At 44.0% G+C, this 144179-nt stretch overlaps 7 protein-coding genes and 3 pseudogenes across 7 annotated transcripts in view; 1 reads left to right on the top strand and 9 right to left on the bottom strand.

Annotated features, from left to right (window-relative positions):
- LOC142072301 (olfactory receptor 5J3-like) overlaps positions 1-107 on the top strand; it is a 3701-nt gene extending 3594 nt beyond the window's left edge. Inside the window, exon 2 of the mRNA XM_075128993.1 lies at positions 1-107. This exon is cut by the window's left edge and continues 829 nt beyond it. Coding sequence (XP_074985094.1) covers positions 1-107 — 107 coding nt within the window.
- Positions 108-22131: 22024 nt separating this feature from the next.
- LOC142072300 (olfactory receptor 5G9-like) lies at positions 22132-25063 on the bottom strand. Its single transcript, XM_075128992.1, has 2 exons — positions 25055-25063; positions 22132-23070 (listed from the first exon to the last, which is right to left on the bottom strand). The coding sequence occupies exons 1-2, from the start codon at positions 25061-25063 to the stop codon at positions 22132-22134; spliced, it is 948 nt and encodes a 315-aa protein (XP_074985093.1).
- A 31465-nt stretch (positions 25064-56528) lies between these two features.
- On the bottom strand, positions 56529-57467 carry LOC142072299 (olfactory receptor 5AR1-like). Its single transcript, XM_075128991.1, has one exon. It carries the CDS (start codon positions 57465-57467, stop codon positions 56529-56531), a length of 939 nt encoding a protein of 312 aa, XP_074985092.1.
- A 6384-nt stretch (positions 57468-63851) lies between these two features.
- On the bottom strand, positions 63852-69512 carry LOC125629748 (olfactory receptor 8U9-like). Its single transcript, XM_048835146.2, has 2 exons — positions 68604-69512; positions 63852-63869 (listed from the first exon to the last, which is right to left on the bottom strand). The coding sequence occupies exons 1-2, from the start codon at positions 69510-69512 to the stop codon at positions 63852-63854; spliced, it is 927 nt and encodes a 308-aa protein (XP_048691103.1).
- A 9452-nt stretch (positions 69513-78964) lies between these two features.
- On the bottom strand, positions 78965-79903 carry LOC125629756 (olfactory receptor 5W2-like). Its single transcript, XM_048835151.2, has one exon. The coding sequence runs from the start codon at positions 79901-79903 to the stop codon at positions 78965-78967; it is 939 nt and encodes a 312-aa protein (XP_048691108.2).
- A 6615-nt stretch (positions 79904-86518) lies between these two features.
- LOC125629745 (olfactory receptor-like protein OLF1) lies at positions 86519-87454 on the bottom strand (annotated as a pseudogene).
- Positions 87455-98784: 11330 nt separating this feature from the next.
- Positions 98785-99723, bottom strand: LOC125629751 (olfactory receptor 8U9-like). Its single transcript, XM_075128990.1, has one exon. It carries the CDS (start codon positions 99721-99723, stop codon positions 98785-98787), a length of 939 nt encoding a protein of 312 aa, XP_074985091.1.
- A 6842-nt stretch (positions 99724-106565) lies between these two features.
- LOC125629744 (olfactory receptor 5AS1-like) lies at positions 106566-107340 on the bottom strand (annotated as a pseudogene).
- An 8199-nt stretch (positions 107341-115539) lies between these two features.
- Positions 115540-116476, bottom strand: LOC125629743 (olfactory receptor 5W2-like; annotated as a pseudogene).
- A 14939-nt stretch (positions 116477-131415) lies between these two features.
- On the bottom strand, positions 131416-134549 carry LOC125629750 (olfactory receptor 5W2-like). The gene is made up of 2 exons (XM_048835148.2): positions 134541-134549; positions 131416-132363 (listed from the first exon to the last, which is right to left on the bottom strand). The coding sequence occupies exons 1-2, from the start codon at positions 134547-134549 to the stop codon at positions 131416-131418; spliced, it is 957 nt and encodes a 318-aa protein (XP_048691105.2).
- Positions 134550-144179: the final 9630 nt, after the last annotated feature.

The raw sequence follows: 144179 nt of genomic DNA, 5'->3' as shown, positions 1-144179 counted from the left end.
TGGTGATCCCCATGCTGAACCCCCTGATCTACAGCCTGAGGAACAAGGAGGTGAAGGACGCCATGGGGAGAATGTTAGAGAGAAGAAAGTTCTCTCAGCAGCTTTGATGAATAATTTAATCATCTTTTGGACTAAAGTGACAATATTCTTTCCATTCCCTTCCACTCTATGTAATTTTATAATGAAAATAAAAACTCTAATGTGTTCAAGTTTTAAGAATAATGTTTTAGAGGTGGCATTGTCCAACAGGTAAGACACTCAGAAGATCTGGTGTGACAGATATTGCAACCCCATGCAGTATCTTTGGGACCATTATATTAACTTGCGTTGTAAGAATGGTTTATGTATGACTCTGTTCTACTCCAGGGGGGAGGGTTCCTGCAGCTCCTTCCGGAACTAAAACCTGTCGGGGGCGGGTGATTAAGGCAAGTCCCTGAGACTAAACTCCAGAGAAATTCCAAGGGGAGTGGAGTCTGTCTCATTCAGGAACCTTGAACTTGTAACCCCCCAGCAAGGACACCTGCTTTTAGGTTTTCCAGTTCCTCAGCTGTCACCTCTCTTGGGTGGAGATGTACACCTCTCGCCCTCTTGATTGGGTTTTTTGGGGCTCCACAGTTCCCTACCTACACTGTGAATTCCCCAGTAAGCCAGACTGCCTAAGCCAACCTGCTATACTTTTCTCCTGAGATAGACAATGGTGTTATAAGTTACCACACCACTCTTTCTAAGCAAACAAATTTATTCTCAAGGGGAAAGCATTATAGAGAAAACTTTAAAAGCAATAAAAGATCCTACATACATGCTAACAACCTCACCAGAGATCACCCCAGCTCCAACAAGGGCTCTAGATGCTGAACAGTAATTCAAACCTTACCACCAAAGGTTTTTTCTACGGTTAAAAGCTCACACCGCCTTTTACTCAGAACAAACACACAGACTGGGCCATGTCCTTCCAAACCAGGAAGGATTGAGGCAGCCCTTGGACAGACGGTCCTGTCTGTTTGGAACACTAGAAATAAGGCTCTGAATCAGTTTTAACTAAAGCTATTTAACTCAAAGTCCTTTCTTTGTCCATTGACCCTTAAAGAATCCAGTTTGAACAAGCATATCTAAGCCTCTCTCCAGGTGGTGGTAGCTCTCTGGAGGTGTTACAACTTGAGTAAATTTGCCTCTCCAACCTGTTCTTAATTTTTGGAGGGTGGTCGTCCTCCTGTCCCATGTAATCAAACACAGTCCCTAGAACACAATGATACATACATTTAATTCAATAAGATTTCACAGAATTCAGTAACGTTTGTGCAGAATATTGTGGGAAATTGCCATCATAGAGTCTACGGATAGACAAGATAGGTGAGATAATATCTTTTGTTTGACCAGCTTCTGTTGGTGCAACAAGCTTTCAAGCTCTACAGAGCCCTTCTTCAGACCTGGGGAAGGGCCTATAGGAGAGAGAAGGAGGGTACTGGACACCAGGGTTCCTGGGTTCTATACCCAGGTCTGAGAGGGTCTAGTAGGTTAGAGAAAACAGGCTTCGCACCCATTCTGTGCCTGAATCTCCTTGCTCAGAGTGACAATGCCCTCTCTTAAAGTTCTCTTCATAGAGGACAGAAACCAGGAATTCTAGTTCCCAGACAGACCCTACTCCCCAGCCAAAGCTAGGAACAGAACAGAGAAGCCTAAACTCTCAGCCCTTTCCTACAAAAGCCCATAGATGTAGGATTATCTTAAATTGCCCAACACTCCTCCTTAGGACTGCCTATAAACACAGCCCTATCTCACAAACAAACTCCCACCCTCCCTCTACAGGAAACCACTCCTGCCTGAGCATGGTCTTTTGTCAAGAGAGGCAGAGCCAGGCTATTTGTGGGTGGGGCTAGAGGGCCTTAGCTCCGCCTCAGAGGCTCTCCTATATTAAGGGCACTCCAGCAAACCCCCACCCTTTAGCAGGAAGCCATTTGAGAAAATGAAATATCCTAAATACCTGTCCCTGCATGGCAGGAGGGGTGTATGATTGAGGATTCATTTACTGGGGTTGTGACCCCAGGACCTCATCTAGACATTCCCTTGCGGGGAGAATTACACATTAGGAGCTGATATGAAAGAGCAGGTTTCTCTTTTTACTAAGTACATAATTAATCTGTGGATCTTCCTGCTTCAGGATATTAACCTCCCCTTCCCACCACCACACACACACACTCCTGTGTTTCACACATCCTGTTCTCTCAATGTTTCTGTGTTGATTCACTCTCACCAACTGATTTCTCTCAGCCATCAAGCACTCTCTCTATATTGGAGCCAAAATTCAACTCTGTTCCTGCCCCAGCCCCACCCTGGGACATGTTTCCTTGGCCAGCCTGGCTGTTAGCCTGCCACTCTCTCTTGCTTTTGATAGTCCTAGCAAGAGCTGGCAGGAGGGAGGTGTCAGGATAGGGTGCCCAACATTGTATTTCAAAAATAAGGGACTGTTTTCATAGCACTCCTGCCCCACCCCTTGTCCTGGTATTCTCATAAGTTGTAGTTTCATAATACTACCAATAATAAGCAGGACTCACCTACCTTCACCAGGGGTATTTCTTGTTGCTTTTTGCAGTGCTCAGCAACTCCTGATCTTGTTGTAAAGAGATGAAAAAGTAAGGTATGTCCCTTGTAATAAGGGATTGCAGGCAACACTATGTGAGGAGGGCATGTCGGAGTGGGGTTTCTACAGGCAGGAGGTGGGGAGGTACTGGTTTCTGACCAGGGGCTATTGGGAATAGGGTATGGGGAACCTTCCTCTTTGGGGGAATGCTGGTTTCAATCTGACCCCAGGCCAGGGGGTTAGCTGTCCAGGGGCAGGAGTGGGAGGAGGTCTGGGAATGGCATACAGGATCTTTCCCCTCTAAGCCCCTGAATCTGTTACGTTGTGTTTAATGAGTTGGTGGGCTCTCAGCCCAGCTTGTAGGTCAGATGTGTCTACCTCCTAAAATTCACCGCAGTTGGTACCAACTGGCCCCCTTGCTTGCAAACCTCAGAGGGGAGCCTGGGGGCTGACCAGGCCCACAGAGACTGAGCTCCCCTCTTCCCCAGCTCTAGAGGTTACAGAGAGGCCTTCCAACTTCTCCTTTTCCTGGCTAGCAGAATCAGCAGAGCTGTGTAAGGAAAACTGTGGTTTTAATGGCCGGGAGGGCCTCTGACGGCAGCCCTGCTGAGACTGTCAGAGCAGCTGTGATCATTTGGTGGTGTTAATAGACAAGAGATAAGCTCTGGAGGAAGGAGAGTCCACCAGGCAGGTGGTGTTGCTATTATTACAGGTCCTCGTAGATTAAATAGTTGTCCTGAGGCAAATGTTTAGGGCCTGAGATTTGAAATCTCTGCTAGGAAATGGGAGGAGATTAAGCCTCAGACAGGACTCCTGGGTTCTAGTCCCAGCTCTGGGAGGAGAGTGGAGTCTTCTGGGTTAGGAGCTGGGGTGGGGCAGGGCTGGGAGCCAGGACTTCTGGTTCTACTCCTGGATCTAATGGGGTGGTGCAGGGAGGGGCAAAGGGAGTCAGGACGCCTGGTTTCTATCTGCAGCTTGGGAAGGGAAGTTTTTTGGGTTAGATCAGGAGAGTTGGGAGACAAGGCTCCTGGGTTCTACTCCTGGTTCTGGGAGGAGAGTGGGGCCTAGTGGTTAGAGAAGGTTAGAGAAGGGGAAGGATAACCTGGTTGTCAGGACTCCTGGGTTCCATTCCCAGCTCTGGGAGGGGAGTCTAGAGGTGTCTGCATTTCACTCTGCTGAGCCAGTCTTCCAGGGTGGAAAAGGTGCACAGTTATAGCATGAGGCTGATTGTGCAGACACTGTGTGGAGCTTTTCCTCAGTGCTTCCCTTGCTGCAGAGAGAAGGAGAATGAGCTCTGAGCAGGGCCTGGATCATGCAAGGACCTTGTTTCCTCTGGTGATCAGGCTCTGGGCCCTGCAGTCGGGGCAGCTCGGTCCTGGGATTCCTGAGGGAGGGTCCAGCCAGCAGAGCTTTGTGACGGGGTGAGCAGGAGCCGGGGTGATTCACCCATCTGATCCCGGGCTCCCCAGCCTAGGGGCCCTGAGCCATTTTTCTGTGTGTAGCATGTAGGTTTGGAGTGGGAGAGATGGGGATTCTAGGCCAGGGCACAAAGGGGTAACCCCCCCACCCCGAATTGGGAGCACATTTAATCCTTGAGTGGCGGTGGGGGCGGGGTTTGCTCTTGGGCTGTAAGGGTTTATGCATGGGTTTGGGGAAAGCCACATGGCATACAAGAATGGGTTCAGGTTCTGGGCTATAGGGTCTTTGCTCTATTATGGGGCATGGGGGCCTCTGATCCAGCCCCAGGGCAGGGGGCACTGGCTGACTCATAGGGGTGGGGAATGGGACACAGGGCCTTTCCCCTCCAAGGGGTCCTGGCTCTGATCCAGCCTGAGGCTGGTTGGCTGGCTGAGGGGAGCGAGAAATGGGGTCTTTCCCTTCTAGGAGGTCTGGCTTGGGGAAAGGAAGAGGGGCAGGTACGGAGCATGGGGCTGTTTCCCTCCAGGGTGGATCCCAGTCTGACCCAGAAGGGGTGCACTGGCAAGCTGAGGGGACTTGGGGGAATGTGAGAGGGTGGCTTTCGCCTCTAGAGATTCAAGTGTGTTCTGGTTGTTTCCAGATTGTCTTGGTGAACAAACATTGGGACGTTACAGGTTTAAAAACAAACCAGATCAATAAACTGGGAGTCTGAACTCCTGGCTTCTCTCCCCGTGTGGGGGTGGTACTGGCAGCAAGAGTGTTCGCCCCGGGCTACCACCACATCCACAGACTCTGCCCCACTCTTTTCCTACAAGCCAGAGAGGTGCTAACTCAGCACTTCTCGTTGGTCCAATCTTTTTAGAAAAACCCAGTGAATTCAGTGTGGGCAAGAAGTGCCAGCCTGACTGACCCAGAGGCCAAATCTTACAGCACTGAAGGGCTTGGAAATCCTCGGCCTCCCTGGCCCTGATGCTGCCTCCCGCAGCATCCCATGGGTTTATTTCTCCCCAAACACCCCCCACCATCATTAGCCCCAGGCCTGGCTGCTCCCCCATCCCCAGACGCCCATCCAGCCCATATGGCTCCTTCCTTGCTTCCCCACCCCCCACCAGACTCCGAGCCCTTGACCTATGCTGCCTCCCCCGATTCCCACGAAGCTACTGTTGTGATCCTCTAGTCTGAGCTCCTGCAGCAGCACAACGCAGGCCAGAGAACCTCCCCATGTGACTCCCGCATCCACCCCCTCTCTGCTTGGACTAGAGCATATTTTCCAGAAGGACGCACCCACAGTTGCTGTAAAGTTTCCCAGTGATGGAGAAGACACTATACCCTTTGGAAGTTTTCCCAGTGCTTTATTACCCTCCCTTTCAAAAATGTGCCCCTGATTTCTAGCCTGAATTTATCAAGCTCCAGCTCATGGCCCTTTGCATTCCCAGGCAGTCAGAGTATAAATCTTGGCCACGGAGGAAGGCTACTGAGAATTCTTTGTCCCATGGTAGCAGCTACAGCCTGCATCCAGGATTGGGCCCCACTGTGCTGGGCACTCTACGCACACAGCCTGAAAGACAGCACCTGCCCCAGAGAGCTCACCGTCTAAATAGACAAAGTGTAGAAGTGGAAACAGATGCACACTCTGGGGAAGCGACTTGCCCGCAACCACTGGGAATAGATCCCAGGTTCCCCGAGTCTCATTCCAGTGTCTAATCTACTAACTATCCTGACTAAATAGAGGCTGCTTCTTGTCCCAACGTAGTCCAAGATGCAGGATGTGAAATTGTAGGAGGTGAAGAAGCGCATCTCCCCCGAGGAGGGATGGCCCAATCATTGCTGCTGGAATTGTTTTGCAAAGACATAGTTTTTGCATTCTGTCCTGTAGACAGTCCTGGGTTCAGTGAGATCTCTTGAAGAGTTCCACAAGCAAGACCTACTGCTCACAATTCACTGCTCTTTGTCCCAAGTTCATGTTGTTGCTTTCTTTTCTGATTGGTCTATTATCATTGATTACAGACTTCGTGCATATTTTGGGCAGGTCATCTTGACTTAATACTTCATATAAGGGCTTTAGGGGAATTTCCCTTTGCTTTTCTCTTAAATTGTCTTTGGCCGCACTTTTTGTTTGTCTGCCTTCAGCTTAATTGTCGTATGAAACACACACACACACACACACAACTTGTATAAAAGTCATAAACAAGTTTATCCAACAACAAGGGGCTCTAAAGCAGAGCTTTACTTCTGTCAGTCATGCTGGGCAAAGCCGGTGTTGCAACATATGCATCAGACTTGGACCAATTGTCAATAAGTAGGAATTTGAATTGGGTCAGGAATTAGGAATTGAGTCTCCCTATGTAGAGTTGGAAAGAAATATTTACATGGCCAAATTTTCAAAAATTGTGTGTCTACACTTAGGCCCCTAAATCAATATTTAGACAATTTAAGAGGGAGAGTTTGAAAGGTGCAAATGGTAGTTAGAGCTAATTGAAAGTCAGTGGAAGTTGGGTGCCCATTTTCAGATATTCCAAGCACCCAGAAGCTTCTACCAACATCGAAAGGAGACTTTAGGTGCTCAGCAGTCTTGGAGATACATATTAAAGCCCAAATATGAATTTAGCAACCCAACTTGAGGTGCCCATTTTGAAGATCTTAACCCTGTGATCTGGTTTCCAAAGATGAATTGCACTTTTGAAAATCAGGCCAGCACTATTATAAAAATATTTCCAAACCTCTTTGCACCTGACAAAAGATTATATGACAACATAGGCGGCAGCAAATAGAAAAATGGAGTACCCATCCTGTGGGAAACTGAAATTTCAATGTTTGTTTTCATCCGGGTTTCTAGTGTTTGGCAATTATCGTTCATAATGTGACATTTTGACATTCCCAACTGGAAAAGTTTCATTTTTGTTTGTTGAGGTGTATTGAAATGTTTCCTTTAGGTCAGCTCAGTATTCACCAGCATCTGCTTGAGTAACTGCAGTGCCTTCGGGGAGTTGTAGTTCTGTGTTTCGTGCCCCCAGTCCTTCCTTTGAGCAGGGCTGCCATAACTGATTTAATTTCCACTGATGCATCATATTCCTTCCCCCTGGTGAGGTGCCGTCGTGTATCATAGGAATTTTATGAACACAGTGCATCATGGGAAATGTGGTTCAAACAGGAACTCCAGCCCAAGGGAAGAATAAGGTCATGAGGCACTCAAACTACAACTTCCATGAGGGATCACAGCAGCTTCGGTGGATGCAGAAGTTAATGTAGAAATGATCGAAAATAAAAGATTTAGTTTAGATTTCTCACACCAGAAAATCAAAACTATTCTTCAAAATCAACATTCTTCTGGCAGAAAATCTCCACTTTTGTGGAAAGTAGTAGCTAAAGAAAAAACAATTATGCCAAAACGAGTTATGTACTCTAGTTTCCACATAATGATGTACAACCACTTTTATAGTTTCTATCCTAGTAACTCCCTACACGAGGTGCTGTATGAACAGATGGAAAGAGAGTCTTTGCTCCAAGGAGCTTGCACTATTTTTTTTCTGTTGAATCATATTTTCTATTCAAGAAAAAAAATTCAAAGGAAAATTCATGACCAACCTTGAAATAAATATTGATCTATTTCAGTTTTTCCAGTGCTTGAGCATGGTCGTATGTATACCTGTCAGAATTTTTTTTTTTTTTAAAGAGAAGTGTTGAATAAGCAGTGTGGACCATGTAAAAAGAAAAAAAAAAACAGTCTCTCCATGCTGACTTGCAGTTAGATGGATTTTTTTAAAATCAGGTTCTAAACAATATTTTAGGGAATATTTTTCTTCTTATGGTTTATGTCAGAGCATCCTTCATGTCCTTGTTCCTCAGGCTGTAGATCAGGAAGTTCAACATGGGGATCACCAGAGTATACATATACATACAAATGATTGCAAAGTACTTAGATGAGGTTTGTAGCAGTGATGGAATAGACTTGTAAAGTCTCTCTGGTGACTTCCAAAAGATTGGAAAGTCCTTAGTCCATAGGTCAAGATGCTCCTTTTAGTTGTAAATCCACAATCCAGAGAATCAGAGCAGGAAAGAGGCAAAAAGGGGGTGTCTCTGGGGTCTTTTATACCTGTTTTATACCTCATTTCATGTACATGGAAATTTATTATCCCAAACAAAGCCCACCACACCTGTATATGGAAAGTTACTGGCCCAAGATGAAAAGGAGTACTTGTGGAATCTTAGAGACTAACCAATTTATTTGAGCATAAGCTTTCGTGAGCTACAGCTCACTTCAGAAGTACTCCTTTTCTTTTTGCGAATACAGACTAACATGGATGTTACTCTGAAACCTGACCCAAGATGAAGTCCAGGATCATATGAGCATGTCACATGCCCCTACATGTTTTGCTGAATCAGAGGGGATTGCCGTTGGTTCTTCGCTGTCTGAGGCATTTTCAGGAAGAGCGATCTAGACAGGATGAGTTTCTTCAAAGGCCCATTATGAGAGTGGAGTGTCCTTGCTAGGCCACCAACACACAGAATTGACAGTAGGGCTAGGCACCTATCTGGATGGGGTGTCCCCCAGGAATACAGTGCAGGTTTAAGATACAAGTCCATACATGCTTATAAGCAGGATAATTTTATTTACCAAATCATAACTTTTTTTTTCCATTGACAGCTTTTGTACAAGATTTGTTGCAATTGTATAACAGTAGTAACCACAATGATACAAATGGTCATCTTTCTTATATGCACCATCACAGTGGTGTTCCTGGGTAAGGAGGTTTCCTGCCCACCAGGTACTGGACTTGACACAGAACTCACCAAACATCCATTAGCTAATGATTGCTTTGGGGGGTTACCAGCGTGGTCTTGTTCTAAGCCACTGGCCAAGGGGTGAATGGTTCCACATAGAATTCACCGTTTCGAGAAGCATCCAGTCTCCTGATGCAGCCTGAAATGGAAGGAATGACTCTCAGGAGAAAGACTCCACTCCGAGACCCACTCTCCAGAGACATCCAGCTCTTCGACCTTTTACTGGCTTGGAGGCTAACTCTGCTTAATGCAAACTATGAAGTTGTGGAAGTGGAGAATATCTCTGTGCTACTGTAAATGCTTTCTTTGGAAAGCGTACTGTGGACATCACTTGTTATTGGCATACCTGATTACTATGTTACACCTCAACTACTGTTTGCCATGATGTCTTTCATTTTTCTGTGTACCACACTTTTACATTTCCTACCATGGAGAGTTCAGCAGCCCTCCTGTGCTCACAGCTTCTGCAGAATGTTACACACACACACACACACACACACACAGTGCTCCTTCATGGACACTTTATTTTTTCTTTTTGATGTTTCCCCTCCTCTAAAATCAAAGGTGGAAATTTAAAATGTCCAAGTTTGGTTTGGAAAAACGTCAAAAACTTTGAAGGCCCAGATTTGTTTTTTTTTCTGAACATTTGAAAGCATTAGAAAATAAATGCTCTCAAGGGCTTACAGTATTACTTTACCAGGCCAAACCCTAGAGGCAGTGGCTTGCAAAGGCAAAAGTTGAGTGAACTTTTTTCAGACTCACAGTGAGATTCCCATGAATTCAGACATCTAATAAGTAATGGTCAGATTGTGGATCGGAGCCATGAGGCATGCTTGGAGGTGTCATGGAGGGTCTGTGCTGCAGAGAATACCACACCAGGAATTCTGGATCACTCAGCTAGAATTTCCCCTGGGGTTCTTGGAGAGACACAGCAGAAGCTCCATCACCCTTTGGACAGATACAGTGTGTGTGCTGGTATGCTAGATGGGGAGGGCTCTGAGTTACTACACAGAATTCTTTCCCAGGTGTCTGGCTTCTGGATCTTGCCCAAATACTTAGGGTCTAACTGATTGCCAGTTTGCAGTCAGGAAGGATAAACTATGCATCCCCTAAATATTCTGCCTCTTGACTCCTTTCCTTGCTTTGCCTTTGCTCTTGCAATAATTTGCTCTGTTTATCTCATTCAAATTCTATGTACCTTCCTCATTACAATATTATCTGAGCACTTTACAGTCTTTCATCTATGTACTCTCACAGGATCCCTGTGAGGTAGGGAAGTGCTATTATGCCCATTTTACAGTTGAGGAATCGAAGTACAGAGAGACTAAAGGCCTGTCTACATAGGGACATCCAGAACAGTTAATCTGGATTAACTAAAGGCATGAATTTAAAGTGGATTTGTGGAGAAAAAAAGAAGTAGATAAATTCATGGAGGATGTGTCCATCAATGACTATTAGTCAAGATGGTCAGGGATGCAACCCCATGCTCTGGTTGTCCCTAAACCTCCAAGTGCTAGAAGCAGGGACTGGATGACAAGGAATCACTTGAAATTGCCCTGTGATTCTGTGATTCAATCCTGTGATCTGAAACCTCTCCTTCTGACCAGGCCTGGCACCTGATTCCACACTGACCATTAGGTCAGACTGCCCACAACCTGGTGGCTGAAGGTCTGGTAAGTGTGAGGGATTTCAAAGCCTTCTGAGACTCAAATGGGATTAATTGGAGAGAAGCAGATGTCTAGGTCTGGATTTGTTTTGGTCCCTGAAATAAAAAAAAATAACCTAAGTGTGAACTGAGTTATTCTGATTTCCATGTGGTTCCAGGAGAGCAGAGAGGCCCACGGGTGTAATTTTTCATATTTGTACAGTTGGGGAAGAGTAGATGAAACTGGGTTTGGATGCTAAGTAAAGACACCAAACTTTAAACGAAGCCTGATCTCCTCCCTCTTCTCAGCCTTATGTTGTGAGGCTAGTCCAGATTCTCATTTCAGGCCTTTGCCCAGCCTAGGAATGAGTGCCAGCATTATACTATCAAAGTAATCCAGTCAGGAGGCCTTTATATACTGAGTGAGAGAAACATACTAAAGACAAAGCTGAGCAAGTGGTCAGCCATTTTGTGTGGACAAAAATGAGACACCTTAAAAGGGCCTAATTTTTCAAACGGTGGGTGCTCAGCAATCTCTGAAAATCCAGTCCTTTTGAGCTGCTTCAAGCTAGGCACCCAAAATCACTATTCACCTCTGAAAGGCTTGCCTCTCGCAGCTTCACTCTTCTAGCCTTCGTCCCCAACCTCAGACCCAAACCCATAAAGGGAGCGAATGCTAATGGGAATCAAACTTGTATTAGCATTCTTTAAACATCACTGTTTTTCCCCACTCAGCCATGTGAAAGCTGGATCCCTGGCTGGTCTGCGTCAGCATAACCCTACTGATGCCAATGGACCAGGTGTAAATAAGAAATGCTCTATTCAAGTTAATTGCCCAGATCTCCTGCTAATGTACATTGGCCATAAAAACTATGACAGGTTTCAGAGTAACAGCCGTGTTAGTCTGCATTCGCAAAAAGAAAAGGAGTACTTGTGGCACCTTAGAGACTAACCAATTTATTTGAGCATGAGCTTTCGTGAGCTACAGCTCACTTCATCAGATGTATACCGTGGAAACTGCAGCAGACTTTATATACACACAGAGAATATGAAACAATACCTCCTCCCACCCCACTGTCCTGCTGGTAATAGCTTATCTAAAGTGATCATCAGGTGGGCCATTTCCAGCACAAATCCAGGTTTTCTCACCCTCCACCCCCCCACACAAATTCACTCTCCTGCTGGTGCTAGGAACTATGTAATTCAAAAAAAACTATGTAATTCAAAGGGGCCAGATTTCCAGCTGGCATAAATCAGCTTAGATCCACTGAAGTTAGTGGGCCAGATCCTTAGGTGGTGTGAAGCAAAGAAGCCACATCCAAGTCTCTTTACTGGTGTAATTGACATCGGTCATTTGGAGCTTCTGGGTGGTGTAAATTGGAGTGGTCCCATTGAAGTCAACAGGCCGGAGCCACTGCAGGTGTGACTCCTGTGCCAATTTGCACCCTCAGAGGATCTGAGCTAAGGATCACCAATGCACAGCCTCCTTTGCGTAACTTCTATACTATGTCCGTAGGAATCAGAGCCGGCCGACAATGGCACTTTTATTTATTAAAACTCTCACAAATTATGGTTTTGGTATTTGGCCAGCTTGAGGTCAGGTGTATGCAAGAAACTTTTTGCCAGTATTGTGATGTGGGTAAGGCATCTGATTTTTTTTTTTAAACAACATTTCTGTACCAGCAAAATCCAAAGGTCCTGTCTACACTTGGAACTGAAAATCAAAATGTTCCCAGTCTAATGCTACCAAAACACTTCATTTCAATTGTTTCTTTTTCTTAATGAGTTCCCCTCCCCACCTCCCACCTTCCCCCCAAAAATCAACATTTTACCACAGAAATGACAGTGTTGACTAAATGATTTTTTTTTTTGGTAAAAAAAACATTCCATTGGAAAATTTCCGATCCGCTCTACTAACAATCCATAGGTAAGCCATACCTCATGGGTACTTCCCTATAAGCTTGTAGTCTAATAATGTGTAGGTAAGCAAATTTATGCAAATCTGCTATGCAGATGTAATGAGTCATGAGGGCATCTTGATTATCCACAAAGACTCACGATGAGGTCTTCGGCACAGAAAAAACAGGTCAACATAAGAATGGCCAGACTGGGTCAGACCAAAGGTCCATCTAGCCCAGTCTCCTGTCTTCAAACAGTGGCCAATGCCAAGTGCCCCAGAGGGAATGAACAGAACAGGTAATCTCAGGTGATCCATCTCCTGTCACCCATTCCCAGCTTCTGGCAAACAGAGGGTTAGGGACCCATTCCTGCCCATCCTGGCATCATTCCTACTCATCCTCAGGTCCATACTACCTGAGCTGAATGAGATTCCCTTTAACTTTAATACATGGCTTGACTGCTACTGCTCCCCAAGCCTGCTGCTGGAAGGTCGTACATTCATGCATGTTTCAGAGTAGCAGCCATGTTAGTCTGTATTCGCAAAAAGAAAAGGAGTACTTGTGGCACACACAAAAAAAACGTGTAATACATAGGCATAAGGCCTAGTAATTGTTCAGTTACAAACACCACATAATTACTGTTTCTCTTATTCACTGATAGCATTTTGAGAGTCGGCACCACTGTGAGGTAAGTGCACCTGAGGTTTGTAAAGCTTCAAGCCGGTAGGGGAGTACCTGTGTGGTGTAGCTCACCTAAAAATTATTAGGCCTCAGGATACACAAAAGAAATGGCACGAGTGAAGGAACCAGCAGAGGCTGTCCAGAAGGCTTTAGAGCTGATGGTCTCCAGGCTAGCAACAGTATGGATTCTCCTGTATGTTTAAGACCTAGTTTTTTGACGAGTACATGTCACAAGCACAAATAACCCTGAAAGCACAATGATTTTTGGCCCAGAAGCATCACACTGGTACAGCCATGTAGGCCTCATTCCTAATATTTCTGGGGCTAGCAACCCCACACAGAACCTGCTGGCCAGACAGACAACCTAACAATTACTGGGCTAGAGACACCTCACAAACCCTGCCCTGCAGTCATTACAGTCATGCCCTTCGTCACCTTGGAGCCATTAATACCACAAAGACACCGATGGGCAGGTGTAATGAGGCTTTCCTGTGAAAGAAGGACTCACACGTTCAACAAAGATCAAACCGAAGACATCCAAAAATACTTTTAGCTAAATGAAAGTAATATGCTTTTCTAGCGGTTGGGAACTGTCACTATCAGATGCACTAATTCAGTGTATTTCACAAGCATCTGTTTTAATCTTCAAGCTACCAACATCACACAAAGACACTGCCCAGGAAGGAAAAGGTTTAATTATCTTTGAAATGGTGGCAAAACAGAGCAAGCATCAGGTTTTATATCCTTAAAGTTAGCAACACACCACAAGATGGCCCTGTCTACAAAATTATTATGTCTTTAGGCTAGAAACACCACAAAGGCCTAGTTTCAGAGTAGAAGCCGTGTTAGTGTCTATCCACAAAAAGAAAAGGAGGACTTGTGGCACCTTAGAGACTAACAAATGTGTTTGAGCAGAAGCTTTCGTGAGCTACAGTTCACTTCATCGGATGCAAAGGCCTAGTAGCTGTTTGGTTAGTCTCATGACACAACCCATCTTTTCTTGCATAAATTCCTGGAGAGGCTTGAGGCTAACTATGTTGCACAGGCATAAAGTCAAATAATCTTTAGGATTAAATAATAAGGATCGCCACATGTGATCGTCTGCCATAATAATAATAGAGGCAAGATGGGTGAGATAATGTCTTTTCTTGGACCAACTTCTGTTGGTGAAAGAGACAAAGCTCCCAGAGAGCGCTGCTTCAGGTCTGGGAAAGGTACTCAGAGTGTCACATCTAAATGCAAGGTGGAACAGATGGTTAAACATAAAGAATGAACACTTGTTGCAAGAAACCATTCAGAATGAAGTGGGCGTATCCTGGGACCAACATGGGCACAACAACACTGCAGGTAATACTGATAGTTATTAATAATTAAAAGGCCTGATACTCTTTGGGTCAGCAGTGCCACACTGGTACTGTCCTACAGGCATCTGGGCGTCATAATCTTTGGGAAAGCAACAACAGACTTCATCCTTCAGATATGAATCCAGCACCACAACATCACTGTATTATACACATGTAAAAATGATACTACTTAAGCTAGCATCACCCCACACAGAAATGGTATTGGAGGCCTTATATCTGATCGTCTTTGAGTTAACAACATCACTTAAAAAAAAATTAACCAGGGAAGGGATAGCTCAGTGGTCTGAGCATTGGCCTGCTAAACCCAGGGTTGTGAGTTCAATCTTTGAGGGGGCCATTTAGGGATCTGGGGGGAAAATTGGGGAGTGGTCCTGCTTTGAGCAGGGGGTTTGACTAGATTACCTCCTGAGGACCCTTCCAACCTGATATTCTACGATTTTTCTCCAGGTCTTTCTAAGGGCTGGTAATCCATGGGTTGGCAATGCAACTGCTCTGTAGATATAAATCTCAATATTCTTTGGACTATCAATACCTCACAGAACCTGCTCTGCAGACGTAAGGCCTAATATAATTTTGGGGCTAACCACCTCAAACAGGGAATATCCTACAGGCATAAATCCTATGTCCTGGGACTAGCAACAGCACATTAACCTTGTATGATTGGCAGGGGACCTGATATACCATGTTCACTGCAGCTCTACCCCTTCCATTTCACCCCAGTTACAGACGTTTTGACGCCCTCCCTGAGCTTGGGGCCTTGGTACAATTGTTCTCCCTCCCTGCCCACCTACATCAGCCTTGACCACATGTCATGTATTTTCCTGCATTCTGTCATGTATTAGGCTTTGCGTGGGGTACTGCCTCCTAGTGGCTGCTTGTAGACTGACATTGATTGTGTCAGTTATCAGCATCACTGGGATTGTCTGCATGAAGACGGGCGCCACTTTTCTCTAATAACATAGGCGCTGCCTAGGAAATTTCCTACCTTGTAATCTGTGGCCAAATTGCAGTGCACCAAAGGGCCAGAGAATGGAGCTACACTGATTGACACCAGCTGAGGATCTGGCCCAGGCCGTGCAGCATAAGCCTGTGCCTGATAGTTCTGGTCTAGCCACGGCACGGAGGAACTTTATTGCCGGCACAAAGATTCCTAAGTTTGGGGAGAGTCGTGACATTCAAACAGTGACAACAGGCTTAAGGCATAGTACAATCTTGTGCTGGCAACCAGAAATAGATTAAGGTCTCCCGGGGCCCTAAACCAGAGCAAGTGGGGGAGGCCCCAGCACCAAAAACAATGGCTCTGCCCCACCCCTTCCTCCTAAAGTCCCACCCATGGTCCCATCCCATTCTGCTCCTTTTGCCTGAGGCCTCTCCCATGTCCCCGCCCTATTCTGCCCCTTCCTCCATGGCTCTGCCCCCTGCTGGCTCCTTTCTGCTTCAGCCCCAAGACCTGAGAAGCTCTCTGCCCCAACCACAGCCTCAGGGCCACCACAAGTAGTGGGAGCTCCTCCAGCCCTGGGGCGATCGTGGGGGCAGACTTTTCCAGGGGCCCTAAACTGGCTTGGGCCCCTAGGCATGAGTCACGCGGTAATCCCTCACTGCTGGCAACAACAAAGTCATTGCATTGCAGTGTTATGTCTTAGTAGTATTTGTGGCACCTTCGAAACTAACAAATGTATCTGGGCATAAGCTTTCAGGGACAGATATAAAGCATATTCATTAGAGCAGAAACCAGCCTCTAACCAGTGGGTGTTAGGAAGAAACTTTCTAAAAACAAGTTATCACATTGCGAGAGGGATGGGCAATGAGAAGAAGGTTATCCTGACCCGATAGATATTTTGTGGACGTTCTCGCCAGAATATAGGTAATGGCCCCTGCTATGAGCCATCAAAGCATGCAAGGGCATGTGATCAGCTCATATGACACTGGTCTCCATCTTGTGCCTGTACTTTTCCACGAACTGTCCTGGGTGCTTTGTTTGGGACAATGAAGTTCCTCCACACTTCAGAAGCTGTAAAAGGGGGAAGTGACATCATCACTTCGCTTCAGTCCCCCCACAACTGAACACCTGGAAAGATGGCTAGAGGACAAAAACTTTGACTGGGGAAGTAGCCCCAGGCAGGAAAGGAGGAATTCCAGCCGGTGTGTGGAAGATTGGTGAGCTGTTTGTACCATCACGGTGAGACACTTCTTGATTCAAATCCTGTCTAGATTTTTGAACTTAGAATGTGATTTTGTTTTATTTCTTAGGCAATCTACTTTGATCTGTACCTTATTACTTATAATCATTTCAAATCCGTCTTTTGGTAGTTAATAAACCTGTTCTATGTTTTTTACCTAAAACAGTGTGTTGTTTGAAGTGGAAAGGGAAATCTGCTGGTGCATTGTCCTCTCCACATTGAGGGAGGGTGGATGGGGTAATAACTTACACTGGTCAGGCTTCTGACCAGGGGAGGACAATACAGGGCTGGGGTCCTAGGTTGGGGAGCAAAAGGGAACTGACTGAAGCCTATTGTTGGTTCATAGCAACTGGCAAAAGCATTCATGTAACTCAGCTGGGTGTGTCCCTGCCTGTGAATGTTTGTGTCGGTGCAAGACCTGTTGCATTATTACAATATGGAAGGGAGCTCGGGTTGGTAAGACAGAGAGTTTAGCGGTGCCCCAGTTCCAGGTTGCACCCCGGGAACTCCTGTTACAATCATGCCTCAGGGATTAGGACCCCAGTGCTCCAGAAGAAGCAGGATAAACTCTGATGCTGATAGCAACTGGATGCTGATGAAAATGCTTTGGAGGCAGGATGCAAATGTGTTCCTGTTTGATATAGGTCTAAAAAACTGGAGTTCAATCTCTCTGCCCGTCATCTTTTGTTTTCTTTTAACATCTTCTACCCTTTCTAATTTTGTATTGATTTTTCCTCGTTTGAGTAAATCAATTAATTTTTTTTGGTATTTTATTCAGTTGAAATGTAAGGAATTATATGATGATGCAAACCAATTTGGGATTTAGTTTTCACACAGCTGAGTGGGGAAAAACAGTCATGTTTAAAGAGTGCTGATATGTTTTTCCTCAAATCTTCTCTTTTTGAAAATGAATGAATGATGTTTTGTTTTAAACTTGTACAGAATGTTTTGAGTGAACATTCTTACGTTTTCTGGGCAAAAAAGGATCACCTCTGAAGCTTCTTCCTGCAAAATCCCATAAGAACAGAATAAACATAAGAATGACCATATTGGGTAAGACCAGTGGTCCATCTAGCCCAGTATTCTGTCTTCTGACAGTGGCCAATGCCAGGTGCTTCAGTGGGAATGTACAGAACAGGTAATCATTAAGGGATCCATCCCGTCGCCCATCCCTCTCTCAATGTGACTGATTTTCCTTTGCCTTGCAGCATGTATAGTCTTGTACACCTTTGCATCATAAGGCCCTGATCCAAAGCCCACTGAAGTCATTGGAAAGATTCCTATTTACTTCAGCAGAGTTTGAATCAGCACCTCATATGACACAGTTGTTCGTGACAGCAGAAGATGCTCAGCAGTGCAGAATCAGGCACCTTGGAACTAGAACTGGTAAAAACAGAAATGTAAAACAATTTGATTCAACATTTCAAAGTTTGGGTTTGAAGGTTTCAATACACACAAGGATAATTCAAGGTGCAAGTGGCCTGTTAACACCCCCCAGTCACAGGGAGGAAAGGGGGTGGGAAGACCCACCTCAGCTCCTGTCATAAATATAAAGGGAAGGGTAACGACCTTTTTGTATACAGTACTATAAAATCCCTCCTGGCCAGAGGCACAAAATCCTCTTACCTGTAAAGGGTTAAGAAGCTCAAGTTACGTGGCTGGCACCTGACCAAAATGACCAATAAGGGGACAAGATACTTTCCAATCTGGTGGGGGGGCGGGTGGGGGGAGGATTTGTTCTGTCTGTTCCGTGTGGCTCTTGACAGAGTCAGATCAAGAAAGCAAGCAGTTCAACTCCAATAGAATTAGTAAGCACTAGCAAGGGGGTGCATTAGATTATCTTTTGTTTTGGCTTGTGATTGTCTCTGTGTTGAGAGGAAGATGTATTCCTGGTTATGTTTTTTTTTTACTTTTTGTAACTTTAAGGTTTTGCCTAGAGGAAAATCCTCTGTGTTTTGAATCGGATTGCCCTGTGAGATTATCTTCCATTCTAATTTTATGGGGGTGCTTCTTTTACCTTTTTTCTTTCCAATAAAGTTCTGGGTTTTTTTTAAGAATCTGATTGTTTTTTTTTTTTTAGTGTCCTAAAAAACCCAAGGTTGGTCTGTGGTCATCTTGTTTATTCTCAAGCCTCCCCAGGAAAGGGGGTGTAGGGCTTGGGGGATATTAGGGGAAAGGTAGGGCTCCAAGTGGCCCTCCCTAAATGTTTGTTGAATCACTTGGTGGTGGCAGCATTTACCTAATCCAAGGTACAAGGGATAATTTGTGCCTTGGGGAAGTTTTAACCTAAGCTGGTAAAAATAAGCTTTGGGGGTCTTTCATGCGGGTCCCCACATCTGTACCCTTGAGTTCAGAGTGGGGAGGGAACCCTGGCAGCTCCTCAAGTTACTGTGCTCTGACAGATCCCTCAATCAACTCCTTCTCTATAACTATGGCAGCTCCGTGGAAATTATCTCCATCCTCATTATCCTCATCTCCTACATTTTCATTGTCATCTCTGTCCTGAGGTTCTTGCTCAGTGAATCTCTTGATTAACCTGGTAAAGAGTCACCAGTGAGGAACTGCAGAACAACAAGGGGACTGGCTAAGCCAATGAGATAAAATGTCCTATAGCAACAGACATGATTACAAAACAGATGTAAGGGATAATTAAGTTGTCATGGGATAGGAGAAAAGATCCTTTCATGGATTGAGAACTGGTTAAAAGACAGGTAACAAAGGGTAGGAATAAATGGTAAATTTTCAAAATTTTCAAAAGAGGGGTAACTGGTGGTGTTCCCCCAGGGTCCTTCTGAGGACCAGTTCTCTTCATCTTATTCATAAAAGATCTGGAGAAAGGCGTAAACAGTGAGGTGGCAAAGTTTGCAGATGATACTAAACTGCTCAAGATAGCTAAGCCGAAAACAGACTGTGAAGAACTTCAAAAAGAATTCACAAAACTTGGGCAACAAAATGGCAAATGAACTGTAATGTGGATAAATGTGAAGTAATGCACATTGGAAATAAAAACAACTATACATACAATATGATGGGGGCTAATTTAGCTACAGCTAATCAGGAAAAAGATCTCAGAGTCATCGTGGATAGTTCTCTGAAGACGTCCACACAGTGTGCAGCGGGAGTCAAAAAAGCAAACAGGATATTAGGAATCATTAAAAAGGGATAGAGAATAAGATGGAGAATATCTTTTTTCACTTATATAAATCCATTGTATGCCCACATCTTGAATACTATGTACAGATGTGATCTCCTCATCTCAAAAAAGATACACTAGCATTACAAAATGTTAAAAGAAGGTCAACTAAAATTATAAGGGGTTTGGAACAGGTCCCATATGAGGAGAGATTAAAGGGGCTAGAACTTTTCAGCTCGGAAAAGAGGAGACTAAGGGGGGATATGATAGAGGTATATAAATTGATGAGTGGTGTGGAGAAAGTGAATAAGGAAAAGTTATTTACTTGTTCCCATAACATAAGAAATAGGGGCCACCAAATGAAATTAATGGGCAGCAGGTTTAAAACAAATAAAAGGAAGTTCTTCTTCACACAGCACACAATCAACCTGTGGAACTCCTTGCCTGAGGAGTTTGTGAAGGCTAGGATTATAACAGGGTTTAAAAGAGAACTGGATAAATTCATGGAGGTTAAGTCCATTAATGGCTATTAGCCAGGATGGGTAAGAAATGGTGTCGCTAGCCTCTGTTTGTCAGAGGGTGGCGATAGATGGCAGGAAAGTGATCACTTGATCATAGCCTCTTAGGTTCAGTCCCTCTGGGGCACCTGGCATTGGCCACTATTGGTAGACAGGATACTGGGCTGGATGGACCTTTGGTCTGACTCAGTTTGGCCATTCTTTATGTTCTTATGTTCTTATAATGGGACATGCATGAGTTTTGGTTTGGGGTATTAAATCTGACCCGATGTGTATTTATTTAAAGATTTAGGGTCACAGGATAGCAGATTCTTTTGTATAGGAAAGGAATAATTTCATCCATCTGTCCCTGATCCATGGAGGGCAGATGGTCTGCTGGACTCGGACTCAGCAGACCTGGGTTCATTCTTATGCTCTATCACAAAGCGGACAAATCACTTAAATTGCCCCACAGGTCAGTACCACCTTCACAGTGATATCACATTTAAAAAAGTCTCTCTCCTCACTCTGATGAGATGCAGAATTGAAGCAGTGAGATAATTGCTGAGCAATGTGGGTGGGGGATAAAGCGTAAGAATTTTAAGAAAGACAGTTTTGGGGAAAGGGAATGGTGGAAGGTTTTGAGGCTGAGACAAGGTGCCTTTCCCCTTTGCATCACCAGTTCCAATCCAGGGAGGCGGTCAAGATCCATGAACCCAGAAAGATGATGGGTCTTGAAATGGGATACGATTGTTTTCAGCTTTAGGTCACAGATCCTTTTTTCCCACACCCTGTTCAGAGAATGGAACCAACATCCATGCATGGAAACAGCACCACAGGGAAAGCCAAGGACATTATCTCAGCAGCAGAGCAGATGCTGAGATCCATTTTAACTGACTGCACCTCATTCCACAGCTTTTTGATTCTTCTAGAAAGCGGGACAGAACATGAGAAAGACGAGTGACGAGTGTTTATTTACCTATAACTTTATTATAAAATATTACGGTTGCTCCCGGAAGGACTGAAAGAAGGAAATGAAACGAGTTATGGCAATAAATAAATGTGTGGTGATATATACCATTTGTGGTGGATTGGAATAAATTAATAAAGAAGGATGACAGGGAGGAAATGGTATTCATCCGGCTTATTCAAACCTTTCACTGCATGCAGGCAACAGTCCTCAATCCTCAGAAAAACTGGAATATTTGTAGCTGATTTCTGAGTGTATTAAGCTTAGCCTTGAGTGTTTTGTTTTATTTTGCTTTGTTCTGTCTGTTATTACTTAAAAACACTTAAATCCTACTTTTTATACTTAATAAAATCACTTTGGTTTATTTATAAACTTAGTGTAAGTAATTGTTACCGGGGGCGGGGGGCAAACAGCTGTACATATCTCTCTTGCAGTGATATAGAGGGCAAACATTTATCATTTTATCATGTACAAGCTCTATAAAGAGTAAAGCAGATTTATTTGGGGGTTTAGATCCCATTGGGAGCTGGGTATCTGTGTACTGGAGACAGGTGTTGTGCTGAGCTGGTTTCAGTCTAGATCTGCAACTTTGGGGGCATCACCCAGAGCCTAGCTCTGTGTTGCAGCTGGCTCGTGTATCTGGCGCAACAAGACAGGGTTCTGGAGGCCCAGGCTGGAAGGGAAAATGGGCTCAGAGGTCATTTCAGCACATAAGGTGACAATTCCAATGAGGGTCTCTGTGACCGAACCCGGCACACTATGCACTTGGGTTTCCTCCATTTCCTGTGACGCTTCCCATGTTTTGTCCACTGATTTCAGTTGCGGCCTACAGACCTTTTTGCAATAAAAACAAATTAAGAATAATAACAATATAATAATGAACAAAACTACCACGGGCTCTCCGAAATTATTTTCTAATGGACTGGGAATTAAATTCACCTGATTCCACTCCCCACCACTAAACCAGTACTGAATGAAACAGATTCAAGAATTGGTTAGCAGTTTATTCATTGCTTTCCTCAGGGCGTCCTTCACCTCCGTGTTTCTCAGGCTGTAGATGAGGGGGTTCAACATGGGGATCACCAGGATGTAAAACACCGAGGCCACTTTGTCTGTATCCATGGAATAGCTGGAGGTGGGACGTAAATACATGAAGAGGAGGGTGCCATAAAACAGGACCACAGCGGTCAAGTGGAAAGAGCAGGTGGAGAAGGCTTTGTGACGGCCCTCGGCAGAGCGGATCTGCAGGATGGTGGAGGTGATATAGACATAGGAGAGGAGGACAGTCACAAAGCTGATCATTATAATGCAGCACGTGAAAGTAAACATCACAATCTCATTGATGCGGGTGTCAGAACAGGAGAGCGCCAACAGTGGGGGGATGTCACAGAAGAAATGATTGATGATGTTGGAGCTGCAGAATGACAGCCGAAATGTAAAACACGTGTTTAACATTGAATCCACCACCCCTACAGCGTACACCCCAGCCACCAGCTGTTTACAGAGCTGCCTGGACATGGTGACCGTATAGAGCAGCGGGTTACAGATGGCCACATAACGGTCATACGCCATCACAGCCAGCAAGAGGCACTCAACATCTCCAAAAACGATAGAGAGATACATTTGCACAGTGCAGGCAGTGAAAGAAATGTTTTTCCTCTCCCCTAAGAAATTCATCTGCATCTTAGGGGAAATTATCGAGGAAAGGCAGAGGTCACAGAAAGACAAATTCCTGAGGAAAAAGTACATGGGGGTGTGGAGTCGGGGATCAATCGTGATTAACAAGATCATTCCCCCATTCCCCAAAAGGGTGATACCATAAATCAGTAGGAACACCCCAAACAGGGGAACCTGCAGCTCCGGATGATCTGTCAGTCCTGAGAGAATGAACTCAGTCACCTCCGAGTGATTTCCCTCTTCCATCTCCTCTCAACAGAGAACAGGCTGCTCCAGAGATGTGAGCAGGTGGATGGTGCGGAAAACCTGTCCCTTCTCTGTAATCGTGTAAGTGAAGATAAATGGAGATCAGTTTCTTAATGGACATCAGTACCCACTCAGGGAAGGGCTTAGTCCACAGATCCAGATGTTCACAGCTGGTCATTCCAGGTGTTCGATAAAATGCACATGCTGTGCAAATACAATGACAGACAGGTTAATCATGCCCCCCCCCAAAACACTCCTGTTCACTAATCCGAACAGAAAACAGTGATTTGTGACTCTGCTGTGAGAGAATCAGTCTGAAGAGATGATTCCTTCTCAAAAGAAGGGGTGAGAGTAAAGGAGTGTCACTCTTTCTACCCTCTTTGGGCAAGAGGAGCTCTGTGGCTTGGCATGTTGGTTTGGGGTAAAGCTGCTCACTGTGCTAATTAAGGTTTTGGGCATTTCCTTGAGACTGTACGAAAACCCAGAGACATAATGGGAAACCCTGCCTTCAGTGACTATGTAATTGTCTATTTTTTCCAAATAAGGAGGTCGCTCCTTCAGCCAAAGGGGTAAGAGCTGTGACTAAGGCTTTAAGTGCTGGACGTTTTCAATTTTATACCTGCTGATCCCCATGGTGTCTGAGTGTGTGCGTGTTATTGTAATTCAGGATGATAGCACCTACCTGCTGAGAAGAGAGAGAGAGATGTGGTGGCGTTTCTCCAACGACAGAAACTGCCAGATGGGAGCATTCGGGAAATTTTATACTGAGATATGTGATCTATGGGACATGATTCCTGAAGCAACTGGGAATCCCTGAGCTCAGAGAGACACAACACCTATTAATACGTTCAGTGAACCAAAGCTACACTCGGTTAATTGGTGCCCCGGTGATTAATTTAACCTTCTCTTTCTACTGTGTTACTCAATGATGTAATTTCTACCAGAGTTACAGAGTATGAGGTTAGGGGTATATTTTATACTGCTGTTTTCAGTGCAAGTCAGATACTGTGTAGAGCTGATCCACAAAGGGTTTTTCTGTTGTTGTTGTTTTTTTGTGGAGACCGAAATCTTTTTGCTAAAAACTTAAATTTTGTCACTCTGAAATACCACGGGGGTGCCTCAGATACCGCGCACCACCAATCTCTTCCATGGACAGTCTCCTAGTCTGGACTATATCCACCAGCATGCATGATGGTCTCTCCTCTTGCTGAACTGCCCTGGAACATCACCAGAGCCCCAAAGCCAGGGTTTAGGGAGGAGAGGAGTTTGCTATTTTGATGGAAAGCTTATAATTTCCAGGGAAAAGATAATTTCTTAGAAAAAATAGTAAAATTGAAAATTCAATTTCCCTTCAAAAAAATTTCTTAAGAAAAATTTTCAACCAGCCTTAGCAAGAAATTTTGAATCAAAGGAACAGAAAGTTAGATACAGGTGAAATGTACTAATTATTTCCAGGTTTAGCTGATATCTTCTCAGTCATTCCTGGTTTCAGAATCACCTCATGGTCCTAGCCCCAGTTGGTGGAATGTAAAACCTATAAGACATGTAAAAGTATTCCAGATTATCATGCTTTTTATAGCATGCCAATCACCATGGTATCCGATGTCCTTCCCTTGCTAGGTTACTCCCCAAAGGTAGGAAAGGTAGGTTCACTCATTTTGCTTGATGGAGACCACATGGTGACCAGAGGAGCTCAGAGGGAGGCCACAGCATGCTACGGACTTCTGCAGTTCACAAAACTATCCCTCTTGCATGCATATTATCTGCATACAGAGCTCAGCTGTAGGATGCTAAATAAATCTATGAGTCAACAGAAATAGTCATTCTCTCATCTTAATATTAATGCAATTTTGATGATGTATGTGAAGTTATAAGATGACACTGTATCTTGCTATTAATACATGTTCCAAACTGAGGCTTGCAAACTGGTCTGTCTCAAACAAAGAAATGTGTGCTCTGCTTAATTTTGTATCTAAACAGTAACCAGAGTCATCAAGCAGGAAGGGAAACAAAGGAAGCCCAAAAAGGTGAGGAAAAAGCAGCAGGCAACATCCTTCTACACAGAGGACTATAAAAAGAAGGGGCAGACATCCCAAGGAATCACTTGCTCTCTCTCTCTCTCAGCCCATTGATTCACTGCATCTGAAGGGATAAAGGAAGCAGCCATAGGGCAGGGGGTGTGTGTCCTGACCTAAGAAATTAGGTCAGTAAGAGTGCTGAGAGCATGTGGTGAGGAAACATTTGCTTTGAATTTCACATCATTTGTTAACTTAGGCACAAGTTCCATTCTAGCTTTATTTTTCTTGTAACCATGTCTGTCTTCTATGCCTTCACATTTGCACTCACTTAAAATCTATCTTTGTGTTCAATGAACTTTGTTTTATTGTTTTATCTAATCCAGTGTGTTTCAATACAAATGTCTGAGAGTTGTATGCGTATTTGTGCTGATAAAGAAATAATGGATAATGTAACTTGTATTGTCCAGGAGAGGACTGGGGAGCACAGGACATACATTTTGGGAGGGAAATCAAAGACTGGGGAGTGTGTTGGGGTCACCCTGAAGAAAAACCAATGGTGGTGAGAGCCTGAGTGTAACCCAACTATTCCTGGCCATGCTGCAGTTACACACACATGCTCAGAGTGTGATTTGCATGCTAGATGGTGGTTTGTGAGTGGCCCAGGTAGAAGACAATTCACCAAGTCATTGCAAGGTTGCAGGCAGGTGTGACACAGCTCCTGATTAGTCTGGGTTGGACCCTGGTATATCAAAGCCACCACCTAGAAAATATCCCAATAACACCAAAGGAGTGGTACTGACTGACAGTCGTGTTTGATTGACAGAAAAGGCTGAGGTCACCATTGGGATGGGCCCATGCACTGATCCATGGCTGCAGATGGACAAGGAGATTGTGATCATCACCTCCGCCCCACGTGATCCATGGCAGGCCCAGTGATGACTCTTCCCTTCTTTACTATGGTAGGAGAAATTATCCCCCACAGATGTGCAGGCTTGGCTGGTATTATCAGTGCTCTGGGGCATGTCGGTGCCCCTTCTCCTAAGTGGTGCCAACCTGTGAGGCATTGCAGTGTTGATTGCATTAGGGGGGAAAATTGATAATCCAAGTCACTGATATTCTTTGCTATAATCTGTGGGGGAGGGGTTACAAAGAATGTACGCAAAGTCCTGCTTCCCTGAACACCAGTAGAAACAAACAGCAATCTCTGTATTCAGAAACTCCCACCTCTTTCACTCCAGGTCTGTGCTCAGGAAACACTATGCCCCTACTTCCTCAAGGAGTCATGCTCATAAATCCTCCACCTGCCTTCTCTGCCTCCTGTGACCCGGAGGTGCTTGGGGAAGTCCTCACTGAAAATGCCAAGGTCAGGGCAGGCTGCAAAAAGGAGGATATTCCCCAAACTGGTGGTTAACACTCAAGATCTCTGCAGGTTTCAGAGTACCAGTCATGTTAGTCTGTATGTGCAAAAAGAAAAGGAGGTCTTGTGGCACCTTAGAGACTAACAAATTTATTTGACCATAAGCTTTCGTGAGCTACAGCATCCAATGAAGTGAGCTTTAGCTCACAAAAGCTTATCCTCAAATAAATTTGTTACTCTGTAAGTTGCCACAAGTACTCCTTTTCTTTTTGCAGATCTCTGCAGATGCTGCAATAAAGTATCTCCGAGTAGGCCAGCTCCCTCCCAATTCTTGTGTTAATTTTATTTAGTTCCTATAACTTATAGTCCGTGAAAGAGAGTGTGACGTTGCACTCCATAATTGTTTATGGAAATATGCTTATGGTTGTAAATATGACAAAAGTGGAATATGTTTTATGCTAGATATGCCACATAACATATCTCTGCAAAGCTTATGATCTACAGGATATATTCATCCCATTTGGATGCATGTATCATTTTTGTACTCAAAGTTATGAATATTGGCTTTATCCCCAAGGAGATGCCTGAAAGAAACTGGACCAAAGGACAGTAACTACAGGGGTTTGAGTGATTGCTGGACGCAGACTAGGATGAAGTCTAGTCTGTAAAAGAGGCTTATTGGAACATATCTGAGGGTGAGCTTTACCTGCATTTGTTTTTCTCCTGTATGAGGCTTAGACTTGCGTGTTTTATTTTATTTTGTTTGGTAATTTACTTTGTTCTGTCTGTTATTACTTGGAACCACTTAAATCCTACTTTTTGTATCTAATAAAAACACTTTTTACTTATTAAATACCTCAGAGTATGTATTAATACCTGGTTGGGGGCATACAACTGTGCATATCTCTCTATCCGTTTTATAGAGGGTGAACAATTTATGAGTTTACCGCGTATAAGCTTTATACGAGGTAAAATGGATTTATTTGGGGGGTTTGGACCCCAATGTGAGCTGGGTATCTGACTGCTGGAGTCAGGAGCACTTTTTCAGCTGTTTCAGTTAAGCCTGCACCTTGTGGGGGAAGTGGTTCAGACTTGGATCTGTGTTTGCAGCTGGCAAGCGTGTGTGGCTTGAACAAGGCAAGGTACTGAAGGCAAGGTACTGAAGCTTAGGCTAGCCAGGAAAACAGGCTCAGAGGCAGTGTCAGCACATTGGGTGGCAGTCCCGAAGGGGGGTCTCTGGGATCCAACCTGTCACAGTGGCGTAGCTGAGCAGGGTCTGTGCACAGCTGACTGCTTTGAGACATTGGTAGTGATTTTAAGTGAGTCTTGGGTGTGGTGGCAGGAGAACAGACAAAGTGACTCCTGGTTTGTTACTGTCTGATTGCTTATTTTGGGTAAGGGAAATAGGGACAGAAAAATAAGCAAAATAAGTTAGAGTGAAGATCAAAAGAAGCTAAAACTGCAGAAGTTGCAGACTGCCCAGAAAGGCTGAACACTAGGCACTGGTAAAGTCTCTGTTAACTAAGAAGCCCCTGATCTGAGTGAATTTCAGTTTCAGTAAACTGCAGAGGGGTGTGGTCCAGCAGAAAAAAGCTGGAAAATGACGACCAGTGAGGCAGCTGCTGAACTCGATCCGGCCAGTCTGGAAACAGAAGAGAAGGCAAAGGACCGGGAATTTCAATTGAAGATCAAAGAAGCTGAGGCAACTGCGCACAGAAGGGCTAAGGAAGCTAAGGCGGCCACTTACAATGAGCCCTGGAGTTAAGAGACAGAGAAATACAGACCAGATTGAGGCCCAGAAGCATGAACTGGCTGTTGTGGAGCGGAAGAGACAAAACTCTCCAGGAGATGCCCCACTTCCCCAGAAATACACAAATGGAAATGACTATGTCCATGGTATGATGTATCCAGTGACACTGCTGAATATCTCCTCACCTTTGAGAGCCTGTGCACCCTCCATACAATTCCTGACGATCAAAAATTACCACATTGGTAGCAAAATTGACTGGAAGACCTCTCAACGTATTCAATAAGATGCGTATTGATGATGCTTCAAACTATGGTAAATTTAAGGAACTGGGTTTGAAACTGTCAAGGTTCCTTCCCCACTCTGAACTCTAGGGTACAGATGTGGGGACCTGCATGAAAACCTCCTAAGCTTACTTTTACCACTTTAGGTTAAAACTTCCCCAAGGTACAAACTATTTTACCCTTTGCCCCTGGACTTCCACTGCCACCAGCAAACTTTATCTGGGTTCCTGAGAAAATGTATTTTTGACACGTCTTTCCCCCCAAAATCCTCCCAACCATTGCACCCCACTTCCTGGGGAAGGTTTGGTAAAATTCCTCACCAATTTGCATAGGTGACCACAGACCCAAACCCTTGGATCTTAGAACAATGAAAAAACATTCAGTTTCCTTACAAGAAGGCTTTTAATAGAAGTAAAAAAGAATCACCTCTGTAAAATCAGGATGGTAAATACCTTACAGGGTAATTAGATTCAAAACATAGAGAATCTCTCTAGGCAAAACCTTAAGTTACAAAAAAGACACACAGACAGGAATAGTCATTCTATTCAGCACAGCTCTTTTCTCAGCCATTTAAAGAAATCATAATCTAACACATACCTAGCTAGATTACTTACTAAATTCTAAGACTCCATTCCTGTTCTGTCACCAGCAAAAGCATCACCCAGACAGCCAGAGACCCTTTGTTTTTCTCCCTCCTCCCAGCTTTTGAAAGTATCTTGTCTCCTCATTGGTCATTTTGGTCAAGTGCCAGTGAGGTTACCTTTAGCTTCTTAACCTTTACATGTGAGAAGATTTGTTTTGTCTGGCCAGGAGGGATTTTAAAGAGGTTTACCCTTCCCTTTATATTTATGACAGAAACAGTTTCAGATTACACCTGAAACCTACAGGATTAAATTCAGGAGTTTTAAGAGGCAATCTGGATTGAGTAATGTCGCTCATGTAAATGAAATGTGAGATTTGTTAGATAAGTGGGTGAGGGGAAAAGGCATTACAAGCTTGGAGGAAATGTGTGATTTGGTTACTCAGGAATAATTCCTGAATATGTGCAGTGATGATGTAAAACTGTATTTTTGCGACAAAAAGGTGGATGCAGTGAGTGGATTGGCTGAAGTTGCAGACACTTTTGAGCTCTCGCAAACTGCAGTTAAATAGAAACCGGGGCAGAGGGACACAGGGTTGGGGGAAGCAGAATCACTGTTTTACATCAGGGAAAGAGGAGGTGGGGTGTTCACCTCCCCATCCTTCTGTTAGTTGTCCCAAGTCACCTGTACGCACAGAGGAGCCCAAGAGGTGCTCGGATTGTGAGTCCAAAATGTCCTTTGCTGAGTGGGAACAGGCAGCAGGTATCACATAAAGCTGCTGCTTCTCAGAGCCAGGCTGCTGCCTTTTTCCACACTAGATTTGTAAAGGGGGCTTCTCCACAACCGAGCAGTGAGCACATGCATGCTGTTAAACTGAATGGAAAAGTTATCCTAGGATTGAGGGACACGGATGCAGACTTTTCTGTGGTCAAGAGGGACCTGATCCAGGAGAAGGATTTGTTGCCAGATAAAATGGTAGAATTGGAACTGGTGGGAGGTTAGAAAGTCCTTGACCCTTTAGCTAAGGTACACATGGAAACTGGTGGAGGTTCTGCCCACTTTTTTTAGGGGGGCTTTTTCCCCGGAGGAGGGTGAAAAATCTGCATTTAAAATGCCAGACTCCTCCCTTGTGAATCACATTTTAAGGAAAGACTGAGGGTCAGATCGCCTGGAGGGGAGCGCCCACCTGGCTGACCTGTTGGGAGCAGAAAGTGGGGTAACTGAGGGGATCTTTCCGATCCAAAGCACTCCATTAAAGAATGTTATTCCTGTTACCCTTTTTAAAAATAACACTGTCTCTTCAAGGCTGGTGGGAGAAAAACTCTGCACTTGGGAAGCTTCACAAAAGGGAGCAGCCGAGGGCAGGCATGGTTGCAGTGCCCCTTTCCCTGCCAAAGCCGCAAACACAGGCCTGAATTAAAAGTCTTCTCCAAAGAGGCAGGAGAATCTGCATCAGAGCCCCTACCAGGGTACACAAAGGAACTGGGAAATGCAATAGACACTAAACAAGCTAAATTGTGTGAACAAAACCTGTCCGCTGAAGATTTCCTATTAATCTTGTGTCTTTTGCTACTTCCTCTCTGGGTCAAGACAAAGGAGCTCATGCTCGTGGTAAATCCTTTAAACATGTGGGACACACCTGCTTTGTGGAAAAAAAAAACACTTTTGTTCATGCTAGGGATGGTGGCAAGACAGTCCCACAAGCATGTTGCTTTTCAGCTTATACCTATAAACAGGCTGGAACCTTGGCACCGCAACAAAAGCATAACAGGCCTACGCTGCTGTGTGGAAGGGGAAACTGAGGCACACTGCCTCAAGGCTGAATGCCAAGACAACTCCACTTTAACAGATATTGCTGTCTGCATTCTGTTAGCAATATTACACCCCAACTTGTTTTCAGGCATCCGGGGACCAGGAACCCCAAACCTTGCTAGAACACCTATGAATGACCTCCTACGGTTTAAAGGTACTAAAAGGGGTTGTGACCAGAAACCAACAGGGATTTTACATGTACTGCCTCTGCCATGGACAGTGTCCAAGTCTCTTGCAGTATGTTCAGGAGGAGGGTGTGACATTACACCCCATAATGCTTTCTAGAAATATGCTTATGAGTGTAAATATGACATAACTGGAATATGTTTTATGCTACATAGGCCATGTAACGTATCTCTACAAAGGTTATGATCTACTGGAAATATTCCTTCTATTTGTATGCATGTATCATTTTTGTAGTTGGAGTTATGAATGTGTACTTGCTGTGTACTTGCTTGATTTTAAGTAGCATAGTAGAGCGTTTGGTCAGCTTGTGGAGTAAGGAATGTGCAAGTTAAGTGCCCAATCAAGAAGCACTTAACAGACAATAGAACTTGGGGATGCCAATCCACATCTGAGCTTCTCCAGGAATGTGGTTTGGCTGGTAAGGAACTCAGTCGTGCAGGGACATGTGTCTTGCCAATGTGACTCCAAAACTCCATTTTGTAACTGGATTCTGCACAGAGAGTGGGAGGGGTGTCCACCCAGAGGAGAATGTCTATAAAAATCCCTGGGAGACCCCTCCATTTTGTTTTTAGCTGGCTCAAGAGGTAGCCTCTCCACCCCCAAGCATACCTGAAAGAATCTGGAACAGAGGACAATAACTACAGGGGGTGTGAGTGATTGCTGGACCCAAACTAGAGGGAGACTAGTCTGTAAAAGGAAGCTTAATGGAACACCAATGAGGGTGAGGGTTTTATCTGTATTCAGTTTTATTACTTTATTAGAGATAGATCTGCATGTTTTATTTTATTTTACTGGGTAATTCACTTTGTTCGGTCTGTTACTACTTGAAACCACTTAAATCCTACTTTCTGTACTTAATAAAATCATGTTTTACTTATTAATTAACCCAGAGTATGTATTAGTACCGGGGGAGGGGTCAAACAGCTGTGCATATCTCTCTATCAGTGTTAAAGAGGGCGAACAATCTGTGAGTTTACCCTGTGTAAGCATTATACAGGGTAAAATGGATTTATTCAGGGTTTGGACCCCATTGGGAGTTGAGCATCTGAGTGTTAAAGACAGGAACATTTCTTAAGCTGATTCCAGGAAAACCTACAGCTGTTAGGGGACATGGTTCAGACCTGGGTCTGGGTTTGCATCAGGCTAGCGGGTCTGGCTCAAACCAGGCAGGGCACTGAAGTCCCAAGCTGCCAGGGCAGGAAAGCAGGGGCAGAAGGAGTCTCGGCACATAAGTTGGCAGATTCTAAGGAGCTTTCTGTGATCCAACCCGTCAGATGTGGGTGCTCAGCGCTCTCTGAAAGTCCAGTCCTTTTGAGGTGCTTCAAGCTAGGTACCCAAAATCATTATTCGCTTTTGAAAAGCTTGACTCCAGTGAGCAGCTGCACTCTTCTAACCTTCGTCCCCCACCTCCGACCCAAACCCATAAAGGGAGTGAGTACTAATGGGAATCAAACTCGTATTAGCATTCTTTAAACATCACTGTTTTTCCCCACTCAGCCACATGACAGCTGGATCCCTAGCTCGTCTGGGTCAGCTTAACCCTATTCATGCCAATGGACCAGGTGTAAATAAGAAATGCTCTATTCAAGTTAATTGCCCAGATCTCCTGCTAATGTACATTGGCCATAAACACTATGTAATTCAAAGGGGCCAGATCCCCAGCTGGCATAAATCAGCTTTGATCCACTGAAGTGGGCCAGAACCTTAGGTGGTGTGAAGCAAAGAAGCCTCATCAAAGTCTCTACACCAGATTCTTTGCTGGTGTAACTGACACCGGTCATTTGGAGCTTCTGGGTGGTGTAAATTGGAGTGGTCCCGTTGAAGCCAACAGGCCAGAGCCACTGCGTGTGTGACTCCTGTGCCAATTTGCACCCGCAGAGGATCTGAGCTAAGCATCGCCAATGCACAGCCTCCTTTGGGTAACTTCCATACTATGGCCATACGAATCAGAGCCGGCTGACAGTGGCACTTTTATTTATTAAAGCTCTCATAAATTAGGGTTTTGGTATTTGACCAGCTTGAGGCCAGGTGTATGCTCGAAACTTTTTGTCAGTGTAGCGATGTGGGTGAGGCGTGTGATTTTTTTTTTTAACAACATTTCTATAGCAGCAAAATCCATCGGTCCTGTCTACACTTGGACTGTTACAGGGACACCTCTGTAGCCCTTCAGTGTAGAGGCTCTCTGAAGGGTTCATGCAGCGTTCATGCACCTGGAAACATTCAGGGCACACCCTGACTGTTGTGCAGGAGCGATGCACACACTGCTCCGTCCAAGGACATGGACCATGGGAAGTCGACCAAAGGACATGAACTGTGGGAAGCTTCCTTGGCCTGGGCTCAAGGCCTGAGAACAAGGATTGTAGTAGATAGAGGCTGGTAAATAAGAATATTAATCAAAGTCATATTATTTCCTTTGTTGATGCCTTTTGCGGTCGGAGTATGTAATGCGCAGGGGGGAGAGAAATAAAAGAGAGGTGGAAAAGCTGAGAGGGGCAATCCCGTCAGCAGACCAGCCTGCTTGCTTGCCTAAAGCCGTGTCCTGTCTTGTATTGAACCGCCACAGCTCTCAATGCTGACGGGAGGTGTTCTCTTGTCGGTAGAGGTAATCCACCTCCTTGAGAGGTGCTAGCTAGTGCTGCCTACTTGGGGACTTAGGTTGGCTTAAATATATCACTTGGGATGTGATGTTTTCACACCCCTGAGTCACAAACTGGGTCGATCTAAGTTTCTAGTGTAACCCAGCCCCTAATGGAGATTCAGGTATAATGACCAAAACCCCCAAAAAACAAACAAGTGCGTTTGCTGATTTAGTTATTTCTTTTGGGGAATGGATATAAGTTATAGAGGCAAAAATGCTCCTTTGCTCACATAAACTGAGGCTACGCTAGGCGGGTTTGCCGGTGTAGCTGTACCAGTATAGCTAAACAGGCAAACCTTTTCTACAGTAGCCTGGGCCAAAACAAATAGCTTTTTCCATGATTGGTCATTTATGCCTCATCACTCCAGCCTTTGAAACTCTCTGTGTGAAGAGGTTCTGAAAGAGAAATATGCCATTAAACCTGGAAACACCAAGATTCCAGCAAACAAAAAGTTCTCTGGGAGCGTTTTGCACAGGGAAAACTTGGAGTGAATGTAACATATGCGATAAATGCGCCCTGTCGCCGTCTAGTGGCTGGTCCATAGAGAAGATAAAAATCTATTACGGAGACCAGCAAATGGAGTTATTATGCGCTCAAGGGCCTATGCTTTGGTGCTGAAGGTCTTGGGTCCTTTAAGCAATTATGACACATAGTTTTGTTGCAGGAAAAGTTTTCTAGGCCTTTGGATTTGCGCACAGCTCAGTTTCTAGGGGAGGAGTTGCCTGCAAATGGTCACATTGTCCTTGCTTGAATGTGCAGGTTTAAGGAGACAGGGCAAGGAAAGTGTCCACCGAAGCGCCCCTGCACAGATACCATGCATGACTGCATTCTCTTTGCTTTCCTGAGTCCAAACATCGATCCCTGCTCATCCCCTTTTGGCTGCGAGCTGTCCCCTGAAAGGGAGGAGGAAGCGGGGTGGGGGGGGGGATAGAGTCATATTCCCCTTTCCTCTCAGAAGGCAGCAGAGATGGCTGGACCTGGACGGGAGAAGGTGCTGTTCTCTATGGGCCTGCTGTAAGTCCCACTGAAGTTAATAGGTCTACTGATCTCATATCTGGGCCCCATTGATTTCAATGTGATTTAGGCACCTAAATACCTGTAAGGATCTAGCCTGGCTGTGCCTAACAGGCACAATCAGGGCCTGCACGATGCAAGGAACAGTCCAGCTCTTCCTTTTCTGCGATCGAATCTACTGTCCCCACTGGAGGGTGTTGCTGCGAGTTGACCAGTCCCTTCTAGTGAGCTCCGCGTACCATGAGCTCAGAGGTCAGCGCGGTGGGCCGTCCAAGCACTAGGCTCTTGGGGGGTTCTCCGTCCCTTGGTGGGTCCCCATTAAACACTTTGCCTTCTGAGAGCCTCAGGTGCTTTAATGCTCTGCTTACAACTTCCCGTCCCCAGCCTCTGGCCCTGCTCTCAGGCTGCCTGCTACTTGTCCTTCCATGGGCGCCTTCCAGTCTGCTGCCTCTGGCTGGCCCCTGCTCATTCTCAGCAGCTCCCTGGCTGACCCTCATCCTTTCCTGCCCTCTGGGTCTCACCGCCTTGCCTGTTCACAGGGACCCCTCCACTGTCAGGATGAGGAAATTGGGTAGAGACAGCGCCCTCTGGTGGACATACACGAACCAGATCCCCTCCCAGGATGAGCTGTGGCCCCATCCTTTCCCTCCAGCTAATGCTGGAGTGGGGTGGGAGGTGGGGCCTGACCATGAGCCGGCAGGTTCATTACACTATCTCTATAGGGCCCAACACCATAACACACTCCCACTCCTGTCCCCGGACACGCTCTGCTCCACATTCCCTCATTTGTGTGATGCCTCTCAAATGCACAAAGGTAGTGTGGGAGCAGAGAAATTCAGTACACGCAAAAACAATGAGGTGTCCTGTGGCACCTTAGAGACTAACATATTTATTTGGGCATACACTTTCGTGGGCTATAACCAACTTCGTCAGTTGCAGGGAGTGGAAGTACACTCAGTCCACGCGGTGCTTCCTTGCTCAGCATTGGTCCACAGTGAGCTTGGAACCACTGAGCAGACTAAAGCGCTTCTGGGAAGGAAATGACCTGGGGACTTTAGACTTTCTTTAGGATGGAGATTGCAGGAAAAACCAGCCCCCCTTCAGTACACAAAGCTCACCGTGTATCAACAGTTCTGCCCATGAGTTCCATTACATTGCAGCTAAGGCTTTCTCAGCTGAAACGAATTCAGTGCACTTACGCATGAAATATTTTATGGAAAAGACTTTAGCAGAGCCGTATGTGGTGTGGTGGGGGGGTTAGACTGAAACATAGGGGTGGGGGGGGCCTCTAGCACAACAGGATTGAGGGGCATCAGCAGAGCTGTGTGGACAGGCTATGACTGCAATTCCAGGGGCTCCAGGCAAAGAATTAGAGGGGTTATTACAGGTCAGGTCTCGTTAGCTAAGTTCCTTGTGTGGCTCCTGTTCTCACAGTGTTGGAGCCCCTTGCAATCTGGAGTTGGCGCTGCAGGCGGAGGTAGCTCTCTGGCGCCCTCTGCTGCTGCCTGCACACATCAGTCAACAACTTCTTCGGGTGTCACGCCCTTCGAAGGTTATGTTACTCCAATATCATTTTCAAAAAGGTTTGGGGCACTTAGAAATGTAAATATTATTGACTGTCAAAATCTCATTGACGGGGGGCAGGGACATGAACCCACCTCATCTAATGGGCTCGCACCCGAAATGTTGCTCTAGCCAGTTCCCAACCTCCAATTGTGTCTTTGCCCCCACTACGGCTAGCCTCCCTGCCCTGCCACAGGCCCCCTAAATGCTAGGCTATCTATCCTCTCAACTAAAGTGTGTTGATAGAGAGAGTGTGTGTGTGTGTGTGTTTGTGTGTGCACATATCCTACATATTTAACGTAATGGAAATCAAGGGGATGCAAATTAGGATTTGATGCAGAGCTGGGGGCATGTGTGGGAATCCTGCAGATTAGAGATGAGATGGACAGGACTGGAATGGCAGGGGATCCAGGAGTAGAAATAGAAATGCCAGGAGGGTTGTGACAGATCTGAAATGAAGTGCACTCTCTATATGGGGAATGGGTGGATTATCAAAATATTCTTTTCTGTCTTTAGCAACTGGTTTTAATTTTCTTTTATTCCACTCTGCATTCACCCAAAGAGTTCTGAACACAGAGGCTTCTCTTTGCATTATTTTTAAACAGGAAATTAAGTCTGTACACAGGTCCATAGATTTTAAGGCCAGAAAAGGTCATGATTATCAGATAGTCTCATGCCCTGCATGCCACAGGTCAGAATATTCCAATCATTCCTGCAGTGCAGGGAATTATTCTATCCTATGGGAGAGCCTGTTTCGTAACCTGTGGCTGTGACAGCAGTTTCAGTTTAAAACATGTTTATTCTGTCCATATTCTTTTGCTGTTTCCCCATGGTATTTTGGTGCATCCAATCAAGATGTGTGTGTCCTGGTCTCCAAGGTCTGGGGAGGGGGTGTGTGGGCTATAGAAAGAGAGGTGGATTTGTAGGTCTGACATTAGTAGAAATTATAGTAATATTTGACTGATACTAATATTGTCACTGGAACAACAGTTCTGAATTTAAAATGTATCTTCTGTGCAGTTTTGCAGTTACAAATCAAATAATTAGTCTCTGTCTCTGTATATTCCCTCATAGGGAATTCTCTGCTGGTAATTTCTTTAATTCCCCTATGAGGAACAAGGTAATGCACTTTGGAGATTATGCATGCTGGTTCAAAATAATCACCCTGGCTCTGGCAACAAAACAAAAATGCAAATTCCAGGGAGGTTACACTTCCAGGACCTGAGGCGATCAATTTAGTGTAATTGACCCATCTCTCCATAAACGGTATTAGCTTCTGACCATTTTAATAAGCTCTCGGTGGACATAATGATGAAAAAGTTTGTGCCTGCCAAACTGAGATTGCGTAACTTGGCAAGCAAGTTTGGAAGTGTGGTTAAAGTGGGTCCACTGTGCATCATTAAAATCGGAATGTGTTTCAAAGACATTGCAAACTTTCATTGAAATTATCAGCTCCCAGAGATAAATGACCAAGCTTGATGATTGCTGTCCTAACTTTGGGAACTCAGAGAGGCTTCTTCAACCAAAAGAGTCCTGTCGAAAGAGAAGCAGGATTTATACAAAACCAGTAAGGAGTACTTGTGGCACCTTAGAGACTCACACATTTATCTGGGCATAAGCTTTCATGGGCTTAAACACACGTCATTAGATGCATGGAGTGGAAAAAAACAGTAAGCTGGTATATAGACACAGTACATGAAAAGATGGGAGTTGCCTTACCTAGTGGAGGGTCAGTGCTAACGAGACAATTCAGTTAAAGTGGAAGTGGGCTAATCTCAACAGTAGAATACCGAGGGAGGAAAAATCACTTTTGAAGTGGTAATGGGGCCAATGTAGACAGAGTGGCCCATTTCAAAGTATTGACAAGAAGGTGTGAGCAACAGTAGGGGGAAATTAGTTTTCATAGTGACCCATCCACTCCCGGTCTTTATTCAGGCCTAATTTGATGGTGTCCAGTTTGCAAATTAATTCCAGTTCTGCAGTTTCTCACTGGAGTCTGTTTTTGAAGCCAGAACAGGGGGTGGGGGGTAATAGGAGCCTATACAAGAAAAGGACCCCAAAATTGGGACCGTCCCTATAAAATCAGGACATCTGGTTACCCTACTGGTCCACCAAGGGCATCCATTCTAGGCCCCCAGCTCCTCAGCCAACACCTCTCTTGGACAGAGATCTGCATCTCTCCCCCACCTAACTGGGGGTTTTCCAGTTCCCTTCCTACACTGTGATATCCCCTGCAAATCAGACTGCCTAAACAGGCCAGCTTCTGTGCCTTGCTTTCTCATCAAAGATTATGAACAGTGTAATTGTCAGCAGTTATAAATTACTACACAGACCTTGATAAGCTGGCACATGTATTCTTAAGCTGAAATTATTACAGAAAAAAAATATATTAAAAGCAATAAGAGAACCTACACACCTTCTAATAAGGTTACCCCAAATCACCTCCCAAATCCAGCAGGGGCTCTGGTAGGAGTCTGTCTTTCAAACCACACTTTGGGGTTTTCCCTGTGACTACAAGTTCATAAGAGCCTCAACTCAGAACTCCCGCCCCTGTGCATAGGTCAGTCTATCCTTTGTACAGCTTGGGCCACTGATCTTTTGCCTTTGAGAACAGGTAGTCAGCAGACAAAGGCCCACTCTTCAGGCCACAGCTTCAATAAGCTGGGTTTTTGCATAACTGGAGGTGGGAAATTTGTCTTCACCTCTCCTTAGATATTTGCCATGAAATCCACTTCACATGTATTGTCCTAAAAGACCATTCTTGTCTGCCATCTTATTCAATATGGCACTTTGATCATCCAGGCCCACATTAATGCATGAGCTTTGTAGTTAATACAATGGACTCCAAAGCGATTTCACCTTAATTCAAAATCCTTGGAAAACATCTGTCACAACCTCACAAGGACTACTTGAAGCCTAATCATCTCTGGATGCGTAATGCCGTGCAGGCATATGGCCTAATAATACCTGGGTGAGCAACACCACACAGGTACGGCTATACAGGCTGGTGATTTGATACACTTTAGGAGAGCAATATGTCACAGGCCCTGCCTGGCAGTTATGAGGGGCCTAATCATTTGTAGGTGAGGAATGCTGTACAAGTATTGACACACAGTAATCTTGAGGTCAGTTATACCTCACAGGTGCTTCCATCTAGGCTAAAGGACTAAAAATATTTAGGAGAGCAATACCACACAGACACTCACATCTTGGCTCAAGGTCTAATAATATTTAGGGGAGAAATACCACATAGATAACACATAGGCTAGTGTCCTAAGGGGGAAACCAAAAGTCATGTTGGAACAGAAAATCAAAATGTTCCCAGTCCAATGCCACCAAAACCCTTCATTTCAATTATTTCTTTTTCTTAATGAGTTCTCCTCCCCTGCAAAAATCAACATTTTCCCACGGAAATGAATTTTTTTGGGGAAAAAAACATGCCATTGGAAAATTTCTGATCCACTCTACCAACAATCCGTAAGTAAGCCATACCTCATGGGCACTGCCCGACAGGTTTGCAGTCTAATAACATGTAGGTAAGCAAATATATGCAAATATGCTGTGGAGATTTAATGAGTCATGAGAGCATCTTGATTATCCACAAAGACTCACTATGAGGTCTTCCGCACAGAAAAAACAGGTCAACATAAGAATGGACAGACTGGGTCAGACCAAAGGTCCATCTAGCCCAGTCTCCTGTCTTGCAACAGTGGCCAATGCCAGGTGTCCCAGAGTGAATGAACAGAACAGGTCATCTCAAGTGATCCATCTCCTGTCACCCATTCCCAGCTTCTGGCAAACAGAGGGTTAGGGACGCCATTCCTGCCCATCCTGGCATCATTCTTGCCCATCCTCAGCTCCACACTATCTGAGGTGAATGTGATTCCTTTAACTTTAGTACATGGCTTGACTGCTACTTGACTGCTACTGCTCCCCAGGCCTGCTACTGGAAGGTCGTACATTCATACATGTGTGCGTGTGCACACACACACACAAAGCCAGTGTAATACAGAGGCATAAGGCCTAGTAATTGTTAAGTTACTAACAGCACATAATTACTGTGTAATAATTAATCTTATTCACTAATAGCAATTTGAGAGTTGGCACCACTGTGAGGTAAGTGCACTTAAGGTTTGTAAAGCTTCAAGCCTCTAGGGGAGTACCTGTGTGGTGTCACTCACCTAAAAATTATTAGGCCTCAGGATACACAAAAGAAATGACACTAGTGAAGGAACCAGCAGAGGCTGTCCAGAAGGCTTTAGACCTGATGGTCTCCAGGCTAGCAACAGTATAGATTCTCCTGTACGTTTAAGACCTAGTTTTTTTGACAAGTACATGTCTCAGGCCCAAAGAACCCTGAAAGCATACTGATCTTTGGCCCAGAAGCATCACACTGGTACAGCCATGTAGGCCTCATTCCTAATATTTCTGGGGCTAGCAGCCTCACACAGAACCTGCTGGCCAGACAGACAACCTAACAATTACTGGGCTAGAGACACCTCACAAACCCTGCCCTGCAGTCATTAGCCTTCGACACCTTGGAGCCATTAATACCACAAAGACACCGATGGGCAGGTGTAATGAGGCTTTCCTGTGAAAGAAGGACTCACATGTTCAACAAAGATCAAATCGAAGACATCCAAAGATGCTTTTAGCTAAATGAAAGAAATATGCTTTTACCGTGGTTGGGAACTGTCACTATCAGATGCACTAATTCAGTGTATTTCACAAGCATCTGTTTTAATCTTCAAGCTACCAACATCACACAAAGACACTGCCCAGGAAGGAAAAGGTTTAATTATCTTTGAAATGGTGGCAAAACAGAGCAAGCATCAGGTTTTATAACCTTAAAGTTAGCAACACACCCCAAGATGGCCCTGTCTACAAAATTATTATGTCTTTAGGCGAGAAACACCACAAAGGCCTAGTTTCAGAGTAGGAGCCATGTTAGTCTGTATCTGAAAAAAGAAAAGGAGGACTTGTGGCACCTTAGAGACTACCAAATTTATTTGAGCAGAAGCTTTTGTGAGCTACAGCTCACTTCATCGGATGCAAAGGCCTAGTAGCTGTTTGGTTAGTCTCATAACCCAACACATCTTTTCATGCATAAATTCCTGGAGAGGCTTGAGGCTAATTATGTTGCACAGCCATAAAGTCAAATAATCTTTAGGATTAAATAATAAGGATTGCCGCATGCCATCGTCTGCCGTAATAATAATAGAGGCAAGATGGGTGAGATAATATCTTTTCTTGGACCAGCGTCTGTTGCTGAAAGAGACAACGCTCCCAGAGAGCTCTGCTTCAGGTCTGGGAAAGGTACTCAGAGTGTCCCAGCTAAATGCAAGGTGGAACAGATTGTTAAACATAAAGAATGAACACTTGTTGCAAGAAACCATTCAGAATGAAGTGGGCGTATCCTGGGACCAACATGGGCACAACAACACTGTAGATAATACTAATAGTTATTAATAATTGAAAGGCCTGGTGCTCTTTGGGTCAGCAATGCCACACTGGTTCTGTCCTGCAGGCATCTGGGCGTCATAATCTTTGGGAAAGCAAGAGAACAGATTTAATCCTTCAGATATGAATTCAACACCACATCATCACTGTATCATACACATATAAAAATGACACGACTTAAGCTTGCATCACCCCACACAGAAATGGCATTGGAGTCCTTATATCTGATCGTCTTTGAGTTAACAACATCACTTTTTAAAATAATAATAATAATAATTTAACCAGGGGAGGGATAGCTCAGTGGTTTGAGTATTGGCCTGCTAAACCCAGGGTTGTGAGTTCAATCCTTGAGGGGGCCATTTAGGGATCTGGGGGAAAAATTGGGGATTAGTCCTGCTTTGAGAGCGGGTTGGACTAGATGACCTCCTGAGGTCCCTTTCAACCTGATATTCTATGATTGATTCTATGATTTTTCTCCAGGTCTTTCTAACGGCTGGTAATTCATGGGTTGGCAATGCAACTGCTCTGTAGATATAAATCTCAATATTCTTTGGACTATCAACACCTCACAGAACCTGCTGTGCAGATGTAAGGCCTAATATAATTTTGGGGCTAACCACCTCAAACAGGGAATATCCTACAGGCATAAATCCTATGTCTTGGGACTAGCAACAGCACATTAACCTTGTATGATTGGCAGGGGACCTGATATATCATGTTCACTGCAGCTCTACCCCTTCCATTTCACCCCAGTTACAGACATTTTGAGGCCCTCCCTGAGCTTGGGGCCTTGGTACAATTGTTCTCCCTCCCTGCCCACCTACATCAGCCTTGACCACATGTCATGTATTTTCCTGCATTCTGTCATGTATTAGGCTTTGCGTGGGGTACTGCCTCCTAGTGGCTGCTCACAGACTGACATTAATTGTGTCAGTTATCAGCATCACAGGGATTGTCTGCACTAAGACGGGCGCCACTTTTCGCTAATAACATAGGCGCGGCCTAGGAAATTTCCTACCTTGTAATCTGTGGCCAAATTTCAGTGCACCAAAAGGGCCAGAGAATGGAGCTACACTGATTGACACCAGCTGAGGATCTGGCCCAGGCCGTTCAGCATAAGCCTGTGCCTGACAGTCCTGGTCTAGCCGTGACATGGAGGAACGTTATTGCCTGCAAAAAGATTCTTAAGTTTGGGGAGAGTCGTGACATTCAAACAGTGACAACAGGCTCAAGGCATAGTACAATCTGTGCTGGCACCAGAAATGGATTAAGATCTCCCAGGGCCCTAGGCCAGAGCAAGTTGGGGAGCCCCCAGCACCGGAAACAATGTCTCTGCCCCACCCCGTCCTCCTAAAGTCCCACCCATGGTCCCACCCCATTCTGCTCCTTCTGCCTGAGGCCCTTCCCATGTCCCCGCCCTATTCTGCCCCTTCCTCCATGGCTCTGCCCCCTGCTGGCTCCTTTCTGCCCCAGCCCCGCTTCAGCCTGGAGACCTGAGAAGTGAGAGCTCCTCCAGCCCTGGGGCAGTGGTGGGGGGAGACTCTTCCAGGAGCCTCAAATTGTCTGGGGCCCTAGGCATGAGCCATGCAGTAATCGGACACTGCTGGCAACAGCAAAGTCACTGCATTGCAATGTTATGTCTCAGTAGTATAGGACTTGCAACACTGAAGACATTCCATGCTGTGTAGTTCAAAGATGTAATCCTTGGGCTCACAAGACCATAAAGCCTGGATCAAACAATTCATATTGATAGGCAATTAAAAACTAAATATACCATCATCATTATTCATAGTTACTAGAGAAATAACTCATGGATTAATTCACCCCTTTGGACTCATTTCTTCTCTCCTTTTTATCTTGTTATCGAGTGAACACTTATATTAGCATTTCTGATGGTGCCTAATAATATTTTGTGTTGCAAATAAATCTACAAATAATGATATTTATTTAACATATTGATTTAGTTTGTCAAATAAGTATACAAAATTAGAGGTCACATCCAATTTCTTATGCGTGTGGAGAATGAAAAAAATGACACCAACAAAATGTCTAAAGAAATTCTTACAATTGTTGTGGCAATTGGATGCCTATCTTGGATGGTGCTAAACTTTTTGTAATGTCCTATTATCTGGTTTATGTTTGATTCTTATATAATGAAATATAATATGGTATTTAAACTGTCTTGTCCTAATAATAACAATTTGTGATATTAAAATGGTAACAACTAAATGTCCCCCTCTCTGGTTTCTCTGTATGATCACAATAATGGATAGCTGTCAAATGAATAATTAATCACTTCACTCTTTGCACCCAAATCTGCTCTCTACTCTTAATTCCCTTTCACTTAAGTGTGATCATTTCCGGAATCAGATACAGTGGTTGCACTTGAAATGTTCCTTTTGGCTGTATCAGTATTATCAGGTTCCGCAGTGATATCGCAATTAAATTATAATGACTATCTCCCAAACCATTACTCTCTCTGTAAATGGAAGGAACTTTTCCAGTGCTCCTACTGTGCTAGTTCATGTGAGATTCAGGTCTGATATATTTCCCTGTGGAATTTACTATCATAAGATATCGTTGAGGCAGGATAAGAAAAGGAAGGGACATTTTATGGGTAAAACAATATCCAGATTTATAAAAAAGGTTAAAAGATTTGAAAACCTTTTTGGGGACAGATATAAACCAAATTCATTCGAGCAGAAACCAACCTCTAACCAGTGGGTGTTAGGAAGAAACTTTCCACAAACAAGTTATCACATTGCGAGAGGGATGTGCGACGAGAAGAAAGTTATCCTGACCTGATGGACTTTTTGTGGACGTTCTAGCCAGAATATAGGTAATGGCCCCTGCTGTGAGTCATCGAACCATGCAAGGGCATGTGACCAGCTCATTTTATACTGGTCTCCATCTTGTGCCTGTACTTTTCCACGAACTGTGCTGGGGGCTTTGTTTGGGACAATGAAGTTCCCTCCACATGGCAAAGGGGGGAGTGACATCATCACTTGACTTCACTCCCCCCACAACTGAACACCTGGAAAGATGGCTAGAGGACAAAGATTTTGACTGGGGAAGTGGCCCCAGGCAGGAAACGAGGAATTCCAGCCTGTGTTTGGAAGATTGTTGAGCTGTTTGTATCATCACAGTGAGATACTACTTGATTCAAATCCTGTCTAGGTTATAGAACATAGATTGTGATTTGGTTTGATTTCTTAGGTAATCTGCTTTGATCTGTACACCTATTACTTATAATCACTTAAAATCTGTCTTTCAGTAGTTAATAAACCTGTTTTATGTTTTTTTACCTAAAACAGTGTGTTGTTTGAAGTGGAAAGGGAAATCTGCTAAGGAATAGAAGGGGCTGGTGCATTGTCCTCTCCACATTGAGGGAGGGTGGATGGGGTAATAACTTACACTGGTCAGGCTTCTGACCAGGGCAGGACAGTACAGGTCTTGCGTCCTAGGCTGGGGAGCAGAAGGGAACTGCTGAAGCCTATTGTTGGTTCATAGTGCCTGGCAAAAGCATTCATGTAACACAGCTGGGTGTGTCCCTGCCTGTGACTGTTTGTGTTGGTGCAAGACCTATTGCATTATTACAATATGAAAGGGAGCTTGGGTTGGTAAAACAGAGAGCTTAGCGGTGCCCCAGTTCCAGGTTGCACCCTGGGAATGCCTGTCACAATCTTGCCTCAAGGATTAGGGTTCCCATTGCTCAAGAAAAGGCAGGATAAACTTTGTTGCTAATAACAATGATATGCTGATGGAACTGCTTTGGAGGCAGGATGCAAATGTGTTCCTGCTTGATGTAGGTCTGAAACATTGGAGTTCTAGCTATTTACCATTCATTTTTGGTTTTATTTTAACGTCTTCTACTATTTCTAAATTTGTATTGATTTTTCCTTGTTTGAGTAAAACAATTAATTCTTTTTTCTTTTCTTTTTTTTAAGGGGGGCGGGGCGGCTATTTCATTCCATTGAAAGGCCAGGAGTTATATGCTGATGTGAACCAACTAGGGATTTATCTTACACACAGCTGCGTGGGAAAAAAAAAACAATAATGCTTAAAGAATGCTAATACGTTTTTCCTCAAATCTTCTCTATTTGAAAAAGAGTGAATGACATTTTGTTTTAAACCTGTCCAGAATGTTTTGAATGAACATTCTTCAATTTTCTGGGCCCCCCAAAAAAAAGATGGCATGGGACATTTTGAAAGCAGACACATTTGTTGTGAAAATTCTCATTTTAGGAATATAAAATGGCTATTTTTGACTAAAAAAGCTTTTCATCTTTAAAAATGTCTGCCACCTCTAATGGCAAACTTTTCTCTGCCAAGAATGAGTCAGAGAGAGAGAAAAATTTCCTTCCAAATTCTTCTCACATCAGGACATTCTTCCTCCAAACACCAGAGCCAATCTTCATCAAGCCACACAGTAGGTCTTCCCCCTCCCCCCCCCCCCCCCCACACACACACTTTGTGGTTAGTCCACATAATAAATTAATAAATCTACAGCAGAGGCCAAAAAAGAGGGCTTAATATTTGAGCTCAAAATGTAGATGCTCCTGCTTTTAGGACCTACTCCTACACAGACAAAGGAAATGGGAGCTTTACCTTTGACTTCAATAAGCACTGAATCTGGTCCCTAATGCTGTAGATCCTGAATCAATCTCTGCGTACGTTCCATGTCAGGTGACTGCAGTATTGCCAACCACAAACATTCAAAAATCATGACACAGGTTGCCCAAACTCATAAGTTTAAGGAAGAAATACAAATAGTTGGATTCTTTTTGTTGGCCTTCAGGTTTTTGAGCCTTTGGGGGGCACATAGGTCATGTTTACAAGTTTTTCTTTGTATTCACAAGCGCTAGACAATTAATTGTCTTTAAATGAAAGGTGAGATTCACCTGACTCCAGGCACTGGAGCATTAAGAAAGCATCAAACATCATGAGGCAGGCAATAAAACCATGGCAGTAGGCAACACAGCTTACACAGATGTTAGTAACTTCTCGTATTTGCTCTTTATTCTCTTTAAAAATGTATCCTGGGCATGAAAATAGAGATTTACATGTTTAGAAGGTGTCAGTCTATTCTTTCTTGAGCTACTGGAACCCAGAAAAAGATCTGGTTTTTATTTTGAATATTTTAATTTTTGAAGCCTAAGTAGCAAAAAGGTGTGCCAAGAGAATGCCCCGCCTCCTCCTTGTCAACTCCGCCCCATCCCTTAAAACCTCCTCAGCTGTGCCATTCTTACTCTGTCTATCCATGTAAAGGCCAGGAACAATATAGCTATAAACTCTCTGGGGTGTATCCTTTCCACACTCATGCGAAGCACAGGCAATCTCTGAAAACTGACTGTGTAAAAATGTAACCTGCCTACACCACAGACCTGCTCCCTGTCTGCATTACAGTCACGTCTTCCATCTTCAGTGACAGAAATCAGTTTTTACTGCTGATTATTTCTGTTAGCTCTGGAGAACTGAAGTAGCTGAGAGAGAAGGAGCTGGACACTTTCCAATGTTATGCATCACCAGTAAAATTGTTTCTTCAGGTCCAATCGATTACATCTGTGCAAACCGACTGAAGGTTCTGTGACTGGAGAGGTGTCACTGAGGGCCCAGTTTGGCTCGTGATGATGATGCATGAGGCGGGCAATGCCCCATTTGACTCTCAGAGAGCAGGTGAAGTTTGCAGAAAGAGAAAAAACTCCCAGGTTAGCAGTGAGATATGATCTGAGCATACTTGGTTTAGATATTAGTGAGAGACAATAAACACTGAGAGCCATAATCCATTTTTACCCCCCAAAAAGGAGGACTTGTGGCACCTTAGAGACTAACAAATTTATTTGAGCATAAGCTTTCATGAGCTATAGCTCACTTCATCGGATGCATGTAGTGGAAAATACAGTGGGGAGATTTTATATACACAGAGAACATGAATCAGTGGGTGTTACCATACAGACTGTAACAAGAGTGATCAGGTAAGGTGAGCTATTACCAGCAGGAGAGCGGTGGGGGGGGGTGTATTGGGGGACCTTTTGTAGTGATAATCAAGGTGGGCCATTTCCAGCAGTTGACAAGAATGTGTGAGGAACAGTGGGTGGGGGGAAATAGTTTTACTATGTGTAATGACACATCCACTCCCAGTCTTTATTCAAGCCTAAGTTAATTGTATTCAGTTTGAAAATTAATTCCAATTCAGCAGTCTGTTGTTGGAGTCTGTTTTTGAAGTTTTTTTGTTGAAGAATTGCCACTTTTAGGCCTGTAATTGAGTGACCAAAGAGACTGAAGTGTTCTCCAATCAGTTTTTGAATGTTATAACTCTTGACATCTGTTTTGTGTCCATTTATTCTTTTACATAGAGACTGTCCAGTTTGGCCAATGTACATGGCAGAGGAGCATTGCTGGCACGTGATGGATGTGCAGGTGAATGAGCCTCTGATATTGTGGCTGATGTGATTAGACCCTATGATGATGTCCCCTGAATAGATATGGAACACAGTTGACAATGGGCTTTGTTACACGGATAGGTTCCTGAGTTAGTGTTTTTGGTGTGTGGTTGCTGGTGAGTATTTGCTTCAGGTTGGGGGGCTGTCTGTAAGCAAGGACTGGCCTGTCTGCCAAGATCTGTGAGAGTGATGGGTCATCCTTCAGGATAGGTTGTAGATCATTGATGATGCGTTGGAGAGGTTTTAGTTGGGGGCTGAAGGTGATGGCTAGAAAACCAGTCGGAGAACACTTCAATCTCTTTGGTCATACCATTTGTGGTGGATTTGAATAAATTAAAGAAGGATGATGGTGTTCATCTGGCTTATGCAAAACTTTCACTGTATGTAGGCAACAGTCCTCTGTTCTCAGAAAAAAATTGGATCATAGAAATTACAGAGATAAATTCTTTCTGAGTATTGATCCTGCAAAGGGAAAGTTTTGCGGAAGAGTGTATTTCTGTGCCCTAATGAAGAAGTTGGCTGAAAATCTGGATGCAACTGTGGTCAGTAGAAATGACTGCTCTTATGTGGGATAGGGTGACGAGATAGCAAGTATAAAAAAATCAGGATGGGGGTGGGGAGTAATAGGTGCCTATATAAGAAAAAGCCCCACAAATCGGGACTGTCCCTGTAAAATCAGGACATTTGGTCACCCTAATGTAGGATAAAATGTTGACTAGTATTGTTGCGCTGGAATTTGACATTTCTGTATGTACCCCAGAACCTGACGTTACTGCAGTCCACCATTTTGTATGTGCAGCTGCTGCCGGCTGAAAACCAAGCATCACATCACTAGGAATAATAGGCCTTTGTGAGACAAGGTCGGACAGCTGCATATTTTCTGTTTGTTATTTAGAATGGGAGGATGGGACACAAAGTTATGGAAGAGAGTGGATAGCGACCTTGGTTTTAGGGGACCCTGACATATTGTTGTTATGGCTAGAAACACTAGAAACGTTTTGAGATAATGAGTAGTTTGTTGAAATTAGGAGAATTGGTGACTCAGTAGAGGTTATTATGCTGCCCTACTAGGAGTCACTATAGATTATGCTCTTTGTTAGAGTTAGCTATAAAAGTTTAGATAAAAGTAAATATCTTGGAGCAGTCTGAGGGAGCTTTTCTTTGGGAAGGAGATGACATCTAAATTCCCCACCAGCTGGATGGAAAGTGGGCCCCTGGAAGTCCAGCTGGTGATTATTTGAAACCATCTTAGACTGTCAGTAACTATATCTGGGATGTTCTAAACTTATTTCTTCTGCCTGTGTGTGCTTAATATATAATCAATTGTCATTTTAGATAAGACCACATTTGCTTGTCTTAATTTTTCATCAGCCAGAATGCTGTGTTCCCATGGATTTATTCCTGACACCATCTGGAGTGAAACAGTTCAATTACCGATGCTGTGGGATCTGACAAGCCTGGGTAACAGTATTTTTGAGTTTACCCATCCTTCAAAGAGGGGTAGGTCTATGGCCAGCCTTACAGGCAGTGGCGATTTGGCGCTGAGTTGCTTGGCCATCTGGGGACTGAGGAAGCTGAGCACATGCCTAGTGGCAGAATTTTAGGCACCCAGATGATTTTGCTAGTGGAAACTTAGGTCTTGTCTACACTTGAAACACTACACTGGTACTGCTGCTGCACTTCAGTGTAGATGCTACGTACACCAATGGGAGGGACTCTCCCATCAGTATAGTTAATCCACCTCCCTGAGAGATGGTAGCTAGGTCGAAGGAAGAAGACTTCCATTGTTCTAACGTTATCTGCATGAGGACTTAGGTCAGCTTAACTACCCCACCTGATCCTCCTGCCCCCTCCCCTCCTGTGAGCAACAGGGTCAGGACCATTCCTCTGCTCCTATCCCTCTCCTCCTTTGAGTAATGGGAACAAGATGGCTCCTCTGCACCTTCCCCTCTTCTCCTGTCAGCAAGGAGGGAGGTACAGCACCGCAGCGCCTCTCCCCTCCCTCTCTGAAATGAATAGACAGCAGGTTGAAAGCAAACAAAAGGAAAGACTTCTTCATACAGTGCAGAGTCAACCTTTGGAACTTGTTGCTAGGGGATATTGTGAAGACCAAAACTGTAACTAGGTTGAAAAAAAAGAAAAAAAAAGAATGAGCTAAGTTGATGGAGGATAGGTTCTTCAATGGTATCCTGCTCTGGGTATCCTAAGTCTCTAACTGCCAGAAGCTGGGATTGGGTGACAGGGACCTAATCACTCCATAATTGCCTTGTTCTGTTCATTCCCTCTGAAGCACCTGGCACTGGCCATTGTCGGAAGACAGGATACCCAGTGTGGCTCTTCTCATGTACTTAACTAAGGAAGGGATAAGCTAATGGGGGAAGAATGATGGGGTGGGGGATGGAGGGGCTGAAATAAGGGGGTCAACACACCAAAACCCCAGATGTGTAGCACTGTCCTACCTTCCACGAACAACAGATTGGCATCTCACCTGGTGTTATTTTGTCCCACAGAGACCAAGTATGCTCTGCAGCTTCCCACCCCTAGAGTCTTTGGAGGACACAGGCAGTGGGCAGCAAAGGAGGGGGACACAGAATAGCTCAAGGGGCAGAGTAGGTGCACAAAGTGCCAGAGGCAGAGGAACCAAAAGATCGGGGGTCAGATGAAACAATCAGACCTTTTGGGAAATATTTAACATCTTCTTCCTTCAGCAAATTTCAAAACCATGTTTAGAAAAAAAGAACTGTTTGTAAAAAAGACCCTGAAAGCTAGAGTGTGCAGAGGGATCAAAACCGTGAAGGTCAAAATAAAATAAAAGGGGGTGGGTGGGTGTTGTAAATAACATGTCAGTTGAAGATTGGCAGCGTGAAGAACGTGTTTTATGTGGTCCGCTCTGTCAGGGGGCCTGTGTCACACAATCAGATCAACACACAGATATTCTGCTCATTGTGCAAAGCCTGTCAGAGCACAGCCTGTCAGAGCTATAGCACCATGGTTCTCAACCAGGGCTCCCTGGGGGGTGTGCCGCAAGCAGGTTTCAGGGGCTCCGCCAAGCAGGGTGGGCATTAGACTGGCTGGGGCACAGGGCAGAAAGCTGAAAAACCACCACATGGAGCTGAAGCTCAGAACCCCAAAGCCCCCCACCCAGGGCTGAAGCTGAAGCCTGAACAACTTAGGTTCACAGGGCCCCCCGTGGTGTGGAGCCTCGGGCAATTGCCCTGCTTGCTACCCCCCGAACGTCAGCCATGTCTTTTATATGCAGAAAAACAGTTGTTGTGACACAGCTGGGCCAGGGATCATGTGTGGGATGGAGTGGGGGGGGGGACTCAGAAAGAAAAAGCTTGAGAACCCTTGACCGACAACATCCAAGGCACCAGATTGCCCCTAGCCACACACCCTTTAAAGAAGCAATGGGCACCAGGTTGTCTTCTCATGTATCAAAAGCCTTATGTTTAAGGGGTCCGGTTCCTCTGTCTCAAACACCAGTTTTGTCAATGGTACGTTTGTTTCTTCAGTCCCCACAACTTGGCCCATATAACCTCCCTTCATTAGCTGCTTGATTTGGGGTGTTGGCAAAGCCTGTTTCAAGGGACTTTTAGGGGTTTCAGTCTTTAACCAACTGGCCTTCTCGAGCTGCCCATCCTCTTTGATACAAAAATTGGGCAACCACTGTCTTAGTCAACAGTTTAGGGAGAAATGAACACTTCAGCAGTCCATTGGGCTGTCTTCTGAGCTAAGGAGGAACTTTTGTTTGAGTTGTAGTAGGACGGGGTGGGGTGGGGGGGATTGTGAAAGGAAAGGAGGTAGGATGAAAACCTTCTCCCCCTTAGTTGTGTATTTCAGGTTTCATACTTGTTGAAAGGTTAAGTATCAAAAACAAAAGACATATGTTCTTCTGACAATAGGCCCATGTACTTGAGTTGGGGTGGGGTAGTTGTATGGGCAATGAAAAATCTGGCCCAACACAAAGTATCCCTGAACCACTCAGTTCTCCCCTTTTCATCAAGTCTCCTCTTAAATCAGACCTTTTCCCACTCTAATTATACCTTTTCACTTTCCCTCAGTCACTCTTCATTGGGACTTCAGTCTCACCAACGTTGCTTTCAGTCATTTCTCATGTCTCTCTTTTATGGGCTTGTATTATTTAATGATGTAAAGTATCTAGAGTTACAGCACGTGGAAGATCAAAACATAAAGTGTTAAATAAGACCAGACAATTGATAACTGAGGGGCCTTTTGGTGTGATGCTGAAGTGAAAAACGTCATTCTTCTCTGCAGATGCTGCGATAAAATATCCCCAAGCGTGCCAGCCCTCTCCTGATTCTTTTGCTATTTTTTATTTATTTCCTACATCTTATCATCTGTGAAACAGAGTTTAGGAATAGGAGAAGCAGCAATGGACTTCAATTGCAGCAAGGGAGGTTTAGGTTGGACATTAGGAAAAGCTTCCTAACTGTCAGGGTGGTTAGGCACTGGAATAAATTGCCTAGGGAGGTTGTGGAATCTCCATCATTGGAGACTTTTAAGAGCAGGTTAGACAAACACCTGTCAGGGGTGGTCTAGATCAGAGGTGGGCACACTATGGCCCGCGGGCCACATCCAGTCCGCAGGACCCTCCTGCCACCCCCTGAGCTCCTGGCCCAGGAGACTAGTCCCTGGCCCCTCCCGTGCCGTTCCCACTCCCCCACAGCCTCAGCGCGCTGCCAGCGCAATGCTCTGGGCAGCTGGGCAGCACAGTTGAAGAGCCGCGGCCTGACCCGGTGTTCTGGGCGGTGCTCCAGGCAGTGCGGTAAGAGAGCAGGGGGTGTTGGATAGAGGGTCGGGGATTTCGTGGGTGCGGCCAGGGTTCAGGGTGTAGATATGGGCTGGCGCGGTCAGAGGGTGAGGAACAGAGGGGTTGGATGGGGCAGGGGTCCCGGGTGGTGCAGTCAGGAATGAGGGGGGGCGTTGGATGGGGTGGCAGGGGGCAGGCAGCGGTGGAGGGTCCGGGGGTGGTCAGGGGACAGGGAGCAGGGGGTGGTGGATGGGGCAGGAGTCCCGGGGGAGCTGTAAGGTGGTGAGAAGCGGGGGGGGGGTCTGATAGGAGGTGGGGGCCAGGACATACCTGGCTGTTAGGAGAGACACAGCCTCCCCTAACTGGCCCTCCATACAATTTTAGAAATCCGAAGTGGCCCTCAGGCCAAAAAGTTTGACTGGCCCTGGTCTAGAAAATACTTAGTCTTGCCATGAGTGCAGAGGACTGGACTAGTTGATCCCTCAAACTCCCCTCCAGTCCTACGATTCTATGATCACACAAAAGGGCTCTGCACCAGGGGGATGCCAGCCTGACCACTGGGCAGGGCAAGGGACACACACACCTGCCTACGCTTGACTTTCAGCTCCACTATAGCCCCCATCTCACACACACACATAGACAGAGTAACCATTCTACACACATAGCCTGACACTGAGCTTGATCAGAATGGAGAATAATCTCTACTGGGAAACTGGGACAGCTGGAATATTTCCAACTAACCTGAACAAAAAGAACCGAAGGGGATTCTGCTGCCCTGGCAGGGAAATAGGACTAGATTTCCCAACTGGTCTCTTCCATCGGCAGCTTCCTTGAAGCCTGGTTTATCCTTAAAAATGAGATCAACCGAGCTCTGTCACACAGGATTGAGAAACTTTTCATATCATGTTTGAGGCAGTTAGCTTGTACTGACCCTCAGTGTCATTCTTCCATTGACCTAGACATTGCCTCTTGGGGACGTGGATTAACTACATTGATGGAAAAAGCCTTCCGACAATGTGGAAAGCATCTACACTACGGCACTGCTGCACATCATAGCTGAATCAATGTAATGGCCTTAGTATAGACATTCCCTGAATCGATGGGGGGAGTTTCCCCCTTCCTATTAAAATTATTTTTCTCTCTTTTTCTAGTCACTTTTCTCCATCCCTTGGTAAAGCTCTTCCCTTCTTTTAAATATATTCTAGGTAAATATGTTCACAAAAGTTGAAATTTCTCCTCTCAAGATAATTCCTTCCTTCCCCTCCCATGAATGGCTCACTGTCATTTCAATTAAAGGCTGAAGTGCTCTGAAACTGATTTGTTTGCCCATGACTTGGTGGAAACACTTTATTTTTCCTCCCTTCACTTACAATGAGTTGAGGACGAAAGCAGTACCTGCTCAGAACCCTAAAATAAGACATAGAGTCAAATTTTTCCCTGAATATGCCTGGAGCTGCTTCCTTTGGCGGCAGAGATTAAATTTGGCTTTGATGACTTTGAGATTTGCTCCCTGGAGCATCTTTGCTCCCAGGACAACAGGTGTGCACAGAACATACAATTAATGTTGTTGCTGTGTCTTTCCTTGTGGAAATGGAACACAGAAGGCCGGAGCATCAGCTTATCTGGATCGCTGTCTCTCCCATGAGGTCATTTTAACATGATACAAAACTGAGGTGACTGTATTCCACTTTATTTGTTGGTCATCTCTCCAAATGTCTCTTTAAGTAATTTCCCAGCATTGGGACACAAAGGTGTCTAGAAATGAGTGAATTTCTTCTGGAATAATCATTTATTGTCACAAACAACATCATTTGGATTCACCTGAAACTATTAACAAATGTGATAGAAATACGCCTAATAGCTTTGTCCCAAAACAAGGTGTGTGTGCAGGGGGAGGATTTAGGTGCTGGTGGCAACAAAGCCACAGTAGGAGGCGGTGGTGGTCCTTCTCTTTGTAATTTTTAGCCCAATAGTTGGGGTGTTCACCTGTGAGATTGGAGATCTGGGTTCAATTCCCCCTTCTGTCCAGGGCTGGGCAAAGCTCTGTGTGACATTGCACTCCATATCCTTTATGAAAATATGCATATTAATATGACATAACTGGAATATGCTTTATGCTAAGTGCCCCATGTAACATATCACTATAAAGATTATAATCTACTAAGTGTGTTCATCCTATTTGTTTACATGGATTATTTCTATCTCTGCAGTTAGGAAAATAAGATATAAACTTGTATTACTGATGCAGACAATTAAGTGGAGGCTATTAAAGGTGGTTCAGAATTAATGAACTGTGAATGGCTCTGTTTTCCTGTAAGCCTTCCTGTGTATGTGTGGGACAAACCAGGAAGAATGGATACTGTTGTCTTAGAGTGCCATGTGACCATGTCACCTGATACCGAAATCCATCTTGAAGCTGGTACTTTTCCTGAGGGGGGTGTAATTCCAAACAAAGGTTATCCACCTTAGGGATGTTTTATATAAAGTGGGGAATCAAACAATGAGTGTCTTCATCTGGCTTAAAAGATGGCCTCCCCACCCCACAGAGATACCTGCAGGCACCTGGAAACAAAAGGACTGTAACCACAGTGGTGGGTGAGGCCAGTCTGGACCCAGATCAGAAAAGGCATCTGACATGAGAAGGATTTTATCTGAAGTAACAACTGGGGTGAGAAGTTAACATTTGTAACTGATTTCTGAGTGAATTAAGTTTAGCCTTGTGTGGTTTGTTTGTTTGTTTTTTTATTATTTTGCTTTGTGATTTACATTGTTCTGTCTGTTACCACTTAAAACCACTTAAATCCTACTTTTTATACTTAATAAAATCACTTTTGATTATTTATAAACTCAGTGTAAGTAATTGTTCGCTGGAGGGAAACAGCTGTGCATATCACTCTATGGGTGAATATTTGTCTTTTTACCCTGTTTAAGCTTTGGACAGAGTAAAATGGATTTATTTGGGGTTTAGATTCCATTGGGAGCTGGTTTCAGTCTAGATCTGCAGTTTTGGGGGTGTGACCAAGACCCTGGGTCTGTGTTGCAGCAGGCTAGTGTGTCTGGCTCAAGAAGGCAGGGTTCTGGAGGCCCAGGCTGACAGGGAAAATGGGCTCAGAGGATATTTCAGCACATCAGGTGAGAGTCCCAATGAGGGTCTCGGTGACTGAACCCAGCATACTATGCACTTGGGTTTCCTGCTTTTCCAAAAAACATAACAGCCCTTGAGCAATGAGCTGTTCCAGTCTGGGTTGCTCTCAATCTCTCCTTTCAAATTTGTTCTACTGTAGATAACTAATTAAATAACCATTGGAAGAGAGACGTGAAGTTGAGAATCTCACCCACTAAGTGGTCCCCTTAGCCACCAGCTAATAGAATCATTCTCTGTCTCTGGCCCACTGATGCTTCCCATGTTTTGTCCACTGATCTCAGTTGGGGCCTGGAGACCTTGTTGGAATAAAAACAAATTAATAATAATAACAATATAATGAAGAACAATACTCCCACAGGCTCTGCGAAATTACTTTGTAATGGGATGGGAATTGAATTTCCACTCTCCACAACTCAACCAATACAGAGTTAAACAGATTCAAGAATTGGTTAAGAGTTTATTCATTGCTTTCCTCAGGGCGTCCTTCACCTCCGTGTTCATCAGGCTGTAGATGAGGGGGTTCAACATAGGGATCACCAGTGTGTAAAACACTGAGGTCACTTTGTCTCTGTCCATGGAATAGCTGGAGGTGGGAGGTAAATACATGAAGAAGAGGGTGCCAAAAAACAAGACCACAGAGGTCAAGTGGAAAGAGCAGGTGGAGAAAGCTTTTTGCCGGCCCTCGGCAGAGCGGATCTGCAGGATGGTGGAGATGATATAGACATAGGAGAGGAGGACAGTCACAAAGCTGCTCCCTGTAATGCAGCTCGTCAAAGCAAACATCACAATCTCATTGATGTGGGTGTCAGAACAGGAGAGCACAAACAGTGGGAGGATGTCACAGAAGAAATGATTGATGATGTTGGAGCTGCAGAATGACAGCCAAAATGTAAAACATGTGTATATTATTGAATCCACCAACCCCACAGCGTACGCCCCAGCCACCAGCTCTTTACAAAGCTGCCTGGATATGGCGAGCATAGAGAGCAGTGGGTTACAGATGGCCACATAACGGTCATACGCCATCACAGCCAGCAAGAGGCACTCAACATCTGCAAAAACGGTAGAGAGATACATTTGCACAGCGCAGTCAGTGTAAGAAATGTTTTTCCTCTCGGCAAAGAAATTCAGCAGCATCTTTGGGGAAATTATCAAAGAAACGCAGAGGTCACAGAAAGACAAATTACTGAGGAAAAAGTACATGGGGGTGTGGAGTCGGGGATCAATTGTGATTAACAAGATCATCCCCCCATTCCCCACCAGGGTGATACCATAAATCAGTAGGAACACCACAAACAGGGGGACCTGCAGCTCCGGACGATCTGTCAGTCCTGAGAGAATGAACTCAGTCGCCTCCGAGTGATTTCCCTCTTCCATCTCCTCCAAACAGAGATCAGGCAGCTACAGAGATGTGGGCAGGTGGATGGTGAGGAAAACCTGTCCCTTCTCTGTAATGAAGTAAGTGAAGATAAATGGAGATCAGTTTCTCAATGGACATCAGTACCCACTCACGGAAGGGCTTAGTCCACAGAGCCAGATGTTCACAGCTGGTCATTCCAGGTTTTTGATAAAATGCACACGCTGTGCAAATACAACCACACCCAGCTTAATCATGCCCCCCACATAAACACTCCTGTTCACTAATCCCAATAAAAAAACACAATGACTTGTGACTCTGCTGTGAGAGAATCAGTCTGAAGGGATTATTCCTTAGCTAAAGAAGGGGTGAGAGTAAAGGAGTATCAATCTTTCCACCCTCTTTGGGCAAGGGGAGCTCTGTTGCTTGGCATGTCGGTTTGGGGTAAAGTTGCTTACCGTACTAATTAAGCTTTTGGGCATTTACTTTAGCCTGTACGAAAACCCAGCCACATAAAGGGAAACCCTGGCTTCAGTGACTATGTAATTGCCTATTTTTTCCAACCAAAGAGGTCAATTCTTTAGCTGAAGGGATCGGAGTTGGGACTAAGGCTTTTAGTGCTGGAGGTCTGGACTTTAATACTTGCCGACCACCATGGTGTGTGCGTGTAATACAGGATAATAGCACTGAGAAGAGAGAGAAGAGATGTGGTGCTGTTTCCCCATTGACAGAAACTGCACATTTGTAGCACTAGGGAAGTTTTATAGTGAGATTTGTGATCTATGGGACATGATTCCTGAAGCAACTGGGAATAACTGAGCTCAAATAGCTATAAAATCTAATTAATGCATTCAGTGAACCAAAGCCACCCTTGGTGTAATTCATATCCTGCGGATTAATTTGTCCCACTCTTTCCTCCAGTGTTATTAAATGATGCAATTTCTACCAGCGTTACAGAGTATGAGGTTAGGGGTATATTTCATCCTGATGTTTTCAGTGCAAGCTGGGTACTGCGTAGAGCTGATCCACAAAGGGTTGTTGTTATTTTTTGTGGAGACCAAATTTTTTTTGCAAAAAACTTAATATTTCGGCTCGGAAATACCATGGGGGTTCCTCAGATACTGCACACCACCAATCTCTTCCATGGGCCAGGTTCCCAGGCTGGATTACTTTCCCCATGATGGATGATGGTCTCTACTCCTGGTGGACATCTCTGGAACAATACCAGAGCTACGGTTTAGGGAGGAGGGGAGTTTGGTATTGTCATAAATATAAAGGGAAGGCTAACCACCTTTAAATCCCTCCTGGCCAGAGGAAAAACCCTTCCACCTGTAAAGGGTTAAGAATAAAAAAGGTAACCTCGCTGACACGTGACCAAAATGACCAATGAGGAGACAAGATACTTTCAAATCTGGAGGGGGGGGGGCAAAGGGCTCTCTCTGTCTGTGTGTTGCCTTTGCCAGGACCAGAGCAGGAATGCAGGTCAGAACTCCTGTAAAGGGTTAATAAGCAATCTAGTTAGATATGCGTTAGATTCTGTTTTGTTTAAATGGCTGATAAAATAAGTTGTGCTGAATGGAATGTATATTCCTGTTTTTGTGTCTTTTTGTAACTTAAGGTTTTGCCTCGAGGGATTCTCTATGTTTTTGAATCTGATTACCCTGTAAGGTATTTACCATCCTGATTCCACAGAGGTGATTCTTTTACTTTTTCTTCAATTAAAATTCTTCTTGTAAGAACCTGATTGCTTTTTCCTTGTTCTTAAGATCCAAGGGTTTGGGTCTGTGTTCACCTATGCAAATTGGTGAGGATTTTTATCAAGCTGTCATAAATATAAAGGGAAGTGTAAACCCCTTTAAAATCCCTCCTGGCCAGAGGAAAAATCCTCTCACCTGTAAAGGGTTAAGAAACTAAAGGTAACCTCGCTGGCACCTGACCAAAATGACCAAGGAGGAGACAAGATACTTTCAAAAGCTGGGAGGAGGGGGAAGAAACAAAGGGTCTGCGGCTGTCTGTATGCTGCTTTTGCCAGGGACAGAACAGGAATGGAGTCTTAGACCTTTTAGTAAGTAATCTATCTAGGTATGTGTTAGATTATGATTTCTTTAAATGGCTGAGAAAAGAACTGTGCCAAAGAGAATGAATATTCCTGTCTGTGTGTCTTTTTTGTAACTTAAGGTTTTGCCTAGAGGGATTCTCTATGTTTTGAATCTAATTACCCTGTAAGGTATCTACCATCCTGATTTTACAGAGGTGATTCCTTTACTTCTATTAAAAGTCTTCTTGTAAGAAAACTGAATGCTTTTTTCATTTTTCTAAGATCCAAGGGTTTGGGTCTGTGGTCACCTATGCAAATTGGTGAGGATTTTTACCAAACCTTCCCCAGGAAGTGGGGTGCAAAGGTTGGGAGGATTTTGGGGGGAAAGACGTGTCCAAACTATGTTTCTCAGTAAACCCAGTTAAAGTTTGGTGGTGGCAGTGGAAATTCCAAGGGCAAAAGGTAAAATAGTTTGTAGCTTTGGGAAGTTTTAACCTAAGCTGGTAAAAATAAGCTTAGGGTTTTTTTCATGCAGGTCCCCACATCTGTAGCCTAGAGTTCAGAGTGGGGAAGGAACCTTGACATATTTTGATGGAAAGCTTATAATTTCCAGGGAAAAGATAATTTCATGGAAAAAAGAGTCGAATGGAAAATCCAATTTCCCATCGAAAACACTTGTGAAGAAAAATTTTCAACCAGCCTCAGCAACAAATTTGGAATCAAAGGAACAGAAAGTTAGATACAGGTGAAACGTACTTATTTTTTGCAGCTGTAGCTGATATCTTCTCAGTCATTCATGGTTTCAGAATCACCTCATTGTCCTGGCCCCAATAGGTGGAATGTAAAACCTGTAAGAGATGTAAGAGTACTCCAGATTATCTAGCTATTTATAGCATGAAAATCACCATGTGTGATGAACTGAGACTGTTCTTAATGTTTCCTCTGAATACTGAAGGGGTGCCTCAGTTTCCCATAAGCATTTCTTAAGTCTCTAGGTGGTGGGATAAGGGAGTGTAATTGTTGCAGAGCAAAGGACCAGTGTACATAAATGGCCAACACTCTGTCTCCTGGCAACTGATGGCCTGGGCCCTTACCCCTGTAAGGTGATCGCTAGAGGGCTGGAGAACAAAGGAATCCGGTGACCTCCTGATCCAGGAAAGGGGTAAAGCCCAGAGGACGAGGGGTTGGAGTGTGAGTCAGTTTGGGGCTGGCTGGGGATGTGGAGTGAGGTGCAGACGGGATTGTCTGGCTCACTGCCCCCCAAAATGGAACAGGCTGAGGGGTCCTGTTCTCTCTACCTACAAGCTCTGTTTTTGACCATGTTCCTTTCATCAAATAAACCTCTGTTTTACTGGCTGGCTGAGAGTCACGTCTGACTGTGAAGTTGGGGTACAGGAACCTCTGGCTTTCCCAGAACCCCGCCTGGGCGGACTTGCTGTGGGAAATGCACAGAGGGGCAGAGGATGCTGAATGCTCCAAGGTCAGACTCAGGAAGGTCGAAGCCGTGTGAGCTTCTCACCCTGAAGACAGTCTGCTCACAGAAAGGAGACTTCCCCAGAGCCCCGACTGGCTTCCCTAGGGAGCAGTTCCAGAGCATTGCCCGGGGACTCCATGACACAATGATATCCTATGTCCTTCCCTTGCTAGGTTACTCCCAAAGGTAGGAAAGATAGGTTCACTCATTTTGCTTTATGGAGACCACATGATGACCAGAGGAGCTCAGGAGGAGACCACAGCATGCTACGGACTTCTGCAGTTCACAAAACTATCCCTCTTGTATGCATATTATCTGCACACAGAGCTCAGCTTTAAGATGCTAAATAAATCTATGAGTCAACTAGAAATAGTCATGCTCTCATCACAAATATTAATATTTTTATAATGTATGCAAAGTTATAAGATTACACTGTATCATGTTATTAATACATGTTCCAAATGGAGGTTGGCAAACTGGTCTGTCTTAAAGAAATGTGTGCTCTGCATATTTTTGTATCTAAACAGTAACCAGAGTCATCAAGAAGGAAGGGAAACAAAGGAAACCCAAAACGGTGAGGAAAAAACAGCACGGAACATCCTTGTTCATTTTGTCTTCCAGTAACCAGGTGGAAATATTTCTCAAAGTGAGGATAGGACTATAAAAAGTAGGGGCAGACAACCCAAGCCATCACCTGCTCTCTCTCTCTCTCTCTCTCTCTCTCTGATTCACTGCATCTGAAGGGATAAAGGAAGCAGTCATTGGACTGAGGGATGGGTCCTGACCTAGGAAGTTTGGTCAGTAAGACTGCTGAAAGCATGTGGTGAGGAAACTTTTGCTTTGAATTTCCCATCATTTGTTAACTTAGGAACAAGTTGCAATCTAGTTTTATTTTTCTTGTAACCATGTCTGACTTCTATGACTCCTAATTTGTACTCACTGAAAATCTATCTTTGCAGTCAATAAACTTTCTTTTGTTGTTTTATCTAATCCAGTGAATTTCAATAGAAGTGTCTGCGAAGCTAAATTGCAGGCATGTGAGTGCTAATTAATAAATAATGGGCAAAGTAACTTGTATTGACCAGGAGAGGACTGGGCAGTACAGGACATACATTTCCGGAGGGAAACCAAAGACTGGAGAGCATTTTGGGGTCCCCCTGCAGTACAACCAATGGTGGTGAGAGCCTGAGTGTCACCCAACTATTCCTAGTCAGTCTGCAGTTACATACACATGTTCAGGGTGTGATTTGCATGCATGACAGTTGTTTGTGAGTGGCCCAGGTGGAAGCCACCTCAGCAAGGCATTGCAAGGTTGCAGGCAGGTGTGACACAGCTGCTGATTACTCTGGGTTGGACCCTGGTATCTCAATGCCACCAATGTAGAAAATATCCCAGTAACACCACAGATGTGGGGCTGACTGACAGTAGTGTTCGATTGACATGAAAGTGTTAGGTTCCCACAGGGATGGGCCCTTGCACTGATCCAGTGATGACTCTTCTCTTCTTCATTATGATAGCAGATGTTATCCCACATGGGTGTGCAGGCTTGGCTGGTATTATCAGTGCTCCAGGGAATGTTGGTTCCCCCTTCTCCTAGGTGGTGCCAACCTGTGAGGCATTGTAGGGTTGATTGTATTAGGAGGAAAAATTGATGACCCAAGTCAGCTATATTCTTTGGTATAATCCATGGGGAGTGGTTTCAAAGAATGGACACAAAGTCCTGCTTCCCTGAAGGCAAGTGGAAATAACCAACAGCCAGCAATCTCTGTATTCAGAAACTCCCAAGTCTGTGACTCCAGGTCTGTGCCCACGAAACACTGCGCCCCTACTTCCTCTAGGAGTCATGCTCACAACTCCTCCTCCTGGCTTCTCTGCTTTCTGTGACCCAGAACTGCCCGGGACAGTCCTCACTGAAAATTCCAAAGTCAGGGCAGGGTGCAAAAAGGAGAATATTCCCCAAACTGGTCATTAACACTGAAGATCTCTGCAACATTTCTGCAGATGCTCCTACAGAATATCTCCGAGCAGGCCAGCTCCCTCATGATTCTTTTGTTAATTTTCTTTATTTCCTATAATTTATAGTCCGTGAAACAGAGTGTGCCATTGCACCCCATAATTCTTTATAGAAATATGCTTATGCATGTAAATATGACATAACTGGAATATGTTTTATGCGAGATATGTCATGTAACATATCTCTTCAAAGGTTACGATCTACTGGATATATTCATCCCCTTTCTATGCATGTATCATTTCTGTATTCCAACTTATGAATATTGGCTGTGTACTTTTTTGATTTTAAGTTGCCTCAGTGAAGCTGTTGGTAGGCTTCTTGAGAAAAGACTATTCTCTTTTAGTGCCCAGTCAAGAAACACTTAAGCTAATAAACTTTGAGAGACACCAATCCACATCTGAACTTTCCTGGGAACGTGGCGTCGTTCTGTAAGGAACTGAGTCATGCATGGACATGTGACTTGCCCATGTGACTCCAATACTCCATCTTGGAGCTGGATTCTCCGTAGGAGATGGGAAGGGGTTTCCACTCCCAAGAGAGAGACTATCTAAGCCCCTGGGGAAACCTCTCCATTTTGTATTCAGCTGTCACAAAATATAGCCCCTCCACCCCACGGAGTTGCCTGAAAGAAACTGGAACAAAGGACAGTAACTACAGGGGTGTGAGTGATTTCTGGATGCAGATTAGAAGGAAGTCTAGTCAGTAAAAGATGCTTATTGGAACATCTCTGAGGGTGAGATTTATCTGCATTTGGTATTTACTGTATTAGGCTCAGGCTTACATGTTTTATTTTATTTTGTTTGGTAATTCACTTTGTTCTGTCTGTTATTACTTGGAACCACTTAAATCCTAGTTTTTGTATTTAATAAAATCACGCTTTACTTATTAAGTATCACCTGGGGGCTCAGGTGCAAACAGTGTTACAGAGGGCGAACAATTTATGAGTTTGCCCTGTATAAACGATATACAGGGTTAAACAGATTTATTGGGGTTTGTACCCCATTTGGAGCTTGACATCTGAGTGCTGGAGACAAGAGCACTTTTCAGTTAAGCCTGCAGCTTGTGCTGGTCCTGGTTGAGACTTGGATCTGTGTTTGCAGCAGGCAGTCATGCCTGGCTCATACAAGGTAAGGTACTGAAGTCCCAAGCTGGCAGGGAAAACAGGCTCAGAGGTATTCCAGGCACATCCGGAGGCAGTTCCAAAGGGATTTCTGAGATGCAACCCATCACACAGTGTTTAAGAATAAAATTGCAAAACAATGTGGGAGTAGGGGAAGGAAAGAACAAGAACTGATGGACTTCATTTTCAGCAAGGGCAGTTTAGGTTGGACAATAGGAAAAACATCCCAACAGTGAGGGTGGCTAAGCACTGGAATAACTTGACCAGGAAGGTTGTGGAATCTCCACCATTGGAGGAGGTTTGACAAAAACCTGTCAGGGAGATAGGACTAGATTTCTCAACTGTGCTTTTTGATCAGCAGCTTCTCTAAGGCCTGATTTATGTTTAAATTAGATCAACAGAGCTCCGTCATATAGGGCGGGGAAACGTTTCACACCTTGTGCGAGGCAGTTAGCTCGTACTGACCCTCAGTGTAATTCTTCCATTGACTGAGCTATTGCCACTCGGAGACGTGGATTAACTACATTGAAGGAAAACCGCTTCCATCAATGTGGAAAGCATCTACACTATGGCGCTGCTGCACACCATGGCTGAGACAATGTAACGGCCTTAGTATACACATTCCCTGAATCGATGGGGGAGTTTCCCCCTTCCTCTTAAAGCTATTCCTCTCTCCTTTTCCATCATTCTTTTCCCTCCCTTGGTAAAGTTTTTTTTCCTTTTTTTGAAAGGTAAATATGTTCAGAAAAGTTGAAATTGCTCCTCTCAGGATAGTTCCTTCCTTCCCCTCCTATGAAAGGCTCACTGTCATTTCAATTAAAAGCCGAAATGTTCTGAAACTGACTTGTTTGCCCATGTCTTGGTGGTAGCTCTTTCTTTTCCCTCCCTTCGCTAACAATGAGTTGAGGACGGAAGCAGCGCCTGCTCAGAACCCTAAAATCAGAACCGTAATATCAGAGATGAATCTTTCCCTCTTTGCTAACCACACCAACGTTACCCTGAATAATTCTGGAGCTGCTTCCTGGGATGACTTGGAGATTTGCTCCCTGGATCATCTTTCCTCCCAGGACAACAGGTGTGAACAGCACATGCAATTAATTTTGTTGTTGTCGTGTCTTTTCTTGTGGAAATGGAACACAGAGGGCCAGAGAATCAGCTGGTCTCGATCACTGTCTCTCCCGTGAGGCCTTTTGAATATAATATGAAACTGAGGTGACTGTGTTCCACTTTATTTGTTGGTCACCTGTGGTTAACACTGAAGATCTCTGCAGCTGCTGCAACAAAGTATCTCCAAGCATGCCACCCCCCTCCCTGCCTCCTGTCATCTCATGTGCTGTTTTCCCAGCCAGCCTGGGCCTCCAGAACTCAGCCTTGTTGAGCCAGACATGCTAGCCAGCTGCAACCCAGACCATGGGTCCGGGCCACACCTCCAAAACTGCAGATCTAGACTGAAACCAGCTCAGCAGGATACCTATCTCCAGCACGCAGACACCCAGCTCCCAAATGGATCTAAACCCCAAATAAATCCATTTTACTCTGTATAAAGCATATACAGGGTAAAATGATACATGTTCGCCTCCTATATCACTGCAAGAAAGATATGCACAGCTGTTTTACCTCCCAAGGTAACAATTACTCACACTGATTTTATAAATAAACAAAAGGGATTTTATTAAGTATAAAAAGTAGGATTTAAGTGGTTTTAAGTCGTAACAGATAGAACAAAGTAAAACACGCAAGGCTAAGATTAATACACTCAGAAATCAGTTACAAAAGTTAACTTCTCACCCCAGTTGTTGTTTCAGATAATATCCTTCTCAGTTCAGATGCCTATTCTGACCTGGGTCCAGCCTGTTCTCACCCACCCCTGTGGTTACAGTTCTTATGTTTCCAGGTGCTTGTGGGTATCTCTGTGGGGTGGGGAGGCTGTCTCTTAAGCCAGCTGAAAACACTCATTGTTTGCTTCCCCACTTTATATAGAACATACCCAAGGTGGGAAAACTTTGTTTGGAATTCCACCCCCCCCCATAGAAAAAGTACCAGCTTCAAGATGGAGCTCAGTATCTGCTGGCAAGGTCACATGTCACTGTAAGATCCCAATCTCTATTCTTCCTGGTTTCTCCCACATGTACACAGGAAGGCTTTCAGCTAAACAAAGCCATTCACAGTTCAATGATTCTGAAGCACTTTTAATGGCCTCCACTTAATATGTCTACATCAGTAATACAAGTTAATATCTTATTTTCCTAATTCCAGACATAAATATAATCCATGTAAACAAATAAGATGAATGCATTAGTAGATTATAATCTTTATAATGATATGTTACATGGGGCACTTAGCATAAAGCATATTCCAGTGATGTCATATTCAGAAGCATATTTTCATAAAGCACAAGGATTTCAATGTCACACATATCTTTGCCCAGCACTGAACAGAAGGGGAATTGAACCCGGATTTCCCACCTCACAGGTGAACATCCCAACTATTGGGCTAAAAATTACAAAGGCAAGGACCACCACCGCCTCCTACTGTGGCTATGTTGCTACCAGTATCAAAATCCTCCCCCCACACACACACATTATTTTGGGACAAAGCTTTTAGGAGTATTTGAAACACACTTGTTAATAGCTTCAGGTCAATTAAAAAAGTATTTGTTTTTGACAATAAATGACTAGTCCAGAAGAAATTCATTCATTTTGAGACACCTTTGCATCCCAATGGTGGGAAATTACTTAAAGAGACATTTGGAGAGATGACCAACAAATTAAGTGGATTACAGTCACCTCCATTTTGTATTGTGTTAAAATGACCTCACAGGAGAAAGAGCGATCCAGGTCAGCTTATTTTCTGGCCGTGTTCCATTTAAAAAAGGAAAGACATGGCAACCACATTAATTGCATGCACTGTGGACACCTGTTTTTTGTAGGAGAAAAGATGCTCCAGGGAGCAAATCTCAAATCATCAAAGCCATTTTTAACCTCTGCCGCCCAAGGAAGCAGCTGCAGAGGTATTAAGGGTAACGTTGGTGTGGTTAGCAAACAGGGAAAGATTTGACTCGATGTCTGATTTTAGGGATCTGAGCTGGTACTGCTTACGTCCTCAACAGCTTTACAAGGGAGGGAGAAGACTAATGGAAAAGGAGAGAAAAATAGCTTGAAGAGGAAGGGGGAAAACTCCCCATCAATTCTGGGGAATGTCTATACTAAAGCCATTACATTGACTCAGCTATGGTGTGCAGCAATGCCGTAGTGTAGATGCTTTTCACATTGACAGAAGGGTTTTTCCTTCAATGTAGTTAATCCATTTCTCTGAGAGGCAGTAGCCAGGTCAATGGAAAAGTTAAACTGAGGGTCAGTACAAGCTAACTGCCTCGCACAGGGTGTGAAAAGTTTCCCCACACTGTGTGATGGAGCTGTGTTGATCTATTTTTTAAGCCTAAACCAGGCCTTAAAAAAGCTGTCCATGGAAAAGACCAGTTGGGAAATCTAGTCCTATCTCCCTGCCAGGGCAGCAGAATCCCCTTCGGTTCTTTTTGTTCAGGTGAGTTGGAAATATTGCAGCTGTCCCAGCTTCCCAGTAGAGATTATTCTGCATTCTGACTGAGCTCAGTGTCAGGCTGTGTGTGTGTAGTGGGCACTCTGTGTGTGTGTGTGTGTGTGTTTGGTGTGCAGTGGGCACTGTGTGTGTGCATGTGGTGGGGGGTACAGCGGAGCTGAATATGAAGTGCAGGCAGGTTTGAGTCTTTTGCCCTGCCCAGTGCTCAGGCTGGCGTCCCCCCTCCTCCCAGTGCAGGGCTCCTTGTGAGATCATAGAATAATTGGACTTGAAGGGCCCTCGAGAGGTCATCTATTCTGCTCCCCTACACTCACAGCACAATTGAGTATTATCCAGACCATCCCTGACAAGTGTTTCTCAAACCTGCTCTTAAAAATCTCCAGTGGTGGAGATTACATAACCTTACTGGGAACGTTATACCAGTGCTTAGCCACCCTCACTGTTGAGATGTTTTTCCTAATGCCCAACCTAAACCGCCCTTGGTGCAATTAAAGTCCACCAGTTCTTGTGCTGTCCTCCTGCCCCGCCCTCCCCCTGGCCCTCGCCCACACACACACACATTGTTTTGCAATGTTATTCCTAAACTCTGTGTGACGGGTTGGGTCACAGAAACCCCTTTGGAACTGCAACCTGATGTCCTGAGATGTGAAGTTGAACATCTCACCCTCTAGGAGGATGCCCCTAGACACCAGCTTATAAAATCATTCTCTCTTTCTGGACCTGTGAGTCTTCCTCGAGTTTTGTCCACTGATCTCAGCTGGGGCCTGCAGAACTTGTTGGAATATCAACAAATAAGTAATGATAATAATATAATAATGAGCAATACTACCATGAGCTCTCCGAAATTACATTGCAATGGGCTGGGAATGGAATTCACGTGTTTCCACTCCCCATCACTAAACCAATACACAGTTAAACAGAATTAAGAATTGGTTAGGAGTTTATTCATTGCTTTCCTCAGGGCATCCTTCACCTCCTTGTTCCTCAGGCTGTAGATGAGGGGGTTCAACATAGGGATCACCACCGTGTAAAACACGGAAGCCACTTTGTCTCTGTCCATGGAATAGCTGGAGGTGGGACGTAAATACATGAAGAGGAGGGTGCCAAAAAGCAGAACCACAGCGGTCAAGTGGAAACTGCAGGTGGAGAAGACTTTGCGCCGGCCCTCGGCTGAGCGGATCTGCAGGATGGTGGAGATGATATAGACATAGGAGAGGAGGACAGTCACAAAGCTGCTCACTGTAATGCAGCTCATGAAAGCAAACGTCACAATCTCATTGATGTGCGTGTCAGAACAGGAGAGCACCAACAGTGGGAGGATGTCACAGAAGAAATGATTGATGATGTTGGAGCTGCAGAATGACAGCCAAAATGTACAACACGTGTATATCATTGAATCCACCACCCCCACAGCGTACACCCCAGCCACCAGCTGTTTACAAAGCTGCCTGGACATAGTGACCGTATAGAGCAGCGGGTTACAGATGGCCACATAACGGTCATACGCCATCACAGCTAGCAAGAGGCACTCAACATCTGCAAAAATGATAGAGAGATGCATTTGCACAGTACAGGCAGTGTAAGAAATGCTTTTCCTCTCGGCTAAGAAATTCAGCAGCATCTTAGGGGAAATTATCAAGGAAATGCAGAGATCACAGAAAGACAAATTACTGAGGAAAAAGTACATGGGGGTGTGGAGTCGGGGATCAATTGTGATTAACAAGATCATCCCCCCATTCCCCACCAGGGTGATACCATAAATCAGTAGGAACACCCAAAACAGGGGGACCTGCAGCTCCGGACGATCTGTCAGTCCTGAGAGAATGAACTCAGTCACCTCCGAGTGATTTCCCTCTTCCATCTCCTTCAAACAGAGATCAGGCAGCTACAAAGATTTGGGCAGGTGAATGGTGCGAAAACCTGTCCCTTCACTATAATGAAGTAAGTGAAGCTAAATGGAGATCAGTTTCTTAATGGGCATCAGTATCCACTCCGGGAAGGGCTAAGACCACAGAGCCAGATGTTCACAGCTGGTCATTCCAGGTGTTCGATGAAATGCACACGCTGTGCAAACACAATGATACGCAGGTTAATCATGCCCCCCCCCACACACACACAAACACTGCTTGTCACTAATCCTCAACAGAAAACAGTGACTTGTGACTCTGCTGTGAGAAAATCAATCTGAAGGGATTATTCCTTATCTAAAGAAGGGGTGAGAGTAAAGGAGTGTCAATCTTTCCACCCTCTTTGGGCAAGGGGAGCTCTGTGCCTTGGCATGTCCGTTTGGGGTAAAGTTGCTCACTGTGCTTATTAAGCTTTTTGGCATTTACTTGAGCCTGTACAAAAACCCAGACACAGCATGGGAAGCCCTAGCTTCAGTGACTAGGTAATTGCCTATTTTTTCCAACCCAGGAGGTCTCTCCTTTAGCTGAAGGGGTCGGAGTTGGGCCTGAGGCTTTTAGAGCTGGAGGTCTGGAATTCAATACCTGCTGATCCCCATGGTGTCTGCGTGTGTGTGTGACTGTAATACAGGACAATAGCACGTACCTGCTGAGATGAGAGAGAGAGAGAGATGTGCTGGTGTTTCCCCATTGAAAGAAACTGCCAATTTGAAGAATTTGGGAAGGTTTATACCGATATGTGTGATCTATGGCAGATGATTCCTGAAGCAACTGGGAATACCTGAGCTCAGAGAGCCATAACACCTAATTAACACATTCAGTGAACCAAAGCCACATTCAGTGTAATTCATGCCCTGGGGATTAATTTGGCCCACTCCTTCCTCCTGTGTTATTAAACGATGCAATTTCTACCAGAATCACACAGTATGCGGTTAGGGGTATATTTCATCCTGCTGCTTTCAGTGCAAGCCGGTTACTGCATAGAGCTGATACACAAAGGTTGTTTGTGGAGACCGAAATCTTTTTTCTAAAAACTGAATATTTCGGCTCAGAAATACCATGGGGGTGCATCCGATACCACACACCACCAATATCTTCCTTAGCTAGGCTCCCAGGCTGGGCTACATCCCCCATGATGCATGATGGTCTCTCCTCTTGTTGAACTGCCCTGGAGCATCACAAGAGACCCATAGCCATGGTTTAGGGAGCAGGGGAGTTTGGTATTTTGATGGAACGCTTATAATTTCTGGGAAAAAGATAATTTCTTTGAAAAAAATAGTTAAATGGAAAATTCAATTTCCCATCAAAAAAATGTCTCAAGAAAAATTTTCAACCAGTCTTAGCAAAAAGTTTGGTGTCGAAGGAACAGTAAGTTAGATACAGGTGAAATGTACTAATTGTTTGCAGGTGTAGCTGATATCTTCTCAGTTATTCCTGGTTTCAGAATAACCTCATTGTCCTGGCCCCAACAAGTGGAAAGTAAAACCTGTAAGACACCTAAGAGTACTCCAGATTATTGAGCTATTTATGGCATGCTAATCACCATGGTATCCTATGTCCTTCCCTTGCTAGGTTACTTCCCAAAATAGGAAAGATAGATTCACTCTTTTTTGCCTGATGAAGACCACACGGTGACCAGAGGAGCTCAGGACGAGACCACAGTGTGCTCCAGATTTCTGTAGTTCACAAAACTATCCCTCTTGCTTGCGCATTATCTGCACATGGAGTGCAGCTTTAAGATGTTAAATAAATCTATGAGTCAGCTAGAAATAGTCATCCTCTCATTGCAAACATTAATACAACATTTTTGATAATGTATGTGGCGTTATAAGATAGCACTGCATCATGTTATTAATACATGTTCCAAAGTGCTTCCTTTATCCCTTCCAATGCATTGAATCAATGGGGAGGCAGAGTGAGAGAGAGGTGTCTTGGGTTGTCTTGCAAACTGGTCTGTCTTGAACAAAGAAATGTGTTCTCTGCTTAACTTTGTATCTAAACAGTAACCAGAGTATTCAAACAGGAAGGGAAACAAAGGATGCCCAAAAAGGTGAGGAAAAAGAAGTAGGGAACATCCTTCTACATAGACAATTTTTCTTCCAGTAACTAGGTGGAAATGTTTCTCAAAGGGGGGAAAGGACTATAAAAAGAAGTGGCAGACATCCCAAGGCACTGCTCTCTCTCTCTGTTTCTATGCCTTCCCATTTATTCACTACATCTGAAGGGATAAAGGAAGCAGCCATTGGACTGGGGGAGGGTTCCTGACTGAAGAAGTTTGGTCAGTAAGACTGCTGAATGCATGTGGTGAGGAAAGTTTCACTTTGAATTTCACATAATTTGTTAACTTGGGCACAAGTTGCATTCTAGTTTTATGTTTCTTGTAACCATGTCTGACTTCTATGCCTCCCTATTTGTAGTCACTTAAAATCTATCTTTGTGGTCAATAAACTTTCTTTTATTGTTTTATCTAGTCCAGTGTGTTTAAATAGAAGTGTCTGAGAAACTAAGTTGCATTTATCTTAGTGTTGCGAAAGAAATACTGTATACTATAACTTGTGTTGTCCAGGAGAGTCCTGGGAAGCACAGGTCATACATTTCTGGAGGAATATCTAAGACTGGGGAGTGTGTTGGGGGTCCCCCTGCAGTACAATCAAGGGTGGTGAGAGCCTGAGTGTAACCCAACAATTCCTGGCCAGGCTGCAGTTAAACTCACACATGCTCAGGGTGTGATTAGCATGCTAGACGGTTGTTTGTGAGTGGCCCAGATGAAAACCACTTTATCAAGGTTTTGCAAGGTTGTAGGCAGGTGTGACACAGCTGCTGATTAGTCTGGGTTGGACCCTGGTATGTCACCAACCTAGAAAATATCCCAGTAACACCAAAGGTGTGGTGCTGACTGACAGGAGTGTTTGATTGACATGAAAGGGTGAAGTCACCACAGGGATGGGCCCATGCACTGATCCATGGCTGCAGATGCACAAGGCCATTGTGGTCATGACCTACCCCCAAGGATATCCCTGGCAGGCCCAGTGATGACTCTTCCCTTCTTCAATATGGGAGCAGAAATTATCCCCCATGGGTCTCAAGGCTTGGCTGGTATTATCAGGGCTCCAGGGCATGTTGGTGCCCCCTTCTCCTAAGTGGTGCCCACCTGTGAGGCTTTGCAGAGTTGATTGTATTAGGAGGAAAACTGATGATCCAAGTCAGCTATATTCTTTGGTATAATCCTTGGGCGAGGGGTTACAAATAATAGATGCAAAGTCCTCCTTCCCTGAACACCAGTAGAAACAACCAACAGCCAATAATCTCTGTATTCAGAAACTCCCATGTCTGTCACTCCAAGTCTGTGCCCAGGAAACATTATGCCCTTACTTCCTCGAAGAGTCATGCTCATAACTCCTCCTCCAGGCTTTCTACCTTGTATGACCCAGAGGTTCCTGGGGCAGTCCTCACTGAAAATGTCAAGGTCAGGGCACTGAAGATCTCTGCAGCACCTCTGCAGAAGCTGCTGCAAAATATCTCCAAGCAGGCTAGCTCTGTCCCAATTATTCTTTTCTAAATTTTATTTATTTCCTATAATTTATAGTCCATGAAACAGAGTTTAGGAATAAAACTTCAAAGCAATGTGTCTGCTGGGGACAGGATAGTACAAGAACCTATGGACTTCAATTTCAGAAAGTATGGTTTAGGTTGGACATTAGGAAAAACATCCCAACAGTGAGGGTGGCTAAGCACTGGAATAATTTGCCTAGGAAGGTTGTGGAATCTCCACCATTAGAGATTTTAAAGAGAATTTTAGACAAACACCTGTCAGGTATGGTCTTGATAATACTTAGCACTGCCGTGAGTGCAGGGGAGTGGACGAGATGACCTCTCGAGGTGACTTCCAGTCCTATGATTCTATGATCTTGCAAGGAGATCTGCACTGGGAGGAGGGGCAACACCAGCCTGAGCCATGGGCAGGGCAAGGGAAATGTACCTGCCTCAACTTGACATTCAGCTCCACTCTACCCCACACCACATGCACAAACATAGTGCCCACTGCACACCAAACACACACACACACACATAATGCCCACTAAACACACACACACAATGCCCACTTCATACAACACACACAGTTACAACTGTACACCAAAGACACACACACAGCCTGACAGTGAGCTCAGTCAGAATACAGAATAATCTCCCTGGGAAGCTGGGATAGCTGCAATATTTCCAACTAGCCTGAACAAAAAGAACAGAAGAGAATTCTGCTGCCCTGGCAGGGAGATAGGACTAGATTTCCCAACTGGTCTTTTCCGTCAGCAGCTTCCCTGAGGCCTGGTTTATGCTTAAAAATTAGATCAACAGAGCTCTGTCACACAGGGCGGGGACATTTTTCACACCTTGTGCGAGGCAGTTAGCTTGTACTGACCCTCAGTGTAATTCTTCCATTGACCTAGCTACTGCCTCTCGGGGACATGGATTAACTACATCGATGGAAAAACCCTTCCATTAATGTGGAAAGTATTTACACCACGTTACTGTTGCACACCATAGCTGAGTCAATGTAATGGCCTTAGTATAGACATTACCTGAATTGATGGGGGAGTTTTCCCCTTTCCTTGTAAAGTTATTTTCTCTCCTTTTCCAATCACTCTTCTCCCTCCCTTGTAAAGCTCTTTCCTTCTTTTGATAGGTAAATATGTTCACAAAAGTTGAAATTTCTCCTCTCAGAATAATTCCTTCCTTTCCCTCCCATGAACAGCTCACAGTCATTTCAATTAAAGGCTGAAATGCTCTAAAACTGACTTGCTTCCCCATGACTTGGTGGTACCTCTTTGCATTCCCTCCCTTCACTTACAATGGGTTGAGGATGGAAGCAGTACCTGCTCAGAACCCTAAAATCAGAATCGTAAAATCAGAGCCGAATCTTTCCCTGTTTGCTAACCACACCAATGTTACCCTTATTACCTCTGGAGCTGCTTCCTTGGGTGACTTTGAGATTTGCTCCCTGGAGCAGCTTTGCTCCCAGGACAAAAAGTGTGCACAGCACATGCAATTAATGTTGTTGCCACGTTTTTCCTTCTGGAAATGGAACACAGGGGGCAAGAGAATCACCTGGTCTCGATCGCTGTCTCTACCGTGAGGGCTTTTGAATATAAAACAAAACTGAGGTGATGGTATTCCACTTCATGTGTTGGTCACTGGTGGTTAACACTGAACCTCTCTGAAGCATCTCTGCAGCTGCAACAAAGTATCTCTAAGCATGCCACCCCCCTCCCTCCCTCCTCTCATCTGGTTTGCTGATTTCCCTGCCAGCCTGGGCCTCCAGAACCCTGCCTTGTTGAGCCAGAGATGCTAGTCTGCCGCAACACAGACCAAGGGTCTGGGCCACACCTCCAAAACTGCAGATCTAGACTGAAACCAACTCAGCAGGATACCTGTCTCCAGCACACAGACACCCAGCTCCCAAAGGGATCTAAACCCCAAATGAATACATTTTACTCTGTATAAAGCTGTATAATAGTTATTTAATTAGTTATCCACAGTAGAAAAACTTTGAAAGGAGAGATTGAGAGAAACCCAGATTGGAATAGCACATCACCCCCGAGGCTGGGATGTTTTTTGGAAATGCAGGAAACCCAAGTGCATAGTGTGTAGGGTTCAGTCACAGAGATGCCCTTTGGGACTGTCAGCTGATGTGCTGAAATTACCTGTGATCCCGTTTTCCCTGCCATCCTTGGCCTCCAGAACCCTGCCTTGTTGAGCCAGACACGCTAGCCTGCTGCAACACAGTCCCAGGGTCTAAACCCCAAATAAATCCAATTTACTCTATATAAAGCTTACACAGGGTAAAATGATACATGTTTGCCCCCTATATCACTTCAAGAAAGATATGCACAGCTGTTTGCCCCCCAAGGTAACAATTACTCACACTGAGTTTAAAAATAATCAAAAGTGATTTTATTAAGTATAAAAAGTAGGATTTAAGTGATTTTAAGTCGTAACAGATAGAACAAAGTAAATCACAAAGTAAAACGCGCAAGGTGAAGCTTAATACACTCAGAAATCAGTTACAAATGGTAACTTCTCACCCCACTTGTTATTTCAGGTACAATCCTTTTCAGGTCAGATGCCTTTTCTGACCTGGGTCCGGTCTGTTCTCGCCCACTGTGGTTACAGTCCTAATGTTTCTAGGTTCCTGCAGGTATCTCTGTGGGGTGGGGAGGCCATCTCTTAAGCTAGCTGAAGACACTCACTGTTTGCTTCCCCGCTTTATATAGAACTTCCCCAAGGCGGGAAAACTTTGCTTCGAATTCCACCCCCCTCAGGAAAAGTACCAGCTTCAAGATGGAGCTCAGTATCTGGTGACATGGTCACATGTCACTGTAAGACCCAAATTTAATTCTTCCTGGTTTCTCCCACAGGTACACAGGAAGGCTTGCAGCTAAACAGAGCCATTCACAGTTCATTGATTCTGAAACACCTTTAAAGGCTTCCATTTAATATGTCTAAATCAGTAGCACAAGTTAGTATCTTATTCTTCTAATTCCAGACATGTAAATCATCCATGTAAACAAACAGCATGAATACACTTAGTAGATTATAATGATATGTTACAAGGGGCACTTATCGTAAAGCATATTCCAGTTATGTCATATTCAGAAGCATATTTTCATAAAGCATATGGAGTCCAATGTCACACAGAGCTTTCCCAAGCACTGGGCAGAAGGGGGAATTGACCCTGTATCTCCCACCTCACAGGTGAAAACCCCAACTATTGGGCTAAAAATTCCAAATGAAATACCACCACCACCTCCTACAGTGGCTGCGTTGTGACTGGCATCTAAATCCTCCCGCCGCACACACATTGTTTTGGAACAAAGCTATTCAGCGTATTTGTAACACATTTGTGAATAGTTTCAGGTCAATCCAAACCATATTGTTTTTGACAATAGATTATTAGACCAGAAGAAATTCACTCATTTCTAGACACCTTTATGTCCCGATGCTGGGAAATTACTTAAAGAGAGATTTGGAGAGGTGACCAACAAATACACTGGAAAACAGTCACCTCATCTTTGTATCATGTTAAATGACCTCACGGGAGAGAAAGCAATCCAGGCCAGCTGATTCTCTGCCCATCTGTATTCCATTTCCACAAGAAAAGGCATGGCAACAACATTAATTGCATTTGCTGTGCACACCTGTTGTCCTGGGAGCAAAGATGCTCCAGGGAGCAAATCCCAAAGTCATAAAAACCAAGTTTAACCTCTTCTGGCCAAGGAAACAGCTCCAGATGTATTAAGGGTAACATCGGTGTGGTTAGCAAACAGGGAAAGATTCGATTCTGTGTCTGATTTTAGGGGTCTGAGCAGGTACTGCTTCTGTCCCTCTTAACTCATTGTAAGTGAAGGGAGGAAAAACAAAGAGGTACCACCAAGTCATGGGCAAACAAGTCAGTTTCAGAGCATTTCAGCCTTTAATTGAAATGACATTCATGGGAGGGGAAGGAAGGAATTATTCTGAGAGGAGTAATTTCAACTTTTCTGAACATATTTACCTATCAAAAAAAGAAAGAGCTTTACAAGGGAGGGAGAAGAATGATGGAAAAGGAGAGAAAAATAGCTTTAATGGGAAAGGAGAAACCCCCCATTGAGTCAGGGAATGTCTATAATAAGGCCGTAACATTGACTCAGCTATGGTGTGCAGCAGCTCCATAGTATAGCTGTTTTCCACATCGATGGAAGGGTTTTTCCTTCCATGTAGTTCATCCACGTCCCCTAGAGGCAATAGCTAGGTCAATGGAATAATTATACTGAACATCAGCACAAGCTAACTGCCTTGCACAGGGTGTGAAAAATTTCCCCGCCCTGTGCGACAGAGCTCCATTGATCTATTTTTTAAACCTAAACCAGGCCTCAGAAATGCTGTCGATGGAAAAGACCAGTTGGGAAATCTAGTCCTCTCTCCCTGCCAGGGCAGCAGAATCATAAAATCATAGAATCATAGAATCATAGAATATCAGGGTTGGAAGGGAACTCAGGAGGTCATCTAGTCCAACCCCCTGCTCAACAGCAGGACCGATCCCCAACTAAATCATCCCAGCCAAGGCTTTGTCAAGCCTGACCTTAAAAACTTCTAAGGAAGGAGATTCCACCACCTCCAGCTAGGCAACGCATTCCAGTGTTTCACCACCCTCCTAGTGAAAAAGTTTTTCCTAATATCCAACCTAAACCTCCCCCACTGCAACTTGAAACCATTACTCCTTGTCCTGTCCTCTTCCACCACTGAGAATAGTCTAGAACCATCCTCTCTGGAACCACCTCTCAGGTAGTTGAAAGCAGCTATCAAATCCCCCCTCATTCTTCTCTTCTGCAGACTAATCCCCTTCAGTTCTTTTTGTTCTGGCTAGTTGGAAATATTCCAGCTATCCCAGCTTCCCAGTAGAGATTATTCTGCATTCTGATTGAGCTCAGTGTCAGGCTGTGTGTGTGTGTTTGCTGTGCAGTTGGCACTGTGTGTGTTGTGTGTAGTGGGCACTCTGTGTGTGCTGTAGTGGGCATTATGTGTGTGTGTACTGCGCCTTCTCTGTGTGTGTGCATTTGGTGTGCATTAGGCACTCTGTGTGTGCATGTGTTGTGGGGTACAGTGGAGATGAATATCAAGTGTTGGTAGGTGTGTGTCCCTTGCCCTGCTCAGTGCTCAGGCTGGCGTCCCCCCTCCTCCCAGTGCAGGGCTTCCTGTTGCAATGACAGAATCATTGGACTCGAAGGGACCTCGAGAGGTCATCTATTCCACTCCCCTGCACTCACAGCCGAACTGAGTATTATCTAGACCATCCCTGACAGGTGTTTCTCTAAAAATCTCTAATGGTGGAGATTCCACAAACTTCCTAGGAAAATTATTCCAGTGCATAGCCACCCTCACTGTTGGGATATTTTTCTTAATGTCCATCCTAAACCACCCTTGATGAAATTGAAGTGCATGGGTGTTTGTGCTATCCTCCCCCGCCCTCCACCCCCCCCCCCCCACACACACACATATTCTTTTGCAATTTTATTCCTAATTGTATTCCTAAAACTCTGTGTAACGGGTTGGGTCACAGAAACCCCTTTGGAACTGCAACCCCAAGTCCTGAGATGTGAAGTTGAACATATCACCCCCTGGGTGGATGCCCCTTAGCCACCAGCTTATAAAATCATTCTCTCTCTCTCTGGCCCTGTGATGCTTCCCATGTTTTGTCCACTGATCTCTTCTGGGGCCTGCAGACCTTGTTGGAATACAAAAAAATTAATAATAATAACAATACAATAAAGAACAATGCTCCCACGGGCTCTGCAAAATTACTTTGTAATGGGCTGGGAATTGAATTCATCTGTTTTCACTCCCCACCACTAAACCAATACAGAGTTAAACAGATTCAAGAAATGGTTAGGAGTTTATTCATTGCTTTCCTCAGGGCATCCTTCACCTCTGTGTTCCTCAGGCTGTAGATGAGAGGGTTCAACATAGGGATCACCAGCGTGTAAAACACTGAGGTCACTTTGTCTCTGTCCATGGAATAGCTGGAGGTGGGATGTAAGTACATGAAGAAGAGAGTGCCAAAAGACAGGAGCACAGCCGTTAAGTGGAAAGTGCAAGTGGAGAAGGCTTTGCGCCGACCCTCAGCAGAGCGCATCTGCAGGATGGTGGAGATGATATAGACATAGGAGAGGAGGACAGTCACAAAGCTGCTCACTGTAATGCAGCTCATGAAAGCAAACATCACAATCTCATTGATGCGGTTTTGAGAACAGGAGAGCGCCAACAGTGGGAGGACGTTACAGAAGAAATGATTGATGATGTTGGAGCCGCAAAATGACACCCGAAATGTAAAACACATGTATATCATTGAATCCACCACCCCCACAGCGTACACCCCAGCCACCAGCTGTTTACAAGGCTGCCGGGACAAGGTGACCGTATAGAGCAGCGGGTTACAGATGGCCACATAACGGTCATATGCCATCACAGCCAGCAAGAGGCACTCAACATCTCCAAAAATGATAGAGAGATGCATTTGCACAGTACAGGCAGTAGAAGAAATGCTTCTCCACTCAGCAAAGAAATTCAGCAGCATTTTAGGGGAAATTATTGAGGAAAGGCAGAGGTCACAGAAAGACAAATTACTGAGGAAAAAGTACATGGGGGTGTGGAATCGGGGATCAATTGTGATTAACAAGATCATCCCCCCATTCCCCACCAGGGTGATACCATAAATCAGTTGGAACACCACAAACAGCGGGACCTGCAGCTCCGGACGATCTGTCAGTCCTGAGAGAATGAACTCAGTCACCTCCGAGAGATTTCCCTTTTCCATCTCCTCTGAACAGAGATCAGGCAGCTACAGAAATGGAGATCAGTTTCCTCATGGACATCAGTACCCATTCCAGGACGGGCTTAATCCACAGAGCCACATGTTCGCAGAGGGTCATTCCAGGTGTTCGATAAAAAGCACATGCTGTGCAAATACAATGACATGCAGGTTAATCATGCCCCCCCACACAAACACTCCTGTTCACTAATCTGAACAGAAAACAGTGACTTGTGACTCTGCTGTGAGAGAATCAGTCTGAAGATATTATTCCTCAGCTAAAGAAGGGGTGAGAGTAAAGGAATGTCAATCTTTCCACACTCTGTGGTAAACTTCCTCACTGTGCTAATTAAGCTTTTTGGCATATACTTGAGCCTGTATGAAAACCCAGTGATATAATGGGAAGCCCTGGCTTCAGATATTAGGTAATTGCCTATGTTTTCCAACCCAGCAGATCGCTCCTTTTTCTGAAGGGGTCGGAGATGGGGCTGAGGCTTTTGGTGCTGGAGGTCTGGAATTCAATACCTGCTGATCCCCATGGTGTCTATGTGTGTGTGTGACTCTAATTCCAGACCATAGCATGTACCTGCTGAGAAGAGAGAGAGAGAGATGCATGGGTGTTTTCTCATCGAAAGAAACTGCCAGTTAGGAGCATTTGGGAAATTTTATACTGAGATGTGTGATCGATGGGACATGATTCCTGAAGCAACTGGGAATACCTGAGCTCAGAGAGACACAACACCTAATTAATGCATTCAGTGAACCAAAGCTACCCTCAGTTAATTGGTGCTCTGGGGATTAATTTGTCCCACTCTTTCCTACTGTGTTATTAAATGGTGCAATTTCTACCAGAGTTACAGAGTATGACATTATTGGTATATTTCATCCAGCTGCTTTCAGTGCAAGCGAAGTACTGTGTAGAGCTGATCCACAATGGGGATTTCTTTGTGGAGACCAAAATCTTTTAGCTAAAAACTTAATAGTTTGACTCAAAAGTACCATGGGGGTTCCTCAGATACCACACACCACCAATCTCTTCCATGGACCAGATTCGCAGGCTAGACTATATCCCCCATGATGCATGATGGTTTCTCCTCTTGCTGAACTGCCCTGGAACATCATCAGAGTCCCACAGCCATGGTTTTGGGAGGAGGGATTTTTGGTATTTTGATGGAAAGCTTATAATTTCCAGGGAAAAGATAATTTCTTGGAAAAAATAGTTAAATGGAAAATCCAATTTCCTATAAAAAAAACTTCTCAAGAAAAATGATCAACCAGCCTTAGCAACAAATTGGGAATAAAAGAACCAGAAGTTAGGTACAGGTTGTCATAAATATAAAGGGAAGGGTAAACTCCTTTAAAATCCCTCCTGGCCAGAGGAAAAATCCTCTCACCTGTAAAGGGTTAAGAAGCTAAAGGTAACCTCGCTGGCACTTGACCAAAGGGACCAATGAGGAGACAAGATACTTTCAAAATCTGGGAGGAGGGAGAAGGGTCTGTGTCTGTTTGTATGATGCTTTTGCTGGGGACAGAACAGGAATGGAGTCTTAGAATTTAGTAAGTAATCTAGCTAGGTATGTGTTAGATTATGATTCCTTTAAATGGCTGAGAAAATAGCTGTGCTGAATAGAATGAATATTCCTGTCTGTGTGTCTTTTTTGTAACTTAAGGTTTTGCCTAGAGGGATTCTCTATGTTTTGAATCTAATTACCCTATAAGGTATTCACCATCCTGATTTTACAGAGGTGATTCTTTTTTACTTCTATTAAAAGTCTTCTTGTAAGGAAACTGAATGCTTTTTCATTGTTCAAAGATCCAAGGGTTTGGGTCTGTGGTCACCTATGCAAATTGGTGAGGATTTTTACCAAACCTTCCCCAGGAAGTGGGGTGCAAGGTTTGGGAGGATTTTGGGGTGAAAGATGTGTCCAAACTACGTTTTCTCAGGAACCCAGATAAAGTTTGGTGGTGGCAGTGGAAGTCCAAGGGTAAAATAGTTTGTACCTTGGGGAAGTTTTAACCTAAGCTTGTAAATGTAAGCTGAGGAGGTTTTCATGCAGGTCCCCACATCTGTACCCTAGAGTTCAGAGTGAGGAAGGAAACTTGACACAGGTGAAACATACTAATTGTTTCCGGCTGTAGCTGATATCATCTCAGTTATTCCTGGTTCCAGAATCACCTTATTTTCCTGGCCTCAGTAGGTGGAATGTAAAACCTGTAAGACATGTAACAGTACTCCAGATTATCTAGCTATTGATACCATGGTGATTGGCATGCTATACTATGTCCTTCCCTTGCTCGGTTACTCCCCAAAGTAGGAAACATAGGTTCACTCATTTTGCTTGATGGAGACCATATGATGACCAGAGGAGTTCAGGGGGAGGCCACAGCATGCTATGGACTTGTGCAGTTCATAAAAATGTCACAAAACTATCTCACTTGTATGCATATTATCTGAACACAGAGCTCAGCTCTAAGATGCTAAATAATTCTGCGAGTCAACTAGAAATAGCCATATGCTCATCGCAAATATTAATAATACTTTTTATAATGTATGTGAAGTTATAAGATGACACTGTATGATGTTATTCATACATGTTCCAAACTGAGGCTGGCAAACTGGTCCCTCTTGGACAAAGAAATGTGTGCTCTGATTAATTTTGTATCTAAACAGAAATCAGAGTCATCAAGGAGGAAGGGAGACAAAGGAAGCCCAAGAAAGGTAAGGAAAAAGTAGCAGGGAACATCCTTCTACAAAGACATTTTGTCTTGTCTTAACCATGTGGAAATGTTTCTCAAAGTGAGGATAGGACTATAAAAAGAGGGGGAAGACATCGCAAGGCACCAATCTCTCTCTCTCTCTCTCTCTCTCTCTCTGCCCATTGATTCATTGGATCTGATGGGATAAAGGAAGCAGCCATTGGACTGGGGGAAGGGTCCTGACCTCAGATGTTTGCTCAGTAAGACTGCTGAAAGCATGTGGTGAGGAAAGTTTTGCTTTGAATTTCACATCATTTGTTAATTTAGGCACAAGTTGCATTCTAGCTTTATTTTTCTTGAAACTATGTCTGATTTCTATGCCTCCTCATTTGCAATCACTTAAAATCTATCTTTGTCATCGATATTTTTTTTTATTTTATCTAATCCAGTGTTTATAAATAGAAGTGTCTGAGAAACTAAGTTCCACATAAGTTAGTGTTATTAAAGAAATAATGGACAATGTAGCTTGTATTGTCCAGGAGAGGACTGGGCAGCACAGGACATACATTTCGGGAGGGAAATCGAAGACTGGGGAGTGTGTTGGGGTCACCCTGCAGTATAACCAAGGGTGGTGAGAGCCTGAGTGTCACCCAATTATTCCTGTGCAGGCTGCAGTTACACACACATGCTCAGGGTGTGATTTGCATGCGAGACAGTTTTTTGTGAGTGGCCAGGTGGAAACCACTTTATGAAGGGTTTGCAAGGTTGTAGGAGGGTGTGACACAGCTGCGAATTAGTCTGAGTTGGACCCGGGTATGTCACAGCCACCAACCTAGAAAATATCCCAGTAACACCAAAGGTGTGGTGCTGACTGACAGGAGTGTTCGACTGACATGAAAGGGTGAAGTCACCACAGGGGTGGGCCCATGCACTGATCCATGGCTGCAGATGCATAAAGCCATTGTGGTCATGACCTACCCCCAAGGAGATCCCTGGTAGGCCCAGTGATGACTCTTCCCTTCTTCAATATGGGAGCAGAAATTATCCCCCACGGGTCTCAAGGCTTGGCTGGTATTATCAGGGCTCCAGGGCATGTTGGTGCCCCCTTCTCCTAAGTGGTGCCAACCTGTGAGACATTACAGGGTTGATTGTATTTGGTGGAAAGATTGATGATACAAGTCAACTATATTCTTTGGTATAATCCGTGGGCGATGGGTTACAAAGAATGTACACAACGTCCTGCTTCCCTGAACACCACTAGAAACAACCAACAGCCAACAATCTCTGTATTTAGAAACTCCCAAGTCTGTCACTCCAGGTCTGTGCCCAGGAAACACTATGCCCCTACTTCCTCTAGTAACTCATAACTCCTCCTCCTGGCTTCTCTGCCTCCTGTGACCCGGAGGTGCCTGGGACAGTCCTCATTGAAAATGCCAACATCAGGGCAGGCTACAAAAAGGAGGATATTCCCCAAACTGGTGGTTAACACTCAAGATCTCTGCAGCATCTCTGCAGATGCTGCTACAAAATATCTCCAAACAGGCCAGCACCCTCCCAATTCTTTTGTTAGTTTTCTTTATTTCCCATAAGTTATAGTCCGTGAAACAGAGTGTGACATTGCACCCCATAATCCTTTACAGAAATATGCTTATGAGTGTAAATATGACATAACTGGAATGTGGTTTATGCTAGATAGGCCATGTAACATAGCTCTGCAAAGGCTATCATCTATTGGATATCTTCATCCTATTTCCTTGCATGTATCAATTTTGTATTAGAAGTTACGAATATTGGCTATGTACTTATTTGATTTTAAGTAGCCTCAGTGAAGCAGTTGGTCAGCTTCTTGAGAAAAGTCTATTCTCTGTAAGTGCCCATTCAAGAAACACTTAAGCTAACAATGAACTTTGAAAGACGCCAATCCACAACTGAGCTTTCCTGGGAATGTGGCATGGGAGCTGGGCATCTCAGTGTTAGAGACAGGAACACTTCTTAAGTTGTTTTCAGTTAAGCCTGTGGCTAGTGGGGGATGTGGTTCAGACTTGGCTCTGTGTTTGCAGCAGGAAAGTGTGTGTGTCTCAAACAAGATAAGGTACTTAAGTACCAAGCTGGCAAGGAAAACAGGCTCACGGGTAGTCTAGGCACACCCAGAGGCAGTCACAAAGGGTTTTCTGTGACCCAACCCATCACACAGAGTTTAGGAATTAAATTGCAAAACAATGGGGGAGGATGGGAAGGATAGGAAAAGAACCGATGGACTTCAATTGCAGAAAGTGCAGTTTAGGGTGGACAATAGGAAAGGAAACCCAGCAGTGAGGGTGGCTAAGTACTGGAATAACTTTCCCAGGAAGACCTCTCAAGGTCTCTTCCAGTCCTATTATTCTATGATCTCACGAAGAGCCCTGCACTGGGAGGAGGGCAGACATTAGCCTGAGCACTGGCAGGCCAAGGGACACACACCTGCCTCCACTTGATATTCAGCTCCACTGTGCCCCTCACCACATGCACACACATTGTGCCCAATGCACACCAAACACATACACAAACACATAGTGTCCACTGCTCACCAAACATAAATACACAAAATGCCCACTTCAGAGACCCACTTTCAAATTGCTTCTCCCCATCAGACAAAGGGGGGATTGACCGGGATCTCCCACTTCCCACAGGAGTGATCTAATCACTCATTTAAAGTCTACAAGGGAAGCAGCACCATTACCGTCTCTTCCATTCCCATCCCTTTTGTCAGTGTGGCCCTACAATGTCTTTGCATTTACATCAAAAAGTATCCAGGAAGGAAAGGAAATGTTCCATTTCTGGTCATATAAATAGTTCCTTCGACCCCCACAGGACATTTCTGTCAATGTTTTCAATTTGCCAAATATTTAAGGAATTTTTAGATTTGGTTCAGGTTGAAATGAATTTGTTTTTCCATTTTTTGTTATGCCCCATGAACTAAAAAATCTGCTATTGGCCCAGCTCTTTCCATTTCTTACTCTCTGTAACCTGAGCTGTACAATTCCCAGAATCCCTATTCTTCAGAGTCCATAGGATTTACCCGCAGAACTAAGAGTAAGACCTCATAGCTAACCAGCTGATGTGGTATAAACATTTAGTGTCTGATATGACTTTTTCTTTCTGTTTAATTTATGTGCTCGAGAAAACTCACCCTTTCCATATTATTTTGTATTCAGCTCAGTGCAGATTCTCACAGTGGACGTACACCACCATGTTCTCTTTCGGATATGTTTCAAAGTAGCAGCCGTGTTAGTCTGTATTCGCAAAAAGAAAAGGAGTACTTGTGGCACCTTAGAGACTAAGGTGCCACAAGTACTCAAATAAATTGGTTAGTCTCTAAGGTGCCACAAGTACTCATTTTCTTCTTTCGGATATGTTACCCTTGTACTTATTTGTTTTGTTGCTCCCTTAACTTAAAATAAAGGCCATTTTGATGGAAATCACCTTTCTCCTCCACATGCATGGATACAAACCAGGCGACAATCTCTACAACAACCCCACAGAGGAAATAAAGGGCTGCAGAATATCAGGAGGGGGTGCAAAACTCCCTTTCATTCAGCCATGGAAACCACACACTTCATACTTGCAACTGCAAAACAAAACCAAAGCCACTACAAAGCAGAAGGAGATAGATTAGACGCCTCCCTCTTCTTCCCCAATACAAATACCTCAATGCTTTTGAAGCACAATGCAAATATTCACACATCTGAAACAGGTGCCTCCTGGAATTTTGATGGGGTAATAGGCAAATAAAGTCCTGTTTTTAGTTGGGGCCTGCAGGCCCCGTTGGAATACAAACCAATTAATAATAATAACAATATGGCTCTGCAAAATTACATTACAATTGTAAATTGAATTCACTTGTTTCCACTCCCCGTCACTAAACCAGTACAGAGTTAAACAGATTCAATAATTGGTTAGGAATTTATTCATTGCTCTCCTCAGGGCGTCCTTCACCTCCGTGTTCCTCAGGCTGTAGATGAGGGGGTTCAACATGGGGATCACCAGCGTGTAAAACACTGAGGCCACTTTCTGTGTCCATGGAATAGCTGGAGGTGGGACATAAATACTTAAAGAAGACAGTACCAAAATACAGGACCACCGCAGTCAAGTGGAAGAGCAGGTGGAGAAGACTTTGCACCGGCCCTCGGCAGAGAGGATCTTAAAGACAGTGGAGATGATATAGACATAGGAGAGGAGGATGGTCACAAAGATGCTCACTGCAATGCACAACGTGAAAGCAAATATCATAATCTCATTGATGCGGGTGTCAGAACAGGATAGTGCCAGCAGCGGGGGGATCTCACAGAAGAAATGATTGATGGTGTTGGAACTGCAGAATGACAGCCAAAATGTACAACACGTGTATATCACTGAATCCAAAACCCCCACAGCGTACACTACAGCCACCAGCTGTTTACAAAGCTGCCGGGACATAGTGACCATATAGAGCAGTGGATTACAGATGGCCACATAACGGTCATACGCCATCACAGTCAGCAATAAGCCCTCAATATGTGCAAAAGCGATAGAGAGAGACATTTGCACAGTGCAGGAAGTGTAAGAAATGCTTTTCCTCTCGGCTAAGAAATTCCGCAGCATCTTAGGGGAAATTGTCGAGGAAAGGCAGAGGTCACAGACAGACAAATTCCTGAGGAAAAAGTACATGGGGGTGTGGAGTCAGGGGTCAATCATGATTAACATGATCATTCCCACATTGCCCAGAAGGGTGATACCATAAACCAGTAGGAACACCCCAAACAGGGGAACCTGCATCTCCGGACGATCTGTCAATCCTGAGAGAATGAACTCAGTCACCTCCGAGTGATTTCCTTCTTCCATCTCCTCTTAACAGAGTTTAGGCTGCTACAGAGATGTGGGCAGGCGAATGGTGTGGAAAACCTGCTTCTTCTCTGTAATGGAGTAAGTGAAGATAAACGGAGATCAGTTTCTCAATGGACATCAGTACGGGCTCCTGAAAGGGCTTAGTCCACCGAGCCAGATGTTCACACCTGTCATTCCAGGTGTTCGATAAAATGCAGATACTGTGCAAATACAATGACACGCAGGTTATGCCCCTCATGCAAACACTCCTGTTCACTAATGCGAACAGAAAACAGTGACTTGTGACTCTGTTGTGAGAGAATCAGTGTGAAAATCTTCTCAGTCTGAAGAGATTATTTGTTAGTGGAAGAAGGGATCAGAGTCAAGGAGTCTCAATCTTTCTACCCTCTTTGGGCTAGCAGAGCTCTATGGCTTGGCATGTTAGTTTGGGATAAAGTTTAGTTACTGTGCTCATTAAGCTTTTTGGCATTTACTTGAGCCTGTATGAAAACCCAGAGACATAATGGAAAGCCCTGGCTTCAGTGACTATGTAATTGCTTACTTTTTTCCAACAGAGAATGTCGCTCCTTTAGCGGAAGGGGTAGGAGTTGGGACTGAGGCTTTTAGTGCTGGAGGTCTTGAATTTAATACCTGCTGATCACCATGCTGTCTGCATGTGGGCGTGTTTGACTGTAATTCAGGACAATAGCAAGTACCTGCTGAGAAGAGAAAGAGAGATGTTTTGGTGTTTCCCCATCGACAGAAACTGCCAGTTTGGAGCATTCAGGAAGATTTATACTCTCATTTGTGATCTGTGGGACATGATTCCTGAAGCAACTGGGAATAACTGAGCTCAGAAAGCCATAAGAGCTAATTAATGCATTCAGTGAACCAAAGCCACCCTCAGTGTAATTTGTGCCCTGGGGATTAATTCGACCTCCTCTTTCTTACTGTGTTCTTAAATGATGCAATTTCTACCAGAGTTACAGAGTATGAGGTTAGGGTTATATTTCATCCTGCTGTTTTCAGTGCAAGCCGAGTACTCTGTAGAGCTGATCCACAAAGGTTTTTTTTTTTTTTCTGGAGACCAAAATCGTTCTGCTATAACTTAACATTTGAGCTCGGAAATACCATGGGGGTGCCTTAGATACCACACACCACCAATCTCTTCCATGGGCCAGGCTCCCAGGCTGGACTACATTCCCCATGATGCATGATGGTCTCTCCTCTTGCTGAACTGCCCTGGAACATCATCAGAGTCCCACAGCCATGGTTTAGGGAGGACGGGAGTTTGGTATTTTGAGGGAAAGCTGATAATTTCCAGGGAAAAGATAATTTCTTGGAAAAAATAGTTAAATTGAAAATCCAATTTCCCACCAAAAAAACTTTTCAAGAAAAAATTTCAAACAGGCTTAGCAACAAATTTGGAATCAACGGAACAGAAGGTTAGATACAGGTGAAACGTACTAACTGTTTGCAGGTGTAGGTGATATCTTCTCAGTTATTCCTGGTTCCAGAGTAACTTCCTTGTCCTGGCCCCAGTAGCTGGAATGTAAAACATGTAAGATGTGTAAGAGTACTCCAGATTATCAAGCTATTTATAGGATGCTAATCATCACGGTATCCTATGTCCTTCCCTTGCTAGGTTACTCCCCAAAGTAGGAAAGGTGGGTTCATTCATTTTGCTTGATGGAGACCACATGATGACCAGAGGAGCTCAGGGGGAGGCCACAGCATACTCCAGATTTCTGCAGTTCTCAAAACTATCCCACTTGTAAGCATATTATCTGCACACAGAGCTCAGCTTTAAGATGTTAAATAAATCTATGAGTCAACGAAGAATAGTAATGCTGTCATTGTAAATATTAATACATTTTTGACAATGTATGTGAAGTTATAACATTACACAGTATCATGTTATTAATACATGTTCCAAACGGAGGCTGGCAAACTGCTCTGTCTTAAACAAAGAAACTTGTGTTCTACTTAATTTTGTATACAAACAGCTGAGGAAAAAGCAGCAAGGAACATCCTTCTACATAGACATTTTGTCTTCTGGTGACCAGGTAGAAATGTTTCTCAAAGGTGGAATATGACTATAAAAAGAAGGGGCAGACATCCCAAGTCACTGTACTCTCTCTCTCTCTCTCTCTCTCTCTCTCTCTCTCTCTGCCCATTGATTCACTGGATCTGATGGGAGAAATGAACCAGCCATTGGACTTGGGGAAGGCTGCTGACCTCAGATGTTTGGTCAGTAAGAGTGCTGAAACTTGTCGTGAGGAAAGTTTTGCTTTGAATTTCACATCATTTGTTAATTTAGGCACAAGTTGCATTCTAGCTTTATTTTTCTTGAAACCATGTCTGACTTCTATGCCTCCTTATTTGCACTCACTTAAAATCTACATTTGTAGTCAATAAAGTTTTTTTTTATTTTATCTAATCCAGTGTGTTTAAATAGAAGTGTCTGAGAAATTAAGTTGCACGCATGTTAGTGTTATTAAAGAAATAGTGGACAATGTATGTGAAGATATAAGATTACACTGCATCATGTTATTCATACATGTTCCAAACTGAGGCTGGCAAACTGGTCTCTCTTAAACAAAGAAATGTGTGCTCTGCTTAATATTGTATCTAAACTGTAACCAGAGTCATTAAGCAGCAAGGGAAACAAAGGTAGCCCAAAAAGGTGAGGAAAAAGCAGAAGGGAACATACTTGTACATAGACTTTTTCTCTTCCAGGAAATAGGTGGAAATGTTTCTCAAAGGGGGGTAAAACGATAAAAAGAAGGGGCAGATATCACAAGGCACCGCTTTCGCTCTCTCGCTCTCTCGCTCTCCTCCTCCCACCCTCCCCCCGCCCCCTCTCTCTCTGCCCATTTATTCACTGCATCTGAAGGGAGAAAGGAAGCAGCCATTGGACTGAGGGAGGGGTCCTAACCTAAGACATTTGGTAAGTAAGACTGCTGAGAGCATGTGGTGAGGAAACTTTCCTTTTGAATTTCACATAATTTATTAACTTAGGCAGAAGTTGCATTCTAGCTTTATTTTTCTTGTAACCATGTCTGACTTCTATGCCTTCTCATTTGCACTCACTGAAAAACTTTTTATTCAATAAACTTTGTTTTATTTTTTTTATCTAATCCAGTGTGTTTAAATAGAAATGTCTGAGAGTTCCATGCATATTAGTGCTGATAAAGAAATAATGGACAATGTAACTTGTATTCTTCAGGAGAGATTTAAACAGCACATGACATACATTTCGGGAGGGAAATCAAAGACTGGGGAGTGTGTTGGGGTCACCCTGCAGTATAATCAAGGGTGGTGACAGCCTGAGTGTAACCCAACTATTCCTCTCCAGGCTGCAGTTACACACACACACTCAGGGTGTGATTTGCCTGCTAGATGGTTGTTTGTGAGTGGCCCAGGTGGAAGCCACTTCAGGAAGGCATTGCAAGGCTGCAGGCAGGTGTGACACAGCTGCTGCTTAGTCTGGGTTGGACCCTGGTATGTCAAAGCCACCAGCCTAGAAAATATCCCAGTAACACCAAAGGTGTAGTGATGACTGACAGTAGTATTCGATTGACATGAAAGGGTGAGGTTACCACAGGGATGGGACCATGCACTGATCCATGGCTGCAGATTCACAAGGAAATTGTGGTCATCCCCTACCTCCAAGGAGATCCCTGGCAGGCCCAGTGATGACTCTTCCCTTCTTCACTATGGGAGCAGAAATTATCCCCCATCGGTGTCAAGGCTTGGCTGGTATTATCAGTGCTCCAGGGCATGTTGGTGCCCCCTTCTCCTAAGTGGTGCCCACCTGTGAGGCGTTGCAGGGTTGATTGTTTTAGGAGCAAAATTGATGATCCAAGTCAGCTATATTCTTTTGTATAATCCGTGGGGAAGGGGTTACAAAGAATGGACACAAAGTCCTCCTTCTGTGAACACCAGTAGAAACAACCAACAGCCAGCAATCTCTGAATTCAGAAACTCCCAAGTCTGTCACTCCAGGTTTGCACCCAGAAAACACAATGCCCCTACTTCCTCTAGGAACTTACAACTCCTCCTCCTGGCTTCTGTGCCTCCTGTGATGTGGAGGTGCATGGGGCACTCCTCACTAAAATGCCAAGGTCAGGGCAGGCTCCAAGAAAGAGGATATTCCCGAAACTGGTGGTTAACACTCAAGATCTCTGCAGTATCTTTGTAGATGCTTCCACAAAATATCTCCGAGCAGGCCAGCTCCCTCACGAACCTTTTTTTAGTTTTATATACTTCCTGTAAGTTATAGTCCATGAAACAGAGTGTGACGTTGCACCCCATAACACTTCATAGAAATATGCTTATGAGTGTAAATATGACGTAACTGGAATATGTTTTATGCCAGATGTGCCATGTTACATATCTCTGCAAAGGCTATGCTCTACTGGATATATTCATCCTCTTTGCATTCATGTGTCATGTTTGTATTCAAAGTTATGAATATTGGCTACGTACTTTCTTGATTTTAAGTAATCTCAGTGAAGCAGTTGGTCAGCTACTTGAGAAAGACTATTCTCTGTAAGTGCACATTCAAGAAACACTTAAGCTAACAATGATCTTTGAGAGATGTCAATCCACATGTGAACTTTCCTGGGAATGTGGTTGTCCTCTTCTAAGGAACTGAGTCATGCATGGACATGTGACTTGCCCATGTGACTCCAAAACTCCATCTTGGAGCTGGATTCTGCATCCGAGAGGAAAAGGAGTTTCCAACCACAAACCATAAAATATATAAGCCCATGGGGAAACCCCTCCATTTTGTCTTCAGTTTGCACAAAATATAGCCTGTCCACCCCACAGAGATGCCTGAAAGAAACTGGAACAAAGGAGAATAACTACAGGGGTGTGAGTGATTGCAGGACCCAGACTAGGAGGAAGTCTAGTCAGTAAAAGAGGCTTAATGGAACATCTCTGAGGGTGAGATTTACCTCCATTTAGTTTTTACTGTATTGGGCTTAGACTTACATGTTTTATTTTATTTTGTTTGGTAATTCACTTTGTTCTGTCTGTTATTACCTGGAACCACTTAAATCCTACTTCTGTATTTAATAAAATCACTTTTTACTAATTAAGTAACCCACAGTATGTATTAATAATGGGGGTCAAACAGCTGTGCATATCTCTCTATCAGTTTTACAGAGGGCGATCAATTTATGAGTATACCTAGTATAAATGTAATAGAGGTTTAAACCAATTTATTGGGGTTTGGACCCCATTCGGAGCTGGTCATCTGAGTCCTGGAGACAGGAGTACTTCTTAAGCTGTTTTCACTTGAGCCTGCAGCTTGTTCGGGACATGGTTCAGACTTGGATCTTTATTTGCAGCAGGCAATCGTGCCTGGCTCATACAAGGTAAGGTACTGAAGTCCTAAGTTGGAAGGGAAAACAGGCTCAGAGGTAGTCTAGTCACATCAGGTGGCAGTCCCAAAGAGGTTTGTGAGACACAGCCTGTCACACAGTGTTTAAGAATAAAATTGCAAAACAATGTGGGAGTAGGGGAAGAATAAGACAAGAACCGATGGACTTCAATTGCAACAAGGGTGGTTTAGGTTGGACATTGGGAAAAACATCCCAACATTGAGGGTGGCTAAGCAGTGGAATAACTTGCTCAGGTAGGTTGTAGCTAGATTTCCCAACTGTTCTTTTTGATTGGCAGCTTCTCTGAGGCCTGGTTTATGCTTAAAAATTAGATCAACAGAGCTCCATCACACAGGGCAGGGAAACTTTTCACCTCCCGTGTGAGGCAGTTAGCTTGTATGGCCCTCAGTGTAATTCTTCCATTGACCAAGCTACTGCCTCTCAGAGAAGTGGATTAATCACATTGAAGGAAAAACCCTTCCATCAACATGGAAAGCATCTACACTGTGGTGCTGTTGCAAATCACAGATGAGTCAATGTAATGGCTTTAGTACAGACATTCCCTGAATTGACTGGGGGGTTTTCCCCCTTCCTATTAAAGCTATTTTTCTCTCCTTTTCTGTCATTCTTCTACCTCCCTTGTAAAGGTCTTTCCTTCTTTGATAGGTAAATATGTCCTGAAATTTTTACTCTCAGCTTAATTGCTTCCTTCCCCTCCCATGAATGTTATTTCAATTAGAGGCTGAAATGCTCTGAAACTGACTTGCTTGCCTATCACTTCATTGTACCCCTTAGTTTTTCCTCCCTTCACTTACAATGAGTTGAGGTCGGAAGCAGTACCTGCTCAGAACCCGAAAATCAGAAATATCAGATCAAGAGTTGAATCTTTCCCTGTTTGCGAGCCACACAAAAGTTACCCTTAATACCTCTGGATCTGCTTCCTGGGATGACTTTGAGATTTTCTCGCTGGAGCATCTTAGCTCCCAGGACAGTAGGTGTGCACAGCATATGCTATTCATATTGTTGCTGTGTCTTTCCTTGTGGAAATGGAACACAGAGGGCCAGAGTCTCAGCTTTGAGAGGCATCTGAATATAATGCAAATCTGAGGTGTCTGTTTTCCCCTTCATTTGATGGTCACTGGTGGTTAACACTGAAGATCTCTACGGCATATCTGGAGATTCTGCAACAAAGTATCTCCAAGCATGCCACACCCACAAAGCTGCAGATATATACCAATCTAGACTGAAAGCAATTCAACAGGATACCTATCTACAGCACGCAGACACCCAGCTCCCAAAGGGATCTAAACCACAAATAAATCCATTTTACTCTGCGTAAAGCTTATACAGGGTAAAATGATACATGTTTGCCCCCTATATCACTTCAAGAAAGATATGCACAGCTGTTTGCCCCCCAAGGTAACAATTACTCACACTGTGTTTATAAATAAACAAAAGTGATTTTATTAAGTATAAAAAGTAGGATTTAAGTGATTTTAAGTCATAACAGATAGAACAAAGTAAATCACAAAGGAAAATGTGCAAGGCTAAGCTTAATACACTCAGAAATCAGTTACAAATTTTAACTTCTCACCCCAGTTATTACTTGATGTAAAATCCTTCTCAGGTCAGAGGCCTTTTCTGATCTAGGTCCAGCTGGTTCTCACCCACCCCTGTGGTTACAGTACTTATGTTTCCAGGTGCTTGTGTGTGTCTCTGTGGGGTGGGGAGGCTGTCTCTTAAGCCAGATGAAGACACTCATTTGCTTCCCCACTTTACATAGCACTTCCAAAAGGTGGGAAACCTTTGTTTGGAATTCCACCACCCTCAGGAAAAGTACCAGCTTCAAGATGGAGCTCAGTATCTGGGGACATGGTCACATGTCACTGTAAGACCCCAATCTCCATTCTTCCTGGTTTTTCCCACACGTACACAGGAAGGCTTGCAGGTAAACAGACCCATTTAAAGTTAATTGATTCTGAAGGACCTTTAAAGGCTTCCACTTAATATGTCTAAATCAGTAATACAAATTTATATCTTATTCTCCTAACTCCAGACATAAAAATAATCCATATAAACAACCACACCACACGATCCATCGTCTACAGCCAAGCTCTGCGATACAACCGCATTTGCTCCAACCCCTCAGACAGAGACAAACACCTACAAGATCTCTGTCAAGCTTTCTTACAACTACAATACCCACCTGCAGAAGTAAAGAAACAGATTGATAGAGCCAGAAGAGTTCCCAGAAGTTACCTACTACAGGACAGGCCTAACAAAGAAAATAACAGAACGCCACTAGCGGTCACCTTCAGCCCCCAACTAAAACCCCTCCAACGCATTATTAAGGATCTACAACCTATCCTAAAGGATGACCCAACACTCTCACAAGTCTTGGGAGACAGGCCAGTCCTTGCCTACAGACAGCCCCGCAACCTGAAGCAAATACTCACCAACAACCACATACCACACAACAGAACCACTAACCCAGGAACTTATCCTTGCAACAAAGCCCGTTGCCAATTGTGCCCACATATCTATTCAGGGGACACCATCACAGGGCCTAATAACATCAGCCACACTATCAGAGGCTCGTTCACCTGCACATCCACCAATGTGATATATGCCATCATGTGCCAGCAATGCCCCTCTGCCATGTACATTGGTCAAACTGGACAGTCTCTACGTAAAAGAATAAATGGACACAAATCAGATGTCAAGAATTATAACATTTATAAACCAGTCGGAGAACACGTCAATCTCTCTGGTCACACAATCACAGACATGAAGGTCGCTATCTTAAAACAAAAAAACTTCAAATCCAGACTCCAGCGAGAAACTGCTGAATTGGAATTCATTTGCAAATTGGATACTATTAATTTAGGCTTAAATAGAGACTGGGAGTGGCTAAGTCATTATGCAAGGTAGCCTGTTTCCTCTTGTTTTTTCCTACCCCCCCCCCCCAGATGTTCTGGTTTAACTTGGATTTAAACTTGGAGAGTGGTCAGTTTAGATGAGCTATTACCAGCAGGAGAGTGAGTTTGTGTGTGTATGGGGGTGGGGGGGATGTGAGAAAACCTGGATCTATGCAGGAAATAGCCCGACTTGATTATGTAAAGAGTTGTCACTTTGGATGGGCTAGCACCAGCAGGAGAGTGAATTTGTGTGGGGGGGTGGAGGGTGAGAAAACCTGGATTTGTGCTGGAAATGGCCCACCTGTTGATCACTTTAGATAAGCTATTACCAGCAGGACAGTGGGGTGGGAGGAGGTATTGTTTCATATTCTCTGTGTGTATATAAAGTCTGCTGCAGTTTCCACGGTATGCATCTGATGAAGTGAGCTGTAGCTCACGAAAGCTCATGCTCAAATAAATTGGTTAGTCTCTAAGGTGCCACAAGTACTCCTTTTCTTTTTGCGAATACAGACTAACACGGCTGTTCCTCTGAAACACTAGATTATAAGATTTATAATGATATGTTACAGGGGCACTTAGCATAAAGTATATTTGTTATGTCTTATTCAGAAGCATATTTTCATAAAGCATATGCAGTACAATGTCACACAGAGCTTTGCCCAGCCATGAACAGAAGGGGGAATTGAACCCGGATCTCCCACCTCACATGTGTACACCCCAACTATTGGGCTAAAAATTACAAAGAGAAGGACCACCACCACTTCCTACAGTGGCTGGGTTGTGACCAGCATTAAAACCCTCCTCCGTACACAAACATTGTTTTGGTACAAAGTTATTTGGTGTATTTGTAACACATTTGTGAATAGTTTCAGTTCTATCCAAACAGTATTGTTTTTGACAATAAATTATTAATCCAGAAGAAATTCACTCATTTCTAGACACCTTTATATCCCAACCCTGAGAAATTACTTAAAGAGACATTTGAAGAGGTGACCAACAAATAAAGTGGCATACAATCACCTCAGTTTTGTATCAAGTTAAAATGACCTTGTGGGAGAGACAGCGATCCAGGCCAGCTGATGCTCTGACTGTCTGTGTTCCATTTCCACAAGGAAGGATATGGCAACAACATTAATTGCATGTGCTGTGCACACCTGTTGTCCTGGGAGCAAAGATGCTCCAGGGAGCAAATCTCAAAGTCATCAAAGCCAAATTTAACCTCTGTCATCCAAGAAAGCAGCTCCATATGTATTAAGGGCAACATTGGTGTGGTGAGCAAAAAGGGAAATATTTGACTCTGATTTTACGGTTCTGATTTTCGGGATCTGAGCAGGTACTGCTTTCATCCTCAAATCATTGTAAGTGAAGGGAGGAAAAACTAAGAGGTACAATGAAGTGATAGGCAAGCAAGTCAGTTTCAGAGCATTTCAGCCTCTAATTGAAATAACATTCATGGGAGGGGAAGGAAGGAATTAAGCTGAGAGTAAAAATTTCTGAACATATTTACCTATCGAAAGAAGGAAATAGCTTTACAAGGGAGGGAGAAGAATGACGGAAAAGTAGAGAAAAATCGCTTTAATAGGAAGGGGGAAAACTGCCCCATCGATTCAGAGAATGTCTATACTAAAGCCATTACATTGACTCAGCTGTGATTTGCAACAGCACCACAGTGTAGATGCTTTCCACGTTGATGGAAGGGTTTTTCCTTCAATATAGTTAATCCACTTCTCCGAGAGGCAGTAGCTAGGTCAATGGAAGAATTACACTGAGGGTCAGTAAAAGCTCACTGCCTTGCACAGGGTGTGAAAAGTTTCCCCACCCTGTGTGATAGAGCTGTGTTGATCTTATTTTTCAGCATAAACCAGGCCTCAAAAAAGCTGTCCATGGAAAGGACCAGTTGGGAAATCTAGTCCTATCTCCCTGCCAGGGCACCAGGATTCCCTTCGGTTCTTTTCATTCAGGCAAGTTGGAAATATTGCAGCTGTCCCAAATTCCCAGTAGAGATTCTTCTGCATTGTGATCGAGCTCAGTGTCAGGCTGTGTGCGTAGTGGACACTCTGTCCCTGTGTGTGTATGTTTGGTGTGCAGTGGGCCGTGTGTGTGTGTGTGTGTGTAGTGTGCCTTCTGTGTGTGTGTAGTGCGCCTTCTGTGTGCTTGTGTGCATTTGGTGTGCATTGGGGACTCTGTGTGTTGTGTGTACTGGGTACTTTGTGGGTGTGTGTTTGGAGTGCAGTGGGCACTATGTGTGTGCATGTGGTGAGCGGTACATTGGAGCTGAATGTCAAGTGGAGGCAGGTGCATGTTTTTTGCCCTGCCCAGTGCTCAGGCTGGAGTCAACGCTCCCTCCAGTGCAGGGCTCCTTGTGAGATCATAAAATCATAGGACTAGAAGGGACTTCGAGAAGTCATCTAGTCCAGTCCCCTGAACTCACAGCACAACTGAATATTAACTAGACAATCCCTGACAGGTGTTTGTCTAACCTGCTCTTAAAAATCTCCATTGCTGGAGATTACATAACCTTACTGGGTAAGTTATCCCAGTGCTTAGCCACCCTCACTGTAGGGGTGTTTTTCCTAATGTCCAACCTAAACCAACCTTTGTGCAATTGAACTCCCTTTGTTCTTGTGCTGTCGTCCTCCTGCCCCCTCAACCCCCCCTCCACACACACACACACACAATGTTTTGCAATTTTATTCCTGAACACTGTGTGATGGTTTGGGTCACAGAAACGCCTTTGCAACTATTACCCAACGTCCTGAGATGTGAAGTTGAAAGTCTCCCTCTCGGTGGATGCTCCTAGCCACAAGCTTATAAAATTATTCTCTCTTTCTAGACCTGTGAGTCTTCCTGAGGTTTTCTCAACTGATCTCAGTTGGGGCCTGCAGACCTTGTTGGAATACAAACAAATTAATTTTAATAATGAAATAATAATGAAAAATACTCCCACGGACTCTACAAAATTACTTTGTAATTGGCTGTGAATTGAATTTACCTGTTTCCACTCTCCACCATTAAACCAATACAGAGTTAAACAGATTCAGGAATTGGTTAGGAGTTTATTCATTGCTTTCCTCAGGGCGTCCTTCACCTCCGTGTTCCTCAGGCTGTAGATGAGGGGGTTCAACATGGGGATCACCAGTGTGTAAAACACTGAGGTCACTTTGTCTCTGTCCATGGAATAGCTGGAGGTGGGAGGTAAATACATGAAGAAGAGGGTGCCAAAAAACAAGACCACAGAGGTCAAGTGGAAAGAGCAGGTGGAGAAGGCTTTGTGCCTGCCCTCGGCAGAGCAGATTTGCAGGATGGTGGAGATGATATAGACATAGGAGAGGAGGACAGTCACAAAGCTGCTCACTGTAATGCAGCTCATGAAAGCAAACACCACAATCTCATTGATGCGGGTGTCAGAACAGGAGAGCGCCAACAGTGGGAGGACGTCACAGAAGAAATGATTGATGATGTTGGAATTGCAGAATGACAGCCAAAATGTACAACACATATATATCATTGAATCCACCACCCCCACAGCGTACACCCCAGCCACCAGCTGTTTACAAAGCTGCCGGGACATGGTGACCGTATAGAGCAGTGGGTTACAGATGGCCACATAACGGTCATATGCCATCACAGCCAGCAAGAGGCACTCAACATCTGCAAAAATGATAGAGAGATGCATTTCCACAGTGCAGGCAGTGTAAGAAATGGTTTTTGTCTCAGCTAAGAAATTCCGCAGCATCTTAGGGGAAATTATTGAGGAAATGCAGAGGTCACAAACAGACAAATTCCTGAGGAAAAAGTACATGGGGGTGTGTAGTCGGGGATCAATTGTGATTAACAAGATCATCCCCCCATTCCCCACCAGGGTGATACCATAAATCAGTAGGAACACTATAAACAGGGGAACCTGCAGCTCCGGACGATCTGTCAGTCCTGAGAGAATGAACTCAGTCACCTCCGAGTGATTTCCCTCTTCCATCACCTCTGAACAGAGATTAGGCTGCTACAGAGATGTGGGCATATGGATGGTGTGGAAAACCTGTCCCTTCTCTGTAATGAAGTAAGTGAAGATAAATGGAGATCAGTTTCTCAATGGACATCAGTACCTGCTCAAGGAAGGGCTTAGTCCACAGAGCCAGATGTTGACAGCTGGTCATTCCAGGTGTCTGATAAAATGCAGATGCTGTGCAAATACAATGAGACGCATGTTAATCATGCCCCCCCACACAAACACTCCTGTTCACTAATCCGAACAGAAAACTCTGACTTGTGACTCTGCTGTGAGAGAATCGTTCTGAAGGGATTATTCCTTAGCTAAAGAAGGGGTGAGAGTAAAGGAGTGTCAATCTTTCCACCCTCTTTGGGCAAGAGGAGCTCTGTGACTTGTCATGTCTGTTTGGGGTAAAGTTGCTCACTGTGCTAATTAAGGTTTTTGGCATTTACTGGAGCCTGTTTGAAACCCAGAGACATCATGGGAAGCCCTGGCTTCAGTGACTAGGTAATTACCTATTTTTTTCCAACCCAGGAGGTTACTCCTTTAGCTGAAGGGGTCGGAGTTGGGACTGAGGCTTTTGGTGCTGGAGGGCTGGAGTTCAATACCTGAAGATCCCTATGGTGTCTCTGTGTGGGTGTGTCAGTAATTCCGGACAATAGCACGCACCTGCTGAGAAAAGAGAGAGAGAGATGTGTTGGTGTTTCCTCATCCACAGAAACTGCCAATTTGGAGCAATCGGGAAGTTTTATACTGAGATGTGTGATGATGGGACATGATTCCTGAAGCCCCTGGGAATACCTGAGCTCAGAGAGACACAACACCTAATTAATGCTTTCAGTGAACCAAAGCCACCCTCAGTGTAATTGGTGCCCTGGGGATTAATTTGACCTACTCTTTCTTACAGTGCTATTAAATGATGCAATTTCTACCAGAGTTACAGAGTAGGAGGTTAGGGGCATATTTCATCCTGCTGCTTTCAGAGCAAGCTAGGTACTCTGAAGACCTGATTCACAAATTTTTTTTTTTTTTTAGACCAAAATCTTTTACCTTACTACAGAACCTACTACTCTTCAACGGGTAAGGCTCCCAGGTTGGACTACATTCCCCATGATGCTAGATGGTCTCTCCTCTTGCTGAACTGCCCTGGAACATCCCACAGCCATGGCTTAGGGAGGAGGGATATTTGGTATTTTGATGGAAAGCTTCTATTTTCCAGGGGAAAGATAATTTCTTGGAAAAAAATAGTTAAATGTAAAATCCAATTTCCCATCAAAAAAAAATTCTCAAGAAAAAATTTTCAATCAGCCTTAGCAACAAATTTGGAATAAAAAGGACCAGAAAGTTAGATACATTGTTTTATAATGTGTGTGAAGTTATAAGATTACACTGTATCATGTTATTAATACATGTTCCAAACGGAGGCTGGCAAACTGTTCTGTCTTAAACAAAGAAATGTGTGTGCTGGTTAATTTTGTATCTTACCAGTAATAAGAGTCATCAAGCAGGAAGGGAAACAAAGAAAGCCCAAAAAGATGAGGAAAAAGCAGCAGGAAACATCCTTCTGCAAAGACATTTTGTCTTCTAGTAACCAGGTGGAAATGTTTCTCAAAGGAGGGATAGGACTATAAAAAGAAGGGGTAGACATCCAAAGGCACCAATCTCGCTCTCTCTCTCTCTCTCTCTCCATTGATTCACTGCTTCTGAAGGGGAAAAGGAAGCAGCGATTGGACTGGGGGAAGGGTCCTGAGATACAAGGTTTGCTCAGTAAGACTGCTGAAAGCATGTGGTGAGGAAACTTTTGCTTTGAATTTTACATCATAGAATCATAGAATATCAGGGTTGGAAGGGACCTCAGGAGGTCATCTAGTCCAACCCCCTGCTCAAAGCAGGATGAATCCCCAATTTTTACCCCAGATCCCTAAATGGCCCCCTCAAGGATTGAACTCACAACCCTCGGTTTAGCAGGCCAATGCTCAAACCACTGAGCTATCCCTCCCCCGATCGTTTGTTAACTTAGGCACAAGTTGCATTCCAGCTTAATTTTTCTTTTAACCATCTCTGACTTCTATGCCTCCTTATTTCCACTCACTGAAAATCTATCTTTGTAGTCAATAAACTTTGTTTTATTGTTTTATCTAACCCAGTGTGTTTAAATAGAAGTGGCATGCATGCTAGTGCTATTAAAGAAATAATGGACAATGTAGCTTATTTTGTCCAGGAGAAAACTGGGCGTCACAGGACGTAAATTTCTGGAGGGAAATGAAAGACTGGGACATGTGTTGGGGTCACCCTGCAGTATAAACAAGGGTGGTGAGAGCCTGAGTGGAACCCAACTATTCCTGGCCAGGCTGCAGTTACACACACATGTTCAGGGTGTGATTTGCATGCTAGAAGGTTGTTTGTGAGTGGCCAGGTGGAAGCCACTTCATCAAGGCATTGCAAGGTTGCAGTCAGGTGTGACACAGCTGCTGCTTAGTCTGGGTTGGACCCTGGTATGTCACAGCCACCAACCTAGTAAATATCCCAGTAACACCAAAGGCATGGTGCTGACTGACAGAAGTGTTTGATTGACAGGAAACGGTGAAGTCAGGTTAGGGATGGGCCCATGCACTGATCCGTGGTTGCAGATGTGCAAGGCCATTTTCGCCATTACCTCCCCCCAAGGAGATCCATGTCAGGCCCAGTGATGACTCTTCCCTTCTTCACTATGGGAGCAGAAATTATCACCCATGGGTGTGCAGGCTTGGTTGGTATTATCTGTGCTCTGGGGCAAGTTGGTGCCCCCTTCTCCTAAATGGTGCCGACCTGTGAGGCATTGCAGGGTTGATTGTATTAGGAGGAAAAATTGATGATCCAAGTCAGCTATATTCTTTTGTATAATCCATGGGGGAGGGGTTACAAAGAATGGACGCAAAGTCCTCCTTCTCTGAACACCAGTAGAAACAACCAACAGCCAGCAATTTCTGTATTCAGAAACTCCCAACTCTGTTGCTCTAGCTCTGTGCACAGGAAACATTATGCCCCTACATCCTCTAGGAGTCATACTCATAATCCTACTCCTCGCTTCTGTGCCTCCTGTGACCCGGAGGTCCGTGGGACAGTCCTCATTGAAAATGCCAATGTCAGGGCAGGATGCAAAAAGGAGGATATTCCCCAAATTGGTGGTTAAGATTCAAGATCTCTGCAGCATCTCTGCAGATGCTGCTACAAAATATCTTCGAGCATGCCAGCTCCCTCTTGATTCTTCTATTAATTTTATTTATTTTCTATAATTTATAGTCCATGAAAAAGAGTGTGACTATGTACCCCATAATGATTTATAGAAATATGCTTATGAATGTAAACATGACACCACTGGAATATAGTTTATGCTAGATGTGCCCTGTAACATATCTCTTGAAAGGTTATGATCTACTGGATATATTCATCCTATTTGCATGCATGTATCATTTTGTATTCAAAGTTATGAACATTGGCTATGTACTTCTTTGATTTTAAGTAGCCGCAGTGAAGCAGTTGGTTAGCTTCTTGACAATGGACTATTCTCTGTGAGTGCCCAAATAAGAAACACTTAAGCTAACAATGATCTTTGAGAGACGCCTATCCACATGTGAGCTTTCCTGGGAATGTGGCATCATCTTGTAAGGAATTGAGTCATGCATGAACATGTGACTTGCCCATGTGACTCCAAAACTCCATCTTGGAGCTGGATTTTACATAGGAGAGCAGAAGGGGTTTCCAACCCCAAGAGAGAGACAATCTAAGCCCCTGGGGAAACCTCTCCATTTTGTGTTCAGCTGGATTCAAAGAGGGTGAGATTTACCTCCATTTAGTTTTTACTGTATTAGGCTTAGACTTGCGTCTTTTATTTTATTTTGCTTGGTAATTTACTTTGTTCTGTGTGTTATTAGGTGGAACCACTTAAATCCTACTTTCTGTATTTAATAAAATCACTTTGTACTTATTAATTAACCCAGAGTATGTATTAATACCTGGGCGGGGGCGGGGGGCATACAGTTGCGCATATCTCTCTATCAGTGTTATAGAGGGTGTACAAATTATGAGTTTACCCTGTATAAGCTTTATACATACAGAGTTAAGCACATTTAAGTGGGGTTTGGACTCCATTAGGAACTGGGCATCTGAGTGTTAGAGACAGGAGCACTTCTTAAACTGAGCCGTGGGCAGGGCAAAGGACACACACTTTCCTTCACTTGACTTTCAGCTCCACTGTACCCCCCACCACATACACACACCTAGTTCCTGATGCACACCAAACACACACACACAGACAGAGTGCCCACTACACACAGACAGCCTGACACTGAGCTCGATCAGATTGCAGGATAATGTCTACTGGAAAGCTGGCACAGCTGGAATATTTCCAACTAGCCTGAACAAAAAGAACCAAAGGGTTTCTGCTGCCCTGACAGGGAGATAGGACTAGATTTCCCAACTGGCCTTTTTCATCGGCAGCTTCTCTGAGGCCTGGTTTATGCTTAAAGATTAGATCAACAGAGCTCAGTCACTCAGGGTGGGGAAACGTTTCACACCCTGTGCAAGGCTGTTAGCTTGTACTGACCCTCAGTGTAATTCTTTCATTGACAGAGCTACTGCCTCTCAGAGATGTAGATTAACTATATTGAAGGAAAACCCTTCCATGAATGTGGAAAGCATCTACACTCTGGCGCTGCTGCACACCATCTCTAAGTCAAGTAATAGCTTTAGTATAGACATTCTCTGAATCGATGGCGGAGTTTCCCCCTTTGTATCAAAGCTATTTTTCTCTCGTCTTCCAGTTACTCTTCTCCCTCCCTTGGTAAAGCTCTTTCCTTCTTTTGTTAAGTAAATATGTCCAGAATCATTGAAATTTCTCCTCTAAGGATAATTCTTTACTACCCCTTCCATGAACGCTCACTGTCATTTCAATTAAAGGCTGAAATGCTCTGAAACTGACTTGTTTGCCTGTCACTTTGTTGGGGTTGTCACCTGTGAGGTGGAAGATTAAGGTTCAATTCCCTCTTCTGTCCAGTGCTGGGCAAAGCCATGTGTAACATTGAAGTCCATATGCTTTATGAAAATATGCTTCTGAATAAAACATAACTGGAATATGCTTTATGCTACATGCCCCATGTAACAAGTCATTATAAAGATTATAATCTACTAAGTGTGTTCATCCTATTTCTTTACATGGATTATTTGTATGTCCAGAGTTAGGAGAATAAGGTATAAACTTGTATTACTGATGAAGACATTTTAAGTGGAGGCCATTAAAGGTGCTTCAGAATCAATGAAATGTAAATGGCTCTGTTTAACTGCAAGCCTTCCTGTGTACCTTTGGGACAACACAAGAAGAATTGAGACTGGGGTCTTACAGTGACAGGTGACCATGTCCCCTGATATTGAAATCCATCTTGAAGCTGGTACTTTTCCAGATGGGGTGGAATTCTAAAAAAGGTTTCCTGCCTTATGGAAGTTGCCTAAGGGAAGCAAACAATGAATGTCTTCTGCTGTCTTAAGTCATGGCCTCCCCACCCCACGGAGATAACTGCAAACACCTGGAAACAAAAGAACTGTTACCACAGGAGTGGGTGAGAACAGGCTGGACCAGGTTCAGAAAAGTCATCTGACCTGAGAAGGATTTTACCTCAAGTAACAACTGGGATAAAAAGTAAACATTTGTAATTGATTTCTGAGTGTGTTAAGCTTAGCCTTGCATGTTTTGTTTTCTTTTGCTTTGTCACTTATTTTGTTATCTCTGTTATTTCTTAAAACACCTTAAATCCTACTTTTTATAATTAATAAATCACTTTTGTTTATTTATAAATTCAGTGCAACTAATTGTTACCTGGGGGGCAAACAGCTGTACGTATCTCTCTTGCAGTTTTATAGACGGCGAACATTTATCATTTTACCCTGTATAAAGTTTATATAGAGTAAAATGGATTTTGGGGGGTTTTAGATCCCATTGGGAGCTGGATGTCTGCGTGCTGGAGGCATGCATCCTTCGGAGCTGGTTTCAGTGTAGATCTGCAGTTTTGGGGGTGTGACCCAGACCCTCAGTCTGTTTTGCGGGAGGCTAGCTTGTCTGTCTTAAAAATGCAGGGTTCTGGAGGCCCAGGCTGGAAGGGAAAATGGGCTCAGAAGTAATTTCAGCACATGAGGTGACAGTACCAATGAGGGTCTCTGGACTCTGGTCTCACACTGTGGACTTGGGTTTCCTGCATTTCCAGAAAGCATCCCAACCCCTGAGCGATGTGCTATTCCAATCTGGGCTGCTCTCACCTTTCAAAGTTGTTCAACTGTGTAAAACTAATAAAATAACCCTTGGAACAGAAATGTGAAATTGAGCATCTCACCCTCTGGGTGGATGCCCCTAGCACCAGCTTATAAAATAAAAAAAAAAAAAGAAAAGAAAAAAGGAGTACTTGTGGCACCTTAGAGACTAACAAATTTATTTGATCATAAGCTTTCATGAGCTACAGCTGACTTCATCACTTCACTGTAGCTCACAGAAACTTATGCTCAAATAAATTTGTTAGTCTCTAAGGTGCCACAAGTCCTCCTTTTCTTTTTGAGGATACAGATTAACAGATGCTACTCTGAAACTTATAAAATCATTCTCTGTTTCTGTCCCTGTGAGTGTTCCTCTGTTTTGTACACTGATTTCAGTTGGGATCTGCAGATCTTCTTGGAATATAAACAAATTAGTAGTAATAACAGTACAACAATGAACAATACAACCATGAGCTCTGCAAAATTAAATTACAATTGGCTGAGAATTGAATTCACCTGCTTCCACTTCCCATTACTAAACAGGTAGAGAGTTAAACAGATTCAAGAATGGTTAGGAGTTTATTCATTGCTCTCCTCAGGGCGTCCTTCACATCCGTGTTCCTCAGGCTGTAGATGAAGGGGTTCAACATGGGGATCACCAGCATGTAAAACACTGAGGCCACTCTGTCTCTGTCCATGGGATAGCTGGAGGGGGGACATATATACATGAAGAGTTGGGTGCCATAAAACAGGACCACAGCAGTCAAGTGGAAAGAGCAGGTGGAGAAGTTTTTTGCGCCAGCTCTTGGAAGAGCGGATCTGCAGGATGGTGGAGATGATATAGACATAGGAGAGGAGGACAGTCACAAAGCTACTCACTGTAATGCAGCTCATAAACGCAAATGTCATAATCTCATTGATGAGGGTGTCAGAACAGGAGAGTGCGAGCAGCGGGGGGATGTCACAGAAGAAATGATTGATAATGTTGGAGCTGCAGAATGACAGCCGAAATGTAAAACATGTGTGTATCATTGAATCCACCACCCCCACAGCGTACGCCCCAGCCACCAGTTGTTTACAAAGCTGACTGGGCATAGTGACCATATAGAGCAGTGGGTTACAGATGGCCACATAATGGTCATACGCCATCATAGCCAGCAAGAGGCACTGAACATCTGCAAAAATGATACAAAGATACAGTTGCACAGTGCAGGCAGTGAAAGAAATGCTTTTCCTCTTGGTTAAGAAATTCAGCAGCATCTTTGGGGAAATTGTTGAGGAATAGCAGAGGTCACAGAAAGACAAATTACTGAGGAACAAGTACATGGGGGTGTGGAGTCAGGGATCAATCTTGATTTACAAGATCATCCCCCCATTCCCCACCAGGGTGATACCATAAATCAGTTGGAACACCACAAACAGCGGGACTTGCAGCTCGGGATGATCTGTCAGTCCTAAGAGAAGGAACTCAGTCGCCTCCGAGTGATTTCCCTCTTCCATCACCTCTGAACAGAGATCAGGCAGCTACAGAGATAAGGGTAGGTGAATGGTGCTGAAAACCCGCCCCTTCTCTGTAATGAACTAATGGTACGTCTACAGTATGAAATTTTTTCAAAATTATTGTATTTGAATTTTCGGAAGCTATTTCATACATTCTGTCTTCTGTGTCCCCACTAAAGCATGTGAATTCGGTGGATTGTGTCCACAGTTCCAAGGCTAGCATCAAACTTTGGAGCGGTGCACTGTGGGTCGCGATCCCACAGTTTCCACAGTCCTCGCCGCCCATTGGAATTCTGGGTTAATCTCCCAGTGCATGATGGAGCAAAAACATTCGCGAGGGTGTTTCTGGGGTGTTTCGTCAGACAATCGTTTTGTACCTTTTTGGCGTGCAATCGTCATACTACTTTCAGGAGACAGTGCATCGCTGCTCTCCTGCTACTATGAATCCATCTCTCATTTCCTCTCATCTTCCTTGTAATCCCTGCAATCTACTCTTTCTCTTCCTCATTGAACGTTTCCACTGCCAACTCTGCTCGGCCATCGCGAACCGAGGAGCACAGCTTCCGCCGCTAACTCTGCTCTCCCGCTATTGCCACACTTCTGAGCTTCTCCATGTGGTCTGTCCTGGGCTCTCACCTCTGGGAAAGCTACAGAAGACAACCATTTTCCACCGTTCTTCGGCTACCGTGAACCGAACAGCACAGCTTCCGCTGCCACTCTGCCCTCCTACGTTTCACGCTCTTTTTCCAGGATTACCCATGCAGGCGCCATAGCCAGGAGTCCGATCAGATCTCCGCTGCAGTTTTGACCATTGTACATACCTTGCGCATTATCCAGCATTATGCGCAGTGCCAGCAAAACCGGGTGAGGAAGCGACAACAGCGAAATTACTATAGTGATGAGGACATGGACACAGACAGCAAGGCATGTGGCGATTGCGAGATCATGGTGGTGTTGGACCAGATTCATACCATGGAACGCCGATTCTGGGCCCGAGAAACAAGCACAGACTGGTGGGACCGCAAAGTGTTGCAGGTATGGAATGATTCCCTGTGGCTGAGAAACTTTCGTATGCAGAGGGCCACTTTCATGGAACTTTGTGACTGGCTGTCACCTACCCTGAGCATGTCAAGATTCCTTCTACACTCTGAACTCTAGGGTACAGATGTGGGGACCTGCATGAAAACCTTCTAAGCTTACTTTTACCAGCTTAGGTTAAAACTTCCCCAAGGTACAAATTAATTTTACCCTTTGCCCTTGGATTTCCACTGCCACCACCAAACTTTATCTGGGTTTACTGGGAAACGTAGTTTGGACACGTCTTTTACCCCAAAATCCTCCCAACCCTTGCACCCCACTTCCTGGACAAGGTTTGTTAAAAAGCCTCACCAATTTGCATAGGTGACCACAGACCCAAACCCTTGGATCTTAGAACAATGAAAAAAAACATTCAGTTTTCTTACAAGAAGACTTTTAATAGAAGTAAAGGAATCACCTCTGTAAAATCAGGATGGTAGATACCTTACAGGGTAATTAGATTCACAACATAGAGAATCCCTCTAGGCAAAACCTTAAGTTACAAAAAAGACACACAGAAAGGAGTAGTCATTCTATTCAGCACAGTTCTTTTCTCAGCCATTTAAAGAAATCATAATCTAACACATACCTAGCTAGATTACTTACTAAAAGTTCCAAGACTCCATTCCTGTTCTGTCCCCGGCAAAAGCAGCATACAGACAGACCCAGACCCTTTGTATTTTTTCCCTCCTCCCAGCTTTTGAAAGTATCTTGTCTCCTCATTGGTCATTTTGGTCAGGTGCCAGCAAGGTTACCTTTAGCTTCTTAACCCTTTACAGGTGAGAGGATTTTTCCTCTGGCCAGGAGGGATTTTAAAGTGGTTTACCCTTCCCTTTATATTTATGACAGAGCACAAAGACACCAAAATGAGAGCAGCCCTCACAGTTGAGAAGCGAGTGGCCATAGCCCTGTGGCGGGGCGAGAGATGGAACACATAACCCTTTCTTGTCCCTGGAACACTGGGGTGGCCAGGACGTAAACCACAAGGGGTACATTTCCATGGTGCTGAAAGCACTGGTGGATCGCAAGGGACGTTTCACCAACATCAGCGTGGGATGGCCGGGAAAGGTGCATGAAACTTGCATCTTCAGGAACTCTGGTCTGTTTGAAGAGCTGCAGGAAGGAACATACTTTCCAGACCAGAAAATTACTGTTGGGGATGTCAAAATGCCTATAATTATCCTCGGGGACCCAGCCAACTCCTTAATGCCATGGCTTATGAAGCCGTACACAGGCATCCTAGACAGTAGAAAGGAGCAGTTCATCTATAGGCTGAGCAAGTGCAGAATGGTGGCAGAATGTGCGTTTGGATGTTTGAAAGCATGCTGGCGCAGTTTACTGACTCCGTTAGATCTCAGCACCACCAATATTCCAATTGTAATTGCTGCTTGTTGTGTGCTCCACAATATCTGTGAGAGTAAGGGGGAGACATTTATGGCGGGGTGGGAGGTTGAGGCAACTCGCCTGGTGGCCAGTTTTGCACAGCCAGACACCAGGGCGATTAGAAGAGCACAGCAGGGCGCGCTGCACATCAGAGAAGCTTTGAAAGCCAGTTTCATTACTGGCCAGGGTACGGTGTTAGAGTTGTGTTTGTTTCTCTTAAAGTTAACCACCCCCTATATATATATATATATATGAAAGGAAATAAGTCACAATTGTTTAAAAAATGTTCTTTATTATTTGTTACACAAAACATTGAAAGAAATCAGAAGCTAGATGGGGGAGGGGGTTATTGGGTTGGGGGGTGAAGAAAGAGGGAAGGACAAGTCCAGAAACCAAATCAAAATTTAGGATATGCCAGCATTCTGCTGCTTGTGCAATCCTCTAGGGTTGACTGTGTGGGTCCCCGTAGCCTCCCCCCACCCCATGTTCTTGGGCATCTGGGTGAGGGTGGAGGAAGGGCGGTTATTCAGGGGCTGCAGCAGCAGTCTGTGGTCTTGCTGCCTTTCGTACATTAGATCCACCATACAGTGGAGCATGTCAGTTTGCTCCCCCATGAGCTTGAAAACAGCATCCTGCCTGCTCTTTAACTGAGGTGACTGTATTCCACTTCACCTCTCCAAAACACTCTTCAAGTAATTTCCCAGCTTTGGGACACAAAAGTATCTAGAAATGGGTGAATTTCTTCCAGACGAATCATAGAATCATAGACTTTAAGATCAGAAGGGACCATTATCATTTTCTACTCTGACCTCCTGTACAACACAGGGAACAGAATCTCACCCACCCACTCCTGTAACAAACCTCTAACCTCTCTCTGAGCTATTGAAGTCCTCAAATCATGGTTGAAAGACTTCAAGATGCAGAGAATCCTCCAGCAAGTGACCCATGCGCCACACTGCAGATAAAGGCGAAAAACCCGCAGGGCTTCTGACAATCTGACCTGGAGGAAAATTCCTTCCCGACCCCAAATATGGCAATCAGCTAAACCTGAGCACATGGGCAAGACTCACGAGCCAGGTACCCAGGAAAGAATTCTCTGTAGTAACTCATATCCCACCCCATCTCACATCCCATCACAGGCCATTGGGCATATCTACCGCTAAAAGTTGAAGAATAATTGATTGCCAAAGTTAGGCTATCCCATCATATCATCCCTTCCATAAACTTATGAAGCTTATTCTTGAAGACAGATATGTCTTTTGCCCCCACTGCTTCCCTTGGAAGGTTGTTCCAGAACTTCACTGCTCTGATGGTTAGAAACCTCAGTCTAATTTCAAGTCTAAACTTCCTGCTGGCCAGTTTATATCCATTTGTTCTTGTGTCCACATTGGTAGTGAGCTTAAATAATTCTTCTCCCTCCATGGTATTTATCCCTCTGATATATTTATAGAGAGCAATCATATCTCCCCTCAGCCTTCTTTTGGTTAGGCTAAACAAGCCAAGCTGGTTGAGTCTACTTTCAACAAACAAGTTTTCCATTCCTCGGATCAGCCTAGTAGCCTTTCTCTGTACCTGTTCAAGTTTGAATTCATCTTTTTTAAACATAGGAGACCAGAACTACACACAATATTCCAGATGAGGTCTCACCAGTGCCTTGTATAATGGAACTAAAACCTCCTTATCTCTGCTGGAAATACCTCGCCTGATGCATCCCAAGACGGCATTAGCTTTTTTTCACAGCCATATCATATTGGCGGCTCATAGTCATCCTGTGTTGAACCAATAATATGAGGTCCTTCTCCTCTGTTACATCCAAGTGATGTGTCCCCAGTTTGTAACAAAAATTCTTGTTATTATTCCCTAAATGTATGACCTTGCACTTTTCACTATTAAATTTATTAATAATTTATTGTAAAAAAAAAAACAATGACGTTGGGGTCAACCTGAAACTATTCACAAATGTGTTACAAAGATTCCTGAAAGCCTTGTCCCAAAACAATGTGTGTGCGGGAGGAGGATTTAGGTGCCGGTCGCAAAACAGCCACCTTTAGGAGGTGGTGATGCTCCCTTTCTTCGTAATTTTTAGCTCAATAGATAGGGTGTTCAGGTGTGAGGTGGGAGATCCAGGTTCAATTCTCCCTTCTGTCTAGTGCTGGAGAACGATGTGCACTTCATTTCCTCTATTTCTGGAAAGCATCCCATCCCCTGAATCATGTACTATTCCAGTATGGGTTGCTCTCAATCTCTCCTTTCAAAGTTGTTCTCCGGTGGATAACAAATTAAAAAACCATTGGAACAGAGACATGAGGTTGAGCATGTTGGTGCCCTGAACCACTGGTCTATAGAGTCATTCTCTCTTTCTGGCCCTGTGATTCTTCCTGTGTTTTATCCACAATGCAACAGCTTCAACAGGAGAGACTGAGGCCATATCTACACAACTGGCTCAATCGGGACTACTGCGATAGATGAAATGGTCTTGATTGAGTAGGTCTGGGGAAGACAACTAAATCGATGGGAGAGTGCTCACCTGTTGAAGTCAGTCTCTGAGGGAGGTGGAGTACAATGTTCCATTGTGGATATTCTTCAGGGCTGGTCTACTCTAACGCTGTTGGATGATCTGTGTTACACTACTTCAGTTGCATCCAATGAAGTGAGCTGTAGCTCACGAAAGCTTATGCTCAAATAAATTGGTTAGTCTCTAAGGTGCCACAAGTACTCCTTTTCTTTTTGTGAATAGAGACTAACACGGTTGCTACTCTGAAACCAATACTTCAGTTATGTAACTCTCTGGTTGACATAGCACGGTGTGGACACCGCTGTAAGTTAGACTAACTGAGGGTATGTCTACACTATGAAATTAGGTCGAATTTATAGAAGGCGTTTTTTTAGAAATCGGTTTTATATATTCGAGTGTGTGTGTCCCCGCAGAAAATGCTCTAAGTGCATTAAGTGCATTAACTCGGCGGAGTGCTTCCACAGTACCGAGGCTAGAGTCGACTTCCGGAGCGTTGCACTGTGGGTAGCTATCCCACAGTTCCCGCAGTCTCCGCTGCCCATTGGAATTCTGGGTTGAGATCCCAATGCCTGATGGGGCTAAAACATTGTCACAGGTGGTTCTGGGTACATATCGTCAGGCCCCTGTTCCCCCCCTCCCTCCGTGAAAGCAAGGGCAGACAATCGTTTCGCGCCTTTTTTCCTGAGTTACCTGTGCAGACGCCATACCACGGCAAGCATGGAGCCCTCTCAGGTAACTGTCACTGTATGTCTCCTGGGTGCTGGCAGACGCGGTACTGCATTGCAACACAGTAGCAGCAACCCATTGCCTTGTGGCAGCGGACGGTGCAATACGACTGGTAGCTGTCATTGTCATGTCCGAGGTGCTCCTGGCCACGTCGGCCGGGAGCGCCTGGACAGACATGGGCACAGGGACTAAATTTGGAGTGACTTGACCAGGTCATTCTCTTTAGTCCTGCAGTCAGTCCTATTGAACCGTCTTATGGTGAGCAGGCAGGCGATACGGATTGCTAGCAGTCCTATTGCACCATCTTCTGCCGAGCAGCCATGAGATGTGGATGGCATGCAGTCCTTCTGCACCGTCTGCTGCCAGCCAAAGATGTAAAAGAAAGATGGAGTGGATCAAAACAAGAAATAGACCAGATTTGTTTTGTACTCATTTGCCTCCTCCCCCGTCTAGGGGACTCATTCCTCTAAGTCACACTGCAGTCACTCACAGGGAAGGTGCAGCGAGGTAAATCTAGCCATGTATCAATCAGAGGCCAAACTAACCTCCTTGTTCCAATAAGAACAATAACTTAGGTGCACCATTTTTTATTGGAACCCTTCGTGAAGTCCTGCCTGAAATACTCCTTGATGTAAAGCCACCCCCTTTGTTGATTTTAGCTCCCTGTAAGCCAACCCTGTAAGCCGTGTCATCAGTCGCCCCTCCCTGCGTCAGAGCAACAACAAACAATCGTGCATCTGAGTTGAGAGTGCTGTTCAGAGCAGTCACAATGGAGCACTCTGGGATAGCTCCTGGAGGCCAATACCGTCGAATTGTGTCCACAGTACCCCAAATTCGATCCGGCAAGGCCGATTTAAGCGCTAATCCACTTGTCAGGGGTGGAGTAAGGAAATCGATTTTAAGAGCCCTTTAAGTCGAAATAAAGGGCTTCATCGTGTGGACAGGTGCAGGTTTACATCGATTTAAAGCTGCTAAATTCGACCTAAAGTCCTAGTGTAGACCAGGGCTTAGTCAACTTGAAGTAGCGTAACTTAGATCAATTTACAGCAGTAGCGTAGACCAGTCCTGAGAACGATGCAGGACAGAACATAACCCAGTCATCAGGATACTGTCCGGCAATGTGGGAGACCCACTTTTAAATTGTTTCTCCCCATCAGACAGAGGGGGGATTGACCAGAATCTCCCACTTCCCACGGGAGTGATCTAATCACTCATTTAAAGTCTACAGGGGAAGCAGCACCATTAGTGCCTCTTCCATTCCCATCCCTTTTGTCAGTGTGGCCCTACATTGTCTTTGCATTTACATTGAAAAGTATCCAGGAAGGAAAGGAAATGTTCCATTTCTGGTCATGTTAAATTGTTCCTTCGACCCCACAGGACATTTCTGTCAATGTTTTCAATTTGCCAAACATTTAAGGAATTTTCAGATTTGGATCAGATTGATCTGAATTCGTTTTTCAATGTTTTGTAACTTCCCATGAACCCAAAAGACAGCTATTGGCCCAGCTCTATCCATTTCTCACTCTCCGTAACCCGAGCTGTACAATTCCCAGAATCCCTATTCTTCAGAGTCCATAGGACTTACTCGCAGAACTAAGAGTAAGACCTCATAGCTAACCTGCTGATGTGGTATAAACATTTAGTGTCTGAAATGACTTTTTCTTTCTGTTTAATTTATGTACTAGAGAAAACTCACTCTTGCCATATTATTTTGTATTCAATTCAGTGCAGATTCTCAGAGTGGACGCACACACACCATCTTCTCTTTTGTATGTTACCCTTGTACTTATTTGTTTTGTTGCTCCCTTAACTTAAAATAAAGGCCATTTTGATGGAAATCACCATTCTCCTCCACATGCATGGATATAAACCAGACGGAAATCTACACAACAACCCCACAGAGGACATAAAGGGCTACAGAGGATCAGGAGGGTGTGCAAAACTCCCTTTGGTTCCACCATGGAAACCACACACTTTATACTTGCAACTGCATAACAAAACCAAACCCTCTAAAAAGCAGAGGGAGATAGAGTTAAGGCCTCCCTCTTCTTTCCCAGTGCAAATAGATCTGTGCTTTCAAAGCACATCACGTATATTCAGAGATGTGAAACAGGTGCCTCCTGGAATTTTCTTGGAAGAATAGCTTAATAAAGTGCTGATCTTAGATGGGGCCTTCAGGCCTTGCTGGAATACAAACAAATTAATAACAATAACAATAATGAACAATAGTATCATGGGATCTGTGAAATTACATTCCAATGGTCTGGGAATTTAATTCACCGGTTTCTGCTCCCCTTCGCTATACCGGTACTGAGTTAATAGATTCAAGAATTGGTTGGGAGTTTATTCATTACTTTCCTCAGGGCATCCTTCACTTCCGTGTTCCTCAGGCTGTAGATGAGCGGGTTCAACATGGGGATCACCAGAATGTAAAATACTGAGGCTATTTTGTCCATGTCCATGGAATAGCTGGAGGTGGAATGTAAATAAATGAGGAGTTAGATGCGGTAAAATATGACCACTGCAGTCAAGTGGAAAGTGCAGGTGGAGAAGGTTTTTGCTGGCTCTTGGCAGAGCAGATCTGCAGGATGGCAGAGATGACATAGAAATAGGAGAGGAAGACAGTCAAAAGGCTGCTCACTACAGTATAGGCAATGAAGGCAAACATCACAATCTCATTGATGTGGGTGTCAGATCAGGAGAGCGCCAGCAGTTGGGGAATGTCACAGAAGAAATGACTGATGATGTTGGAGCTGCAGAATGACAGCCGAAATGTACAAAACATGCGCATCATTGAATCCACCACCCCCACAGCACACACACCAGCCACCAGCTGTTCACAAAGCTGCCTGGACATAGTGACTGTATAGAGCAGTGGGTTACAGATGGCCACATAACGGCCATATGCCATGACAGCCAGCAAGAGGCACGCAATATCAGCAAAAGAGAGAAAGAGATACATTTGCACAGCACAGGCAGTGAAAGAAATGCTTTTCCTCTCAGCTAAGAAATTCAGCAGCATATTAGGGGGAACTGTTGAGGAATAGCAGAGGTCACAGAAAGACAAATTACTGAGGAACAAGTACATGGGGGTGTGGAGTCGGGGATCAATTGTGATTAACAAGATCATCCCCCCCATTCCCGACTAGGGTGATACCATAAATCAGTAGGAACACCATAAACGGGGACCTGCAGCTCTGGACGATCTGTCAGTCCTGAGAGAATGAACTCAGTCACCTCCGAGTGATTTCCCTTTTTCATCTGCTCTGAACAGAGATCAGGCAGCTACAGAGATGTGGGCAGGTGGATGGTGCAGAAAACCTGTCCTTTCTCTGTAATGAAGTGAGTGTAGATAAATGGAGATCAGTTTCTCACAGGAGATCAGTACCTGCTCCGGGAAGGTCTTAGTCCACAGAGGCAGGTGTTCACAGCTTGTCGTTCCAGGTGTTCGATGAAATGCACATACTGTGCAAATACAATGACAGGAAGTTTAATCATGCCCCACACACAAACACTCCTGTTCACTAATGTGAACAGGAAACAGTAACAGCTGTGAGAGAATCAGTCTGAAGGGATTATTCCTTAGCTAAAGACGAGGTGAGAGTAAAGGAGTGTCAATCTTTCTACCCTCTTTGGGCAAGGGAAGCTCTTTGGCTTGGCATGTCCATTTGGGGTAAAATTTCTTACAGTGCTAATTATGCTTTTTGGCATTTACTTGAGCCTGTATGAAAACCCAGAGACATAATGGGAAGCCCTGGCTTCAGTGACTATGTAATTGCCTGTTTTTTTTCCAACCAAGGAGGTCGCTCCTTTAGTTGTAGGGGTAGGAGTTGGGACTGAGGCTTTTGGTGCTGGAGGTCTGGAATTCAATACCTGCTAATCCCCATGGTGTCTGCGTGTATGTGTGACTGTCATTCAAGACAATGGCATGTACCTGCTGAGAAGAGAGAGAGATGTGTTGATGTTTCCTCATTGACAATTTGGAGCATTCGGAAGCTTGATACTAAGACATGTGATCTGTGGGACATGATTCCTGAAGCAACTAGGAATACCTGTGCTCAGAGAGCCATAACACCTAATTAATGCATTCAGTTAGGCAAAGCCACCCTCAGTATAGATTTTCCTTCACATTCCAGCCTTTTGTGCCTTTTTGGCACCACTAATTGGGCCTATACTTTTATAGATATGAGCCTGTTATTTTTCTCCTTTTCGTCCTCCTGTTCTTCTGCTCAAACTGTGTCACACATTTCATTTAGAATCATTAGTGCCACCTGCTACCTTGCGCTGAGGTTGGCATGTCTGGGGCTGGATCGGCAATGATAAATACATTTCTTACATCAACAAGAACATAACCCTCTATGAAACAGCGGTAAAAGCAACAGCATTCCCATGGGGATAATATGATGCAGTTGGGATTGTTGTATAGCTTTAGCCATGAAATACAATACATTTGTCTGGGTACACAAAGTAGACATTCTATAGGCAGTATTAAAGGCATTTTTTTTTGGCTTGATATATATTTTGGAGCATGTGAATTTGTCCCTGTAATTTGGAAATTTTCTGAACCTCTGGTAGGATTGAAAGCAAATTTTGGAATCGGTCAGGTACTAAAGCTGTCCAGTTAAAGGGTATCTGGAATCTACGGGCTAATTGTAGAGTTTTATCCGCAGGCCAATGAATGATATGATTGCCTGTGGCTGTGGTGAGATTAAAATGTACATCATTCAAAGTGGTGGTTTCAAGATTCACACAGCTATTATTAGCTTGGAAAAGTAGGTTGTCCTGGCAGGGTAGTCCCGTGTCCTATACCCTCCCAACAAATGTTGTAATGAACAGTGACAACTTCTCCTGGTTTTTGTCTTCGTATACATTGAAGTTGTCGGGCTCTAATGGCCAGTGTGTCCATTGGCTTCCAATCCCTTCCCAAATGTCAGGGGTTATTCCAGGAGCACTGACTACAAAGTGGTTGGGCTTACCAGGTGGTTTAAGTTCCCAAATGTCTCAGTGAATTATCCAATCCCACATGCATCCTCCCCATGGACCTGGCAGGATTCAGTAGGTGGGAGCCCATACCCCTCCGACCAGCCCGTATGCTTGGAAGGAGCACTGTGAACGTCTGCACCTCCATTCAGAAAATGTCCAAGTATGTCGCCACGGCCACAGATTACATGGAACTCCGGAGGTATTTGTAAGGGCAGTAGGCCATGCCTGATGTTCAAGATCCTTCTGAATGGCCTTAAGCTGGTCATTCAGAAAATTCTGAACCACTGATCAAGCCACATCCCACTGAAACGCCTTTCCAGCGTTGGTGATACCTAGTACCAATTCTGTTAACAGCTTTTGGGTCATTGAACTAAGGGCGGATATATGGTATAATTCACCAACACCAGCCTGAACCTGGTCTAGCTGTGCTCCAGTAATAAGGCTCATGGCTTTTTCCAACTGTCCCATTTTTTCCTCATGTTGCTGACCTTTATGGATATTCCAGATTGCAGCTATGCGATTTGCACCATCCCATAGGTGTTCAGCCAAGTCCCTCTTCTTTCTAGTGGAAACCCAGGTGCTTTGCTGTGTCAACCGAATGGAAGCTCCTTTTGAACAATTAGGATATATAGAGGTAATCTGAAAAGTAGATAAGGGTGGTGTACATTTTACAGTCCCTAGTGTAGCATGAAATACAGTCCTTCGGTGTCCCAACACACTAACACATCTCTCCCTTGTGAAGTATTAGACCACATCTGTTGGCTAAACACCTTCACAAAAAGGCTGAGAGACATCACATCAATGGCCTAGGACGGGGTATATTACAATAGGGCACAGGTCAAATGATCAGTTACTGGGACATTTTCAGAAACAATAATGTTTTCAGCAGCAGGACAAATTTTGGGGGCATTTGTTTGATTATTTACCAGTTGGGTGATTAAATAACAGTAAGGGCATTTTTTATCTATTATGCTACAAACTCCAGGAATGGCCATCACATTTGTCCAGCTATGGGCTCCATTAATTTTAATTTCTGACTTTTGGGGCTCAGTTGCTGATTTCTTTAAATGGCTGAGAAAATAAGTTGTGCTGAATTGAATGGATATTCCTGTTTTTGTGTCTTTTTGTAACTTAAGGTTTTGCCTAGAGGGATTCTCTATGTTTTGCATCTAGTTACCCTGTAAGGTATTTACCATCCTGATTTTACAGAGGTGGTTCTTTTTACTTTTTCTTCTATTAAAATATTCTTTTAAGAACCTGATTGCTTTTTCATTATTCTTAAGATCAAAAGGTTTGGGTCTGTGTTCACCTATGCAAATTGGTAAGGATTTTTACCAAACCTTCCCCAGGAAGGGGGGTGCAAGGTTTTGGTGATGATTTTTGGGGAGAAAGATGTTTCCAAATGGGTTCTTTCCTAATAAAATAAAATCAGTTAGACATTTCGTGGTGGCAGCGAAAGTCCAAGGACAAAAGGTAAAATAGTTTGTACCTTGGGGAAGTTTTAATCTAAGCTGGTAAAAGTAAGCTTAGGAGGTTTTCATGTAGGTCCCCACATCTGTACCCTAGAGTTCAGAGTGGGGAAGGAACCTTGACACCTACTAATTGGTTGTAGGTATAGATGATATCTTCTCAGTTATTCCTGGTTCCAGAGTAACCTCCTTGTCCTGGCCCCAGTAGGTGGAATGTAAAACCTATAGGATGTGTAAGAGTACTCCAGATTATCTAGCTGTTTATAGGATGTCAATCACAATGGTATCCTATGTCCTTCCCTGGCTAGGTTACTCCCCAAAGTAGGAAAAATAGGTTCACTCGTTTTGCTTGATGGAGACCACATGATGACCAGAGGAACTGAGGGGGAGGCCACAGCATGCTACGGACTTGTGCAGTTCATAAATATGTCTATCTTGCATGCATATTTTCTGCACACAGCGCTCAGCTATAAGATGCTAAATAAATCCATGAATCAACTAAAATAGTCATGCTCTCATCACAAATAATAATAATATTTTTATAATGTATGTGAAGTTATAAGATTACAATGTATCGTGTTATTAATACATGTTCCAAACTGAGGCTGGCAAACTGCTCTGTCTTAAACAAAGAAATGTGTGCTCTACTTAATTTTGTACTTAAACAGGTGAGGGAAAAGCAGCAGGGAACATCCTTCTGCATAGACACTTTGTCTTCTGGTAACCAGGTGCAAAAGTTTCTCAAAGGGGGAATAGGACTCTAAAAAGAAGGTGCAGACATACCAAGGCACTGTCTGCTCTCTCTCTCTCTCTCTCTCTGCCAATTGATTCACTGCATTGGAAAGGAGAAAGGAAGCAGCAATTGGACTCGGGGATAGGTCCCGAAGTAAGATGTGTGGTCAGTAAGACTGCTGAGAGCATGTAGTGAGGAAAATTTTGCTCTGAATTTCACATCATTTGTTAACTTAGGCACAAGTTGCATTCTGGCTTTTATTCTTCCTGAAACCATCTCTGACTTATGTGACTCCTTATTTGCACTCACTTAAAATCTATCTTTGTAGTCAATAAACTTTGTTTTATCTAATCCAGTGTGTTTAAATAGAAGTGTCTGAGAAACTAAGTTGCAGGCATGTTAGTGCTATTAAAGAAATAATGGACAATGTAGCTTGTATTGTTCAGGAGAGGACTGGGCAGCACAGGACATACATTTCTGGAGGGAAATCGAAGACTAGGGAGCGTGTTGGGGTCACACTGCAGTATAACCAAGGGTGGTGAGATCCTGAGTGTAACCCAACTATTCTTGGCCAGGCTGCAGTTACACACACATGCTCTGGGTGTGATTTGCATGTGAGATGGTTGTTTGTGAGTATCCCAGGTGGAAGCCACTTCGGTAAGGCATTGCAAGGTTGCAGGCAGCTCTGACACAGCTGCTGATTATTAGGAGTTGGACCCTAGTATGTCACAGCCACCAACCTAGGAAATATCCCAGTAACACCAAAGGTGTGCTGCTTTCTGAGAGTAGCATTCAATTGACAGGAATGGGTGAGGTCACCACAAGGATGGGCCCATGCACTGATCCATGGCTGCAGATGCACAAAGAAAATTGTGGTCATCACCTCTCCACAAGGAGATCCAGGTCAGGCCCAGTAATGACTCTTCCCTTCTTCACTATGGTAGCAGAAATTATCCCGCATGGGTGTGCAGGCTTTCTAGTATTATCAGTGGTCCAGGGCATGTTGGTGTCTCCTTCTTGTAAGTTGCACCAACCTGTGAGGAATTGCAGGGTTGATTATATTAGTTGGAAAAATTGATGATACAAGTCAGCTATATTCTTTGGCATAATCCATGGGGGAGGGGTTACAAAGAATGGATGCAAAGTCCTGCTTCCCTGAACACAAGCAGAAACAACGAACAGCCAGCAGTCTCTGAATTCAGAAAGTACCAAGTCTGTCGTTCCAGGTCTGTGCCCAGGAAACACTATGCCCCTACTTTCTCTAGGAACTCATAACTCCTCCTCCTGGTTTCTGTGCCTCCTGTGTCCCGGAGGTGCCTGAGGCAGTACTCACTGAAAATGCCAAGGTCAGGGCACACTGCAAAAAGGAGGATATTACCCAAAGTGGTAGTTAACACTGAAGATCTCAGCAGTATCTCTGCAGATGCTGCAACAAAGCATCTCCGAGCATGCCACCTCTGTCGCGATTATTCTTTTCTTAACTTATTTATTTCCAAAACTTATTCTTCATGAAACAGAATGTGATGTTGCACCCCATAATTCTTTATAGAAATATGCTCATGGCTGTAAATATGACATAACTGGTATATGTTTTATGTGAGATAGGCCATTTAACACCTCTGCAAAGGCTTTGGTCTACTGGATATATTCATCCTATTTGCATGCATGTATCATTTTTTTACTCAAAGTTTTGAATATCTGTTATGTACTTGTTTGATTTTAAGTAGCCTCAGTGAAGCAGTTGGTCAGCTTCTTGAGAAAAGACTATTCTCTGTAAGTGCCCATTCAAGAAACACTTAAGCTAACAATGAACTTTGAGAGATGCCAATCCACATCTGAGCATTCCTGGGAATGTGGCGTCGGCCTGTCAGGATCTGTGTCATGCATAGACATGTGACTTGCCCATGTGACTCCAAAACTCCATCTTGGAGCTGGATTCTGCTTAGGAGAGGGGAAGAGGTTTCCACCCACAAGAGAGACTATATAAGCCCCTGGGAAACCCCTCCATTTTGTCTTCAGCTGGCACAAAAGGTAGTCTTTCTACACCAAGAAGATGCCTGAAAGAAAATGGTACAAAGGATAGTAACTACAGGGGTGTGAGTGATTGCTGGACTCAGATTAGGAGGAAGTCTAGTCTGTAAAAAAAGGCTTATTGCAACATCTCTGAGTGTGAGATTTACCTTCATTTAGTTTTTTATTGTATTAGGTTTAGACTTATGTGTTTTATTTTATTTTGTTTGGTAATTCATTTTGTTCTGTCTGTTATTACTTTGAACCACTTAAATGATATTTTTTGTATTTAATAAAATCACGTTTTACTTATCAATTAACGAAGAGTATGTATTAATACCGGGGGGGGGGTGAGAGGGGGCAAACAGCTGTGCGTATCTCTCCATCAGTGTTACAAAGAGTAAACAGTGTATGAGTTTACCCTATATAAACTTCATACAGAGTAAAATGGATTTATTTGACTTTTGGACTCCATTGGGAGCTGGGTATTTGAGTGCTGGAGACAGGAACACTTCTTTAGCTGTTTTCACTAAAGCCTGCAGGTTGTGGGGGATGTGGTTCATACTTGGATCTGGGTTTGCAGCAGGCAAGTGTGTCTGGCTCAAACAAGGTAAGGTACTGAAGTCCCAAGCTGGCAGGGAAAACAGGCTCAGAAGGAGACTCAGCATATCGCGTTGCAGTCCCAAAGGGGTTTCTGTGACCCAACCCATCACAATGGTGTAGTCGAGCAGGATCTGTGCACAGCTGATTGCTTTGAGACACTTGGAGTAATTTTAAGTGAGTCTTGGTTGTGGTGGGTGGAGAACAGACAAAGTGGTTACTGGTTTGTTATTTTCTGATTGCTTATTTCGGGTAAGGGAAATAGGGATGGAAAAATAAGCAAAATAAGTATGAGTGAAGATCAAAAGAAGCTAGAACGGCAGAAGTTGTGGAATGGCCAGAAAGGCTGAACACTGGGCACTGGGAAAGTCTCTGTTAACTAAGAAGCCCCTGAACAGAGTGAATCTCAGCTTCAGTAAACTGCACAGGGAGTGTGGCCCAGTACAAGAAAGCAGGAAAATGACCGCCAGTGAGGCAGCTGCTAAAGTAGAGCTGGCCAGAGTGGAAGCAGAAGAGAAGGCAAAGGACCTGGAGTTTCAATTGAAGCTCAAAGAGGCAGAGGCAGCCAAGGAAGCAGCTGCCCACAAAAGGGCTATGGAAGCAGAGGCAGCCAGGGACAAATGAGCCCTGGAGTTAAAAGACAGAGAAATACAGGCCCAGATTGAGGCCCAGAAGCCTGAACTGGCTGTTATGGAGTGGAAGAGACAAAAGCATCCAGCAGCTGGCCCCACTTCCCCAAAATACACAAATGGCAGCAACAGTGTCTGCGGTATGATGAGTCCAGTGATATTGCCGAATATTTCATCAGCTTTGTGCACCCTGCACACAATTCCTGACAATCAGCAGATAACCACGTTGGTAGCAAAATTGACTGAAAGAGCTCTGGACGTATTCAGTAAGATTCCTATTGATGACGCTTCAAACTATGGTAAATTTAAGAAACTGGTTTTGAAACAGTTTCAGATTACACCTGAAACCTATAGGTTTAAATTCAGGAGTCTTAAGCGAGGATCTGGATAGAGTAATGTGGCTTATGTAAATGAAATGAGAGATGTGTTGGATAAGTGCGTGAGGGGAAAAGGCATTACAAGCTTGGAAGAAATGTGTGATTTGGTTACTCAGGAACAATTCCTGAATATGTGCAGTGATGTTGTAAAAGAGCATTTGTGGGACAAAAAGGTGGATGCAGTGGGTGGATTGGCTGAGTTTGCAGACTCTTTTGAGCCATCACAAGCGGCCGTTAAACAGAAACCGGGGCAGAGGGGCACAGGGATGGGGGAAGCAGAATCACCATTTTACCCCAGAGAAAGAGGAGGCTGAGCGTTCACCTCCCCATTCCCCTGTTACTCGTCCCAACTCTCCTGTACCCGCAGAGGAGACCAAGAGGTGCTAGGATTGTAAGTCCACTGAGGAACTGAGGAATAAATGTCCTTTGCTGAGTGGGAACAGGCAGCAGGTAACACATGAAGCTGCTGCTTCTCAGAGCCAGGCTGCTGCCTCTTTCCACACAGGATTTGTAAAGGGGGCTTCTACCCAACCAAGCAGTGAGCACATGCATGCTGTTAAACTGAATGGGAAAGTTCTCCTGGGATTGAGGGACACGGGGGCAGAGATTTCTGTGGTCAGGATGGACCTGATCCAGGAGAAGGATTTGTTGCCAGGGGAAATGGCAGAATTAGAACTGGTGGGAGGTTAGAAAGTCCTTGCCCCTTTAGCTAAGGTACACATGGAAACTGGTGATTTGCAGGCTGAGCTGACTGTTGCCACAGTGGCACACAATTTTGCACCATTTCAACCGGGGAATGATTTCTTTGATGTTGCAGAATCTGTGCCAGGCTTGGTTAACAGCGAGAAGGAATCTTGTGCTCAAAGCACCGGGGTGGGGTATGTGTGTGAAGTCACATGGGCTAGTGGGGGAATAGGAGAGAGTCTCTTAAATTCCTCTGTAGCAGTGAAGCTTGCAGCCTTCGGGGCAGGAATGGCTGTAACCAGTTCCTGTAGCTCCGGGGCTCAAGGCAAGTGCCTGCGGGAGGAGTTGGAAAAAGCCAGCTCCTGTCCTGTGATCATCTGCCTGCTGGAGGGGAATGTTCCACCTGTTATAAGGAGGCCATCCCAGCTCCTGACTGCCAGGAAATTTAAGGTCATCAGGGGACAGGCCCTGTTCTGGAGTGCACAGAAACATGTACCCCAATGATGGAAGTTGGGGTCCTGGTAACCGCTGTGGTGGGAAGAGAGCCCAGGCACTCTGTAGCTGGAAGCAAGCCCAACCTGAGGGAAAGAGGGGGATTTTGCTGGCCAGGGAAGGGTCTGTCCTAGCTGGTAGCTGTGAGCGCACTGCTGGAACAGGGTCACCTTCCCTTTTGGGGCACCCACATAGAGCCCATAGAAGGAAGTCCAGATGGAAGGTGAGGGGAGGCTGGAGGGTCTGCCCACTTTTGTAGGGAGGCTTTTTCCCAGGAGGAGGGTGAAAAATCTGCATTTAAAATGTCAGACCCCCTCCTGTGAATCAGGTTTTAAGGGAAGACTGTGGGTCAGATCTACTGGAGGGGAGCGCCCACCCAGCTGACCTCTTGGTAATTGAGGGGATCTTACTGATCCAAAGCATTCCATTAAAGAATGTTATTCCTAATATCCTTATAAAAAATAACACTCTCTCTTCAAGGCTGGTGGGAGAAAATCTCTGCACTTGGAAAGCTTCACAAGAGGGAGCGGCCAAGGGCAGGCATGGTTGCAGTGCCCCTTTCCTTGCCAAAGCCTCAAACATATGCCTGAATTAAAAGCCTTCTCGAAAGAGACAGAAGAATCTGCATCAGAGCCCCTAGCATGGTACACAAAGGAATTGGGAAATGCAGTAGACACTAAACTAGTTAAATTGTGTGAACAAAGCCTGTCCGTGGAATATTTCATTTTAGTCTTGTGTCTTTTGCTACTTCATCTATGGGTCAAGAGAAAGGAGATAATACTCGTGGTAAACCCTTCAAAGATGTGAGACACACCTGTTTTGTGGAAAAAACTTTTGTTCATGCTAGGGATGATGACAAGACAGTCCCACAAGAATGTTGCTTTTTGGCTTATACCTAAAAACAGGCTGGAAGCTTGGCATAGCATCAAAAGAATAACAGGCCTACACTGCTGTGTGGAAGGGGAAACTGAGGCACACTGCCTCATGGCATTGGTGGCTAAATGCCAAGACACCTCCACTTTAACAGATATTGCTGTCTGCCTTCAATTAGCAATACTACACCCCAACTTGTTTTCAGGCATCCGGGGACCAAGAACTCCAAACCCTGCTAGAACACCAATTAATGACATCATACGGTTTAGAGGTACTAAAAGGGGGTGTGAACAGAAACAAAGAGGGATTTTACATGTACTGCCTCCACCATGGACAGTGTCCAAGTCTCTGGCAGTATGTTCAGGAGGAGGGTGTGATGTTGCACCCCATAATGCTTTCTAGAAATATGCTTATGAGTGTAAATATGGCATAAGTAGAATGTGGTTTATGCTAGATGTGCCATGTAACATATCTCTGCAAAGGTTATGATCTACTGGATATATTCATCCTATTTCCATGCATGTAACAGTTTGTATTCGAATTTGTGAATACTGGTTATGTACTTGTTTGATTTTAAGTAGCCTCAGTGAAGCAGTTGGTCAGCCTCTTGAGAAAAGACTATTCTCAGTAAGTGCCCAATCGAGAAACACTTAAGCTAACAATGTGAGCTTTCCTGGGAATGTGGCGTCATCCTGTAAGGAACTGAGTCATGCATGGAAATGTGATTTGCCCATGTGACTCCAAAACTCCATCTTGCAGCTGGATTCTGCATGGGAGAGTGGAAAGGGTTTCCACCCCCAAGAGAGAGACTATCTAAGCCCCTGGGGAAACCTCTCCATTTTGTCTTCAGCTGGATCAAGAGAGGGTGAGATTTACCTCCATTTAGTTTTTACTGTATTAGGCTTAGACTTGCATCTTTTATTTTATTTTGCTTGGTAATTTACTTTGTTCTGTGTGTTATTAGGTGGAACCACTTAAATCCTACTTTCTGTATTTAATAAAATCACTTTTTACTTATTAATTAACCCAGAGTATGTATTAATACCTGGGCGGGGGGCATACAGCTGTGCATATCTCTCTATCAGTGTTATAGAGGGTGAACAAATTATGTTTACCCTGTATAAGCTTTATACAGAGTTAAGTGCATTTATGTGGGGTTTGGACCCCATTGGGAACTAGGCATCTGAGTGTTAGAGACAGGAGCACTTAAACTGAGCCGTGGGCAGGGCAAGGGACACACCTTTCTACACTTGACATTCAGCTCCACTATACCCCTCCACCACATGCACACAACTAGTGCCTGATGCACACCAAACACACACACACAGACAGAGTGCCCACTACACACAGACAACCTGACACTGAGCTTGATCAGATTGCAGAATAATGTCTACTGGGAAGCTGGCACAGCTGGAATATTTCCAACTAGCCTGAACAAAAAGAACCAAAGGGGTTTCTACTGCCCTGGCAGGGAGATAGAACTAGATTTCCCAACTGGCCTTTTTGATCGGCAGCTTCTCTGAGGCCTGGTTTATGCTTAAAAATTATATCAACAGAGCTCCGTCACACAGGGCGGGGAAACTTTTCACACCCTGTGCAAGGCTGTTAGCTTGTACTGACCCTCAGTGTAATTCTTTCATTGACAGAGCTACTGCCTCTCAGAGATGTAGATTAACTATATTGAAGGAAAACCCTTCCATGAACGTGGAAAGCATCTACACTCTGGCTCTGCTGCACACCATCTCTAAGTCAAGTAATGGCTTTAATATAGGTTTCAGAGGAACAGCCGTGTTAGTCTGTATTCGCAAAAAGAAAAGGAGTACTTGTGGCACCTTAGAGACTAACCAATTTATTTGAGCATGAGCTTTCGTGAGCTACAGCTCACTTCATCAGATGTTTACCGTGGAAACTGCAGCAGACTTTATATACACACAGAGAATATGAAACAATACCTCCTCCCACCCCACTGTCCTGCTGGTAATAGCTTATCTAAAGTGATCAACAGGTGGGCCATTTCCAGCACAAATCCAGGTTTTCTCACCCTCCACCCCCCACACAAATTCACTCTCCTGCTGGTGCTAGCCCATCCAAAGTGACAACTCTTTACATAATCAAGTCGGGCTATTTCCTGCATAGATCAAGGTTTTCTCACATCCCCCCCACCCCCATACACACACAAACTCACTCTCCTGCTGGTAATAGCTCATCTAAACTGACCACTCTCCAAGTTTAAATCCAAGTTAAACCAGAACATCTGGGGGGGGGGGGGTAGGAAAAAACAAGAAGAAACAGGCTACCTTGCATAATGACTTAGCCACTCCCAGTCTCTATTTAAGCCTAAATTAATAGTATCCAATCTGCAAATGAATTCCAATTCAGCAGTTTCTCGCTGGAGTCTGGATTTGAAGTTTTTTTGTTTTAAGATAGCGACCTTCATGTCTGTGATTGCGTGACCAGAGAGATTGAAGTGTTCTCCGACTGGTTTATGAATGTTATGATTCTTGACATCTGATTTGTGTCCATTTATTCTTTTACGTAGAGACTGTCCAGTTTGACCAATGTACATGGCAGAGGGGCATTGCTGGCACATGATGGCATATATCACATTGGTGGATGTGCAGGTGAACGAGCCTCTGATAGTGTGGCTGATGTTATTAGGCCCTGTGATGGTGTCCCCTGAATAGATATGTGGGCACAATTGGCAACGGGCTTTGTTGCAAGGATAAGTTCCTGGGTTAGTGGTTCTGTTGTGTGGTATGTGGTTGTTGGTGAGTATTTGCTTCAGGTTGCGGGGCTGTCTGTAGGCAAGGACTGGCCTGTCTCCCAAGACTTGTGAGACTCCAAGACTCTCACAAGTCTTGGGAGACAGGCCAGTCCTTGCCTACAGACAGCCCCGCAACCTGAAGCAAATACTCACCAACAACCACATACCACACAACAGAACCACTAACCCAGGAACTTATCCTTGCAACAAAGCCCGTTGCCAATTGTGCCCACATATCTATTCAGGGGACACCATCACAGGGCCTAATAACATCAGCCACACTATCAGAGGCTCGTTCACCTGCACATCCACCAATGTGATATATGCCATCATGTGCCAGCAATGCCCCTCTGCCATGTACATTGGTCAAACTGGACAGTCTCTACGTAAAAGAATAAATGGACACAAATCAGATGTCAAGAATCATAACATTCATAAACCAGTCGGAGAACACTTCAATCTCTCTGGTCACGCAATCACAGACATGAAGGTCGCTATCTTAAAACAAAAAAACTTCAAATCCAGACTCCAGCGAGAAACTGCTGAATTGGAATTCATTTGCAGATTGGATACTATTAATTTAGGCTTAAATAGAGACTGGGAATGGCTAAGTCATTATGCAAGGTAGCCTGTTTCTTCTTGTTTTTTCCTACCCCCCCCCCCAGATGTTCTGGTTTAACTTGGATTTAAACTTGGAGAGTGGTCAGTTTAGATGAGCTATTACCAGCAGGAGAGTGAGTTTGTGTGTGTATGGGGGTGGGGGGGATGTGAGAAAACCTTGATCTATGCAGGAAATAGCCCGACTTGATTATGTAAAGAGTTGTCACTTTGGATGGGCTAGCACCAGCAGGAGAGTGAATTTGTGTGGGGGGTGGAGGGTGAGAAAACCTGGATTTGTGCTGGAAATGGCCCACCTGTTGATCACTTTAGATAAGCTATTACCAGCAGGACAGTGGGGTGGGAGGAGGTATTGTTTCATATTCTCTGTGTGTATATAAAGTCTGCTGCAGTTTCCACGGTAAACATCTGATGAAGTGAGCTGTAGCTCACGAAAGCTCATGCTCAAATAAATTGGTTAGGCTTTAATATAGACATTCTCTGAATCGATGAGGGTATTTCCCCCTTTCTATCAAAGCTATTTTTCTCTCCTCTTCCATTTACTCTTCTCCCTCCCTTGGTAAAGCTCTTTCCTTCTTTTGATAGGTAAAATATGTTCAGAAACGTTGAAATTTCTCCTCTAAGGATAATTCTTTACTACCCCTCCCATGAATGGCTCACTGTCATTTCAATTAAAGGCTGAAATGCTCTGAAACTGACCTGTTTGTCTCTCACTTAGTGGGGGTTGTCACCTGTGAGGTGGGAGATTAAGGTTCAATTCCCTCTTCTGTCCAGTGCTGGGCAAAGCCATGTGTAACATTGAAGTCCATATGCTTTATGAAAATATGCTTCTGAATAAAACATAACTGGAATATGCTTTATGCTACATGCCCCATGTAACAAGTTATTATACAGATTATAATCTACTAAGTGTGTTCATCATATTTCTTTACATGGATTATTTGTATGTCCAGAGTTAGGAGAAAAAGGTATAAACTTGTATTACTGATGAAGACATTTTAAGTGGAGGCCATTAAAGGTGCTTCAAAATCAATGAACTGTAAATGGCTCTGTTTAACTGCAAGACTTCCTGTGTACCTGTGGGACAACCCAAGAAGAATGGAGATTGGGGTTTTACAGTGAAGGTGACCATGTCCCCTGATAGTGAAATCCATCTTGAAGCTGGTACTTTTCCAGATGGAGTGGAATTATAAAAAAGATTTCCTGCCTTATGGAATTTGCGAAGGGAAGCAAACAATGAGTGTCTTCAGCTATCTTAAGTCATGGCCTCCCCACCCCAAGGAGATACATGCAAGGACCTGGAAACAAAAGAACTGTAACCACAGGAGTGGGTGAGAACAGGCTGGACCCAGGTCAGAAAAGGCATGTGACCTGAGAAGGATTTTACTGTAACACCTGGGATAAGAAGTTAACATTTGTAATGGATTTCTGAGTGTATTAAACTTCACCTTGCATGTTTTGTTTTATTTTGCTTTGTCACTTATTTTGTTATCTCTGTTATTTCTTAAAGCCCCTTAAATCCTACTTTTTATAATTAATAAATCACTTTTGTTTATTTATAAATTCAGTGCAAATAATTGTTACCGGGGGGGGGGAGCAAACAGATGTACATATCTCTCTTGCAGTTATATAGAGGGTGAACATTTATCATTTTACCCTGTGTAAAGTTTATACAGAGTAAAATGGATTTATTTGGGGATTAGAGCCCATTGGGAGCTTGATGTCTGCATGCTGGACACATACATCCTTCTGAGGTGGTTTCATTCTAGTTCTGCCCTATGAGTCTTCCTCTGTTTTGTCCACTGATTTCAGTTGAGGTCTGCAGACCTTCTTGGAATATAAACAAATGAGTAACAATAACAGTACAATAATGAACAATACTACCCTGGGCTCTGGAAAATTAAATTACAATTGGCTGAGAATTGAATTCACCAAGCTTCCACTCCCCATCACTGAAGAGGTAGAGAGTTAAACAGATTCAAGAATGGTTAGGAGTTTATTCATTGCTCTCCTCAGGGCGTCCTTCACCTCCGTGTTCCTCAGGCTGTAGATGAGTGGGTTCAACATGGGGATCACCAGCGTGTAAAACACTGAGGCCACTCTGTCTCTGTCCATGGGATAGCTGGAGGGGGGACGTAAATACATGAAGACTTGAGTGCCATAAAACAGGACCACAGCAGTCAAGTGGAACGAGCAGGTGGAGAAGGTTTTGCGCCGGCTCTTGGAAGAACTGATCTGAAGGATGGTGGAGATGATATAGAAATAGGAGAGGAGGACAGTCACAAAGCTACTCACTACAATGCAGCTCATGAAAGCAAATGTCATAATCTCATTGATGCGGGTGTCAGAACAGGAGAGTGCGAGCAGCGGGGGGATGTCACAGAAGAAATGATTGATGATGTTAGAACTGCAGAATGACTGCCGAAATGTAAAACATGTGTGTATCATTGAATCCACCACCCCCACAGCGTACACCCCAGCCACCAGCTCTTTACAAAGCTGCCTGGACATAGTGACCGTATAGAGCAGCGGGTTACAGATGGCCACATAACGGTCATACGCCATCACAGCCAGCAAAAGGCACTGAACATCTGCAAAAATGATACAGAGAAACAGTTGCACAGCACAGGCAGTGAAAGAAATGCTTTTCCTCTCGGTTAAGAAATTCAGCAACATCTTAGGGGAAATTATCAAGGAAAAGCAGAGGTCACAGAAAGACAAATTACTAAGGAACAAGTACATGGGGGTGTGGAGTCGGGGATCCATTGTGATTAACAAAATCATCCCCCCGTTCCCCAGCAGGGTGATGCCATAAATCAGTAGGAACACCCCAAACAAGGGGACCTGCAGGTCCGGACGATCTGTCAATCCTGAGAGAATGAACTCAGTCACCTCTGAGTGATTTCCCTTTTCCATCTCCTCTGAACAGAGATCAGGCAGCTACAGAGATGAGGGCAGGTGTATGGTGCGGAAAACCTGCTCCCTTTCTGTAATTAAAGAAGTGAAGATAAATGGAGATCAGTTTCTTAATGGACTTAAGTACCTGCTCCAGGATGGGCTTAGTCCACAGAGCCAGATGTTCACAGCTTGTAATTCCAGGTGTTCTATAAAATGCAGACACTGTCCAAATACAATGACACACAGGTTAATCATGCCCCCCACACAAACACTCCTGTTCACTAATCTGAACAGAAAACAGTGACTTGTGATTCTGCTGTGAGAGAATCAGTCTGAAGAGATCCAGAGAAGCAGCCATGTTAGTGTGTATCTGCAAAAAGAAAAGTAGTACTTGTGGCACCGTAGAGACTAACACATTTATTTGAACAGAAGTTTTCGTGAGCTACAGTGAAGTGATGAAGTGAGCTGTAGCTTACAAAAGGTTATGCTCAAATAAATGTGTTAGTCTCTAAGGTACTACAAGTCCTCCTTTTCTTTTACTCTGAAGGGATTGGTCCTTAGCTAAAGAAGGTGAGAGAGTAAAGGACTGTCAGTCTTTCCACCCTCTTTGGGCAAGGGGAGATCTCTTGCCTGGCAAGTCCGTTTGCAGTAAAGTTGCTCGCTGTGCTAATTAACCTTTTGGGCATTTACTTGAGCCTGTATGAAACCCAGAGACAGAATGGGAAGCCCTGTCTTCAGTGACTAGGTAATTGCCTATTTTTTTCAACCAAGGAGGTCGCTCCTTTAGCTGAAGGGGTCGAAGTTGGGGCTGAGGGTTTTAGTGCTGGAGGTTTTGAATTTAATACCTGCTGATCCCCGTGGTGTCTGTGTGTGTGTGTGACTGTAATTCAGGACAATAGCACCTACCTGCTGAGGAGAGAGAGAGAGAGAGAGATGTGGTGGCATTTCCCCATTGACAGAAACTGCCAGTTTGGAGCATTCGGGAAGTTTTATACTGAGATGTGTGATCTGTGGGACATGATTCCTGAAGCAACTGGGAATACCTGAGCTCAGAGAACCATAACACCTAATTAAAGCGTTCAGTGAACCAAAGACACATTCTGTGTAATTCATGCCCTGGGGATTAATTTGTCCCACTCTTTCTTACTATGCTATTAAATGATGCAATTACTACCAGAGTTACAGAGTATGAGGTTAGGGGTACATTTCATTCTGCTGTTTTCAGTGCATACCGGGTACCTCATAGAGCTGATACTCAAAGGGGGCTTGTTTGTGGAGACCTAAATCTTTTTGCTAAAAATATTTTGGCTTGGAAATACCACGGGGGTGCATCCAGTACCACACACCACCAATATGTGACATGGGCCAGGCTCCCAGGCTGCTCTACATCCCTCATGGTGCATGATGGTCTCTCCTCTTGCTGAACTTTCCTGGAACATCACCAGAGGCCCACAACAATCGTTTAGGGAGGAGGGGAGTTTGGAATGTTGATGGAAATCTTATAATTTCCAGGGAAAAGATAATTTCATGGAAAAAAGAGTTGACTGGAAAATCCAATTTTCCATCAAAAACACTTGTGAAGAAAATTTTTCAGCCAGCCTTAGCAACAAATTCGGAATCAGAGGAACAGAAAGTTAGATACAGGTGACACGTACTTATTGTTGGCAGCTGTAGCTAATGTCTTCTCAGTCATTCATGGTTTCAGAATCACCTCATTGTCCTCGTCCCAATAAGTGGAATGTAAAACCTGTAAGTCATGTAAAAGTACTCCAGATTATCTAGCTATTTATAGAGTGAGAATCATCCAAGGTATCCTATGTCCTTCCCTTGCTAGGTTACTTCCCAAAAGTAGGAAAGATCGATTCACTCATTTTGCTTGATGGAGACCACATGATGACCAGAGGAGCTCTGGAATTACGGACATGTTTTGGACTTCTGCAGTTCACAGACTATCCCTATTGCTTGCATATTATCTGCACAAAGAGCTCAGATTTAAGATGCTAAATAAATCTATGAGTCAAGTAGAAATAGTCATGCTCTCATCGCAAATATTAATACATTTTTGATAATGTATGAGAAGTTATAAGATTACACTTATCATGTTATTAATACATGTTCCAAATGGAGGCTGGCAAACTGGTCTGTCTTAAAAAAAGAAATGTGTGTGTTGGTTCATTTTGTAGCTAAACAGTAACCAGAGTCATCAAGCAGGAAGGGAAACAAAGGAAGCCCAAAAAGGTGAGGAAAAAGCAGCAGGGAACATCCTTCTACATAGACATTTTTTCTTTTGATAACCAGGTGGAAATGTTTCTCAAAGTGCAGAAAGGACTATAAAAAGTAGGGGCAGAAAGCCCAAGCCATTGCTCTCTCTCTCTCTCTCTCTCTCTCTGCCTGCCCATTGATGCATCTGATGGGATAAAGGAAGCATCCCTGGGACTGGGGGAGGGGTCCTGACCTAAGAAGTTTGGTCAGTAAGACTGCTGAAAGCATGTTTTAAGGAAACTTTTGCTTTGAGTTTCACATCATTTGTTAACTTAGGCACAAGTTGCATTCTAGCTTTATTTTTCTTGTAACCATCTCTGATTTCTATTTAAATACACTGGATTAGATAAAACAATAAAAGAATGTTTATTGACTACAAAGATAGATTTTAAGTGAGTACGAATTAGGAGGCATAGAAGTGTCTGAGAAACTAAGTTGCAGGCATATTAGTGCTATTAAAGAAATAATGCATAATGTAGCTGGTATTGTCCAGGAGAGGACTGGGCAGCACAGGACATACATTTCTGGAGATAAAAATCAAAGACTGGGGAGTGTGTTGGGGTCACCCTGCAGTATAACCAAGGGTGCTGAGAGCCTGAGTGTAAGCCAACTATTCCTGGTCAGGCTGCAGTTACACACACATGCTCAGGGTGTTATTTTCATTCTGGACAGTTATTTTTGAGTGGCCCAGGTGGAAGCCACTTCATTAAGGCATTCCAAGGTTGCAGGCAGATGTGACACAGCTGCTGATTAGTCTGGGTTGGACCCTGGTATGTCACAGCCACCAACCTAGAAAATATCCCAGTAACACCAAAAGTGTGGTGCTGACTGACAGTAGTGTTGGATTGGCATGAAAGGGTGAGGTCACCACAGGGATGGGCCCATGCACGGATCCATGGCTGCAGATGAACAAGGACATTGTAGTCATCACCTCTGCCCACGGAGATCCAAGGCAGGCCCAGTGATGACTCTTCTCTTCTTCACTATGGTAGCAGAAATTATCCCCCACGGGTGTGCAGGCTTGGCTGGTATTATCAGTGCTCCAGGACGTATTGGTGCCCCCCTCTCTTCGGTGGTGCCAACCTGTGAGGCATTGCAGGATTGATTGCATTAGTAGGAAAAATTGATGATAAAAATCAGCTACATACTTTACATAAAGGGGGAGGGGTGTCAAAGAATGTACATGATGTCCTGCTTCCCTGAACTCCAGTAGGAATAACCAACAGCCAGTAATCTCTGTATTCAGAAACTCCCAAGTCTGTCACTCCAGGTCTGTGCCCAGGAAAACCTATGCACCTACTTCCTCTAGGAGTCATGCTCATAACTCCTCCTCCTGGCTTCTCTGCCTCCTGTGACTCCTTGGGACAGTCCTCATTGAAAATGCCAAAGTCAGGGCAGGGTGCAAAAAGGAGGATATTCCCCAAACTGGTGGTTAACATTGAAGATCTCTGCAGCATCTTTACAGATGCTGCTACAAATTATCTCCGAGCAGGCCAGCTCCCTCCCGATTCTTTTGTTAATTTTATTTATTTCCTATAATTTATAGTCCATGAAACAGAGTGTGACCTTGCACCCCATAATGCTTTACAGAAAAATGCTTAAGAATGTAAATATGACATAACTGGAATAAGTTTTATGCTAGATATGCCATGTAACATATCTCTGCAAAGGTTATGTTCTACTGGATATATTCATCCTATTTGCATGCATGTGTGATTTTTGTATTCAAAGTTTTGAATATTGGCTGTTTACTTGTTTGATTTTAAGTAGACTCAGTGAAGCAGTTGCTCAGCTTCTTGAGAAAAGACTATTCTTAGTAAGCGCCCAATCAAGAAACACTTAAGCTGACAATAAGAAAAGGAGTACTTGTGGCACCTTAGAGACTAACAAATTTATTAGAGCATAAGCTTCCATGAACTACAAGTCACTTCATTGGATGCATTCAGTGGACTTCCGATGAAGTGAGCAGTAGCTCATGAAAGCTTATGCTCAAATAAATTTATTCATCTCTAAGGTGCCACAAGTCCTCCTTTTCTTTTTGCAAATACAGATTAACACGGCTGCTACTCTGAAACCTGTCATTAAGCTGAAAATGAACTTTGAGAGACACCAATCCACATCTGAGCTTTCCTGGGAATGTGGTGTCTGCCTTTGTGACTCCAAAACTCCACCTTGGAGCTAGATTCTGCACAGCACAGGGGAAGGCGTTTCCAACCACAAGAGAGAGACTATATAAAAGGGGTGTGAGTGATTGCTGGACCCAGACTAGGAGGAAGTCTAGTCTGTAAAAGTGGCTTATTGGAACATCTCTGAGGGTGAGATTTACCTGCATTTAGTTTTTACTGTATTGTGCTTTGACTTGCGTGTTTTATTTTATTTTGTTTGGTAATTCACTATGTTCTGTCTGTTATTACCTGGAACCACTTAAATCCTACTTCTGTATTTAATAAAATCACTTTTTACTAATTAAGTAACCCAGAGTATGTATTAATAACGGGGGACAAACAGCTGTGCATATCTCTCTATCAGTGTTACAGAGGGCGAACAATTTCTGAGTTTACCCTCTATAAGCTTTATGCAGGGTAAAACGGATTTATTTGGGGTTTGGAGCCCACTGGGAGCGGGGTATCTGAGTGCCGGAGACAGGAGCACTTCTTTGCTGTTTTCAGTGAAGCCTGCATCTTGTGGGGGATGTGATTCAGACTTAGATCTGTGTTTGTAGCAGGCAAGTGTGTCTGGCCCAAACAAGGTACGGTCCTGAAGTCCCAAGCTGGCAGGGAAAACAGGCTCAAAGGGAGTCTCAGGAAATCGGGTGGCAGTCCTAAAGAGGTTTCTGTGACCTGACATGTCACACTGGCGTAGTTGAGCAGGATCTGTGCACAGCTGACTGCTTTGAGACACTGGTAATGATTTTAAGTGAGTTTTCAGTGTGGTGGCTGGGGAACAGACAAAGTGCTTACTAGTTTGTTATCTTCTGTTTGCTTATTTCGGATAAGGGAAATAGTGACAGAAAAATAAGCGAAATAGGTAAGAGTGAAGATGAGAAGAAGCTAGAACTGTACAAGTTGCAGACTGTCACCTGATTTAGGGTGTAAGCTCATAATATTAATTTAATTGATCAATTTTAAGTTCATTTCATTAATTATTATTATTATTATTTATTATTAATTATTACTATTAATAGTATGGGGTTTAGGCTCCCCAACCTTTTTGATCAGAAGATAAAAGTTCTTGTCCTGAATCAGGCTCCACAGAATTTACAAAGGACCCTTGGGGGTATGACAGGAAGCTCACACTCAGACAGATATAGCCTTAAATAACTTTAATTAAAATCAATAACAGTAAGTAAGTGGTAAAATACCCAGAGTTACAAAGTTACAATTGCATTACTGCTATTCAAAAGATACATATGCTAATACAGTATTATATGCAACAAAGCTTTGGCCTGATGGGAAGAGACACAGGACCAGCCTTGCAGTTCAGGTTTCTGAATTCTTGAGTGAGGGATGCAGTGCTTAGAAGAAAGTAATGCTAACAGCTAACTTAGGGTTTACTTGACTAACTTAAACTTAAAATCAAAACCTAATAAACAAAACTAAGAATAAAAGCTTGGGGAAACCAAGCTTATTCTAGTTCCCTTGAAACTGAAAGTTTAAGAAGAACAAGTATAGCCTTCTAATAGTAGTAGTCATAGTAGATCGTAGAATAGATAAAATAAAATAGAAAGAGTGAGTGAAAGTAAGATAGAGTAAGTGAGACTGATAGAGCAGAGTGGTGTGTTCTAGCGAAGTGGGTCACCTCTTTTATAGGGCACAAGTGCTGGAAATCCTTCCTCCTATGCTCAAACTTCATTCCTCACCCACAAAATGTTAGGGTACGCTTACTCCATAGGCTAGTATGTTTTTGCGTATTGATAACACGTACATACGCACATAAGTTTCCTTGTGGCGTACCTGTTAAGTTTGTGGATACAACACTGAAAAACCCACTATGCCATTCTCCATTGTCTATTGGTCTAGATAAAAGGTCATAGACATAAGCGTGGGTACTTATCTATTTAAGTAACAAGATGAAGGTCAACTTTACTTTTCTGGGTAAAAGGTCTTAATATAGATGTGTTAACTTAACTTAGCTTAACATACAGGATATGGCCTGTAGGTCTCTTGCATTACAGCCAAACTTACATTAATATAAATTTATAAACCAAATACCTAAACTATAAGAAAGGACATATATATATATATATATATATATATATATATATATATATATACAAATGCAAGCAAGCAGGTTAGTCGGATAGGCTACACACACCCCTTTGACGCGGTGGTTTGCACCAATGAACCCCATCACACAGGTAGGATGTAGGTGGTTAAGTATTTATGGGGAAAGTTTCAACGTCACTTTCATAAAGATGATAAGCTGGGTTGGATTGAATAATAGTAATGTTTTCAAAAGTGGGAATGGGGAAATAACTTAATTTCCTATCAAAGTAGGTTGCTTTGGAGTAAAACAAAAATTTGGTTCTCTAACAGGACACTCCAAAGGACCACATTGGTACCTCTTTTGGTTTGTAACCACGCAAAATTGGTTATTTCCAGCATAGGTCACCCTCTCTATCAAAGTCTTCCACTTGGTCAGCCTCAAAAGGAATGACAGTGATGAATTCCATACTTTCTCTCCCTGCAGTCCACACAGAACACTGTCTGTTTCAGATATGTTACATCTACAGATAGACTTAGAAAGTGCCACAGATGTTGCTCTAAAAAGAGCCTCAGTATGAGTTGGAGTGTGATAGACCACCAGGGGAGGTGCATTAATGCATTCCCTATAGATGTCGTCTTCAAGGGGACCTATAGAATGGACAGCAACCAGTTGCCTGTACACATCCTTGTCTGGGTCAAACTGGTAACGAGACCGTGAATGAGACATACAAAGATTGTGCCATTAAACAATCTTTAGAAAGAAAACAACTGTTTCGGTTGGGGTGAGGTGTCACAGATCCCATTTTTCTCATAGCACTTACTGATAAATGCTGGCATGAATCCAAACATGTGGATTGTTCCTTTTCCAGCTTTTGAAAACATTTGGGACAGTACCAACTTGATAGTTGCTCATTTTTAATTAAGTCAGGAACCTTTCCCAATCTTAGGGATCATAATGCATCAGTGATTACATTTACTACGTATTGCCCATATGCAGAGTATATAATCTGTCTTTTTAAAATGTTGATCCCTGTGCTGATCATTGTTTTAAAGGGATTAGCTGATTACTTTTACCTTGGGTCTCATTAAACAGTTGGGTTATGTCATACTTATTATAAACAGTAAATTGCTTTTCCTGTGGATAAGTCCTGGGTTGAGTATAATAGTCCATTCCTTTTGTGTTGGTATGTCCTGTTTCATGTGCTCAGGCAATTGAGCATGACTGTGTCATCTGGTTTCATGGGGTTGTAACAGTTCAGTCCCAAATTTGTGATTTTGGCTCAGTCTTACCCTTAGAGCAATGACAAGGGTGTAGTAAATCAGAAATATCAAAGTCCATTTTATGGTTGCAATCAGCTGGGCTCCAGGTGTCACGATTCCATCGGATGCTGTTCACTTAAGTCCTGAGGAGGAAATTGCTCCTGCGACCTGGATGATCTATACAACTTTAACTGATTAGTATGATAGATTCTGTTTCTATTACGCTTGCCTCCTGTCATTCTAATCTTTACACTGCTGAACTGAGTTTATCGATTATTCAGAGGGGTCCGATCCATCAGTTACACAACCCATGTTCTGGTGATTTATACAACAACAACATTACTTGGTTTTTAACCTTTCTAGTAATCTCTCTTTGGTTTTGTCAAAGTAAGCCTTTGCCTTACGTTTGGCTTTTCCCAGTTTAGCTGCTACCTGCAAGTGGATTTGATTTAAATGTTTTTGCAGATTCTGCAGGTAGGTATCCATTTTTATTCCCTCTGATTGAGTACCACTTGTTTGCCAAATTAAATGTAATTGCATTGTTCGGCCTGTCATCACTTCAAAGTGTTTTATCAGAAGATGCAACAGGTGTCACTCTCAATGCCATTAAAATTAGAGGCATGAGAGTGTTCAAGTTACATCCATTGGCATTAACCAGTTTCCTCAACATCACTTTTATAGTCTAATTGCTTTGTTCCACCATCCCAGATGACTGTGGTCTGTATGGGATGTGTAGTCTCTGCAGGACTTCCATTAACTTAAGACACTGTTTAGTGAAATGTGATCCCTGGTCTGATTCTACCTCTGCAGGGATCTCCCATCGAGAGAAGACTTGCATTATTGGAAAGTTCATGGTGGCTTCTGCAGTATTGGCCTTAAGAGGAAATGCCTCTTCCCTAATAGGTTTTACTGCAATTTTTTTTTCTTGCAGCAATAATGCCCAGTGGGCTAGGTGAGCACCATCTTTTACCCCATTGGACAGTAAGAACCGAAGGGGAGTGTGCGATGAGTGTGATATGATTGGACTGAAGCCAATTAGAAAAAAAAAGTGTTGTATGGCCCAACTGGTTTCCAATAGGTACTTTTCACAATTGTCATACTTAAGTTCAATTGATGACATTAAACGGGAGGCATAGGCCACTGTTCTGGTTTTCCCATGTCTCCCTTGTGAAGCCACAGCCGCTAACGCATTAACACTCATTGCTACCTCCAGATGATAGGGTATCTCAGGATTTGGCGTGATCAACACCGGAGCCTTGACAATGCCTTGTTGCAGCTGGGATACTGCTTCCGGGTGTTGCTCAGTCCATTTCCATCGGACCCCTTTTTTTTAATAGTTGGTACAAGGATCCTGCAATGGAAGCAAATCCCTGTGGTACCCAGTTAAATGCAAAAAGGATTTTAAAGGGTCTTGTGGTAAAGGCAATGTTTGGATTGCATCTACTTTCTGTTGCGCCAGGGTTCTACCCCATTTTGTCGGGGTGAGACCCAAGAAAGAGACATGATTGCCATTAGCTGTGCCTTGGCCAGATTGCAGTTTAGCCCTGCTTCCTATAGGATCTGTAGGAGCTCGTTAAGGCTTTCTAGACACTCCTTTTTGGTCTTTGTTGCTAAACACAGGTTATCTACATACTGAAATAAAACAGCTCGTTTGGAAAATTGCTACAGTACTTGCCTCATTGCTCATGGAATAAAGCTGAAGAATTTTATATCCCTGGGGTAAATGTGTCCAGAAATATTGGACTCCTTGGAAACTAAATGCAAAACGGTACTGTAAAATGTGGGCCAATGATAATGCCCAAAAGCTGTTGCTGATGTCAAGGACAGTAAACCACTTAGTTTCTGGATTAAAGGACTTGATTAAATTTGGCATCTTGGTCACTGTAGGGGCACAAGTGGGTGTGACCTGATTCAGGCATCTATAATTTAATTGTGAGATGCCAATAACTGTTTGGTTTCTTCATGGGCCAAATGGGGAACTGGCAGTGGAAATACACTTACGTAGTACTCCCTGTGTTAGTAAAGACTTGATAGTCTTTTCTATATATGGGTTTGCCTGTTCTGGGTAAGGATTTTGTCTTTGGGCTGATATATCTCCTCCTTCCACAACACTAGTGATTGCCATACATCCACAGTGAAGTTTGTATTTAGCAAAGGTATCTGCATGCTTGCAAAATAACACCTGTAACTCATGTTGGTCTGCATGATTAGCCACTATTTTGTTTAAATCATATCCCTCAGGTTCAGAGTCCTCCACTGGAGATACCCTGCCACACTTAGGTATGACTACTGGTGGGTCATCCTTTGCCTGTTCTACAGTAAGACACAACAATTGGTTACCCAAATCAAGAACACATTTCTGTTTGTATAGGAAATCAGTTTCCAATAGGGTCCTAATTTCATTAATTCAAAGGTATGAACCTTTCTTAGGTGACCTATCTGTACTGCAATGGGTATAGAAAGTGTGGTAACAACCTGATTACTTGCAAAAGTTGCAAGTGTTTTTGTATACCCTGATGACAGAGACAAGGATCTAGGATCCTTAACATGGAAAATAGTAATTGCTGCCCCAGGATCTATAATAACATTTCTGTGGCGGCCCCCTTCCACTGCAGATACTGTGGGTCTCCCACTTGCATCCCTGCCTAAAGGAGCTATGACTATGCTTGGGGCCGATTGGCATTATGTTGAGTAATTTGTAGAGTATGCAGACAAATAATCTACAGATTTCCCTACTATTTCTCTGGAGGCTATCCACCGGAGAGAAGGAAAGGCATTAACGGAGACCCCTGGATGGTTTGAGGGTGCCGGGCCTTGGCTTTTCATTATTAGCTCATTCACGTGGGCTTGGAGTTTCTGGATATACTGTTGTTGAGACTTAAGCATCTGCTTAAACATCGTTACAAATGAGTCCTCATTTTTGACTTGGGTCTCTGCAGGCGTGAATTGTTCTGTGCGGCATTTGAAAAGAAAGGAACACAGTCCTGGGCCCCTACATGGGATCCAAATGTATAATCCTGTCAAGGGGCTGTCACGGTTCCTTCCCCACTCTGAACTCTAGGGTACAGATGTGGGGACCAACATGAAAGACCCCTAAGCTTATTCTACCAGCTTATCTTAAAAACTTCCTCAAGGTACAAACTTTGCCTTGTCCTTGAACCCTGTGCTGCCACCACCAAGCGTGTTAAACAAAGAACAGGGAAATAGCCCACTTGGAGACATCGTCCCCTCAAACCCTACAGCCCCTTTCCTGGGGAAGGCTTGATAAAAATCCTCACCAATTTGCATCGGTGAACACAGACCCACACCCTTGGATCTTAAGAACAATGAAAAAGCAATCAGGTTCTTAAAAGAAGAATTTTAATGAAAGAAAAAGTAAAAGAATCACCTCTGTAAAATCAGGATGGTAAATACCTTACTGGGGAATCAGATTCAAAACATAGAGAATCCCTCTAGGCTAAACCTTAAGTTACAAAAAAGACACAAAGACAGGAATATACATTCCATTCAGCACAACCTATTTTACCAGCCATTTACCAAAAGGAAAACTAATGCATTTCTAGCTAGATTACTTACTAACTTAACAGAAGTTCTGAAGAGCATTCCTGACCTGGTCCCGGCAAAAGCATCACACAGACAGACAGACCCTTTGTTCCCCCCGCCCTTCCAGCTTTGAAAGTATCTTGTCTTCTCATTGGTCATTTTGGTCAGGTGCCAGCGAAGTTATCTTAGCTTCTTAACCTTTTACAGGTGAAGGGGTTTTGCCTCTGGCCAGGAGGGATTTTATAGTTCTGTATACAGGAAGGTTTATGACATGCCCCCCAAAATCACAAGATAGGGTGAAACACTGGCTGGGATTTCTTCCTGGAGCTCTAGGAGAAAACAGAATTAAGAAGACTCATGCACCTCTAAATATACTACCAAGTGTATAAAGACTAACAATATTTTCCACATCTCAAGGACGATTTTAACCAGTTGATTCTGGGAAACTTTTATGGGAGAGTACACCAGCCACTTTGTTAGAAGCTCCTGAGATGTGTTGGATGTCGAAATCAAAATCTTGGAGAGCTAAACTCCACCGAATAAGTTTTTTGTTATTTCCATGGC

This window comes from Caretta caretta, chromosome 6, assembly GCF_965140235.1.
Source record: "Caretta caretta isolate rCarCar2 chromosome 6, rCarCar1.hap1, whole genome shotgun sequence".
Lineage (NCBI taxonomy): Eukaryota > Metazoa > Chordata > Testudines > Cheloniidae > Caretta > Caretta caretta.
The sequence above is the reverse complement of the archived record's forward strand: the minus strand, read 5'-3'. Positions and strand labels throughout refer to the sequence as shown.

Bases quoted from the DNA above. Each gene is read 5' to 3' on its own strand.
- LOC125629751 (XM_075128990.1), bottom strand. From the start codon at position 99,723: ATGGAAGAGGGAAATCACTCGGAGGTGACTGAGTTCATTCTCTCAGGA.
- LOC125629756 (XM_048835151.2), bottom strand. From the start codon at position 79,903: ATGGAAAAGGGAAATCTCTCGGAGGTGACTGAGTTCATTCTCTCAGGA.
- LOC125629748 (XM_048835146.2), bottom strand. From the start codon at position 69,512: ATGGAAGAGGGAAATCACTCGGAGGTGACTGAGTTCATTCTCTCAGGA.
- LOC142072299 (XM_075128991.1), bottom strand. From the start codon at position 57,467: ATGGAAGAGGGAAATCACTCGGAGGCGACTGAGTTCATTCTCTCAGGA.